General features: G+C 39.3%; 2 protein-coding genes across 8 annotated transcripts in view; both read right to left on the bottom strand.

Annotated features, from left to right (window-relative positions):
- Positions 1-6427, bottom strand: part of EBF1 (EBF transcription factor 1) — a 390537-nt gene extending 384110 nt beyond the window's left edge. For all 6 annotated transcript variants that reach the window (XM_032403630.1, XM_032403629.1, XM_032403628.1 and 3 more), the window contains exons 1-4: positions 6005-6427; positions 3731-3887; positions 3133-3196; positions 2448-2503 (exon numbers count right to left, since the gene is read on the bottom strand). In XM_032403630.1, the coding sequence (XP_032259521.1) occupies positions 2448-2503; positions 3133-3196; positions 3731-3887; positions 6005-6138 (411 nt within the window). In that variant the 5' untranslated portion in view covers positions 6139-6427. The remainder of the gene's footprint in view (positions 1-2447; positions 2504-3132; positions 3197-3730; positions 3888-6004) is intronic.
- A 40312-nt stretch (positions 6428-46739) lies between these two features.
- Positions 46740-101014, bottom strand: RNF145 (ring finger protein 145). Of its 2 annotated transcripts, XM_032403636.1 has the most exons (12): positions 100717-101014; positions 98734-98771; positions 94653-94855; positions 86588-86696; positions 75318-75409; positions 67590-67825; positions 64832-65007; positions 61019-61159; positions 58248-58430; positions 51659-51806; positions 50659-51015; positions 46740-48365 (listed from the first exon to the last, which is right to left on the bottom strand). In XM_032403636.1, the coding sequence occupies exons 3-12, from the start codon at positions 94834-94836 to the stop codon at positions 47982-47984; spliced, it is 2010 nt and encodes a 669-aa protein (XP_032259527.1). In that variant the 5' UTR covers positions 94837-94855; positions 98734-98771; positions 100717-101014; the 3' UTR covers positions 46740-47981. The 2 variants fall into 2 exon arrangements, with proteins under 2 accessions (XP_032259527.1, XP_032259526.1); XM_032403635.1 differs by lacking the exon at positions 98734-98771 and having other exon boundaries at positions 47007-48365.
- Positions 101015-141268: the final 40254 nt, after the last annotated feature.

Here is a 141268-nt window from a genome sequence, read left to right on the forward strand (position 1 = left end):
AAAAGTTATGCTTCTTCACACTGATCTGCTTTCTGAAGACTATTGTATTCACTGTGTCTACAAGAAGCTAACCTCTTCCCAAACTCTTACAGCACATAATCAACAAACAAACAAACAGATAATGGGCAGGGATTGCGTTTCAAAGTGAAACCTACACAGAAGGCAATAGACAATTATTATGAAAACAAACAGGTATGCCTCAATAAAAAAAAAAATCCCTTTCTCTTGATATTTTTGGAATAAATTCAGATAGTTATTTAAATCTTTTTTTACGTCACTCCCCACCAAAACATATAATTGCATACATTTATAATTTTAACTTTCAGTAAGATGTCACATCATGGCAAATGACTTTCTCATACCTGTTATTATTAAAAATAAACTGTATCTTGTTCTAGTCCCCCACCCCCAACTGACAGAATTTATAATACCATGCAGTCAAAGAATGCCATAAGCTGTAGTTGTTCTTAAGCTCTATGACCTTGTTAGTAAATGATATTTGAATGTATTGCTTTATAAAAATCAAAATTATTCCTCCACCATATGAGACTGTGTAAAGTCAATTCATTTCATAATGGGAAAATCAGTTCTTGGTGGCACTTTTTGTTGAAGGGGTCTAAAAGTTTTGGAAGCAGTTAATCACTTCAGACATGTCCTAATTTTGCACTCCTCACAATTGTTTGTTTCATAGTGCTGCCTATAATTTAATATTTAAGTGGCCAATGTTGCACAAGTATACAGGCCTTTCAGACTGGTTTGTGGGGATTTTTATCTTTTAAAAAGCAATTTCTAATAAATACATACGGAATATGTATTATAGTTCATACTTTCGCCCTCCCCCTTCCCTCTTTTCTTTCCTCTGATGAGAATGGCAGGAGAAGATATCTAGGGTATCAAAGACAATTTTTTAAAATAAAACTCCACTTAAGATATTTTTGTTTTGATATAATAAAAAAAAAATGGTACTGAAATCAGGCTTTTGTGTTTCCGCATTGCAGGGGAAAAAAATTTTTTAACAAAATACAATGTGTCCAAATGAAAGGGAATTATCCTATGTAATAATCAAAATGAGTAATAAAGAAAATAAGACCAAGACTGAAAGTATAAATGTGAATTTACTCTGACCAATCAACCAAGAAATAAATCTTCAAGAAAGTCAAATATTTTAAGCGTTTAACTTGAAATAGTCTTCAGTAGATATTTATTTATTATTTTTAAAACTACATTTCATACCCTCAGGTTTTCTACTTGGTTCACAATGAAATATGAGACTAACAATCAAAATTAGCTATTATTGAAAGGTTCTTACTGAATAGATTTTAAAACTTCTAACAACTTATGAATGTGCATTTTGTAGAACATATTTAAGCCACGCTTATCTAAAAATACTTTTTAAATATGCATGTATACCCTAATTTGAAAACTTCCAAGTCAGTATCTATGAAAGACGATCACCCTCCTTATTTTGAAGGAACTATCTTAAAATTGTAATCAAGCAAATAAGTTTTATTCCTCTTACTAAATTGGTGGTTAGTACACAATGCATAACTTTGCTCTTTGTTCTAATTTCTTTCCCCCACCCAATAAAGCTGGCTTCTTTTTTGTTACTAAGTGTTCCAACTACCTAACCAGCTACTTAATTCTGAAACTAAACTTTTTCTTAAAATTAAAAAAAAATAAAAGACTCCTGTGCCTCATTAAAACGTCAGGCCTCTTTTCTGACTCGGCTCATAATTGTATCTTTTAAACCATAACTCAACCTTAATGTACGCTGCTTGACACCCGCGTGTTGGGGAGTTGTAGAAAATGCCGTCTATGTACCTTTAAGACCACAAGCTCACTCATGCTGCCTGGCTTCTTGCCAAACTTGGAGGCAAAAGCAGGAGGATTTTTGCAAAATATCCTCTAACAATTGTCGCTCCCTCTTAATACTACCACCACCACCTCCTTTTTAAAAAATCTGTGGAGTGGGTCATCTGCGCTCTCAGCTCATCTCTCCATTCCTGAGAAAAATACATAGCCCCCCCCTCCCCCGCCAACACACACACACCCTTCCCTACCCTCTACCTCCCAGGAGTGGCCCGGAGGGTTCGGGTTTCACAAGTTCAGCCCACTCTACGCCACGGTCCCTGGGCACCTTTTGCGCCCCCTGGGGCTCCTCGGCCGGGTCAAAGGAAGTTCAGCACTTACTCTCCCCACTCAGCACCCTGGAGTCTTAATGCACTAGGCCTGCGTCTCCCTTGGTAGGAAAGAGCCTTCGAGCCAACTCCCGCACGCGGTGGGCGCTAGTGTGTGTCTCCGCGCTTGGAAGGCTGCGCTGAGAGTGAGGCCGCCCTGGTGTGGAGAGTTCGAGTCCCAGACCCCGCGCTAAGGAGTAGCCAACTTCTGGACTCCCTCAAATTTCGAGGCCCTAGAGTCACCCCGCGGCGCGAAATTAAGAAACTTACTTGTTTTGTCATGGAGTCAATGAGGCGCACGTAGAAATCTTGCTCCGTCCTTATCCCTGGGGGGGAGGGGAGGAGGATAGGGGAACGAAGGAAAAGTAAGTGAGAGAGGATCTGCCGCAAAACAAATAAACAAACAAACAAAGAATGGGGCTCCAAGGCGTATGCAATGCCTACTGTCCCGGAGAAGCACAGACAGGACACCACCACCCGCACTCTCCCCAGTGTCCAGAGAGGGGCCAGTCCCCAAGCACGGCAGCTGAGAATGTGGCAGGACCCCCACCTGGCTTCTCTCCCTTTTCTCGGAGGGAACCCCTCCGCGCGCTCTCTGGGACCCAGCAAGGCCACGACCGCTCTAGCACCCTGAGCCCGAAGGACTTAGGGCCTGGAGTCGGGGCTGAGCCACGAAAACAGGCCTTCGGAATGGGAGGAAGAAAGAAAGTGGCCCTGCGAGGGCCGGGGCTCCACACCTGCTCCCAGGTGTGCTCCAGCCCGCTACGGCCGCCTTCCGGCTACTCGGGGCCTCCTCAGGTGAAACCTCCTCAGGCGAAACTTAGGAGAGGCCGGGTTACCCCGAGGGCGGTGGACGACTCTGCGTGCTCAGGGCTCTGGTCCACCTGTATCTTCCCACGCACCCTGCCTCACCCAGGGCCCCGGGGTGCCGGCGCGGACCCGATCGGAGCCTCACCATTGCTGTAGAGGAGCTGGAGCCGGTAGTGAATCCCGTTATTGGTCTTTTCGCTGTTGGCTTCCTGGGTTGCAGCAGGACGCAAAGACACAAGAGACGCAGGAAAGAGGTCGGCGTGAGCGAGTGGACCGACTTCGAGGCAACTTTCCCGAAGACGGGACCCCCGTCCGGAAACCGGACAGGCCCGGGAGCAGCAGAAATTGAGGCCAACTGTGATCCCTCTGCCGCCCTCCCGACCCTTACTGCTCCCTCTTCCCTTCCAGAAAATTCCGTGGGGCCTGGGGGCTCGGGCCTGGGCCAGCAGAGGCAGGAGCCGCGCGTGGTCGCGCGGTTGAGGGCGGGTTCATCCCAGGCGCCCTTGACTCTGGAGTGCGAAGCCGGGCTCGCCTCTCTCCAGCTCTGGGGCTCCACGCGAACTTTTTTGGAGCAGAACCTCAGGATGAGGAGCCCGGGTTCGCCCAGGACGGGAAGTGGCTTGGGGGACCCCGCTCAGGAGTGTGTTATGGATGCTTTGCCCTCACCGAGGAGCGCGCCTCGCGAAGCGGCTGGGCCTGCTCCCCGGTCGGGGGCGAGGGGCAGCGGCGCTGCGCCCACTTACTTTTTCCTTCTCCACGAACCCCACAAAGGCTGTCCTCTCGATCTCCACGGGCTGGCCCTGTCTGTCGTAGAGGGCCAGGACGAAGTGGAAGAAGTTGGATTTCCGCAGATTGGAAGGCGGCTGCTTCTCAAAGTGAGCCCGGGCCAGACCCACCCCGCTGTGGCCAAAGACGCAGAGTTAGACGGCTAAGCGGGACACCGACGCGCGACCCTTTGTCACCCCTTACACACGCGAGAACCCTCAAATATCAACCTCCTCTACCCCCAGGACACCCAGTGGGCGCCCTACACGCCCCCTCCGGCGCCCCGGGCCCACCCGGCGGCGGGACATGCGTGCTCTCGCGTGTCCAATCCGCCGAGCACAGGGCGCGCCCCCCGAACTCGCGGAAGAGCCCGGGAAGTTTTGTTTGGGTTTTGCGCAGGAGATAAAACCCCGCAAGCATTTACTCCGACCTGACACGCGCTGCGTGGGAAGGAAGAAAAGTGGAGGTGGATGCGGTGAACCCGCGTTCGCGGAATACAGCTGGTCGTTTACAACTTGGAGGGAGGGGAGCATGGGAACTGGTTCCCGCCACCCCCACGAATCTCCCGCCTCAGCTTCGAGTGCAGGTGAGGATGGATGGGGAACAGGCTCAGCTTCTTGAAGCCGAAGCCATCCTCCAGGAAACCTCAAGTGCCCCCGCCAAGCGCGGACGCTCGGTCTCGGGAAACCGCATGCCCCCTCCCCAAATAAAGCAAGTGAGAAAAAGGATCTGAGGGTGGGGGGCTCAGAGCTGTCGGGGGTGGTCGCTGTGGAACAGGGAACTGGGGATGTTTTTAAAAGACCTGTCCTGACAAAGTTTCGCTGCTCCACAGAAATCCTCACACTCATTCCAGAAATCCTATGGACCAGGGGAGCCGACTGAGCGCGCCCGCGGGGGAACTGGAGGCTCGGGTGCCAGGGGCTCCGGGAGGCCACTAACAACCCGACCTGCCCAACACAAGGGCGCGCTCACACACACGCACACGCACACGCACACATACACACACTCTTTCGCTTCCAACCCAGTTACCCAACTCACTCTCACTACTAACCACCCCCATCCTTGTACTCAGCGGGGATGGGAACAGTGTTGCAGGCACTTGTCCCCTGCCCGGAGAAGATGAGGATGAGGTAATTAGTCATCTTCCTTTTTCCCCTTCCGCCCTCTCGGAGTCCGATAGGGCTAGGGGCCGTCAGATCTCCTACTCCCCCAAGCCCAGCTGGTGGTCTGGAAAAAAAAAAAAAAGACCATTTCTCACTTGGGACCAGGAGTCCCCGGAAAGTGTGATAAGAGTGCCCAGAAAAGTTCCCGCACGTCAATCTCCAAGGGCAGTGCCTCCAGGCCACACAGTCTAGCATCTCAGGAACTGAGTGGGAGAGGGGCTCTAAGGGACCATGGTGACAGAGGGTGGGGAAGACTTTTAGGAGATGTCAGAATTAAAGTTGGGAGTTGCTGTTCTACCGGTGGACTGAGAAAAACTGAAAGCTAGAGAGAGGGGGATGGAGAACCAGCCTAGAGAATTAAGAGAAGGTTCTGGGGAGATATGGAGAGAGAAAGGAGGTAAGGGAAGGAGAAGAGAGGAGGGAGGAGTGAAGAAAGAAGGGGAAGGAAAGAATGAAGAAAGGGAGGACGGAAAGAGGGAAGAGAGGGAAGGAAGGAAAGGAAAAGAGAAAAGGAAAGAAAGTAAAGAAGGAGGAAGAAAGGAAAAAAGGAAGGAAGGGAGAAGGAAGGAGGAGGAAGGAAAGAAAGAAGAGGAAGGGAGGGAAAGAAAGAAGAGAAGGAAAAAAGTTTAGAAAGGAGGGAAGAAAAAAAGAAAAAAGGAAGGAAAGGAAGGAAGGAAAGAGAAGAGAGAAAGAAAAGAAAGAAAAAAGAAAAGAAAAGTAAGGAAGGAAAGTAAGAAAAAGAAAGAGAAGGCAGCCAGCCGGGAAAGAAAGAGCAATCACATAAAAACACAGATATCCAACATCGTGCTGGTGAGACGCCTCTTCTGGCTTAAAACGAAATGAAAACAGTCACAGGCGAAGCAGGGGAAAGTGCCGGCAAAGCGTGGGCTCTTCGCAAGCAGCTCCCGGCTCTCTCCGGCCGCAGGCGACCAAGGCAGCGCGGCCGGGGAGCGCGGAGCCCCGGAGGCGAGCCGAGCGGAGCGGCGGACTCTCGAGCGCGGCCCGGCCCCGCAGCGGCCGCCGCCACCGCTTCCCGGCTCTTCTGCTTGCGGCTCGCCTCCCCGGCCGCGGTCCCCGAGCGGTACCCACCTCTGCGCCGCCGTGTTGGCGTCCAGCACCCCGGCGCCCTGCATCCACGTCCGCACCGCGTTCATGCCGCTGCCCAGCGGCTCTTCCTTCATGCTGCTTCCACTCCGTTGGATGCTTTCCTGAATCCCAAACATGAAAACAACCTTTTCTTGTGGAAAATCTCCTCCCCCTTGAAAATATTGAAAAAAAAAAAAAAAGGAAAGAAAAACGCCAGCCAGAGATTTTTTTTTTTTTTTGAGACGATGAACTCGTGCTAGAAGATCAAGGCGGGCTGGAAAGCAAATTTTTAAAAAATGTAAACCTTCGCTCAAAACTGAGCGATAACCCGAAAAAAAAAGGAGAGAAAAAAAAAAAAAAAAGAAGGGAAAATCCAACGAAAAGACCAAAATAAAAAAATAGAGATGTATGCTTGGCTGTTGGGGGTTGTTTGGTTGGTTAATTTTTGGTTTGGGTGCTTTTTTTTTTCTTTTTTTTTTTTTTTTTTTTTTTTTTTTTTTTTTTTTTTTTTTTTTTTGTAATGATCACAGGCCGGTGGAGGACAGGAGGGGCTGGAGTTTCCTTTTGTAGAGGTACCCTTCACTTGAAGAAGCAGGAAGAAAAAAAAAAAGCCCTGATGGCAATTTAAGAAACAATAGACTCAACTCGCGCTGCCGGCTTTGCTACTTCAAGTGTCATTTTCCACAACCAGGCAAGTTTTTTCCTCTCTCTTTTTTTTTTTTTTCCTCCTTCTCTCCCAACCAAAGATGTTTCTTTCCTTTCAGTGCGTATAGATGAGGAGGACGCTGGTTGCCGTAGACAGATACACCAGAGAGGGAGAGTGGGGTGGGGGGAAGGGGGGAGAGAGGGAAAGAGGAAGGGGGGGAGGGAAAGACAGAGAGAGAGAGAAAGAGAGAGAGGAGAGGGAGAAAGAGAGAGGAGTGGACCCTGCTGGATGGAGATTCTGTTTTCTCCTTGCTAAAATAGAAGTGATTTGCAGGCTTTCCCTATGGAATCCAGTTTGACTCTCCCCAGAGCTAAACACAGGCACACTAACCCCAAAGGGAGGAGGCGGAGCTCGCGCCTCACAGGCCTGCCCCTTCATTTGCATAACGTCATCCTTCCGCCTGGCTGCAGCCAATCGCGGCTCAAGGAGCCTGCTGGCTCGCAGCGCCGGGCCACGCTCCCTCATTAACATCCCTCTCCGGGTGGCGCAGGGGAGCTAGCCAAAGTTCCTCGCAAAGTGGCGAGCGAAGGATCGCTGAACACCGGCGTCTATGCTGGGGAAGAGCTGGGCTGAGCTGGGCAGAGCCGGGCTGGAGAGGGGAACAGACGGAAGGGAAGGGCGATATTTTTCTCAGGGATTTGAGCTGGGGTCTGCATCCTGGTCGTTGCGGTCCATTTAGCATCCTCGCCACGCCCTGAGCGCGCTCGCGGTGCACTGGCTGCGCCCTCCCAGGGCTGATGCTGCGTCCTGCTCCGCTGTTCTGGGACGTCGGGGGCAAAAGTGGAGGAGACGGGAGAGTCCGGGCAGAAAAAGCAGGACGCGCGTCCCAGGTGCCCACCTCTTCGCTTTGAGGAGGGGGTGGTGGGGTGGAAAAATGGGTGCTCGAGGTTGGGGCGGGATCGCGGAGGGTACTTTTCTCCACGCCGGAGAGGTGGGTGAATCCTGGACCCCGGCAAGCGAGGCTCTGTGGGTCCCCCAGGGAGTAGGGGGACCCGGACTCTGCCCGTAGTCTGGCTTCTGAAATGGTTCTCGCTCAGACGCTAGTCTCGAGGCCGCCGGTGTTAGGCACTATCCTCAACAAGCTCACCTATCTCGAATAATCCGCGGGATATGTAGACGGTGGACTGAATGCTGTCACGGAGTTGTATCGGGATGCATTTTAAAAATTATTCAGATTCAATTCCCAACCCCTCACCCCTGCGCCAAAGTGTTTTTTTCTTTAGAGTAACTACCAAAGCAACAACGTCTCTGATTAGTTTGTTATTTGATGTAGGATTTCTCTCTTCCTCATTCTTTCTGTTAAAGTGGGGACTTGAACAAACCCTCCCCAACTTCTGCTCCTATCAGCGGTCCAGAAAGTGAGAGATTGAATTAAGAAGGTGGGGGATGGGGGTAGGAGAGAGGGAGGGAGAAATGGTCTACTATCTCAGACCTTTCTTTATATATGCTTGTGGCTGGCAAAGAAAATAGCTGGAAGTTTCTGGGTAATGTGCCCCATCATTTTTTAGCAGGTTGTAACCTCTAATAAGCACATGGTGAACTGTTTCATTGCCCTCAGAGGAACTCCCTGACTGCAGCCAAATCTGCCAAGGACTCCTTAGGGGAAATTCTCTGCCAGAAGTCCAGGTCCCCTTTCTGCTGGCCTTTCTTGGCCCTTTGATTTAGGAAGCTCATGGGGTCAGTGACGGAACAGTACACATGCCCATGTTGAATGGATGGAGACAGGCAAGAATTACGCTTTGTGCTCTTGGCAGAGCAGGAAAGTGAGAGCCACTTCCTGATTCCTAAACTAGGGGAAAAAAAAAAAAAAAAGACTGTCTCAGGCTTGTGAATACATGGCCACTGTCCTCAAACACTACTTTATCTTTGTGCATTAAGCCTGTCCAGCTCCCATACCATTTAATCTGGACCACTAATGTGCTGAGTACTTTGTCCCTGGTAATAATTAATAATTAATTCAGTCTCCACCAAGACACTCCTGAAGAGATGCTTGAACCATCAGGATCCCCATAGCATCTACCAGAGTTCCTGGCACACATAACCTGGATGGTTATGTTGGTGGGGAGATTGGAAGGATTATAGGTTTGTGGGGAGAGGAAAGGGGGAGTTGGACCTTCTCCATCTCTACAGAATTTAAATGCATAATTGAAACTGAGCCTGCTGAAAACTTCCCGAAGCTCCAAGCTTAACCTCCAAGGCCCAAAGTGTCCCCAGAGCCAATCCCTTCCCCTGCCTGGACCATCCCCCGCCTTCTCTAAGGGGATCCTTCAAGCAAGGGGGACCAGGAGGCAGAGGCTACCCTTCTATCAATGAGTCCCAGATAGCCATAGTAAAAGACTCAAGCCTCCCTCTCCTTAATTGCCTGAGCCTCCATTTTGCTCTCTAGTGAACTATATTCAGGACTCCAAGTTGAGTCTGGTGAAGTACATACTCCAGTGATGAGGAACACACATTGTGATGGGGATCAGATCACTGCCAAAGGGAAGCAGCAAAGGTGCCAGAGAAAGGAGAGACACAGCGACTATGAGGACCAGGATCAGGGTGAAGCACACAACAGATGGATTTCTAGGAGGTCAGGCAGAAGCAAGAAGCCCTCTGCAAATGCTGTGTTTGCTGAGGGGCCTGGAGCTGCCTGCTGCAAAGGGGAACTTGGCCCAGAGAAAGAAGACTTCGGCAGCCCAATTCCTGCCCCAGTGGAGGCAATCTCCAGAAACTGGATAAGAGGGAGGCAATCTCCACATCTGCCAGGTCACTGAAGGGGGAAAAACAAAAGAGGGCAGGAATATTTTGATAAGACTAATTCCCTTTGGCTGTGCAGAAGCAGCAGAAACCTCACCTGGGATGGTGAGTGACTTTCTTTTAATCAAGCAGAGTGTATTCATAGCCTTTCTTCTGGATGTCCTAGTGCTTTCAACCTGGCTTTCTCGCCCAGTAATAAATGTTTAAGTAGGAAGGAAGCTAAAGAGAAGGTAGAAAAGAGACAGAAAGGATGATAGAAAACTGGGAACAACACCTAGGCCAGCACAGTAGTAAGTTTTTGTGATTTCCTCTGGTGAATATTGAACTAGCGATTGTAATTTTTAAACTTTGAAAAATTCCTTAAACCCTTGTCAATCTTCCCTCATGTGGGGTTAGCATCACCTCCAGAAGGCCAGGCATGTGTGTGGAGGGGTACTGTAAAGTTGTACTGAGACTAACTTCATCTTTTTAATATTATAGTCACTTCTCCTGTGAAGAAAAATACTGTATGTATAGCATTGCCTAGGCTTTATAGAATATCTGTGATATGACTTTAGGGTGGCTTATAATAGTAATCCCCAAATTCCCCTCATCAGCCTAATCCAGTGGGGTAATGCAGATTTCCAGGCCTTGTCCAGACCTGCAGAATTAGGGAGGAAAAAAGTGAGGGGGGGGGGGAACCTGTGCATAAGAAAAATATACAGCAAGATGCATTTATATGTGGATGAAGCAATTGGAAAAGATTGATATTTCCCCTTGAATTAAGTGTCCCGCTGAGCTTCTCAGAGTTTCTTCCGAAGTGAGGGTTAGCGTCCACTCCCTCCCTCTTCATTGCTCCAAACAGTAGACAGGGCTACCCAGGCCTCAGGGTCTCCTAGCGTTGGAGGAAGCTCAGACCCGGTGAGCAAGACACCCTCCACCCCGAACTTTGAAACCTTCTCACTCTTGGCTATCCCGACCCTCTTAAGTCACAGGGAAATCATTTCCCTTTCCCGAAGGGCATCAGTTGCCTCAGTAACTTCCGGGAGGCGCAGGTGGGAACACATGCGTCCCTCCTCCCGCCCAAAAAAGAGCAGAAACGAGATAAATAGAGCCAAACTAGAACTAGCGGGACGTCCCGGGGAAAGAGAATCTTCTCGGCTCGTCCGCCCCCAGGAGGCCAGACTTGGGACTTGTCACTTAGAAAATTCCCTCCGTCTACGTTTCCCTTCGGAAGACGCGCCCCCAGAAGGGCCGCCTGCCCAGGGAAATGCCCCCTTCCTTTGGCGGCTAGTCAGAGACCCTTGAGAATGAGACTGAAGAAAAGACGCCTCCTTCGGTGCCGGGAAGACGGAAAGGGAAAGATGGGGCGATGAAGGCCAAAGGCTCCAAGTCCCTCCGCAGGCGGCCGCTCCGAAGGCGTCGTCTGGCGGCCCGGAGTCGCGGCCGCGGTGGGCAGGGGCCAAAGCGCTGCCCGCAGGAGGAGAAGGCGCGGGGCGCTGGGAGAGTGAGGACCCGAGCGGGGCGCAGCTTGCCCGGGCTCCCGAGCCGCGCCCAGACGCCGGCGGGAGCGGCCCCGCCACCCGCGCGCGAAACCCTGCTGCTGCCCCTCGGCGACCTTTACCTGCCGCCCTCGGAGAGCGTGTGAGAGCAGCAGGCCACGGTGCCCCCGGAAATCCGTCTGTCCTACCTCCTTGCTCTCAGCCTTCTCTGGCAAGCGGTAAAGGGAAGGGGGACATTCCTTCTGACCCTGATGCCTCTTTCAGACACACACACACCCCAGTGCTGCAGAGGCGGCGGGGTTTGCTCGCCCAGTCTGACATTTCCAGTCCCTGGGAACGCGCGTCTCCCCATAGTACAGGCAGGGAAACTGAGGCCTAGAGAGGGACAAAGACACCCACAGACAGCTAGGACAAGAGCTTGGGGCAAGAGGCTTAAACAAACCTTTCCCGGATCGAGCCTGCGGACTCGCTCGGGTTTCCCCTGGGGCGGTCCCCAGATAATAATAGATACCATTTGTTGAAGGCTTTACGGGCATAAACTCACTGAATTCCCACAAGACAAAGAAGGCAGGTAAGATCGCCCCCCATTTTACAGGTGAGGAAACTGACGGATTGTGATTGAAATGAAACAACCTGTCCCCCGCCTCACTGCGAAAAAAGTCGCCCAGCCCAAATTTCCCGTCGGTGCCCCCAGCGTGAGATCCAAACCACCCACCCAGCCGCGGCGCATTATCTCTGGAGTTTGCCTTGCTGCCCCGCCTTCCGCTCAGGGCTCTTGAGCCCCTGGGCATCCCGGCTGACAAAGGAGCATGGGCGCAAGTTGCTGTCCGATGGCAGGCAGCAGAAGGGAGAGAGGAGGGGAAAACGGTTCTGAAAAGTTCTAATGCGTGGGCTGGATGCGCATCCCCGGGGGCAGATACCGACACGCGTCTTTCCCGGCAGTCCCAGACGGGGCGCGCGAGGGTGGTGCTAACGCCAGCCCTGGCTCTGCCGCGCTTGCTATGTGACCTCCAGGCAGCCGCTTCTCCCAGTCCTAGCCGAGGTCTTAGAGCTCCCGGCGCCTGCAGGGTCGCCTACTTGATATAGACTAAACAAGACTTTTCGGGGATGCCTGCGACGCCCATCAGAGGGCAGAAATCTGTACACCTGCGGATGCACTTTAACAGAGGAAGACCATATGGCCTCGGCATGACCAATGACAGCTAAAAACTAAAATTACTCTGAGCTGGAAGAATACAGTTGGAGACACAGCCGGAAAGGCTCTCCCAATCCGAGGCTGTCCTGGGGCGCGACCCATACCCCACCCTTGGCCCTTCCCCCACAGTCCTCCAACCCTCTTGCTTGGAGTCTGATCAGCGAAGGGCCCTCGCTCCTGCTGCGGAAAGAGGCTCCAGGATGCGAGAAGGGAGCATCCCGCTGTTTAGAAATTAGTATCTCGGGGCGCCTGCGTGGCTGAGTCGTTAAGCGTCTGCCTTTGGCTCAGGTCATGATCCCGGGGTCCTGGAATCGAGCCCTATATCGGGCTCCCTGCTCAGCGGGAAGCCTGCTTCTCCCTCTCCCACTCCCCCTGCTTGTGTTCCCTCTCTCGCTGTCTCTCTCTCTCCGTGTCAAATAAATAAATAAAATCTTAAAAAAAAAAAAAAAGAAAGAAATTAGTATCTCTTCAGTAGTGCAAACTCAAAAGGAAGAAACTGAGGCCTTCGGGGATTTGGAGGCGAAGAGAGGGAGACATAGGCCTCTTTGCTGAGGGGAAAGTAGGAGAAGAAAGGGGAAGTTTTGCAGAGGAGCTCGAGATGCCTGGGTCACAAAAAGTTCACACTTGTATTTTCTTTGAAGCATAGTCCATTAGATATTTACGCACCGTTTGACCCTTCAAGGTCATTGTTGGCCACCGAGATGCGAGATGAGTGTGGTGTGAGCGTGCAAATATGTTTGTATAAAGGAAGAGTGGCTGCATGTTTGTGGGCCTGTGTAGTACGTAGGAGTGCGTGCCAGTGAGTGACAGCGCGCACTTGGGTGCGTGTGTGCGCGTGTGCTAGAGCAGGATTGTCGCACACCAGCGTGAGTACACGTGAGCATGTGTCAAGTGTGTGCATGTGTTACGTGTGCATATGTCTCATTTACGTGAGTGTGCGTGTGCAGAAATACTATGTGTGCAAGAGCATCGTACACTTGTGTATGAGCCTGAGCTTACACGTGGTTCGTTGGTCCATGTGTGCATGTGAAACCCAGCAAAGAAGTCCCCAGAATCTCAGGTCCCGTCAAAGGAACGGCACAGGCAGGAATGCGGACCGCGCACCCCAAGGCAGGAGTCGAAACTGCTGCTCCTTCGGCCTGCCGGTAGCGGGAAGCCGCCTACCGGGCGCGGGACTGGCCCGGAGGCCGTGGGTTAGCGCCCAGCTCGGCTCCGGGCAGGCGAGGCAGGTTCCCGCTGGGGCCCACAAATTACGCGGACTGCGCTCGCAATGATCCCTGCCTGGCAGTTCCGAGCTCTTAATTGTTCCTCGCGGACAGTTTCTGATTATTGATGCCGTGTGTCCTACAAGAGACCGCTTCCGGGTTATTTGCTTATGTTTTTACTATCTTTATCACCGTCATTATTTGGTGGCTGTATGAAGACGGTGCCAAACCCACCGACACAGCCCTACCCCGCCCTCGGTGGCTGCCCCTGGCGTGCCGTAACCCCCGGACGCCTGAATCTTGCCTTACGTGGAGCCACAGCGACACCTCGCGATCCCCCAGCCTCCCTCCCGTCGCTGCCACCCAAGGCGGAGCCTTTCCTGGTCCAGGCCCCCAAATTCCCAGTACTGGAAGGTTTTCCATTCGCTTTCACCATTCCTCTTTCCCTCACTAGAACGTTTCACTTGGCTGGAGCCTTGAGATTCCCCAGACATACCTTGCTGAGCACCTTTGTACATGACCGGAATGCCTACACCCTCCTCCACCTAGAGAAATTCCGCTCCCTTTTAAATCCCCAACACAAAAGTTCACCTCTTTCATAAAACCTTTCCAAACCCGGTCTAGGCAGTCATTCGTGCCTTTCCCTGATTTCCCTGGTGCTCATATCACATTGGACAGGAAATCTTGTTCAGATGTCTCTTTCCCCTCCCTAATCAGGGAGCTCAACTACAGTGAGTATTTTTTGCGTATTAGCAACAATAATAACAATAAAACCTGATATTAACTGAACGCACTCTATGGAGCATCTTATGCAATGTGCTATGCTAAGCACCTTATTATCTCGCTTAATTTTCCCAGCAAAACCATGGAGTAAACACCAATATAATTCCCCAGTTTGCAAATGGGGCTAGAGAGTTCCTGTCTAAGGTTGCATTGCAGAGCCCAACCCAAGTCTGTCTGATTTTTCTTAATCTCTTTTCTTAAACTCTGCCTTGCAGACTTATTCAGCTCTATATCCACAGGCTTTAAGACAGGACCAGGGACAGAGCGGACATTCATATACTTATGAATAAATGAACCACAGCCAACATAATTTTTTTCTTCTCCAAGAGAGTTGGGCTAGAAAAACACTGCACTTATCAGATACCTTGATTGAAATGTTAACCACGATGATTTATCCCAAAAGAGTGTTCCACTACTAATAAGCTAGATGACCTTGGTCAAGTCGCTTCATCCTCAATTTCCTCATTTTTAGAAGTAGGTTTGCTGTATTAAATGAGGAAAAAATGCGCGAGGTACTTGATATAAGTCCTTGTACTACAATCAATACTCAGTAAAAGTTGGCTATTCATATAATTATTAATGATAATTTTAAAAACTAAGGCACAAAACACAAAACTGACTTACCCCTAGTCACATAGAATTCACCATACCTCTGTATAAAATTATCTCATTATTATATCTTCATTTTCATCTTGGACATAAAATATGTAATAAAATATGTTTAGTTTATTGTGGTTGGGGTGTTAATGTTAACCCTGCTCTGTTATAAAATTTTAAGGGGCAGGGGGGAAAGATATAATTAAACAGTAAATCAGCAGGCTTTGACTCTCACCCTTTCCTCCTGCTTTGTAGCTTTTTACCAAGAAAGACTATAAAAATGCTTATTATTCTGGAAAGTACAAAACTCTATTTTTTAATTCAGGGGACATTCTGAGCTAGTTTGAGTTTTCCCCCACTTGAAACACTTTGCTGCTAGTAATATACCAAAAGTTTAAAAATATGTATCTAAGCAAATGATTGTACCCAAATAAAAAACAAATGAAGTTTGCTTAAACATATTCCAGACATCAGACATTTCCCAAAAAGGCTAAGTTTTAGAGGTTCAGGGTCTCTTTTTAGAGTGACTCATTAAATAATTACTGCTATTAGCAGTTTAGGTGAAAATGAACTTTTCTGTCTGGTCAGGCTATAAATTTCCTACTATCAAATTATTTTAGAAAGACTATTGACCAGTATAGTTATGTCATAAAGAACAGAAAGAGTCTGAAAAAATCCACAAAAGGCATAAATGTGTCTCCCCATGTAGCTGGCCCACAGTGCATTTCCAGAAACTTTATCCCAGCCCTAATTTATTTTAATTCATTTATACCTGCTTCCCATTCTTGAAATACTCTTGTATGCAGATGAAGAAACAAATTCAGGAAACTTTACCTGCAGCAACTTAATGTGTTAAGATTTTATTGTATAGATGACAGATATTTTTTCCTTCATTGGGGATTTGAGTCATGTTGATGGTGAGACACTGTCTTTTTGACAGTTTGTGGAGGGGGCATGTCTGTTCTGTTTTCTTTTCTTCTTTATTTCTAAAATGGTAGCCATTAGAGATGTTCACCAAAATTATGGCTTTCCTTCTTCCAGGTGCATAGTAAGAGTAGAGTATTCTGGTTCTTCTGCATTTAGATGCGACCCTGTGGTTCACTTTGATAAATGAGGAATCATCAGTAATATGTGTTATTTAGAGGCAAAACTTTAAGAACCAATGTGCAATTCATCAAATCCCCTTCAGTGTGCCACAGCTGCAGGTGACCCCCATATGGAGTTTCCTTCAGCCTGCCACTCTTCACAAAGATAATGTGGAGGAGAGACCCCTCCAACCACAGTGAACATTGAACATGAATGTGAAATAATCTTTTGTTTCTGTAAGTCCCAGAGATTTTTTTTATGGCAGCGTAACTGAGCATTTCCTGACTAATATGCCTAGGAAGGTATCTCATCTTTTTCCTTTTCTTTCCTTTTCTTTCCTTTCCTTTCCTTTCCTTTCCTTTCCTTTTCTTTCTTTCTTTCTTTCTTTCTTCTTTCTTTCTTTCTTTCTTTCTTTCTTTCTTTCTTTCTTTCTTTCTTTCTTTCTTTCACAATGTTAAAATTCTTCTCCCAGAGTGAAAGATTTTCATATCTAATTAAATAATCAGATAATGGCATTAATTGAACTAGAAACCTATATCTCGTTTTCTTACTCAATTCATACATTTCCTGTGGGTCAACACATCACTTAGAAAACTCTGAAATGGGCAAAACAACTGAATTTTAGAAGTGCTGAAAAGGAATCTCAGAATCATTGCTGGACCTTCCCAGGAATTTCCAGGGGGCCCTTTGCCTGCCTGCAGATACACAGTGAAGGGTGTGCCAAAGGCTCTGATTCAAAGAGATCTTATTAGCGATTGTATGAGGGGACAGAGAAACATCACTTCCTTCAGTGTGTTCATTTCCATAACTTCAGGATGGTGAAAGGGAAAAATATTTGGCTATCAACTTATATTTAAGGAACATGACCTAGGGCAAGTTATTTAATTTTTCTAGACCTTATTTTCTTCATCTGGAAAATGAGTGTGAGACAAGATCATCTTCAGGATGACATCCAGTTCTACTAAGCTGGAATTCTGAGATATTTGAATGATAGCAGTTTCAGGAGTCGATGCAACAGTATAAGAATATTCTTGTGTTTCTATCCTCAGCACTATTTTGCGGAACATCTTCAATTTTTTCATGCTGATCCCAACTTAAAACAACTGCTTCTTGGGCAGGATAGATAGTGTTTTTTTTCTTCAACCTCAAATTTTTTAGAAAAGTGGGCCGTATAGATTTAGAGCCATGTAAAGTGCTTTGTCATTTTCTAGCCAAGAGGGGAAAATTTGCTTTTTTATTCAAGAACTATTCTCTTCAGATTTCATTATCAGACTACCTAAGGAAATTTCTTGTGAATTTTCAGGAAACTTGCATGACAAAATATTGTGTGATGCGTGCTGTACGGTGTCATTGTTACTATCTGTTCTTTACCCATAGCGTGGTATGACTGATGGCCAGAAACAATACTATTACCTTCATTTGGATAATAATTTACAGTTGACAAAGAGGTTTCACATCAGTTATTGCCTTGATTGCCTCTCAATGAACCATGCAACTGACATTCCTCCCCCATTTCACAGAGGAGGAGCTGAGGTTTAGATTTGCCCATGCCATGTGGCTAGCAAGCAGCAGGCTTTGGCCGTAACCCAAGAGCCACAGCTGCCTATGAAATTAAGAAAGCTGTCTGCAACTTTACTGGGGAATAGAAAGTGTTGAAACCAGGCCACAGGGCACTCCTTTACAGAAAGATGCAGACATTATTTCTGTCAACCAATTCCTGGTTTCTCTCTTGTCTGGGCACCCAAAAAGATTATAGTCCTCTCCTTGAACTTAGGTGTGGTTATCTGACTTACCTGAGCCACAGCATTGACTTAAAGGTAAGAGAACCCCCAGAGGACTCACTCCCCTCAACCAGGGGGTTATGGAAGGTAGCTGCATCAGTGTGGGTCCTGCTGTCATGATCACAATGAACAGAGTTCTTTAGCAATATGCAACCCCTTTAATATAAGCAAGTGGTTTAAGCCAGTAGGACTTGGGGCTTGTTTGTTATTGCAGCTTTCCATAGTCTGTCCTGACTGGTACAGTTTCCTAATTCAAATTTAAATATTTTGTAAAAGAGAGCTATCTCTGTTGGGTGGACTCCTATAAACTTGAGTTATATACACATACCTTTTAGAAAGAAAATATTCTTCTGGATCTCTCATGTCTTTATTTACATTCATTTCACTAGGGTAAACGGGTGATGGGTATTAAGGAGGGTACGTGTTGTGATGAGCACTAGGTATTATGCGCAACTGATGGACTGTTGAACACCACATCAAAAACTTCTGATGTACTATATGCTGGCTAACTGAACATAATAAAAAAAAGAAAAATGAAGAAAAAAATTCATTTTACTATTTTACTTAAATATGCATAAGCATAAACCTAGGGACACATTCTTTATGCAGATAGCATTTGAACCACTGTGAAACAAAATTACAGAATTAATGAAAAAGAAAAACTGCATAAAGAATGTGTCCCTAGGTTTATGCTACAAAGCACAGGTTATACATGATGAATGATTATGGCTGTGTGCCAATAAAACTTTATTTACAAAAAAAAGTTTACAAAAACTGTAGATCAAATTTGGTCCATAAGCCATCGTTGGCTGACCCTGCTCTAGAATATGTCAGAATCACAAGGTAGAAGGAATCTAGTCCTTAAATGACTGCATGAGGAAATAAACTTTATACAAGCAAGAAATAAACTTCTATTATGTCAAGTCATTGAGATTTAAGAGTGTTTCAGCATTAGCTGAATACTCCAATATTGTTGGAGGAGGTCATCGAGGGGACGTGACCTCAGGTTGACCCATGAGCTGGACCTAGGCAATCAGAGGCTCCTTATTCCCTCCCCTGCACTTCGATTATATATTTTGCCTACCATTCCCGCAATGGGAACTGTCTACCATTCCCGCAATGGGAACTGTTTTCAAGGATACAGCCTTGAAACTTTCAAGGTTAGGGTGGGCAGGTGCAGAGATTTACTTGTCTTGTTACCTCCCAAGACAAGCTTCATGTGTAAGTTCCCTTGCTTATGAAACCTGCCACCTAGCAATCCAAGAGTGCTGCCACCTACCAAGAGTGGTCTGCCTCTTTCTTCAGCTTCTCCTTGCCCACCATGTATGGGGGGCCAGCACTAGATTTCACTCAGAACGCTCCTAAGGTTTCAAACCAACCGATATAATACCCAATCACATAGATGGCTTTCTATAAATATTAGATTTATAGAAATTCCCTTCTTCCCCACGTCCCTCCAAAGATAGGCTTATTTATTTGTCATAGAAACTTCCCAATACATGTTAGTGGGATAAATAAGATACCATCAGATAAATAATCATCTATGTGGAGCATGTGTGTCATGCAACGTCTATGATATTCCCAGTTGTCACTGTCACCTCTCTCCATCCCACCACCTAAGTGCACCTAGAGGCATATCTGAATTGTTTTGTGCCCCCTTCCAAATAACCACACATTTGGGAGACAGTTTGCTTGGGTAGAGTGAATAGAGCTTGGTTGATTGGTTCACTTTCTGTGAACCGTTTGCTCCCTCTTACATTCAGTCTCTGGAACATGTTGCAAAGTCAGCTCTGGGTTGTTGCTCAGCTACTGTGTAATAGCACTCCACAGCTGTCACCTACAAACCTGCCAACACACCGCCATGGCAGTTTGGTATTTTTACTCCTAATTTATAATCAGGGAGCCTGAGACTCAGAGGGGTTAAAGAACTCTTCCAAAATCATATGTTGGCCATATCAGAAACCTAGGCCTGCCTGAGTCCCAAACATCATGCTACCAAAAGTTGGATTCTACAGCCTCTGGAATCTTATCCACCTTCCCTACTTGAAATGTATTTGTTGGGGAACAATTAACCTCAGGATGAGTAATTTGTCACCATTCTGTGTGTGTTTCAAATTTTCCCATTACACAAGGAAAATGAGAAAAATATGTCCTAGATAACACAGAGGAAAATGCTTCATTGTCTTAATTGCCTTTCTATTTCAATCAAGGAAGGCATTTAATTATTTCTGAACTATATTCAAAACTCTCTCTCAAGAATATTACTCTCCCCAGGTGAGTTAACCAAACCTGTGCAAAATATTTCTCAAGTCTGAATATTAATATCATTTACTGAGTATTTTTATATGTCAATGACTATTTAAATTCTCTCCATTTATGATCTCATATATTCCCCACAGCAAATCTATGAAGTGGAGATAGTCATTATTCTCCTGGAACAAATGAGGAAACTGAGATACAGAGAAGTTAGAGAGTTTGTCCAAGTTCCAAAGGCAGTACGTGGTGAAATCAACATTCCATCCTAGGCCACCCCCTGAGGCCATATTCCTCCCTTCACCCCTCTGCTGTGCTAATTCTGAAGAGAGAGATATTTCCCCCTTTGAGTATATGTGCAAAGTCAATGTGGAAGACTCACGCAAGATGACTTGAGTCAGCTACTCAAGGTCCATTCAGAACCTCAAGCCTCTAGAATTTGAGGTGGATCATCTAAAGGCTATGGAGTCAGGAGGGGCAGAATCTGTCTGGCTTCTTGCACAACCTGAGGCAAGAAGCCCTTGTTGTTCCTGAACACCACTGCCCCGGGCCCTGAAAATGCCCACATGACATTCACTCAGTCCCCTACTTTAACTTCATCATCACCATTGGAAACCACAGGGAGAGGAAAATCTTTTCTATATGTACTTAACGGCCATTATTCTTACCTCATTATTCTTACTTCACTGGTAAAAAATAAAGAACAAGCAACTCAGTATTTATACTCTAATATTGAACGGCATGAGCATGTGCGTTTTCTTAGTAAGAAAAAGAAAATACTTTCTGGTATGATGGACTGTACCCTTTGAAAAGCATACACTATAAAACAGAATAGAGACGGGATTTTGAAACGTGTGGCCACGTCGGTAGGAAAGCTGATACTTGCGATTGCTCCCAATTGTTTAAACTTGACAATAGGTTAGCTGAGGACAGTAACAGGACACTTACATCTTCAAACCAAAATATTTTATAATTTGGGTTAAAAAATAAATAAAAATAAAAAGTGTTAGGTCTTCACAGTAGTCTTAGTCTTGATTTTTTTAAACCATTTAAAAGATTTATTTATTTATTTGGGGGGGGGACAGAGGGAAAGGGAGACAAGCAGACTCCCCGCTGAGCAAGGAGCCTGTCACGGGACTCGATCCCACAACCCGGAGATGGTGACCTGATTCGAAAGCAAAAGTCAGACGCTTAACCAACTGAGCCACCCAGGTGCCCCCTATTTTTAATTATTACAATGAAAATATTCTATTTCATTAACTTTGCATAAGGGCATGTATGAGAAAACATTGATGTTTTTCAAATATGAAATACAGCCTCTATTCCTAATCAACAAGTGCAATGGTGGATTCTTGGTGTGTCTTTGAAGGCCTCTATTCACAAGTCTAATCACCTGTTCCAGTGAACCTATCTTATCTCCAGGAAACATGGTAACACTTAAAAAGACTGTATAAGCTCAGCTTCTTATATTAAGATTTGTGAAAATCATATGAGATATGAGATATGCAAGCAGATGTTTAGTAAAGACTTGAACCATATTCTTAAATACCTGGAATTAGGTAAACCGTCTAAACAAAGTTCATTTTCTCTTCATTTTCCTTGGTCCATGCTAGTCCATGGCCATGTGTATAGCGTATGGTCCTTCACAAGCATTTACACACTCCAATTTCATTATGTTCTGGAAAGACCATAGACATGTTTGAGGGTGTGAGAGACTAAAAATAGTATCATTGAGTTTCCATTTTCCAATCACGGCAGCTGTCATTCAGATCAACACCTCAACACCTCCCTCCCCTGCCACACCCGATCCCCCCACCACCGGTTCAAATATTTTTTAGATCTCCTGAAGAAAAAAAAAAACTGAAGTGCCAAAACAACAGTGGGGAGTTTCTAGGCCAGTTTTTGAAGAAACACCTGTAACCAGAGAGATGAGTGGACCATTGGACACTACAGCACTTACGCCCCAAAGCATTTCTGGCTCCTGTTCACGTGGGCTTCTGCACAGGGGCTGCATGGGGGGATAAGCCGCAGTGGTCAACGCTCAGAGCCCATTCAAGGGGGGAAATTTTCAGGAGACCTCTTCACAGTAAGCTTGGATTTCAAAGAGATACATTATCAACGTCAGAGCAAAATTAGTCTAAACTTATTCCGCTTCCCCCCAAAGCCGGGAGACTTTTGGCCCCAGACTGGCTGTCAGGAGGATTTATCCTCAGATACTCACAGCCTGAGTTGGTTAAGGAATCTTAAATTGTGAAATAGTGGTAGCCGACTGGTAAGGCATCGAGGACTCGACTGAGCAACCCCAAAGCATCTCAGGGATGGGTAGACCTGTGCCAGGCCTTGGTTATTTCTACAACTAACTTTGCAAAGGGAAAGAAGGCAAGCAATCCAAGATTAGCAGAAACACAAGGGAATGCTCTGTAATGAAATCCAGCAGAACCCACAGAAAACAGATACACACCAGCACTCTGTTCAGACTGGGAAAGTATCGGACAGACTAAAATATCACCAAAATTACCAGGCTTAAAGAAACAAATGACAAACTGATAACATCTGCAGGAAACAGGTATATTATTGAAAACATTGTATTAGAGCAAACTATAAAATTTGTCATAGCAAATTGGAAAAAGAAACAACTTTTATAAATAAATACTAAAATAGCAAATGTTAAATAGTGAAGGAGTTTAAGAGGAGAATGGATAAAACAGAGGGAGAAGTAATAAATGGATAAACTAAGAAGGTTTTAGATATAAAATTATATCTAATTGTACATACAAATTATATACAACATAATATATAATATATTAGATATAAATTAGAATAAACTATCCAGTGTGAAACATGGAGTAGTAGATAAAAGGAGAGGAAGACACAAGGGGGATATAATGAGAAATCTAGCATACATTTGTTTAAGACCTTAGAAGAAAAGGAAAGAGAGGATGAGGCAGAGGAAACGTTTGAGGAGAACATCACTAAGAATTTTCCAGAACTGAAGAAACACATTAATCTATAGATCAAAAAGATCTAGGGAACCCCAAGACAATAATTTTTAAAATCAGCTCAGAGAGTAAATCCTAGACGTTCTCATCACAAAGAAAAAAAATTGGTAACTATATGAGAGGATGGATGTTAGGTAAACGTATTATGGAAACCATTTCACAATATATAGGAACGCCAAGTTGTTATGATGTACGCTTAAATATATACAGTGTTATGTGTCAGTGATATCTCAATAAATGGAAGGAAGGGAGAGAGGGAGGAAGGAAAATAAATCTACAATTAGATGCATGATAGTGAAATTGCAGAGGAACAAAGGTAAAGAGAAAAACCTCAAGCAGCCAGAGAAAAAAAAGACAAGTTACCTTGAAAAGCACAGCAGTTAGACGGACCTCTAACAGAGAGCTAGCTGTTTTCTCCACAGCGAGAATGGAAGGCAGACGACAGTGGACTGGTATTTTCTTTTTTTTTTTAAAAGATTTTATTTATTTATTTGACAGAGAGAGAGATTACAAGCAGGGAGAGCAGCAGAGGGAGAGGGAGAAGCAGGCTCCCTGCTGAGCAGGGAGCCCCATGTGGAGCTCCATCCCAGGACCCTGGGATCATGACCTGAGCTGAAGGCAGACGCTCAGCCATCTGAGCCACCCAGGCACCCCGGACGGGTATTTTCAATGTATCGAATGAGCACAATGGCCACCACAGATAGAATTCTGCACCCAGTGCAAACCCAACTAAACCTAGGAGAAGTTGTCCCCAGCAGGTTCTCACTGCAGGACCTCTGTGGATGTGCTTCAGGCAGAAAGACGATGGTCCCAGAAAAAAGATCTGAGATGCAAGAAAGTTGGTGGAACAAAGGAAGTGGAAAATGTGGTTAAATAAAATAAGCATAGATGGTATAAAATAGTAATGAAAATTTCTAGTGGTTTCGAAAAAAAGGGATTAACTTTAGGTATTAGACAACAAAAGCGTATGAGTTGGAATAGGGATAAACGAGAAGGGATGAAAGGTTCTGCTTGCAGTTTCCTTGTGCTCCTTATTTGTCCAGGAGAGGGTGAAGGTTCTCGGGGCTTCTAGACTCAGGTGCGTTCATTTTGCAGGCTGTGATTTCTACAATGTATTGGATCGTGAGGGCTGTCATAGCAAACTACCACATACAGACTGGCTTGAAACACCAGAAATTTATTTTCTCAGTCCTAAAGGCTGGAAATCCAAAATCAAGGTGTTGGCAGAGCCGAGCGCCCTCTGAAGGCTCTTCTTTCCTTCAGAGTCTTTCCTTGGGTAGCCCCAGGCTTGTGGCAGCATAGCTCTGATCTCCATCTCTGCCTTCACATGTCCATCCCCCTCCTGTGAGTTTCTGTCTCCCCTTCTTGTAAGGACACCAGTTGTACTGGATTAGCACCCACTCTAATGACCTCATCTTAACTTGATTACATCTTCAAGATCTTATTCACAAATCAGTTCACATTCACCGATACCAAGGGTTAAGACTTCAATATAATTGGGGGAGAGGGAACACAATCCAACCCATAAATAATATAACAATGAAAACTGTAGAACTAGAGTATGTTACTTCCAAACTAGTAGAAGAAAATGAGTTGAAGATTAAAAATAATACCGATACCAAAACCTAACAAGAACATCATGAGAAAGGAATATTACAGGTTAATCTTATTCAGGAACATAGATTTGTTTTTAAGATTTATTTATTTGTTTTAGAGAGAGCATGAGAGGGGGAGGGGCAGAGAGAGAGGGAGAGAAGCAGACTTCTTCCTGAGCAGGGAGCCCACCTGGGGGCTCGATCCCACGCCACTGAGATCATGACCTGAGCCAAAACCAAGTCTGAGGCTCAACCGAATGAGTCATCCAGGTGCCCCTTTGAGCACAGATTTTTTAAAAATGTTAACAAAACATTAACAAATTGAATTCACACTACGTAGAAAGGATATCTCATCAACAAGTAGGGTTTAGCCTTTGATTTTGAGGTCAATGCAACATAATGAAAATCAAGTCATACAATTCACCACATTAATAGATTAAAAGAGAAAACTCATGTTATCATCATCACAAAAGAGAAAATAGACATTGATACAGATAATAATATTACCTACCTTCTAGGGCTATTGTGACGATAAAGTGACTCTGTGTCCAGCACTTAGAACAGAGCCTGGCACACAGTGAACACTCAACAGCATGTTATCTGTTGTTGCCATTCATCAACCCCAGCAGGCTTTTCACATAGACAAGCGCGCGCGTGCACGCAAGACATTGGAATAACCAATACGTAGATAAGAAGGTGCACCCTCATTATGATTCAGGCAAATACAAAATAAAACCAGAATAAGATACTATTATACCCATCAAATAAGTGAAAGTTAAAAAGTCTGATGATACCAAGCGTTGCCAAATACCTGTAGAAATACTCCTACGCTGCTAATAATACAACCACTTTGGAAAGCAGTCTAGCATTATCTATAAAACTTTTTACCCTATAATCCAGAAATTCCACTTCCAGGAATATGTTCTATAGAAATGAATGTTAAATCAACCTAACATTCCAGGGATAAATCCCACTTGGTCATAACGTAGAAACCTTTTTATATATAGCTAAATTAAACTTGCTAATATTTTGTTAAGAATTTTGTATCTATGTTCATGAGGAAAAATGGTCTGCAGTTTTCTTTTTCTGTGAGGTCTTTGATTTTGGTAACAGGATAACAGTGGTCCCATAGAATGAATTGAGAAGTGTTCCCTCCTCCTCTATTTTTGGAACAAGGTTGTGAAGGATTGGTATTATTTCTTCTTTAAATATTTGATATAACTTACCAGTAAAAATCATCTGGTTCTGGACTTTCCTCTGCGGGAACGTCTTTACTTGCCAATTAAATTTCTTTACTTCTCTCTTCTGAAAAATTTTTGGGGCACACAAATATAGAGTGACAAGTGTTGAAGTCTTGTGCTCTCCAAGCAGGCTTCCTTTTTCTTTCTTTTTTTTAAATTGTGCTAAAATATACATAACTTAAAACTTACCATCTTAACCATTTTTAAGTGTACAATTCAGTAGTGTTAAGTATATTCACACTGTTATGCAACCAAACTCCAGAACTTTTTTCGTCTTGTAAAAAATTGAAACCCATTAAATAATGCCCATTCTTCCCTCTCCCGGCCTCTGGAAACTACCATTCCACTTTCCATCCCTATGACTTTGACTACTCTACCACCTTATAGAAATGTCTTTTTATCACTGACTTATTCCACTTAGCATAACATCCTCAAGTTTCACCCACGTTGTAGCGTGTATTAGAACTTCCTCTATTTGAAGGCTGAACAATGCTCCATTGTATGTATATGCCACATTTTGTTTATCCATTCATTTTGTTAATGAATGCTTGAGTTACTTCCACTTTATGGCAATTGGGAATAGAACTGCTATGAACATGAATGTTCAATTTCTTTATTTCTAATTGGTCTATCCACAGTCTCTATTTTTTCTTCTGTTTGGCAATTTCTGTCTGTCTAGGAATGTGTCCGTTGCATCTACATTATCCAATTGGTTGGCAGAAAGTTATTCATAATATTACCATATCATCCTCTTAGTTTTTTTTAGGATTGGTAGTGATGTCTATTCTTCATTCCTGATTTTTGGTGGTTTGTGTCTTCCCTTTTATTTGTCAGACTTGCAGAGGATTTGCCAATTTTGCTAATATTATCAAAAATCGAACTTTTTTGGTTTCATTGACTTTTCTGTATTGGGGGGGTTCTACTGCATTGATTTCTGCTCTAATCTTTACTATTTACCTCCTCCTGCTTACAATTTCTTAAGAAAGGAGCTTAGGTTATTGATTGGAGGCATTTATTCTTTTCTGACATAGGCATTTAAAGCTAAAAATTTCCCCCGTAGCTCTTTTTTAATACATAAGTCCCATACATCCCTTTGTTATATTGTATTTTCATTCTCATTCAGTTAAAAAAAATATCTTAACTTCCCTTGTGTTTTCTTCTTTTACCCAGGGGCTACTTGGAAGTGTGTTGCTTAATTTCCCAATATTTGAGGCTTACCCAGAATTCTCACTGCTGTGGATCCCTAATTCAATTCTCTTCTGGTCAGAGAACAAACTTTGTATGATTTCCATCTTTTAAAATGTATTGAACCCACAGCTAACATCAATCATATTCATTTGGGGAAAACTGAGAGCTTTCTCGCTAAAGTCAGGAACAAGACAAGGATGTCCACTCTCACCACTTTTATCCAACATAATACTGGAAATCCTAGCCACAGCGCTCAAACAAGAAAAAGGGAATAAAAGGCATCCAAATTGGTAAGGAAGAAGTAAAATTTTCATTATTTGCAGATGACATGATAATCTACATAGAAAACCCTGAAGACTCCACTAAAAAAAACTACTAGAACAGATAAATCAATTCAGCAAGGTCACAGGATATTAAAACCAATGTACAGAAATTCATTGCATTCCTATACACTAATAATGAAGCAATAGAAGGAGAAATTAAGAAAATAATCTCATTTACAATTGCACCAAAAATAATAAAATACCTAGGGATAAACTTAACCAAGGAGGTAAAAGACCTGTATTCTGAAAACTATAAAACACTGATGAAACAAAGTCAAGAAAACACAAACAAATGGAAAGATATGCCAGGAAGAACAAATACTGTTAAAATGTCCATACTGCCCAAAGTGGTGTACAGATTTAATGCAATCCCTATCAAAATACCAATAGCATTTTTCACAGAAATAGAAAAAATAACCCTAAAATTTGTATGGAAACACAAAAGACCCAGAACAGCCAAAGCAATCTTGAAAAAGAAAAAGCTGGAGGCATCACAATTCCAGATTTCAAGTTATACTACAAAGCTGTAGTGATCAAAACAGTATGGTACTGGCACAGAAACAGACATACAGATCAAGAGAACAGGGTAGGAAGCCCAGAAACAAACCCATGATTATATGGTCAATTAATCTTTGACAAAAGAGGCAAGAATATGCAATGGGAAATAGACAGTCTCTTCAACAAATGGTGTTGGGAAAACTGGACAGCTACATGCAAAAGAATGAAACTGGACCACTTTCTTATACCATACACAAAAATAAACTCAAAATGGATTAAAGACCTAAATGTGAGACCTGAAACCATAAAAATCCTAGTAGAGAGCCTAGGCAATAATTTCTCTGACATCAGCTGTAGCAACATGTTCTAGATATGTCTCCTGAGGCAAGGGAAATAAAAGCAAAAATAAGCTATTGGGACTACATCAAAATAAAAAGCTTCTGTACGGTGAAAGAAACCATCAACCAAACTAAAAGACAATCTAATGAATGGGAGAAGATATTTGCAAATGACATCTCTGATAAAGAGTTAGTATCCAAAATATATAAAGAATTTATACAACTCAACACCAAAAAAACCTAATCATCCAATTAAAAAATGGGCAGACGACATGAACTGACATTTCTGCAAAGAGGACATAAGATGGCCAACAGACACGTGAAAAGATGCTCATAATCACTCATCAGCAGGGAAATGCAAATCAAAACTATAATGAGATATCACTTCACACCTGTGAGAACAACTAAAATCAAAAAACACAAGAGACAACAAGCATTGGCGAGGATGTGCAGAAAAAAGAATGCTCATGTACTGTTGGTGGGAATGAAAACTGGTGTGGCCACTGTGGAAGACAGTATGGAGATTCCTCAAAAAATTAAGAATAGAACTACCCTACGATCCAGTAATCCCACTACTGTGTATTTACCTAAAGAATACAAAAACATTAATTCAAAAGGATATATACACCCCTATGTTTATTGCAGCATTATTTACAATAGCCAAATTATGGAAGCAGTCCAAGTGTCCATTGATAGATGAATGGATAAAGAAGATGTGGTGTATTTATATATATATATATATATAATAATATATTATGCTAAGCAAAATAAGTCAGAGAAAGATAAATGCCATATGATTTCACTCATACAAAATTTAAGAAACCAAATAAACAAAGGGTGAAAAAAAAGAGAGACAAACCAAGAAACAAACTCTTAAGTACAGAGAACAAACTGATGGTTAGCAAGGGCGGGGGAGGATGGGGAAAATAGGGGATGGGGATTAAAGAGTGCACTTGTTGTGATGAGCATTGAGTACTGTATAGAACTGTTGAATCACTATACCGTACACCTGAAACTAATATAACACTGTATGTCAATTGTACTGAAATTAAAATTAAAAAACATAATAAAAATCAAAAAATAAAAATAAAATAGATGCACTGAGATTTATTTTGTGATGGACTATAGGATCTATTCTGGAGACTGTTACATGTGCATTTGAACAAAACATGCATTCTGCCCCGGTGGCTGTCTCAAGTCGGGACATTGCTGTTAAATCCTGGGCGGCCTGCTAGACCGTCGCTTGCAAGCTGAGGCTAGTGGCCCGCGGCTGGCTCTCCCTGTCTGCTCGGCACCAAGATTGCCGCGTGAACGGACAATGCTCCAAATCCAGGAGCCCATTCTGGGGGCGGCAACAATGCCGCCGGCTCTCGTGGCTGCCCCCTTCCCCCCTAGGGTGCAGGACCACCACAGAACTGGGGCTCAGGGAAGGGGTGGGAGCAACTCCTTCAACAGTGTCACAGATTCATACCTGCTCTTACCCAGAGTTCAAGGGCTTTCATCAGTGTGGGGTAGGTTTCTGATCAATTGCCAGAGCGCTGAAATGGTTGTTTTTGAACTTTTAACCAACTTAATAGCTGTTTTGGAGGACAAGATTTGTCAACCTTCTCACTCCGTCATGCCAGAAATTGGAAGTCTAAAAACATAATCTTAAATAAAGTAACTAAGGTGCGGAAGAGTACATGCAGTATAATTCTGTATGTACTGATTTCTACGTGCAGGCAAAACTAAACTACATGGTTTAGGGATGAGTGTATAAGTGGTAATACTATGAAGAAAAGTGGGTAAATGATTATCCCAGAAGGGAGGATAGTAGCTACCTCTAGGGGGCAGGGGGCATGGGTGGAAATGGATAGTTTCTGGGAAACCAATACTATTCTGTTTCTTGACTTGGATGGTGGTTAACAAAGTTTACTCTACAACCGTTTCCTAAACAATATGTATAGTTTTATGCATGTTTCTTTATGTGTGTTATACCCTACAATAAAACTTGTATAAAACATACTATTAGTTTGTTAGTTTATCCAATAAATATATATTGAGCAACTTTGATATGAAAGGCACTGTTCCAGACAATGAGTATACAGTAATAGAAAGTTCTCTATTCTTATGGGGCTTACAGTTTCATGGGGAGATAGATAGCAAAAAGCAAGCCCCCCCAAAAAAGTATTTTCAGATTTCAATAAAGAGTCTGAAAAACAGGGTGGTGGGTAGAGGGAGGCATCGAGGATGAGGGCCTTGAGCTGGATTATCAGAGCAGGTCTCTCTGAGGAGATGACATTCGAACCAAGAACTGAAGACCAAGAAGGAGCAGGCTATACAAAGATTTGGAGCAGTGTCTCCCACAGAGAGAAGATAAGTTCAGAGCTCAGAACTATCTGGAGAAGGAGAGAGTGACATGAGAGGAACTTGCAAGCTGACATCATTGTCTGAAGGATTTGCTCTGGAGGAACTCAAGGAAGTAGAGGGAAGGAGAGTGAGCGAAAACCGAGGGAGGCCAAGTTCTGCTCAAGGAAGGGCAGGACTTGCAACCGTCAAAACTCGAGTAGAACAATGAAATATTATGCAGCCATCCAAAGGAATGAGATCTTGCCATTTGCAACGACGTGGATGGAACTGGAGGGTATTATGCTGAGCGAAATAAGTCAAACAGAGAAAGACATGTATCATATGACCTCACTGATATGAGGAATTCCTAATCTCAGGAAACAAACTGAGGGTTGCTGGAGTGGGGGGTGGGGTGGGAGGGATGGGGTGACTGGTGATGGACACTGGGGAGGGTATGTGCTCTGGTAAGCGTTGTGAATTGTGCAAGACTGTTAAATCTCAGATCTGTACCTCTGAAACAAATAATGCAATAGATGTTAAGAAAGAAAAAAAGAAGAAGAAGAATGTAGCAGGAGGGGAAGAAGGAAGGGGGGGAAATCGGAGGGGGAGAAGAACCATGAGAGACGATGGACTCTGAAAAACAAACTGAGGGTTCTAGAGGGGAGGGGGGTGGGAGGATGGGTTAGCCTGGTGATGGGTATTGAGGAGGGCACGTTCTGCATGGAGCACTGGGTGTTATGCACAAACAATGAAGCATGGAACACTATATCTAAAACTAATGATGTAATGTATGGGGATTAACATAACAATAAAAAAAATTAAAAAAAAGAAAACTCGAGTAGACCCATCATACTTTGAGGTGAAGCTGCCAGGGGCAAGAAGTGTTTTTATAGTCATCATTTTAACTGTGTACCATGTGAAAGCAATTCTGCACCTCTTCTTTTTTGGAATGGCTCTTTGAAAAGCATACTAATGTCAGAAATGTTGGCCTTAATAAGTCATCTCTCTCAGTAGAATGGTTCTTTGCATTTGACTGTACGGCATACTACGTCGCAAGGTTAGAACCACCAAGGAAACCAAACGGGGAAGGGCCGCCCAGCCTTTAGGAATGAGTTTGGATGGGCATGCTGTTTATGACCCAAAATCACAATTTTCCTCTGTAGAAAGGGAGATACAGATTAAATCTTAGAATATTTTTAAATGTAGGGGCGCCTGGGTGGATTAGTCGTTAAGCGTCTGCCTTCGGCTCAGGTCATGATCCCAGGGTCCAAGGATTGAGCCCCATTTCTGGCTCCCTGCTCAGCGGGCCTGCTTCTCCCTCTGCCTGCCACTCGGCCTGCTTGTACACTCTCTTTCTCTTTCTCTGTCACATAAATAAATTTTTTAAAAAAGAATATTTTTAATGTCTTTTTCACAATCATGTACCAGGTAACCAATCTCACATTAAACTGATTAAATAATACATGTATGATCTAGAACTGTTTGCACTTACCGTTTTGTGTAAGCATAAACTCTAATTTGTTATCTATTTTATATGTTTTGTGTAACATTTAAGGAAAGATTAACCAGACTTTTTTTTTTTTTTTTTTTTTTTTAGAAAGCATCATAATATAGTGGCACATGGCTGGCTCCATTGGCAGAGCATGCGACTTGATCTCAGGGTCGTGAGTTCAAGCCCCACGTTGGGGGTAGAGATTACTAAAAATAAATAAACTTAAAAAAAAGAAAGGAGGTGTCATAATATAAACAAATTATACCACTGTAATTTTCTTTTAATACAAGACTCACGATGCAAAGCTGAAGCCATCCTTGAGGACTGTGCTTCTCTAGAAAGCTGGGAGTTTTGTTTGTTTGTTTATTTTTAAGATTTATTTATTTATTTGAGAGAGAGAGAGCATGAGGGGGGAGGGGCAAAGGGAGAGGGAGAAAAGTAGACTCCCCACTGAGCACAGAGCCCAAGGAGGCTTGCTGGATCTCACAACCCTGAGATCAGGACCTGAGCCCAAAATCAAGAGTCAGATACTTAAGTGACTAAGCCACCCAGGCACCCCTAGAAAGCTACATTTTTATAAAGAGAACATGTGTGAACCACACATGATTAATAAAGATATCCTTTGAGGCAGAAAAAAAAGCCTTTTCCCCCCAGATTAATAATTACACACAAATATTTGTATATGCTTTATTTTCAATAGGCAAAAATAAGAAATAACTCAAATGTCCATAAGCAAGTGAATGGATAAACTAATAGTAGTATATCCAAAGAATATTACTAAACAAAACAAAACAAAAAAGAATGAGCTAACTCATAGAATATCACTGATGAATCTCAAAGTAATTATAAAACATCAAAGAAACCATGAAAACAAAAAAGTAAACATTTTAGGATTCCAACCATATAAACTGTAGAAAATGCAAACGTATCTATTGTAAGTGGCAGCCGTATCATTTCTGTGTAGAAAGGATGGGGGTGGCAATCTGGGTGAGGGCAAGTTTTGGGGGATAATTTTAAACTACTTTTACATAGCCTTTGGAATAAATGTAAGAAATCTCAACTACCCAGACTAAGAACTGGCAAGGGGCAGTTAAAACTCTCCCCCAAATACCCTTGGAATCACCAGTAGATAATTCCTAAAGACACTGTCAGTTAGTACCTGGTCCCTAGATCCCCAGAGTCAATACAGGCTCTGACCTTTCTGAGCTGGTTCTTCGGACTTTTTTTTTAATTCTACGAGCCACCCTGTATTCATAAAATAAATACCATTTTTGGTTTAACTTACCCAGAGTTGGTTTCTATTACTTGCACCACAGAAGGCTGATATGGTGGGGACCTGGGTACCAGATGGGATGAAAAGATCTGTAAAGCCTCTTTCGATGCTGTGGTCCGAAGATAAGCACAAATATAATGAGACGTCTCTCATAGGAATCAATAGTTATAGATGTGCTAGGAAGACAATACTTGATTCAGTATCTCAAATAGACATGTTGGCTCTAGACACTTTAAAACAATGAAATAAAGTATAATTTGCAACCCTGGGGATATAGTTCCAGAAACTGGCTCAAAGTACACTGACTAGTGATACTCAGCAAAACCTGGAAGGAGACTCTGCCAGAATACCATCATCCATTCCATTGAGAATGATGTCAACACATAATCAAATAATTGACCGAATGTTGTGGGGGGCAGGGAGGAATCTGTAAACATAAAAAGGATAATGGAACCATAAACATGAATCAGCATTAGGAACAAACGGGGCTAAAGGAAACCTGAAGAATTCTTTAACAAAGCTCAAGTAACTCTCTCACCAGAAAATAACCATGCTTCATATCTGACTGTCATTAGTGTATTCAGTGTATCTTCTAATATCTGCTCACTGTGGTTTGGATTTCCACTTAGGTACTGTAATGAACAGAGGGGAAAATAAGCGGGATTTTACTCTGAATTGGGATGAGTGGGTGGTAAGAGTATAGTTCTACCAAATTTGACATAGAAAAAGAAGTTTCTGGGGCACCTGGGTGGCTCAGTCGGTGAAGCATCTGCCTTCGGTTCGGGTCATGATCCTGGAGTCCCGGGATGGAGGCCACCTCGGAGCCCCTGCTCATCGGGGAGCCTGCTTCTCCCTCCCCTTCTGTGTGCCTGCTCTATCTCTCTCAAATAAATAAATAAATCTTTTTTTAAAAAAGTTTCTGTTGATTCAAAGTCAACCTTTTAATGAAAATTTCTTCTGAAAAGAAATCCCTCTAGGTTTTTTTGCAGATAGGAACAGGGTTTCATGCAAGACAAAAAACACTCTGTTCCGTTGAACAGTGAAGCTGACCTCTCAGCTTTTGGGTTTCTAATGGCAAATTAAGCTCACCTCACCAAGGAAATTAAATTAGGAAAAAATAACTTTTGTAATGCAGGAAATATTTGGTGTATTGATCTTTATGAATTTCCTGATTTTTTTTTTTACCTTTTAATAGTTTTCCTTAATGGCAACACCAGCATTCAGAAAACAAAACACATTTGATAGAAATTCTTTGTCTTCCCCTTTTTAAATTATTTAGGATGATTGGGTAGCTAAGGAATTGTCTCTGCTCCTATAAAACTCCCTATGCTAATTGTGGCCAGCAAATTAGTAATTATAACTGATTATACAAAGCAGGAAAGGGCTACCCTAATGCCAGGGAGTAAAGTGTGCAATTAGATGGCTCAGCTTTAGACGTCTTCACTCTGAATCTCTGTGAAGAATGAAGAAGAAAGCTCTGTGCCAAAATTGAAGGGGACCAGTTTTCTGATTGTGTCCTAGGGGATTTGGATAAAGCTCAAGCAATTTGAAGCATACCCTCAGGTTGTACTCAGCAGAATTCCTGACCTCTGCCACATCCTATCTATCATAAGCCTTTATCGGGAGAAGATGCCAAATCACAAGCCATTTGGTGGCATATAATTGCTTCGACATTGACAGCAGAGGGGTATATATCATCTCCTCTGTTAAAAAGGGAGTGAGTATTTCAAATGGAAGAAGATGGACTATAAAAGCAAATTTAAATAAACATGCAAAGGAAGCTAACCCAATACTAAATGGAAAGGAATATCAAAATAAAATGAAAGCTTAAATACAGATTGAAGAAAACAATAATGTGTGACTTCTAATCATACTCTTTAGAGCCTATTAGAAATATTGAAGAATCAAGAATTGAAAGAAAAGAAAAAACAAACGAACTTAGAACAGCTTATGGAAGCATGGGACTGGTTTTAGATGGTATATGAAATATTGTGGTTAGTTCGCAGATACAGAATTAAGTAATACTGAACCACACAGACAGGAAGATCTTCTCAGTCTCAGTTCTTTTGCTTACATCAAGAGGGAAGTCTCAGGGCTAGTCTGCCTTCAGCTTCTCTTTAACACCTCTAAACCTCCCTTTAAAAAGGAAAAACAGAGCAGGGCACAGGCTCTGAGCCTTTGGCAGACAATAACATCTACTCTAATTATGTTGTTTTTATTATATTTATTTTTGTGGTTACCCTCTATTTATGGCAAGTGAACTGGTTTCCATTTGTAATCGGCCTATAAATTATTTCCTTTATTTACATTTTTAAAAGCCAAGTCAACTTAGAGACAAGCATTAGATAAATTCGAGTACTGGGTGGAAAATAAAAACAAAAACAAAAAACAGAGAAACCAGTAGTGGGACCAACATGGTTGAGCAAAAATCTTACAAGGGGCCCTGAAATGATTTTGGATGGGAAAACATCAGCTTAAAATTATAAGCTGTTAGAGCTAGAGGTGACGAGGAGCCAGCAATCCAAATCCCCTCATTTTACAGGAGGAAACCAAGACTCAAACAGACAGGGCAGGGCTTGCCAGGAGCTGCCATCAGATTTTCTAATGGCAGAGGCAAGCGTTCATCTAAGCCTGTTGTCTCCTCCTCCACTGTTTTGCCATTATTTAACTTGTAGCCTTCTCAAAAGCTATCTGTGTTGGAATTGGCTACATGTGTCCAGTCCACACTAGTGTGAAAGTAAGGAGGCAGGCCACAAAGGAATTTATACTGAACTGGCGAAAACTCGTGCAACTTGCAAAACTACAGTGACATCTAGTGGTTTCTCTTTGGTAATTCAATTCCCTGTGCAAACCTTGGTTTGGGCAGGCTTCTCATTAAAAAGCACACATCAGGGAAATTCAAATCAAAACCACATTGAGATACCACCTTACACCAGTTAGAATGGCAAAAATTGACAGGGCAAGAAACAACAAATGTTGGAGAGGTTGTGGAGAAAGGGGAACCCTCTTACACTGTTGGTGGGAATGCAAGTTAGTGCAGCCACTTTGGAAAACAGTGTGGAGGTGCCTCAAAAGACTAAAAATAGAACTACCTTATGACCCAGCATTTACACTCCTGGGTATTTACCCCAAAGACACAGATGTAGTGAAAAGAAGGGCCACATGCACCCCAATGTTCATAGCAGCAATGTCCGCAGTAGCCAAACTGTGGAAAGAGCCAAGATGCCCTTCAACAGATGAATGGATAAAGAAGATGTGGTCCATATATACAATGGACTTTACTCAGCCATCAGAAAGGATGAATACCCAACTTTTACATCAACATGGATGGGACTGGAGGAGATTATGCTAAGTGAGATAAGTCAAGCAGAGAAAGTCCATTATCATATGGTTTCACTTATTTGTGGAACATAAGGAATAGCATGGAGGACATTAGGAGAAGGAAGGGAAAATGAAGGGGGGGAGATCAGAGGGAGAGATGAACCATGAGAGACTATGGACTCTGAGAAACAAACTGAGGGTTTTAGAGGGAAGGGGGTTTGGGGGATGGGTTAGCCCAGTGATGGGTATTAAGGAGGGCACGTACTGCATGGAGCACTGGGTGTTATATGAAAACAATGATTCGTGGATCACCACATCAAAAACTAATGATGTATTTTATGGTGACTAATATAACATAATAAAATAAAATTTAAAAAAACACACATTTTATAGAACATCCCTGTTGGGGTAGGTGTCCTCATGAATGGATTGATTTTTAACAGTAATACAATGTAAGTGAAGTAGTGCCCTCCTTATGCATCATATCAAGAAGCACGTGTTGATCATTTGTCCCATCGTTGATGATGTTCATTTTGACTGCTTGGCTAAGATGTTGTCTCCCGGTTACTGTCCTTTCCTTTCTAATTAGTAAGTGATTTGTGGCGCAATATTTTGAGGCTATATAAATACCTTTTTCTTCTTCAAACTTTCTTCCACTAGTTTTTGTATCCATTGATAATTGTCCCCTGAATTCTTCATTATTGTAATGGTTGCAAAATGGGACTTCTCTAGTTCTGTCATGCTGTTCTACATTTTATTAGTTATCATTTTACTGAAAGAAGAGCTTTCCCTATCTCTTATCTATTTGTTTGTAGATATTAATTAGTAAATAAATTTCTTACATCATCTATAATCTACACAATAGATTATATGTATAGATATCAAATATGGCTACCATAATTAGAGAAGATATATAAAGATACATAAAATTTCTTTAGGTTCCCAACCAACCATGTCTCTTGCCTCTGGGTCTTTGCTCTTGCTGTTCCCTCTCATTTGAAGACCTCTTCCCAAGAGATGATAGTGTGTAAGAATTCATGAGTATATTCATGTATGTATCATATAGTAGATATTATATGTAAAATATTATGTAGAGGATAGATTATGTATTCATGTATAGGTTATAGACTGTAATCTATACATAATCAATAGATTATAGATTATGTACAGGTTTACACTACACATTATCTATCACTATTGTTATTTATTCTATTCAAAAATACAAATGTCATGAAATTCAAAAAGTATGAGGAATTGTTCGATTATAAGAGATGTGACAGTTCAGTGTAATGCATAATCCTGGATTAGATTCTGCACAGGGTGTGGGGAAAAGAGCTGTAAACAGCTATAAACGGCATTAATGGGGGACCCCTGGGTGGTGCAATGGGTTGAGCATTGGACTCTTGGTTTCAGCTCAGGTCATGATCTCAGGGTCATGAGAGGGCCCCCCTGTTGGGCTCTGCACCCAGCGCGGAGCCCACTGAAGTTTCTCTCTCTCCCTCTCCCCGTGCTCACTCACTCTCTCTCTAAAATAAATAAATAAATCTTTTTAAAAAAGACATTAATGGGATAATTGATGAAATTTGAATAATCCTGTGAACTGGATACTGTGGACTAAATAATACTACCATGCTGGTGTTAAATTTCTTCTTTTGACCATTTTACTCTGATTATATAAGAAAATGTTCTTGTCTTAGAAAATGCGCACTAAAATATTCAGGGATAAAGCAGGATTATGTCTGCAGCTTATTCTTAAGTGGTTCAAAAAATAATGTGTGTGTGTTGAGAGAGAAAATGGTAAGTCCATGTGGCAAAATTGTAACAATGATGAATCCTGGTGAAGGGTATAGCGAGGTTCTTTGTACTCTCCCAGCAACTTTCCAGTAAGTTTGAAATTACATCCAGAAAAAAGGGTGAATAAAGTTTTATGAGATTTTAAAAGTCTTACTTATTGAAAAACAAATGAAAAAAGGGCAAAGCAAATCAGTAAATCCGCACCTAGAGGCTTGAGAATTTCAGTCTCAGCTACTAAGTCTCTTCTAACTCCTCATATAGTTTGAGGTAAAGCACCACTCTTTTCACTAGGGAATTATCATGCTGGTCAAGGAAATCTATTATAAATTACTCATTTAAATTCCCCAGATGTCTGAAGAGTTCCTCAAAGGCTCACATATTTTTATAAAAGCTCACACATTTAATACCATCATGTACAAAAGACTCTTACCAGGTTGGGTTCTGGCATTGAACCAACCAGCTGTAATTACCCTTAATTTGGAATAGAAGAAGGTATGAAAGAAAAATTGCTCTGAAATATCACTCTCATTTTCAAAGGAACAGAAAAGGGTGAGGATGCAGATGGAGAAAGCGACTCACTGGATGTGGGGGGGAAGTTGTTGAGAACGTTGTATAGAGAGAAAAACAGAAAATAATCTCAGGATTTGGAAATAAATAGCCATGGGTTAGAATCAACAGTTGTGGAACTTACTAGCTGTGTGGTCTGTGGGATTGATGTATTTAACCACTATGAACCCCAGCGTCTCGCCTGCAGAATTAGAGCTATTTCCGGTGGGTATTCTAACCTGGCACTGTAAGTAATGACCACCCTCTAGGTCCGAGGCCCAGCATGATGTGGTGGTAGATGAGTGGATAATGTCTGACTGCTGGGGCGTCCTCATCTCTTCCCGTACTGCCACAGCCTCTTCACAGGGGCTCTACCAGCCACTTTTGTGAATTCTTCCAATCCATTTTCTACATGACAGCAGCAGGACCTTCCTAAAAGAAAATCTTCATTCCAAGTCCACACTTCCTACTGTGGGGCACTAACCCCCTTGGGACCTCATGGCCTTGTCCCCGAGTATCTCTCTAGCCCATCTCCAGTCTCTAAGCTCTACACTGTCTGTAGACCTTTGTGCAATGATAGACATGTTCTATATCTTGAAGGTCCAATATGGTAGCCACTGGCTATACGTGGCTATTGAGTGCATGAGATGTGGATAATGTGACTGAGAAACTGCATTTTTAATTTTTGAAATTTCACTTAAATTTAAGTAGCCACATGTGGCTAGTGGCTACCATATTGGACAGAGCAGACACACGAAGCTTCTTTAGGTTCCCATCCAACTATGCCCTCTCCTGCCCCTGGGCCTTTGCCCTCGCTGTTCCCTCTCATTCAAAGACCTTCTCTTTGTCCTTTGTCTCAGTCTACACTTCATTTGTTAAATGCTTTTATAGGATAGGATGCATATAATCTCTGCCATGTGAAAATTTCAACCAACTTTAATTTGTGAAAGTAAGGCTCTATTTCAGAGCAGTAATAACATTTTAACTGTGTCTTTTGATTTCCACTGACAGATGTGCAAGGTGTTTTTCTCTTTGCCCTTGGCTGCTCATTAATCCAATGGGTAGAGGGCATCTATGGGTGCCTATTTACCCTTTTTTCTGGATGTAATTCATGCCATCAATGTGTTTTGTTTGGCTTTCACATTTTTAAAATGGAGCCAAAATTTTAAATGGAAGAGACTTCATTAAAAAATCTGGATTCCTGGATGCTCTGGAAAAAAACGAACATCTGCTCACACTGGCCCCACATTCACTTCTGCTCAGCAATAATCAGCTAGACTCATTCCAATATGGTCATCACTAGCACACATGGCTATTTAAATTTAAATTAATAAAAATTAAATAAAATTTCAAATTCAGTTCTTCAGTCCCACTAGCTACAGTTCGAGTGCTCAGACATACATGGTTACTACCCTGTTGGACAGGGGAGATACAGAACACTTCATACGGTCATCACAGAATGTTCTATTGAGATGCATTAACTAGAGCGTAGTTAGGGGGCAGGGAGTAGATGCCTGTTTAAGGGGCAGGAGCTCCTAAGCTTCTATTGAATATCACAATGGGAATGGACTTAGATTTTCTGATTTTCCCAGAGAACTCAAGAACCCAGATTTTTTATGTGAAATCTCACAATTTTTAAATGTTAGCTCAAATTTTTTAGAAACATTGTCTAAGCGAAAGAAGCACGGTTGCCAGGCAGACTGGCAGTTTGCCAGCTCTGAGCCCGAACACTGGCAGAGGCATCAGACATCCGCTTGCCCGAGACTGAGAAGAGGGGGCATTGAGACTACAAAGGTTCAGGGTGGGGTTTGGGGGAAGCACACACGGCCCTTCGGAAATCAATCCTCCACCATCAGCAACACGGAAACACAGACCGAGGCTCCCATCTTCCAAGTTCCCTTCTTTGTGAGTTGTACAATATAGCTCATAATAACAAAAATGTAAGTGCCCCTTAAATTTTCAGCAATGCTTCATCTTTTCTAGGGGGGAAGGAAGAGTTTCAGAGTAATTTAGGGAAGACTATGGGTTTTGGAAAAGATTTATCAAACAACTAGAAAGAAAATGGGCATTTATAATGTTTGTATCTATCCCTCACATGTTGCCTCTCAGTGATGTAATACTTCTGTTGGGAAGGAAGTAGTTTTATATTTTAAAATTCTCTAAACCATGACTTGACTCCCCAGTCTCACACACTGTCTATCTCTTCTCTCCCATCGCATGGTCTGCACCACTTGGGGCTTCTAACTACCCCGAGAGCATTTTCCTAGTAAGGGCTGCAAGGACATTTGATAGGCAACAATTTCCAACTTCCATGTCCTGGTGGGCCGTGACTTGCCATAGATCAAGATTCATTCTGCAGCCTTTTATTAACTTGTTTTCCCTTTTTAAACAATTTATTTAAAAATTGATGTCAGATTGATAGTTTTAAATATTATGCTATCTCAGAAACTTTCACTATTCCGTCTTTTCACCAAAGCTCACGTATAATACCTTTCCATTTAACAAAGCAGCTCTCTTGAATACAACCGAATACACAGGGATATTTCAATTTTCTTGTTTTTGAGGTGAGCAGAAAAAATAGGAAGAGCCCTAGACTGGAATTCAGAGATCTAAGAACTATTCCCAGCTCAGCCATCAGCTGCGTGTGGCCTTGGACAAGCTGAATAGTGCGCTCTCTTGTTAAAATAAGACAAGTGTTCTGGATCTCTTGAAGGCTGGTTTACTTCCAAAATTCTGTATGTTTGTGGGAAAAAAACTGACAATGTAAAACTGAAAATATAAATAGTTCCAGACATTTCTGGGTGGCTAATCAACCACGATGGTTGGTAGACGAGGTCAGGTCTCCTCGCGCACCTGCACCGACGTGCCCGCCAGGCTTTGCTGCTTCACTGCAGAGAAGCCCTGTGCGCTGCTTGGAGTCCTCAGCCATAGATGTTCCCCACAGGCACACATCTCTAGGTCTATTTCTACTTTAAGAAACTGCTTCCATAAAAGCAATAGTTCCAAAAACAAGAACTCCACCACCACCACAACCAAAATAACAGGAATATTTGCCCTAGATCAAAGGCTCTCACATTTCGACGGATCCGAATCATCTGCAAAATTTATAAAAGAACAAGTACTCAGGCTCCATCCCAAACGTGCCCAGTCAGAATCCATGGGGCTGGGCCCAAGCATCTGTAGTTTTCACAAGCTTCCCACCGGCTTCCAGTGCCCAACAACGAGGGAGGAACACTGGCCCAGGTCCATGCAATCATGTGGTGATACCACAAACGTCAAGTGTAGACCCAAACTGAAAATACATTCAAATGAAACACTTGGTTACTGATTTTTTTTAATGACTACTATAATTAAAGAAAAATGAAAATACAGATTCTACACTTGCACAAGTGAACATCAAATTTATGCACAGTGCTCCTGGTTCTCTTCTCTTTTCCGCTTTGATCCACACAGAGTATGTGCACTCTACAATGTCATTAAATGAGAAGCAGAAGCCATGCTTGCCAATAAATCTGAGTTGTCATCTCCTATTTGGACAGAAGTTTGATGATAACAATCTAATTTCCAAGAGCAGGTAGTGGTGGGGAGGGGATCTGGGGTAAGGGAGAAAGCCCGTTTGACCCACTTCAGCCCCTGCCAACTGTTGCCAGGCAGGAACGAGTGACCAATACCAGCTCTTCCAATTTTCCAAGAAAAGCCAGAAATTGGATTTGTACGTATAGGCCTGCAACTTTTAAACAGTTGGCAACTAATTCAAATGTTTTTTAGAAAGTCATTTAAAAGTGCACCTTTGAGGCCAAACCAAGAAAAAATTCATCAGCCCAGATTTCACCTGAATGCCCCAGGTTTGTCATCTCTATTCTAGAAAGCTCTGAGTTCTGGATCTGAACTTAGTTGGATAATCAAAAACCACTCACAGAAATGACCTCAACTTGCTGGCACGTAATGTTATGTTCTCTGACCCTAGAACTAACAGAATCCTCTGCCATTTTTAAACTATGGGGTTTATACAGGAGCCACATATAAGGTTCATTTGTTCACTCAGATATTTAGAGACCTCCTGCTCTGTCCCAGGCACTGGAAGCACAGTAGTAATCCGAACCCTAACTAAGTTTAATATTTGGCATAGCACATTAAAAAAAAAAAATACATGAAGCTTATCACTCAGTCCATGGTAAAGATTAGAAATACAGATGGGCAAAATCGTAAGAGCAGAACGATACCTCAGAGATCATTTTGTCAGATGAAGCTGAAGCCCAGAAAAACAAAGCCTGGCCAAGGATCACACAGATCAACCAGGAATAAAAATTATAGCCCAGAGCTTTAGCCTTTAGTCAAGCCTCCTCTCACCTCTTCTGTGCCGATCTGCCTAAATCCAAGGGGACCGATAAATGATTGTCGGGGGAAACTAGCAGGCTTGGTGCCACTCGGAGAGATGACTTCAGTTTGGCAAGTTCTCATTTGGAAAGTAATAGAGTATTCCATCTAGAATTGACACAGAAGTTCTTCTAGGTTCGTGGGAATTATTTCCAGCTAGTCAGAAGCCATTCTCTTTTACCTTAGAACATATAAAACAACAGAAAAGCAAGGAGTTACTTATATCTATTAAGAATAGAAAGAAAAACTAAGGGTCAAACAGCCAACATTCATAAAAAATAGATTAGGAGAACACCAACATCAGTTTTAGTAAGAACAAGGAAAATGGATGACTCTAGAAGCATGGTTAATAGCAGGGTTTACTCAGTCTTTACCAGAAATGTCCCGACTTCCCTCTGAACCATACTGCAACCGAATGTCAAATCTGCTGGAGAAGGGAGTCTTTTTCTGAGTGGCCACAAGAATAATTAGTTCTGCAAGCTGCTCCTAGTATTTTTTATTATTTTCCAAGCAAGTGCGATCTATTAAACGCAACTTTAAAAATAGTCATAGCATTCTGTACTTTCAAAGTTGGGAGAAACAGGTGTACCTTAACGGATGAATTACGGAATTGTTTGGAATGTGTTTGAATTTCAGAAGCTGAACGATAGGCAGCAGACTTTAAAAATAGAAGTAAAAATGACTCCTGCGTGAGTGGGGGTGTACTTGTCAACAAGGGGAGTTCTGTTAGCACTGACTATAAACGTAACTTGAAAAGACTAATTCCAAAAGTGAAATTATGGGTGATTTTTATTCTTTTTAAATACTTTGCTTTCCTTGGGGCGCCTGGGTGGCTCAGTTGGTTAAGCATCTGCCTTCGACTCAGGTCATGATCCTGGTGTCCTGAGTAGGGAGCCTGCTTTTCCCTCTGCCTCTCCCCCTGCTCATGCTCTCTCTCAAATAAATAAAATCTTTTAAAAAATACTTTGCTTTCCAAATCAAAAGCAGTGTTTAAAAAATGAGGAAAAAGTATTTTCAAAAACCGTATAGGATTTAAAAAAACAATCGAAACCTTATAATTCCTACCTTCAACTTGCCAGGATTCTAATATTGGACTCTATTTTTTTGTGAAAGCCAGAGTAGAAACAACTAGAGTGTAAAACTTATTTTCTTGAAGGTGTTTTTTTTTTTTCAAAACTTAGCATATTCAAGTTATTAATTCCTTAAATCTCTGTAAGGCTCTTGTCCCATTACTGGAGCCGTAGGAAAAAAGGCCTCCCTTTTAAACTTGGAAACTACATGATTTTTCCTTCTCCACTAACCAATTCAATTCACAATTTGACATAACGTCAAAACCTTTAGGGAAAGCAGAGTGTTTCTGATGTCATGTGCTCATGAAAACATGGCAGGCATACCTCAGAGACAACATGGGAGCCCTAGTGAGGGGATCGCAGAGCCTCGTGTTCGGGCCAGTGTTTGAAAAGCAGACCTCTAGAGACATACTGTGCCAACAGCATGGTTTAGATCACTGGAACAAGTTTTAGAACATGAAAACACCACAAAGTGGAAATGCATGTTAATAACTAGTATGAGGGTTTAGATGGTTGAGTACTAACTTTGACGCCAAAGTTCATAAGGTGATAATAAGCGTTCAAGAGAAAACTGATTACGAGTGGGTATATGTACCCATGGTCTGAAAAACAGTGGAAATCAGCAAGTGGACACAAAAAGGGCCCCAAAAGGATGTCGTATTTTCTCACTTAAATTTGATCAAGTGCAATGGAGGAGAAATCGAATCTAACTCTGTTTTCTCTTCAGAGATGGTTAAACTTTGTCTTCTTTCAGTCAAAAATCAGTGAGTTGGAAACGATTACAAAAATGATGGGGAAATAGAAATCTGAAATACGGATGGCATCACGCAATGGTACAATCCCAGCATATCGGAACAAGTAGCAAATTAAGTCAGAGGTTCCCAGTCAGTATACTTCCAACAGGTGTGCTCCCAAAGTCTGAATACTGTGTAACTAAGACTAGGTGCTGCTTCCGCTGCGGTGTGGTAGCCCTCCGCACCGCTCACGTGCTCTCTGTCCAGGCCCCAGAGGGGGGACTGAACTTCTGCAGCGTCCTGTGCCGGTGGGGGGGTGACCGGAGGGGGCAGACGTCCACTGAATTGCTAATGGACCGTCTTCCCGGGCCCTTTGTCTCAGCCATGACCATCAGGAAGGTTCAACAGTGGCTGTTCCAGCAGCCTCCATCCAAGTTGTCTGCACCAAACAGAGCACCCGGCCAACTCCACAGTCACATAGGCAGTGTGCGTGGGACAGAAACTTTTGTTGTTTTAAAGCCACTTGAGATTTTGAGGGGTTTTGTTCCTACAACATAAGATAGCTCTCCTGAATGAAACAAAATAGGATATATACACTGAATAGAATGAGATTTGTCCACCAGGCTGCTGTCCTGAGAGGCTCATGTGACTTGGTAAGTAGAGCTGGGGTCTCTGTGCTAGTAGGAGATACAAAGTGTATTAAAACATGAAACTGATGCCAAAGAAGTCTCTAATTTTATTAAAACAGTTGAGTACTTTTCCTATGGTCTATAGGAACAGAGTCCTTTGGCCAGAAGTGTAAACAATGCTAAAAAATGGCCAAGTTCACTATGCCATAAATGATTCCAACTTTACCTGTAATTTTATTCCTTTGTTTGACAAAGCACAATATTAAACAAAGAGTTTAATATTTGAACACGCACCTTTTGCTCAAAGGATAAGTTAGTTTTAAATCAGAGGTCACTACCAGCCTACCACTAGAGGGGGCCATCTGCCAAGGATGGTGAGCCACTTGAGCTACACCCAGGGAGAAAGGCATCCTAGTCTAGCCTCTTTTCTAAACATAAAACTGCTGGTATCACCCAGGAAGCTTTGAAAAGCACATTCTCAGAAACCCCCAAAGCCTGATTCAGTAGGTCTGAAGTCGGGTTCAGATATGTGTAATTCTTAAAAATGTTTGGAGTATAGTTGACACACAATGTTATATTAGTTTCAGGTGTGCACCAGTGCTATTCGACATCTCTCTGTATGTTCTGCTGTGCTCACCACACGTTATTACAACACCATCAACTATATTCCCTCTGCTGTACCTTTTATCCCTGTGATTTATTCATTCCCTAACCGGAAGTCTGTACTGCCCACTCCCCTTCCCCCATTTGGCCCCCTATCTCCCCCCTGTCTGGCAACCATCAGTTCTCTGAATTTATAGGTCTGATTTCTGCTTTTGTTCGTTTATTCATGTTTTGTTTTTTAGATTCCACATGAGTGAAATCATATGGCATTTGTCTTTCTCAGTCTGATTTCACTTAACATAATACCTTCTAGGTCCATCCACGAAATGTGTATTTTTTTTTTTAAAAAAAGCTCTCCCCAAATGCTTCTAATGCAAAGTTAGGTTTGCTTCCACTGGTGTAGATTTCAAAGAGCTGGTCATTCTCAATCAAAAAGTTTTGCCATCTGCAAGGCATTTCTGACAGGGATCAAGATACAAGAAACCTGGTTGGATAAAAACAAAACCTCCTAAGAACAGAATTTCAAATACTTTACAATAATAATCATCACAGGAACAAAACAGTTATCTTCAAATTTAAATTTATTAAGACATTCAGCTATGTCTGTCAGTCTACATCCAAATTTGCTACTAAAAATAAAATAAAGTCACATCCCACATTAGGAATATCGAGTCTGAAAAACACTTTTTGAGCCAAGCCTATATTGTATAAATAAATGACTAGTTTCTTTTCATATCAAAATTCCCATAAAAAATTACATTCCCCCCTCCCCAGTTCTACCTGTAGCCATGATGAATGTAAAAATTTAAATATGACACATCCTTGTCAAAGAAAAGGTGCAAAGTCTATTAACAGCTTTAAAAGTGGCATTTGCAGAGTGTGATCATACAGTTAAGTACTCATTCCCAAAGTGCAAATATTGCCATAATTTAACACTGTTTTGATTCAGTCGCAAGAATTCAACATTACACAGATTGAAAAGTACACTTAGGGCCTTTATCAGTGCCCTAAAGCCCCTCCCACTTTGGTCTCCTACACTAACGTGGACCCCAAAGTGTTCATGAGAGTTTTAGTTTACTTCACACAGCCGACACAGTATACAATATATTAACAAAAGTTCCATATACATCAAAATATTGAAGACTCCGTCATAAAGTTCAAGAGTCTCAGATTACATGAATGCACCCGCAAGGCCCAAGTGCCCTCCCACCCCCTCCCCTAAAGCACATACGAAGTATGAGCGTGCTTCAATCTTGGAATACAATCAATGCTCTTAAGTCTTTGATTTCATTTCAGTGCTGTACAAAACTCAATTATCACCTGACTGAGTTCCAATTAACTGAGGGAAAGGGAGGTGGTGAAAAGGGCTGGTCACTACTCATACTTTGTAGTAAGAATGATCCTGTCCCATAGAAAGTGAAATGTCAGTTCTGCTTCTGCCCGCTTCTTCCCATGCTGTCCTGATGCTCTTTATCCTCCTTTCTTTAGCCCCTTTCAAGCACTCAAATCTGATTTTATTTATCCCTTATAAGTCAGGGGCAGTTTCTGAAGTTGTTGAAGTTGAATTTTCTTGGCAAACCTCTACAAAATATCAGCATAGGATATATAAATACATTTTGATTAGCATACATTGCAAAATTTCTCCCACAATGTCAGGGGGATGAAAGCAAACAGCCTCCACTGAGAGTACTTCCTGGATCAGATCCTTGGAATGTCAAGTTTCCTACCTCATCATCTCATACATTCATTCCTCAAATCTGAGCTCGAATTTCATAGTGAGTTAACTTCTCCAGAGTATCAAAGCATTACTTCTGCTTCTTTTCTTCTATGCTGACCTCAACAGGACATGCTTCATCTTTTTCACTAAAAGGATATTCCTTAGGGTCACAAGTCCCTTCCTGGCTACCTGACCTAGTGGCAATGCACTCATTATTGTCCCTAGAACCTTCTCGCATCCCAGTCCCTGGAGGATGCTCTTGATTTGGAGGCTCAGTTCCTTGCGGGAGCATGTTTTGCGCGGCTCCCGCAGGAGGGTGTGGCACCAGCTCAGCCCCCAACCCCGGAAGCTGGGAGGAGTTTTTGAGGTGGCAGTGGCACAGAGGGCAGGTCTCCTGGACATACAGCCACTTCTTGAGACAGCCTGCATGGAAGAAGTGACTGCAAGGTGTGATCACAGCAGATTTCATGTCCTAGAAGGGGAGAAAGATACCTCAATAAATGCCTATTATCTAGAATCTTTGTGGCTAATCCCAAAAGTTCTAGTTCCAACATTTCTTTCCCACAAGGTCCCCACAGAAAATCTGTAACACAGATTTTAGAATAAAACTCATTTTAGATTATAGTGATAATCCTCCTGCCTTCAGAGACTCCTTTATACCAACAATGCAAGAACCACTGGCTAAACAGTTAAAAGAAGTAAAAACCAAAAATGAGAAAGAAACGAACATCTTAACTGGCTTCTGTCTTCGTATGGAACACGAGCATCACACAACTACTGCAGTGTGATTGCTGGGTCCCTCCGCCGCCCCCCCCCACCCCCGTGGCATGAGTGTAATTAGAACCTCAGAAAATCTGATGAAGACAGGACTTCCCACAGTTCTGCTTCAACACAGCTGAATAGATTATTCCATGATGAAATTACTGGCAAGGAGACAAAATCAGCCACATAACACCAGGGTATTGGCAAGGAAGTGGCAATTTCATTAGGGACAATGTATGTAATGCAGTCTTCAAGACAGGGTCTGTATAAGCCAGCGCTTCTCAATTTGCATCACAATCACCGGAGTGCTTGCTAACTACGCATATTCCTGGGTGCCCCCAGACCCACTGAACTGGGATATCTGAAGATGGCATTTGCAGATCTACAGTTACAGCAAGCCACCCATGTAACTTTTATGCACACTCAAGTCTGATAACCACTGGATTAAGAAGTGGTATACTTTGCATTAATGTTCCTTGCAGAAGATATACTCGGGGAGGGAAGGCTGAGGACATGATTTAATTGTTAAGAATACATATTTGGGGACTCAACCATTAATTTTGTTTTAAGTCCCAAAACAAGGAGTTGTAGTTGTCACAGAAATTCCTTGCCAAGAACTGGTAACACCTGGGCGTCAACTTTTAAGCAGAAAGCCATTCAAGGAAAAGCAGCCAGCTGGGAAGTTAAGCAATTTGACTTTCATTTTCTGTGTGATCAGCAGGTAGTTCTAGCACCTCAAAAAAAGTGATGTGACAAAAGGAAATACAAAAAAGAGACTCTTATTTAAATCCCAGAGATGGAATATTTATAGACATCAGCTGCTGAAGCTGATGTGCCCTGTCTTCGATGTGCTCTGTCCTGCATACGATGATGCTACCAAGCACCAAGAAGCAGAACTAAGACAATGGCCACTTCACTTGGGGGGAACCTACAATATTCCTTAGTCCCCCAAATGCAAAAACAACCTGGAAAACATTATTCTGCAAGGACCCAAAGGTATGTTCTAATAACAATAAAAAAGTGGCAGTTGCATTTTATTCTTAGACAAAATTCTTATACTAGATAGTCTTGAACACACACAAATACATACACACTCCCATCTAAACTGTAAAGCAGCTTTGGACAAAGAACATTCCCTCATACTCACTGACGCTATCTATAGTTTTATTACACCAGCTTACACTCTTTAAGAGCGATTTTAAAGGAAGAATTTCTGTTGTTGCCCTTAATTTCTATCCATACTTCCAACAGTACAGTTTAGCTATAAAAGCTGCTACCCAACCACCCCCCTGCACAGGTTACTGGTGACTAAACTGTAGGCCTATTTTTTGCTGTGATAGTTCCAAACTCATTTAAATACTATCTTTCAATTTTAATAGAAGGCAGTCGTCAGCTATTCATAACACACATGCCAAAGATGCCAGGAAGGCCAACTACAATGGCACACGGACCGGCTGCCTCTACCATATCCTCCGGCCCCCAATTCCAGACACACAGGCTTGTATCCATCTCAGATATCCATCAACCCACAGGTAAACACATACTCTCTCTACCTTCGTTAAGTAAATGAATACTTCTTCCCCATCCTGGAAATACCAGAAGGAAAACCATCAGAATCTTGGCACACCACTTTTCAGAAGTTGCTGACTCCTGAATTGATAGTATATATTTGATTGTGTGTGTGTGTGTGTGTGTGTGTGTGTGTGTATGTTTACATATTTGGGAGTAAATATAAAATACACCTGACCTGTTTTTCCTTTATTTATGGGTGAGCAATGTTGAAAATAACAATAAATTAGAACTTGAGGGACTAAATTAAAAACTTAGTTCAGAAATAAAATGGAAATACTCTATCAGGTCTTTAATAATTTGAGGCCTATTTTTTTTTTTTAACCAAGGAAATAATTCTGCCTAGAAATTTAACTTAAATTTGGTTAATGTGGTTAAAGTCCCAGGGGATACACCAACAACCCACCCAAATGGATTCTTACTGTGCAAGTTACCTGGTAACAGATGGCACAAATATCATTGTGTTTCTCCAGCTGCTCTTTTGTAGCAATGGGTAATGATTTAATCTTATTCACAGCATCCCTGCGGAGAAGAAAGCTCTTCCACCCCAGCTGTGCCCGAAGCCACACATTATAATAGGAATGGATAAAGATGATCATTGAGCCCATTACGGTCCATTCTCCAAAGATGGTCTCTGAGACACCATAGGCCACCACACAGAGGGCCACAAGAAACTCCAGAAGGCGGTAAGTGCCATTCACATAGTAGATGACATCATCCATGTTTTCCACTGGCTCTTTTCTGAATTCCTCAACCATAAATAAGACATAAATAAAAAGTGTTCCCAAAACCTGGGGGAAAAAATACATGTATTTTAAAACAGAGTATGACCACTAAAAAAGACTTTTCATAGACTTTAAGCAATAACAACAATCCTAATACTCTTAGGGAACAATGAATAAATCTTTGTTGCCAGTGTTATATTTTCTTTTACTTCTTACTGATCAGGCAGCAAAGATCCACTTTCAAGTTATAATAAGCTTATTATTTCCAGGGCAATACTGTCTGTTGTGCGTATCTATGTGTGTATTACACACATATGTCATATATTCATACACATCACGAAACTAAGGATATTTTCAAGTGGGTATTTACTTAAAAAATGTGCTCCAAACAAGCTACAAAATCTTTTAATATTTTATAGTTGCTTACCAATTTAAGCTTTACACGATAGCTCTGTATCCATTTTAAACATTTGCAAAGTTTAATTACCTTGATTAAAAAATACAGTGACATAGATAGGTGTGGTATTTTAATAACCTACCATCTAACTTCTATGCTCATATCAGTGTAATGTTTTTCTGATAAGTAAGGTAGGAAGTTATCACCTAAATAGGCCACTTATAATCATTCATCTCAAAAAAGTTTAATTCCTTTTCTGGAAGGAAAAATAAGAAAATCAGTTATTATATAGTTAATTATTCCTAGGCTTACCTGAAGAGAAGTGAGAATGCTGCTAGAAATAATGATAAGCAGCCAAAAATCCATGTGGAAAAACTGGCAAATCATGTAAGCCATGTAAGCAGGGAACACTAGTAAAAATAAACAAAGGCTCACAGCACGGAAGTGTTTCCATAAACTCCTAGAAAAAGAAAAATACTCCTTTAAAGCGCCTGTCACCCAGGACCACAACAATCATGTTAGCAACGGATAGGTCTTGGGCCATGCTGACATTTCCCAAATACTTTACTAAGCATCCTTCTCCTTGCCAGTCACTATACTAGATTTCAGGACAGGGGTCATAGGCCTGGTATTTCAAAGCCACCTGAGTCACCTTTTCTCTTCTCTCCACTCAGTCAAAATTGCCAAACACCATCAATTCTCTTTTCTTTATTTTTTTCAATAGTTAGCTTTCAGTTCCATCCATTTCTACCAATTTCAGTGATCTCAGGCTTTTGGAGCACTAAGCCTTAACAATAATGTGTGATCTTAAGTCATGAGACATCTCCCCACCTGTTACACTGTGATGAAAATCTCTGCTACTGTGAGTGCAGTATTACTAAGAGGAATGGTTCTCCAACAGCTATATTAATCCTCACATCTGTCAGGGCTGGAGGCGGAAAAACTATGAACAACTGTGTTGCAGGACCTACTAGCTGGTCTTCCTCCCCTAGTCCCAATCTATCCCAGACACTGCCTGCCTGATTAATCTTCCTAAAGCTCTACTAGCGTAATATCGTCAATGCCTTCTCTAACTTCCTAGCCTGGCATCTGAGCTCCTCGACTCCCACTGTTTCGGTCCAAACTTGTCAACACCTGTTCCTCACTATAAGCAAAGATGGTTAATTAACTATACTCCCAGAAAAACACAAGCACTCTTACACCCCACTAGAAATGCCTCTGTCCCACTCTGTCTTGTTCTAAACCCTGTAGGCTAGCTCAAACTAATCAGGTAATGTGAATCCTTTCTCCAGGAATCACTGACCCTCTCAGAATTCCTAACACTGGTACCAGCCAATCATACACTAAAACTATAGTCTTGTTTCAATGCTACAGATATTTATATGTTGTATGCCTAAACATTTTTATTTCTATTTTATAGTTATTATTTAAATAATATATATGTACACAGACATAAAAATGTCTTATCACCCAAATTTAAACTCCTTGAAAAAAAGAACAGCAACTCCTTCACATAGCTCAGCTTTTAAGCTCAAAGCTTGTTTGAAGTGCCAAATAAAACTTGAATATTTATTTCTTCTTGATATTTTTCAAATTATTTTCCATTTATTACTACCTTTTTTTTTTTCAAACCTATCTATCCACCCAAATGCAAAGCCCTATGATATAAGCAAGACAGAAGTTATCATGGTTATCTCAAGAGGGAGTACTACATATATGTAAGTATATATATATAACTTCATATATATAGCTCAATGTATACATATACTTTATATATAGCTTAGTGTGTATATATATTATATATATACTTTTTACATATAATAAAACTTTATGCTTTTAAGACACCCAGTAAATCAAGAGACTTTCTTAGACTTAGATTTCAGTTTTGGATTCCACTTGAACCCTACTTGTCAATGGTGGAATACATACACAGAAGGAGCCCCATAGTTATGGCAAAAAGGAGAAGGGACATAATTTCTTCTTTTGTGTACCTCTTCATATATCAAAATATTCTAATAAATCATTCCTTAAATACACCCCAATTTAAGATAGATTGTATACTAAGTTCTAAAAGATACATAAACAAAAACCTTCCCCAACAAGTACCTTAAGCAGAACTTTGAAAAATCTTTCCTTACAACAGAAAAAAGGTCATTTCTACCCCCTGTAATTTTACTTATAGTTACTTTATATACCTGATTTACAAGCAAATAAAGATAGAGGGCTGCCACAAAGGATTAAAAAAAAAAAAAAGATATTAGATATTTCCATTTCCTGGGTAAATAAAAGCCAAAGGTGGAGCACTTTTTTAACACAGTGATCACTAATCTAGAAAGAAATCAGTGTGAACCCCAAACAGATTTCCTCTTTTAAAACACAAAACTCAATTACAATCTATTAACTGAATATCAAAACTTAAAATTATTGATTTCCTATAAAAGATGAACATTTATTCATTTAATCATTGAGGAAATGTAGATTTCAATCAAAATCATTTAGAGCTCATGGCTGCAAAAAAAATTAATTTTTAATTAAAAATCATTATCTGTGATCTCAAATCCATGCAGTCTCAAGGAAACAAAAAAAAAGGCGGCATAAGGAAAAATAACCACACACAAAGTTAAATGTTAGACTGTATGGGACTTTCTATAATTAGTAATTCAGAGAAGAATTATTATTATGGTAAAAATTAAAGCTAGGTACTTGGGAACTGTTTTACAACTTTTCTTGCAAACATTTTCTACCTTCCAAAGTTATGGGAGAAACATAAACTTGTCAGTAGTTCTGCTTTGAGATCCAAAACATAAAAAGTTTTACTTTTTCAAAGAAAGGCAGGCAGGAAGGAATTACTGTAACAGTAGTTATACTTTATTAGATATTAAATTATAAATCATTTTAATAGGGTAATTTGCCTTAAAGCTCTAAATATATTTTTCAAAATCAAGCTATGATCCATTTATATAAAATAGGTATATGTTTACATATAGACGTAAGTATATTATTTTTATATACATACAGAGAGAAGCATAAATACCATTATGCCAAGAGTTATAATTTACTTCTAATTTTGGCGTGTGTATACACACCAACACACAAATATATATACACATAGGTGTGTATATTATACACACAAATATATATCCTTATTTAAATAGTTAAAATTCAATAAAAATCTAATTTAAAATTAAATATAAAATGAATAGCAGAAAACAACATTGAAATCTTATCCTATTAATAGGTTAAGCACTATAAAATAAAATAAAAAATTTTTACATTCACCCCGACCCATTTTTTTTAGAAGTTTGTCATTTCAAAATCTACTATGTAATTTGAGTAAGTGGACCATTATCCTAAAATTCCTTGTTAAAAACTGGAATAAAATTTACAGATAAGGGCAACAATTATCTCTATGGCTAAAACTGAGACACCTTTTTAAGTTAAACACTGGAAATTACCTCTAGTCCAAGCAACTCCAAAGACATGTGAGGCTTTTCTACCCCTAGTAATTATTTCTTAAATGACAGAGAGAAGCAGTGTTATATGAATTATTGATATTATCTCTTAATTATTTCTCTAATTTGAGAATTAAGATATTTTTCGTTTCCTTTCTCAATCCCCAGTACTCTGAATTAGTCATAATCCTTAATTCAGGATGCACTGTCACCATTGGTCTGTGGGTGTCCCTCTTTTTACTGAGCTAGTAATCTAATTAGCTATCTTAAATATTGTAACAAGCCTTCATGAACCTGTCTCCCCATACAAAAGTGAGGGCCCGGACAATAACCCACATTTAACTATACAGCAGGCCTGCCTATTCCACGTCCTGCCTCCCTGCACCCATTGAAAGCATTAACTTGAATCTGTGTTCTTTACTCTCTTGCTTGCTTTTCCTTTTTATAGTTTTGTTTATTAATCTATATGTATTCCTAAAGAGTATATTTAAAATTTTTGCTTTTAACACAAAAATAACATCCTATACTGTCATCTTTTGGGATTTACTTTTTAACTTTATAATGCTATGAATCATGCATATTGTTTTCTGTGTCACTGCATTTCTAATATTCCATAGTGACTATTACCACATTTACTCACCCACTTTCCTGCTTGATTGTCATTTGGGTTGTTCCCAGATTTCTGCTACTGTGAATTGTGCTATGAACGTTCTTCTATATGTCCTTACTGAACATGTGTAAGAACGTCTAGAGTATACATGTAGGAGGAGAGAATGGCTACACTGTTTCCAAAGTGATTATACCACTTTACACTCCCACCAGAAACCAGGGATACCATGTCATCCAGACCTTTTCCACTCTAGATAATTAGCTGACTTCCCTTTCTCTCTCCCTTCTTCCTTCCTTCATTCCTTGCCAATCCCACAGGTTTAAAACAGCACTTCAGTGTGGTCTTGATTTACATTTCTCTCATCACTAAAGATGCTGAACCTCTCTTCATATTCATGTGTCTCCTCTTTCACTAAAAGCCTAAAGATAAAAATGTATTTTATCCATTCTCTTGCTCATTTGAGCTATTTGTATATTGATACCAATTCTTGGGCAAGTGCAAATACTATGAATATCTTCTCCCAGTTTGTAAAGTTAACTTTAGGTCTAAAAAGTTATTAACTGTAATTGTTAGATTTATCACTCTTTCCTTTCATAATCACAGTCATTCCTAATTCTTAGTCTCACTCTCCCACAGCAGTTCTGTCAGTTTAAGAAACTGTTTCCTTACTTGAAAGTCCAAAATATATTAGCCTATGTGAGTTTTAATTTTTTGTTTTTGACATTTTAGGTCTCTAACATTCCAGAGTTGATCCTTTGTTTATGGTGTGAGATAGGAACCCATTCTATCCTTTTCCAAATAGAAACCATTTTTTCCAGCAACATTACGGAAGAGTACCACCTGTCCCCACTCACTGGACATGCCACCCTTGTCATATACCAAAGTCCAACATATATGGGTCTGTTTGGGGGCTCTCTGTTCCAGTGCTCAAGCTGTCTATACTCCAGCCAATATTACAAATCTGCATAGTACCTCCTGCTATGAGTGAAATAAAACTTTATCTTTCTCAAGTTATCTGATTTCCATACAGGGATTATACCAGCTGGACAGAATGAGTTGGGTAGTGTTCTTTTTATTGTCTGGAAGTGTGTGTTTCAAATAGGGATAATCTGTTCCTTCAAAGTTTGGAACTTGCCTGTAATACCATTTGGGTCAAGGGATGTTTGCCATTTGCTTCCACTTCTTTAACAGTTACAGAACTATCCAAGTTTTTAAATTCTTCTTGAGTCAGTTCTAATCAGCTACATTTTTCTCATACTCTTCGATTTCATTTGTTTTAAAAAGTACTGGCATTTGGCTGTTGATAGTACTCTCTTATTTACCACAGGCGATGGTGGGAGAGAAGAACCTAACCCTAACAATTCATCCCTTTTTCATCCTTTCACAGCCAAGAACCCCTCTTGCCTTAGGCGAATGCTGCAGTGGACACCAGCAAGAACACTGACAACGATGCAAAATAACCACCCCACACCCACACACAGGGCTTCTCAGTTTTGTTCCTTTCCTTTTAAATTTCCTCTCCATTTGACCTTAGAGGAAAAAGCCAGTAATGAGGCTACTTCAACATCCTGGTGGGAATCAGAACTGGATTTACTGGTTCTTACGGCAGTGGAATTATGTATTTCTTACTCTTTTCTGATACTTTCTATAGTATTATATTAGTCTTATCAGTATATGCTAAATTAATTTGTGTAAGTAATACTACTAAATGATACTGCCAGAAATGACAAAATAGTGTTGTACTTAGGTCAAAAACAACCCATTTAAATGGCTACTTAACCAAGCTCACCACTGAGTTCAACATCTTAAATGCTTCTATTGAGATACGTTAAACCTCAAAACCAAATCTCAAATAACTATAATTAAAATGATTATCTGAAACAAATCAAAGAGCTCTAAGCTTATTTAAATTAAATTGACTCTTGCAGCCTTTCCACCATTTGAGAAAAATTTCAGAATGTTCAGCAATGTGGGATATGGGAATAAAAAGATAAATCTGATGAACTGTAATTAAAATGTTAATTTGAAATGTTTTAAAAATCTGCTGTCAAAATTCTATCTCCCAAAAGACTGCCTGTTCCCTTACTCATAAAACACTACCAAAGAAGCAATAAATTAAGGTTATTTCAAAAATCACCAGAATGTCAACAGACGCTGGAAAGAAACAGTGGTGCTGAATTTTTAGTAATTCTTCATAGAATGTCCTTGTATAAACTACAGTAAGCCTAATTCTACCTTAAAGAGCTAAATAATAACTTGACTTTTATTCCTTAAGAGAACTTCTGTAATATGGCATGAACATGAATGCAGCTATTAATTTCACCTGGTCCCATAAGGTGTCAAGAATCCCCATTAAAACCTCAGTAAGTTAAAACTGTCTAAAGGCCATCAGATGAGGCCATTATTCCATAAATGACTATCTTTAGGACTGCCTGAGAGCCTTTCTCTCTCCTTCAAATGATTTTCTCTGTTCTCTCAACGCTTTCTCTGCTTTAGCATTACACAGAATAAAATTATATTATTTACTGTATTTCCTGGACTAAATTTGATGCTCTCCATTCTTCATTTTAAAACTGAATATAAAAAGTATTAATTAAATTTCTCTGAAGAAGAAAAAGTTGACTTGTAATTACATGGCCTTTGATGTGATTTCTAACTATAAGAATCTTGAGGAAAAAAACAGAAAAGTCAAACATATAGAAAAATAAAAAGGTAAACTTGTTACCTTACGCTAATACCAATTATTCATCCATTTCCTGTCTCTAAATATTATCTAAATCTTCAGACAACAAACTCATATAAAGAATATTACAAAAATTTCTTTTAGGAAGTTTCTTACTTGTCTCTAGATGCTCCCAGCGCCAAAACAATAGGATCTGCAATCTCTAACATAGACTGTAGAATAGAAGCTACGACAATGAAAAGGATAATACTGAGCAGGAATGCCCGGTGAACAACCTGTAGTTCTATCAGACCAGTCTGCACTGCCAGGATTAACAGCGTAACTCCTTCTGTCATGCCCCTAAAAAAAGCATACGTTTTCAGAAAAACAATCAGAATCTCATTTCATTCCAAGAGAAAATAATCCAAAGACTTACACTGTTGTTACATATTTGTGATCTAGTCTGACTTAGACAAAAAAACCTGATCAGAATATTAACTTATATAGAACATCGATGTAATAGTAATACACAGTCATAATATACCATTATATGTGTGCAAAATGTAATAGCTATTATTTTAGCATACACTGAGGAGATAAAAAGCAACTTCTAGGATAAATAAAAGTGTTCTAACCAGGCTTTGCTAATGAGCCAGATATTCTACCATTCTTAGATATCCACTGAATTATATTTATATCATGAGCTGTATCTTGATTATAAAAAATAAAATCATAGGTGAATGTCTTCATAATCTTGGAGTAGGAAAGGTCTCTTTAAGTAGACCATAAGAACTAGAGAAGACATAAATATAAACTTTCTTGAAATTCAGTTTCCATATGGAAAATACATAAAAAATCTTGAGATCTTTTTTTCATCTTATTGACTTGATTTATAAAGAACTCTCACAAATAAATGAACAAAGGTTAAGTCCAGTTTTCAAAACCACAAATGAATAAATATTTCAAAGTTTGATGACCCAACCATTGACAAGGAATTTTGAGAAAAAACGGGGAGACAAATGTTGAGATAAAACAGATAAAACCTTTCTAGAGAAAAACTTGCTAATAAATTTAGAAATGTATATACCCTTCAACTCAATAATATTACTGGTAATAATTTACCCTATGGATGTACTACAAAAAATTTAAATATAAGAGAAAATATAGTAAATAATAGAACATGCTATGTGATATCACAGGGATACAATTGGCAAAATCCAAACTCTGAAAAACTAAACAGGACTATCTGGTGTCTTCAACAAATAAAATGAAAGGGAAAAAATACAGACACAGCAGGGACCTAAATATTAAAAGAAACTTAAAAAATAGTTTGCCAACTGCCATATGGGCCTTATTTGGATCTGAAGTTGAACAAAAAATGTTAAAAACACAAAAAAGGGAAATATGAACACCAACTGGGAATTTTATGTCAAGGAATTCTTCTCTTACTGGGAATGAATGTACTATTGTAGTTACGCTTTTTCCAATGAGACAATGAGACTGAAATATTTATGGGTAAGATGGTATTATATCTGGGATTTACACCAAACAAAGGCAGCTGGGGATTATGGAGGGGACAAAGTAAGTGGAGTAGATAGGGGCATGCATGACGGAAGACTGGCTATATTACTGGAGATGGATGACAGGTATATGGAGGTTCATTTTACTATTCTCTCAACTTTATTAATTTAAAAGTTTTCTAATTAAGAGTTAAAAAAAAGGAGACATATACAAAGGTACCATTTTTTAATAGCAAAAAAAGAAAAAAAGAAATACATCCATATTTTGGAATACTATACCTTTATCAAAAAGAATGAGGATGTCTTTGTGTTGACATAAAAAAACATCTAAAACATATTTAAGTGAAAAACTAAAGTGCAGAACTGTGTATAGTATGTGGAAATGAAACAAAAACAAAAGTAGCAAATATATAGGTGTGTGTAGAAAGAAATTTTAAAATAACCGTTATAAGCTGTTACCCTTCAGGGAGAGGAAATGGCAAGCAGGGGGAGGAAGAGTTGTCACTTCCCATTTCATATTTTCTGAATGGTGTGAATTTGTGAGCTTATACATGAATTATTTTTCTTTCTTGCCCTCCTTCCTCTTTTGCCATTATTAAGGTGTTAGCTGGGACTAGCAGGAAGATTATAAAGCATTTTTTTCTCTTCTGTCATAAAAAAATATTGTACACCCAAAAAAAATGTTTCCTCCAATTTACAAGATACTCACCATCTACTAATTCTGAAACATTCCATAAAGATTTAAAGACTTTAAGAAGATTATATAAATTTATATAAATGAAACCATTAAAAATTCCTATTTTAACAGAAATCGTGACAACTTCTAGAAATAGGGTTTCCCAATATCTGATCTTAGTGATTTAATAACTAGATTAACTATTCTGCATTCTCATTAATGCATCCTTTGAAACTTCAATCAGTATCCAAATTATGTCCACACACAAAAAAAATTTTTAAGTATCAAATATAGAAATTGGATTTTAACAGGTCTACACTTAAACTTCAAATGGGAAAAAGCAAGCTATCAAAAATCTCTTAGGGCGCCTGGGGGGCTCAGTTGGTTAAGTGTCCAACTCCTGATTTCAGCTCATGACTCATGATCTCAGGGTTGTGAGACTGAGCCCCATGTCAGGCTCTGCACCTGGTGTGGAGCCTGCCTATGATTCTCTCTCTCCCTCTGCCCCTCCCCCGCGAAAAAAATCTCTTAAATCTAGGAAAGTGTCCAATATATATTGATATGTACACAGAGTAAAAATTCATCTTTTACATATGGAAATTCAGTTATATTTTCAAAGTATTTTAAATCCAAATAGTTGCAACCATTCAAAAAAAAATCTCAAAATTCCATTTCCTCTGAAATTCATCATTACTTCTTCAAGGTATATATAATATTTAAATGTCTAGAGGTATCCATAGTCAAGAACTTACCGATTCATGGCAGGATCATTCATGAAAGCTCGATAACCCTGCAGGTAAAACTTGCAGAGTGTCAGAACACCCAAGGCAACAAAGGAAACCGTGAAGACCAAACCCAAAAGCGAATAAGGAGTGCTGCAGCATTCAGCAATACTAGAAAAAGGGGGGTGGGGAAATATTGACAGATAAAAATTTTCCGTTTGAAATAAAACCATCTTAAGCCTTCAAATAACCACCAACCTTGACCTGATCCTCATCAATTAAAACACCCCAAACCAAAATTTGACGTAAAAATCACCTAACCACTCCATTAATAATTTAAATCCATTCTTCTAGTATCCTAACCTACATTTTTTTAAATCTCTTTGGCAAATATTCAGTACACAGCACCGTATCTGAAACAAAGTCTTCTCTTTATTTATCTATCACCTCTTTCAAAAGCAGTAAGGGCTTAAATTTTCTTCAAACCCTAAGAAACGTATAATTAACATGCTGATAATATTCAAAAAAGACTCATATATAGCTGCCCATAGTACCTTCTGAAAAATGTTGACTATTCAAATTGTGCTAATATGATTACTTGTCAAAACTCCTTATTTGACCAAACTGCTACCAGGGAAGGCCCATATTGACTTTGCAGCTCCCAACTCCTCTCAATACAACAGTATTTTCCATATTATTAATACTTTAAATTTTAATTTAATTTAGGTTTACATAATTGCATTTTTTTCTGGATTATTTCTTTTTTTTTTTTTTTTTTTTTTTTAAAGATTTTATTTATTCATTTGAGAGAGAATGAGATAGAGAGAGAGCATGAGAGGGGGGAGGGTCAGAGGGAGAAGCAGACCCCCCGCCGAGCAGGGAGCCCGATGCGGGACTCGATCCCGTGACTCCAGGATCATGACCTGAGCCGAAGGCAGTCGCTTAACCAACTGAGCCACCCAGGCGCCCTTTTCTGGATTATTTCAAAAGCATATCCAAGAATACAGCCTAAGACCATTTAAAAATAATTTTATCATCAACTTTTAACATAAAAGTTTGCTATGAATACCACTTACAGGAACTGGAAGACCTTACACTAACTAAAGCTTGTAAATACTTTCACACTTTATGGAAATACATTCCATACTTTCACTGAACATATTAGAAACTTATTAACAAGTATTTTACAAACATATGTAATATTATGTACTAATAATCTGGATTTAACATTTATACAGCATTTAACAAATGTTCAGAGAAGTTTGAGAATTCCAGTTAAGAATTTCATTTGTATGCATGAGGAATTCATTCAGGCAAATCAATACCTATCCTTTACTATGTAGCTCTGTGCTTCTGCTACATAGTCACTCTTCCTACACAATTAACTGCTCATAAGTAAGTTTTTAAGTGAAAACATCTACTTTTCCATAGACCAATGTACATTATGATGAGAAAAAAATATCTGTTTTTCTTTTAGGAGTCAAGATATCTATGAGTCATGGTGGTTGATAGCTAAAAGAATGACTGTATGGCATTCTTACAAATCTAATTTCTGAAATGTGACATTTTCTCAGAGAAATCCTTATGCAGGATGTTTAAACAAATTGTCTAGTAACTAAAAAGTAATAACCATGGCTAAAAATATACTAAAAATTTTACTTCTCACTGGAAAAGCCTGAAAATTTTACTGATGATCCATGCAATTTCTCTATTCTTGTCTTAATATTTAGAGAAATCTTTTACACCCAAGCAGTATGATTTAATTACATTTTCAAGAGGATATTTTCAAAAGAGAACATAAGCAAAAGGTTTCAACCTAACTTTGGGGAAGTGAAAGAATTTGGAAAACTTTATAAAACTTTTCTTCCTCTCTTCAGTGAGATGTTTTACTGATTTTAGTTTCTATTTGCTGGCTGCAAAAACAAAGTTTTTGTTTGCATGTGCTTTTTTAGTTGGTTTGTTTAGTCAGAGTATGCTGATAAACTTGCAATCTTCCTTTTGTAAATAAGTTGTTCTTTGGCAAGGCAAACACACCAATGTAACCTGGCACAAAGCAGCATCAGGGACAACAAACAATGCTTATAGAGATAGAAATTAACAGAAGAACCAATTCACTTCTCTGTTAACAAACAAATTTAAACATTCCTATATTTAGAAGGGGTACTCTATTCTATGTACAAAACAGAATAGAGAGAAAAATCACTTTGTCAAGACACCTAAACCTCATCTAAAAATTTCAGTATTACTTTCTTACTTTGTAAATAAGTCCAAACTCATTCATGGCTTACTGATTTGTTAAGCCTATTACACTATGCTACATTTGATGTGATTGTGCTTTTTAATGGCTAATAATATGGTTTAAAACATGACCAATCCCAGTCTCACACTTAGGTTATTATCCTAACCAAAGGATTCTATTTCTCTTTCTCTTTAAATTGAATTACTTTTTGGATCATTTTAAAATTCTTCATAAAACTTTCATAATATTTACATTAAAAAACAATAGCAGGGGCGCCTGGGTGGTTCAGTCATTAAGCGTCTGCCTTCAGCTCAGGTCATGATCCCAGGGTCCTGCTCTGCGGGAAGCCTGCTTCTCCCTCTCCCACTCCCCCTGCTTGTGTTCCCTCTCTCACTGTTTCTCCCTCTGTCAAATAAATAAATAAAATCTTAAAAGAAAAATAAAAAATAAACAATAGCAGTAAAACTTCATTAATAATGAACTGGCTATTAAAATGTATTTGATATCAATTTATTGCATGCTTATAGAAGCTACTTATCAACTAAAAGTGTTATTTTTAGAAAGTACAAAATCTGACTCAGTGCCAATAAGTTTATTCTGCTTATTTACTGAAATAGGTACTGCCCTATGACATTTTTATTGCTTTTTAACACTGTGTAACATTTTCCCTGCACCCCTTACTGCACAGTGCTCCATCACTTGGTTGGCTGAGAAACAATGGCTGTATTAACTAAAACTCAACACTTTTGTCTGCCTATATGTACTCTCCCGAAGGACAGAGTTTTATTCTTGCCTGTATGTGCCAGGGAATGAAGATATATAGCCATGTGCTAGGTTCTGAGGGCTTGAGATTCAAACTCAAGAGTGGAAAAATGACAAATGTGGATGTAGCTCACAACAAAGATACTTTAGTAGAAAAAGGACTCAGATGACTTAAGACTATTTTTAAAAAAAAAACTAAATCTTAAAAACCAAGTCTTACAATTCCTTTGGGGCAAACAGCAAAGCATTATGATATACTCACTTCTCCAATTATTTGACTGTATCTGAATAATGAAGCAAAACATTAAAAATAACAGGGCATTAGTTGCAAGAGTAAGGTTTGAACTCAGATGGGCTCTGACATCAGCACGGCTTCTTTCAACGGTGTCACCTGGGGCAAGGTACTCTCGGTACAGTCTCCTCAGCTATTAAAAAATGGTAAATGATAATAAAGGCACCTATCTCTCAGGGTTGCTGTCAAGATTAAGTGTGAAGAAAAGTGTTCAGGAATGTGGTGGCACATATTAAATACTCACTAACTGATAATTATTTTTAGTAACATGTTTTATTTACCCAACCAATAGCTTAACTCGAAATTAAAAAAATATTTTTAAAATTTGCTATGTACCTTTCCACAAATCATTTGCTATAGCCAAATATACCATATTACCTTAGCACCTCCTTGCACTGCCAGACCTAGGCATCCACCAAATGAAAATCCTATCTTAATTAAATATGGGGTACACTCTAATGTAACTGGAAATTTGCGAAACTTGCTATTCCTAGATCAAAGTCTTCTCTTCCTAAGGTTATGTACAGTATCATACGTTCTTATTAATTACCTTGTCAGGAAAAGGAAAAGAAGCCTCTCACGTGATGCAGGCTGATCTCGAGTACTGAAATAGGAGTAAATCTGAAGAGCAAATAAGACGAGCCAGAAAACCATGAAAAGTACAGGGACTACGAGTTGATTCCACAGGGACATTCCCAAAGCTAGAAGGCCATATACCTCTACTACCTGAATAAGAAAATGAGACAGGAAAACATCTTGTATCACTTCAATAAACATTTTTAAACACCAAAGAGTTCAAAGTACTTAAAGAGAAAAATTAAATTGCTTTTCTTTCACTGTAAGATTGTTCCAACTAAATTCCTTTAAAGTTAGCTCTGTACATACAGTTAGTACGTTCTTTGTAAAAGAACGTTCTTAGTAAAATTCTCTGATTTTGCGTTATTATTATTAACACTTGACACACATTCATCAAATGACAACCATAAACTGCCCTTACAGTTCAGAGTAAAGTCTCTTTCAGAGTAAAACTACATCAAAGGTAGGTTGAGTAGACTTTGTAAACTTACTCATCTCTGAATCAAAATGATCAGGACTACCATAAATGATGCAAATAGTGCGTGAATGGCTAGAAAAAGGGGAAATGTAAAAGGAAGAATTCTTCCGGTTTTATTCAGGAAATGTCATAGGGGAGAAACAGTTTGACAGAAGACAGAATAAACACTGGAGTTTACTTCTATTGGAGAGCAAAGATAGTTAGCAAGTCTTTTCCCCCAGACAGATCAATTCCCCTTGCTCCTCCTGTGTATTTATCAAACAACACTTCTCAATTTATTTGATTTGCCTAGTGCATTAACACCAGGAAAAAAGGTACAACTAAAAAAAGTTTATTAATCTACTAATCAGTAACTTAGCTTTCCAGTTTGTAAAACAATCTCTTATGAGACTCGTTAGGAGGAATCAATTCTCATAATCTGATTCAGCCTAAGAGCATACATGTAACCAAGTTTCTGAAGTTACTATGCCAGGGACCAGACCCTGGTAACACAATAGGGTTCTGCAAGGCAGGCTACAAACTCTAACCTACATAGCCAAATTGTCTTGCTGGAACTCTCAATGTGATACCAGAATGTTTCAATAAAATTCAAATATCTTAAATTAAAATACACTGACTTCAAGTTTTTCTGATTTCTAATTAACACCTATTTCTAGGTAGACCTAGATCTTTTAAGTATTAAATTAAAATGCAATGACCTACAGATTATTCTAAATTTAAATTTTTTATCTGTAAATCAAATGCTTTCTCTAAAATCCAGTCAAGATTAACTTCTATTTTTCCCCTACTAGAAAATATTTAAAGAAAAAGCAAGTTGACCAACTAGCTGCAAAATTCTTATTAGCAGCAAACTGATCATTGAGAGGTAGAGAGTAATTTTCCTCCTTTCCATTCAAGGAACAGATGACAAAAAAGCCTGGTAGTTTCCATTTCTTACCTATCCAATTCTTTCCAGGTTGTGGATTTCATAACCTAGAATTTATTTTCAACTACGACATCTAGTGATGCATGAATCTTAAGGCAACCAAGAAGGTAAACATGACATTGAGAAATGAGGGCTCTGTCCTTAACGGTGATTAAATAAACAGTATACAATTAATGTTTACTAATTGTCTTCTGTTTCCCACAAACTAGGGTAGCTCCACAAGACTGAATTCAAAGAAAAAAATACATATTTTAGTCATTCTTATTCTGAATACAACTATAATCCTTCCTCATGAAATAGCTCTTCATTGAGTATGAAAATAACTTCCTCTTCTCTGAAAGACCTACTTTCAGGAAAATTGCCCAAGTTAATCATTACATAAGATGAACAAAGAAGAAGGCAGAATCAACCTAAAGCCAAGAGTTTAGGGAAATTTTTCTGGGAAATCTGCCCCTGGGGCCACAACAACAACAAAAAAACCCACTTCACTTAGTAGTTTCAGTTTAGTCAATCTGAGAGCCTCCTGTACCTTAAGGTCATATACACACAGTCAAAAGGTAGAAAAGAATGTGCATTTTAGCACTCTCTTTTTATATCAATGTCAGTTTTCATATCTATTTTATATACTGAACTTATCAAACAAGTCAAATGGAAATATTTAAATATCTATTGTTACTAACTGGGAAATAATCTGTTTACTTTTTTTAGCCTTTGCTAAAAAAAGTAGGATAGGCAGGAGCATGTCATGTTGGCAGAATCAGTGTATCTAAACAAAATCCATCATATGAATGCCCAAAACTACTTCTCAGTTTACATAAGCTGGCAAATACAAGGAAAAAAACTGTAGTCACAGCAGGACTTTAATCAGAAGAAAAATCCAGATTTTACCTCTACGTTTTCAATTCTGTATTATTTTTGTCTTCATTATAATAGTTAACACATACTGAACACTGTCTGCCGCACTGAACTCATTTAAATCTCACAGCAACCCTACAAGTTAAGTACAACTGTTATTATTAGCTCCATTTTACGGATAAGCCAACTTAAGTGACTACCCACCATCCCCAGGTTACACAGATAGTCAACAGCAGAGCCAGAGTAGAAACCCAGACACTCTGCTTCCCCAGAATCACTTCAGTTCACTGCCTCCCTGCAGAACACTTCATCATAAAGAATCGCAGATGCTCCTAATTAGGTTGAAAATAGGTGCTACTTAGAAACTGTCCAACAGAATGTTACCATGACCACGACTATGAAATGAACTAAATCTTTAATAGAACTAATTTTTATGTAGAATTTTATCTACCTGTGTGTGGTTGTCAGTCTTACCTGAACCAATTCTCTGTATGCAGACTTAGCAAGGTTATAAGGTACTAAAAGATTAGACCCAAGAAAGTAGAGAACTTCCAATCCAGTAAAAATCATAGCAAATTTGTTGATGATAACAATTGTCTCCAGAGGGACAAGGCAGAGTCGTGCTAGCAAGGGAAGCATGTGAGCTGAAAAGAGCCAAATCTGCTTCGTTTTCATGACACAGGAACATAAAGTACACACCACCAACTGACCTAAAATGGGGAGGAGAACGCATTTAAGATTTGGTATCCACAAAATAAAAACAAAAGACACTGCCAATAAAGATGACACAGCTTTTGAAGAAGTCTAATTAAGATCGCTTAGATAGTAATTTAAATCAAAATTTTTACCTCATCTGACCATAATTACATATTCACATGTTCTGTCAATTTTGAGCACCAATTTCCTAGGTACTGATCTGAAAAAAGCAGCACAAATATCCACTGGTCTTCATCACATTTTGGATGGCATATATAATACAGAAAAAGGTTTTTTTAATGTCTAATTCAATATTATAGTTATTCAATTACTACTGCTTAAATATAGCTCTTTTTACAAAGGTCCTCAATATTTAACTGTTCTGGTCTATAGGTGATAGCATAAAATTCCGGAGATACAGTTACTTCTCTAAGATCATGCTGCAACAAAATTCATTCTGAGATTTTCAAGCTTTAATTGCTTTTACAGGACCATGCACGCCTTCTTTCGAAATGACTCAATAGTGAAAGTTAACACTAAAAAATTTAAGCAACAAATTCTTCCCAGAGGATTATGTATGATCATTATAGAAAAGTTAGAAAATACAGAGAAATAAAAAGGGGGTAAAAGTTCAATCTCTTATAATCCTATCACACCAAGATAGCCTGTTAATAATACCTTTGGTCCATTAGACAAAGCACTGCATAGAGAGCATTGTATCTAAAACCTAGTTAAGTGCTCAATAAAAATTAGGTATTCAGGGGCACCCGGATGGCACAGATGGTTGCAGGTCTGACTCTTGGTTTCAGCTCAGGTGATGACCTCAGGGTTGTGAGATCGAGCCCCCGGAATCTGGCTCCGTGCTCAGTGCAGAGTTGGCTTGAAACTGGCTCTCCCTCTCCCTCTGCCCTTCCCGCTCATGTCAGTTTGCTTGCTCTCTCTCTCAAACAACTAAATAAATCTTTTTTAAAAATCAGGTATTCACACCATTACCCTTTTCAGATTTATTCTATGCATGTGAATATACACAAATGTTTTCTAGGAGATTAGAGTGTACATACTATTTCACAATCAGTTTTTTTCAGTTAATACATATAATGCATGTGTCTCTCTCTATACCAGGAAGTACATATACATGGTTGTCTTTAGTTGTATGGGATATTACACTGAATGCATATGACACAGTACTAACATATGGCTGTTTTCAAATAGTTCATAATTATAAAATGTTTTGTTATGAATAAGCCTATACGTGTATGACATCCTTGTATAAACTACTTGGAGCACATTTCCCAATATCTTCTTAGACTAAATTCCTAAAAGTGGAATTACTGGTCAAAGAAATATTTCAGGCTTTTGACACATACTATCAGATTGCCCTATAGAAACAAAACACCCAGTGTACATGGTGCCCATTTTCCCACTGACTTGCCAGCTTTAAAAATAATTTAAGGAAGGGGAGGGCAAGGAATATTTCCTAAGCTTTTTAAAAGTTGCATTTGTTGATTACCAATTACAAATAAGTACACAAAAATAATTTGTAATTATTTGGTGAAATGCTTGTTCACATTTTTTGACCATTTCTACTGGAGAATGTAGCCTTCTGGAATTCTTTGATCAAAATATTAATTTCCTTTGTCTTACGATTGTATTTTCCCAGTGTGTCATTTGAATATTTTAATAATTTTTTTCTGTTATAGTACAGAAACACCAAGATAGCCTGTTAATACCTTTGGTCCATTAGACAAAGCACTGCATAGAGAGCATTGTATCTATACAATTTTTACTATAAATGGTCAAACCTATCAATCTTTTCTTTGATGATTTCTACCTTTGGCGTCATGGTTCAATCACATGGGTCGCCCTACTCAAGATTATACAAGTAATCACCTACATTTTCTTTTAGTATTCTTTAATTTAGAAATTAATACATTTGAGGGGCGCCTGGGTGGCTCAGTTGGTTAAGCATCCGATTTTTGATTTTGGCTCAGGTCATGCATGATCTTGGGGTCATGGGATCGAGCCTGGCATCAGGCTCTGTGCTCAGCATGGAGTCTGCTTAAGATTCTCTCTTTCCCTCTTCCCTCTGCCCCTCCCCTCATTCACGCTCTCTTTCTCTCTAAATAAAATCTTTAAAAAAAATTAACACACTTGGAATTTTAGAATAAGGTAAGAAGTAATGATCTAAGTTTGTTTTTCCAGATGTTTAGTCAGCTGTCTCAAAACTAGTGACTAGAATCATCCATTTCCTTTCTCATTACTTTGAAATGCCAGTCTAGTATACTTTTCCATTTTTTGTATATTTGTGTCTACGTCAGAACTTGCTATTCTTTTTTTTTTTTTTTTTCAAGATTTTGTTTATATATTTGAGAGACAGAGAGAGCACCAGCAGGGAGAAGGGTTGCAGGAGAGGGAGAGGGACAAGCAGACTCCCTGCCGAGAAGGGAGCCCAACATGGGGCTCGATCCCAGGACCCTGAGATCATGACCTGAGCCAAAGTCAGATGCTCAACCAAATGAGCCACCCAGACGCCCCCTTGCTGTTCTTTTTCAATGATCTACTCTGATGACAGTACTACACTGTCCCATTTCACTGACTAAACAAGCCTCCATAAATCCCTTTAGAATTTCTTGAAAATTCTTTAACATGTTATCTATCAGATTAACTTAAGAATCATTTAGTCAAATTCTCTTCCTTCTTGCCAATGAAAAGCAAAACAATACTTTGAGATTTTAGTTTTATGTTCAGTCTATATTACTATTAAAAGACTACAAAAACGGCATCCATTTTTACACAAAGCTGAACATTTATTAACAATCTACCATGTTGTAACATGTGGTATCTTCTCTCACAAAGTATTAATTTTAGCCTTTAACGAACTGATATCTAAATAACGTGAAAAATATTCATAAAGGCATAAAAGGAGGAAAACCCAAAATACTACAAACAAACAACAAAACCCAGAGGAGAGGCCACCAAGTGAGTTATGACAACATTTTAAAGGACAAAGAATGAAGAGATAGGAGGCAACTAACTTAGCCAAACCATTACTCTTTCCCACACCCTAGAAGGAAGACCAAAGTTTGTTCTCTGGAGAGACCAAAACAGGCTCCTGGACACCAGAGCAGAGGTAAGATGCCCAAATGAAAAGAGGGGATTAACCCAAAAGTCTGCACCCTGAGAGATAAGAGCTCTCTAGGTATCCAACCACTGCTGCCATGTTTGTTGTCACCCATTCTAGTCACTGACAATAGCCTCCCCTACAGGGGACAGACAGATTCCTCTTTGGGGACAATGACCAAGTCCAAGTGAAAAGACATACAAATACTCAAAACCAGCCAATCCCACATGAACATCAACTGTGAAACATACCAGTTGGTAAACCCTAAAGAGATTCCAATCAACAACTTAACTTACTTTAATACAAATGATCAGCCAAGGACTCCCAGATATTTAAGTAAAACTTATGGTTTAATCAGCCTCAGATGAGGCCTAGGCATCAGTATTTATAAATCCTTGTTCAATATAACCAGGTGTTTCAAATCCAGGTTTGAGAAACACTACTATCCCATGACAGAAAAAGACCAAAACAAACAGAAAAAAGATTTCAGGGGAAATGGATAATTCAAGGAACAAAAGAAAGCTTCAAAGAGATAAATGATATATCTAAGAAATAAAAACACTGTCATAGTAAAAAGAAGTATTCAATGAAAACAAGTTCCTCGATATTAAAAACATAAAACAAAAAAGGTACAATAAAAGGGTTGGAAGATAAAGTTGGGAAACCCAGAAAGTAAAACGAGAGAGAGAGAGAGAGAGAGAGAGAGAGAGAGAGAGAGAGGGAGGGAGGAAGGAAAACAGAACAGTAAGGAAGTTAGGGGGGTCAATGCAGGAGGAACATTATCCAATTGACAGGATTTCCAGAGAAGGACAAAAGAGAAAATAGCAGGGAAGATATTATTGTGACTAGAAGGGAAAAAGGCCTCTGGGGAATTGATACAGGAGTGTGGTGAGGAGTGGTGCAGGAGAGAGCCAATTTTCATCATAAAATTGTGGTAGGTCTTGGCTTTTAAAAATAAGTGTATTTCTTTGATTAAAAAATTAGCAAAGACTCTAAAAGAAAGTACTTGGAGGAAACACTTTAATACTAGGAATGATTAGGAATTTTCATTCTGGCATATCTTACTTCTTTCACTGTACTCATAGCTGTGATATTGAAATCTCCTTGTTCAGCATGATGTAAACTTCCTCTACACTCCAAAAATTCCCCTAAGTCTATGCCAGCACATTCAGTGCTCAACTCTGGGGTTACAGGCTTCATTTATCTTCTTTCATAGAAGAATATGACTCATAGGCTATGATTCTCTTTAAGAGAAGACCACTTCTCCTATTTAGGTGAAAAAAAGGAGTGGAAATCTTTCCTGCAGCAACAAAAGAAGTGGAAGTTGTTTAAGTTGATGTGCCTATTCAATTAGTAATTCCGAATAAATCAAAATCACAAAGTTATCTCTGGATGTCAGGATTCCACTATTAGAAATAGCTCCAAGAAGTTCGCAATTCTAAGAAATGATGGCGTATCAATATTACTCAGTTTTTCATTAAAAGTTCATTAATGAAATGGAAGAAAATGAGTAGAAAGTACTTCAAAATCCAAATTGGAAGAAGACATAGTATGTAACAGTTTATGGATTTTATCTCCAATTAATTGAATCTTAGTTTAGTAAAAAGAGTTTCATAGCCACTGATAAGAAAATTTACGGAAATGTTTCAAATTTATACTATATTGCATCCATCACAGAATAAAAAATAATACTTGACAAGCTTTCTAACCTAGCAAATACAGTTGACATCTAAACAGTGCAAGGATTAGAGATGCCAACACCCCGCACAGTTGAAAATGCTCGCATAACTTTTGGCTCCCCAAAAACTTAACTGCTAACAGCCTATTGTTGACTGGAATTCTTACCAACATTAATACACATTTTGTATTTTATATGTAATACATACTGTATTCTTACAGTAATGTAAACTAAGGAAAAAAAGTATTATTAAGAAAATCATAAGGAAAAGTAAATACATTTACAGTACTGGATTTTAAGTGGACCCATGCAGTTCAAACCTGTGTTGTTAAAGGGTCAGCTGTATTTTCTTTTTTTTTTAAGATTTTATTTATTTGACAGAGAGAGAGACAGCACAAGCAGGCAGAGTGAGAGGGAGAAGTAGGCTCCGTGCTGAGCAGGGAGCCCGATGCGGGACTCTATCCCAGGACCCTGGGATCACGACCTAAGCCAAAGGCAGACACTTAACCATCTGAGCCACCCAGGTGCCCTAGGGTCAGCTGTATTTTCACACTTGAATGTTACCACTATTGAATACACCAACTCCTAGGATATAGTCATAAAGCAACATTATTTTTTTTCTCCTATTGTCTTTTAAAATCCACTCTGTGAAGACTAGTGTTCTCCTGCTCCTAAGGCAAGTCCTATTAACTTTTCTAATCTAGCTGAGGTTACACAGTCTCAACTGAACAATAACCAACACTCTGAAACTGATTTAAAGTTGAGGCCTGGGGCGCCTGGGTGGCTCAGTCGTTAAGCGTCTGCCTTTGGCTCGGGTCATGATCCCAGAGTCCTGGGATCGAGCCCCGCATCGGGCTCCCTGCTCAGCGGGAAGCCTGCTTCTCCCTCTCCCACTCCCCCTGCTTGTGTTCCCTCTCTCACTGTGTCTCTCTCTGTCAAATAAATAAATAAAATCTTAAATAAATAAATAAATAAATAAAGTTGAGGCTTTTCCCTCACTCTAGCTCAGGCCTCCTACAGGACTACAGATTGAAAACCCGCAATTGTGAGAGAGGTGGAAAGGTTATGGCAGGCTTCATCTTCTTTCTCTGACAGCGCCATTGCTCTTCCTGACTTATCCAGGCTTGAAGCATGTAGGGAAGAAGGCGAGAGAGGGAAGTAGGAAATTCTTACTCGACTATGCTCTTACAATGATAGGGTGTGGGTGCACCTGAAGCTGGGACATAAAAAAATCCCCTTGGGGTGCCTGGGTGGCTCAGTCGGTTAAGCATCTGACTCCTGATTTCCACTCAGGTCATGATCTCAGGGTCATGAGACTGAGAGCCCTGCACTGGGCTCTGTGCTAGTAATGGAGCCTGCTTAAGATTAAGATTCTCTCTCCCTCTGCCCCTCTGCCCCCCATCCCTGTACGTACCACACCCCCTTAAAAAAAAAGTGTTATTTTTTTTTTTTTTAAACTCATTGCCTTTCTCTTGTGCATTTTTATGGGTTCTTCTGAAACTGTTCCATCACTATGGCTCTCCCACCCTTAGTGCTTGTTATATACTCTCCTCTGGCTGTTTTTGGTTCTTTGCTTAATTCCTGGAAATTCAATCCCCATTGGAGTCTTCTTATCCTTGTAAAGGCTCTCTTAGAAGGACCTAAAAAAATCCCATAGACTCTTGGGGCCCTTATCTAGTTCATAGGAAACTAATACCCTTTGCCTACATAGATTAGAGGATACAAGAGAACTCCACAAGACATTTTTACTATGTCCATAGTCAGAAAACTCAACAGCCAGCCAGCCCACTGTTGGCCTTGATATCATATTAGAATTATAATATGAGCCACATTTGTAATTTTTAACCTTCTGGTAGCCTCATCTTAAAAAGTAAAACAACAAAAAAAAAAACCAGGTGGAATTAATTAACAATATATTTTATTCAACCTAATATACCCCAGATATGATCATATAAACATTCAATCTACATTAAAAAATTAACAAGAAACTTTGCATCCTATTTTATACTAAGTCTTAGAAATTGGGTGTTTAGACTTACTGCATATCTTAACTTGGATTAGCCACATTTCAAGTGCTCAATAGCTACATGTGGCTAATTTTAGATGGTGCAGCTTGAGATTTTGCAGGCGTGGGTCAGACACCAGTTCACAGTATCCCTCCTAAGCCGCAGAAGACATGTGACTCTCCAAATGGTCTACTGCTGAATTCTCTACATGTAAACGGTTGGGGAGGTATTTCAGAGAAAAGAGCTCTCTACAGAAATCCTCCTTCTCCAACATTCAACCTTTTATCACCCTCTATATGGGTGAGTTTAAGAGTCACAAAATAGGTTTTCTCTTACCTCCTTTTTTGCAATTCTGTCATGGTAGGTAGGGTCTGGTATGTCACTTGGAACTATATGTACATTGTTTTGGGGTCTTAGTCAACACTCCTATTTTTAACATTCTGCTACCTAAATATTTCAATCATGTCTCAAGTGATGTTTCTGGCAATTTATTTTTGACTATAGTGATGGCTTTCAATAACAATAAATGACTTAAAAATAAATCTTACAAAGTAATAACTAGCTTTATTAACCTTCCAAATAGTTAAAATATCATTAAAAAACACAAGCAACTATAGGCTACATATGATTTTAAGCATGTAAAGAAGACAGTAAAACTGGTTGATCCTCACCTACACTTTTAATTCTTTTATAATACTTACCTATTAAGGCTGTGGTAAACCGATTCATGGACAGGGGTTCTAAATACATTGGTCCTTCATAGGCTGACTCCAGTTCACTCCTGACATAGTCCCTAAATAAGTAAAATGGTAAAAATGTATTAGATACATTCAAAGCACATACAGAAAAGAAAAACAGCTAAAGCACAGTATTCTTATAAAAAGCGTATTATGTTATTAAAATCTCTCTCCATATGTAGACTAAGAAAAAGTTTAGGTATAAATAATTATGTAAGGATGGACTTCATTTCCTTCTTCTATGCATTGGATCAGAATTTACCAAAAGTGAATTTTACTATGTAGAAAAGACAGCCAAAGCTCTACTTTATGGGATTTTCTTTCTTCCCAAGGCCTTATTAAATAACTATTCCCAGTAAAAAAAAAAAACAGCTGAGACACCATCCCTCAACCCTACTACTTAACTGATAATACCCAATAATATTACATCAAATTTCCCCTCTTGTGGCTCTCTTCCACCATCTTACCTATCTTATTTTCCCCAAAGTTTTATCCCCAGTTGTACTTAGTTACAAGTAGATCACAAACTAGTTAGAAAACTGGCTCACAGAACAATCCTTAAAAACTATCACTTTTGACTCTATCAAGAATCTATAATTAGGGTTATAATATGTAAGTAGGCTACAGATTTATTTTGAAACAAATTTTAAATCACATCAAATATTCCTTTTAAAATTTAATTCATTTAACATGTGAGTACTGAGAAATAACAAGATTTAAGTAGGAAAGAACCTTTACAAACTGAGAAAACAGAACTTTCAGTGCACATCCAGAAGCACAGGAAGGGAAAATTTAATTTACTATCAGTAAGCTCAGTAGTAGCACTAAAAGACTATGGTCTTAAGTTCTTTGGACATCAGATAGGGAAATTTGTGTAAAAAAAATTCTCCTTTTCTTCAATTATTGAATGCTTTATTCACTGTATTTAAAAGAGTTTGAATGTTTCCAGTATTTCTCAACAAACCCACGGCTGTATTTACTTTTTCCATGAAATTACTTCCTATTAGGCAATCAAGTTGAAATCCTTTAGTGTAGCACAGCCAAATAAGAAATGACCCTTACATAACCCGCAAGGAGAGTACTGCCAAAAAATCAAAATTAAAAACTAAAATATATTTTATGAATGGAAGTAGTTTGGGGGACAATTATAAAAATCAATAATGGGCCTAGATTCATAGGTGATTTAGCAATTCTCCTCTATCATTCTATGATGACTATTTCTAGCAAATAATATACTAATAGTCTCTTTTTACTGAAATTCTCAAGAGGAATGATTTTAATGCAGTGGTGGTCAACCAGGGGTGATTTTGACCCTGACAGACATTTTGCAATGTCTGGAGACATTTTTAGTTGTCACAATTTAGAAGGGTTAGGGCTGCTATGAGCACCTAGATCAAGATGCTACCACAACATTCTACAGTGCATAGGACCGCCCCCACAACAAAGGACTACCCAGTCCAGAGGTCAGTGGTCAAAACCCTGTGAGAGGCATAAATGCTATACATGCAAATTACATATACATATCTGATTTATAACCATCAATGTAAAATTATCATACTTTATAAAGTTTTAGGGCAGAAAACTGAAGAATTAAGAGAATTACGAAATTTAAAATACACATATAAATACCACTTAACATTTAGTCTTTGAAAATACTATTAAAGAAAGAAATTTATATTTGTAAGAGGTCTAACCTGAGTCCTAGGCCTCTAAAGCCAAATAATTTCTTTGTGGCCACAGCAGATCCCTCTCCAATAGGTCCAATTACAAAGAGGGAAAACCCACAAAGACAAATAGCAGATTGATGCTTGCCAGGGGCTGGGGTGTAGGAAAATGGAAAGGACACATAATGAGTACTGGATTTTACTGTGGGGTGATGAAAATGTTCTAGAATTAGATAATGGTGATGGTTGCACAACATTATGAATTTAATATATGCCAATGAATTGTTCACTTTAAAGGTTAATTTTATTTTATGTGAATTCAATAAAAAGGGAATAGGGGTATCTACAAGAGCACTATCCCCCGGGAAGAGCCAAAGTTGCTCCCAAAGGGGTCAGTCCCCAGATCATCTCTCAAGGTGGGGGAGGTGGGGGGGGGGGGGGGGGGGGGAGGGGATTGCAGAGCTGGATTCCCTGACATGTTTTCTCTCCCTTGTTTGCTTTTGTCATCGTATTACTGATGTTTTATATATAACTCAGCAAACCCACTATTCTAGAATTTCTTATTGCTGAAACATTTGTTAATTGTTTTGTATTATTTTCTGGCTAGGAATTTTAGTTTATAATTTAGTTTATTTTTTTTTTTTTTTACAGCTTCTTTGCCTTTTAAGAATTCTAACTTCAGGGGCGCCTGGGTGGCTCAGTTGGTTAAGCGACTGCCTTCAGCTCAGGTCATGATCTCAGGGTCCTGGGATCGAGCCCCGCATCAGGCTCCCTGCTCGGCCGGAAGCCTGCTTCTCCTTTTCCCACTCCCCCTGCTTGTGTTCCCTCTCTCGCTGTCTCTCTGTCTGTCAAATAAATAAATAAAATCTTTAAAAAAAAAAAAAAAAAGAATTCTAACTTCACGTAATGAAATTTGTAAGTAAAATTAACATTCTCTATACTTTTTCTTTTAACCTCAAAAAGAATTTACCATATACATAATATGTTGCTAGCACACCGCTACACTCTGGGAATACTACGACAGGCAAGAAAGACACAATCCTGTCAGCATGGAGCTTAACAAGCCAGGAGGAAAAACAAACATTAAACAAATAAATTACTTAATTTAATAATTAATTAGAATTGTGAGAAATGCTATAAAAACAGAATGATTTTCTTTTTAGTTCCTTTTCAGTCTCCATATTTCATGACTTTGTGATATGACAAGATTACAGGACACTAAGGGGGATCTGCCTTCCAGAAGAACAATCAACCTTTAGGCCCTAATGACAACACCATGGTGTTAAACAGCTTCCTCCCACTAGCTGTGTTGCTCTCCTCTAGGACTCTAAGAATAGCTCTCCTCAATGCTGCAACCTCCCCCATTAATGTGCGACCTGAGCCACTGAACCAATCATCCTACCATAGAAATTAACACCTTCTCTAGGGAACTTAGCCCCTTTCTCCTTTGTTCAACTCCTCTCGATCAAGACAGTCCTTCAGAAAGCCTGTAGTCCCTCTTTGGGCCAGCTGAGCTTAGTGCCAGAGCCAAAGCAGTGGCTTCGGTGAGGGCTAAACTACTGGTCTCACCAAGTAGCCACTAATGAGCTGTCCCTTCTGAAAGAAGAATCTGGACATTGCATCCCAAACTATACAAAAGAACTATAATAGGGATCAATGTTTGAACAAAGATCTCTGTATCTAACTTATGAACAACTTCATGGCATCCCATGCTGACAATGAAAACTTGATTACTCAAGTCTCTCAACAGAGTGGGTCATTCATAATGTAAATAAACAAGACAGTAAGCCAAATAAGAAGGATCCAGAGTAAGAATTATGCAAAATTCCAAGAGTTATTTTAGGCCAAAAATTAATCTGATCCGTGAGCCAAGAAATTCTAATTTTTAACAAAATTTAATAACTATTTTAAGACAGAATCAGATGAAATGTTCAAAAGCAGTATTTGATTTTTCAATTTAGAAGACTTTTTTCAAAGTTGTTTAAAAGCTTTTATTTATTTATTTTTTTTAATTTAGAAGATTTAAATAGTAAAAGGTATTAAGCTGGTCAGAAGCAAGAATCCATACCGTCTACTTATAACTGAAAAATATCCTTCCTTAAACTTTTTTCATTTGTGCAATTTGTGCAATACTGACGATCAGCCCCTGAGCACTAATAAACTAAACACTTTGAAAATCTACTTCTCTAATCCCCAGTGTTAGTCTATTCTCCAGTGACTGAAACTGTTTGGGTGCATAAGAATGTGTGAGATATATGAAAAGGGCCTCAAGGATAGCTTGCAATTAGAAAAATTCTTGTTATAAGGAGAAGCATACAAGTTATAAAAAAACTAAGTAACAACAACAAAATCTAGAAGCTTACCAATTGACCAACTGACCTAACAATCTCTTAAGCAACCTGAACAACCTAGAACAATTTGTACATTCTGGCTACTTAAAGCTTTCAAACTGTTAGTTCCAAAGAAACCTAATCTACTTTTACAGAGAATAAAGTGGTGAGCTCTCAAAGCTATCTTATGCAATATGCACAAACAAAAGGCATTGCTCAATTTAAGGGATCCCAGGGACTGAGATGTTCTAACACCTGGATTTGAGTACCTACTACACCCTAAACAATGTGCTAGTAATTGAATAGTTCATTTACCCAGGGCTTAATTATTTAAATCATCTCTGCCACGCTGCTTCTCTCTTAGCTTCTTTCTGAACCCTTACTGAAATATTTAGTGTCTGTAGCTGATAATGTTCAAAAGAAGAAAATGTATCAAACACTGAAATGGGTCAATTTTATTCCTGTCAAAATTAAAAGTGGGGTATAGAATGATAAAATTCATTTTTAACAAGTCCTTTATTTAACAGCAATGGTTCTCAACTGAGGAAAATTTTGTTCCCCAGGAAAGCACATTTGACAGGGACACTCTGTGGTTTCACAACTGCTGGAGAGGGAGTTCTCTGTGATCTAGGGAGCAGAGGCACCAATATCCCATAATACACAAGACTGCCCCCATAGCAAAGCATGACCTGGCCCCAAGTGCCAATAGTCCTGTAATAGAGAAACCTTAAATGAGACAAACTTTTATGAAATGGGGAGCTAATTATCTGTATTTTACATATAAATAACTCTTGGGGAAGTTTTACATTTGAAACCCTACTTACATACCTGAGACCAGGATGAAAAGGAGTATACTTTCAATCTTGTGAAACCCATGGGCTCTTAATTCAACTTACACACATAAAAAACTGACACATTAGTTCAGAAATCTAACAATAAAACAAGGAATTTAAGAATACTGGAGTTTAGGGCGCCTGGGTGGCTCAGATGGTTAAGCGTCTGCCTTCAGCCCAGGTCATGATCCCAGGGTCCTGGGATCGAGTCCTGCATCAGGCTCCCTGCTCCTTGGGAGCCTGCTTCTCCCTCTGCCTCTCTCTCTCTGTCTCTCATGAATAAATAAATAAAATCTTAAAAAAATAAAAAATATATAAAAAAGAATACTGGAGTTTAAAAATTTTAGAGAAAAACACACAACTGTGATCAAGACCATACCCTCATAGGAATGGTCATGTCAGTTGTTGAGTTTTTCTTTTTTCCCCTATAGTTCTGGATAGTCTCAATTTTAAAGTAGGATTGATACTGGAAAATATATTCCTTACATCACTCAAAATGAAAAACACAGTTTAGTAATTCTGAGTTAAGGAACCTGAAACATATCAAATAGACTATTAAATGTTCATACTATATGAACCAAGGCCATGGATTTTCTGAAGTTTAATTCCTCTGAACTACAAGCAAAATCCACTCTAGACATATTCTAAACAAGTTTTTATTCACTTAAGGGTAATCAGCTTCATTATTTGAGTACATGTCTTTTTTTTTTTTTTTTTTAAGATTTCTTTATTTGAGGGTGGTAAGAAGGCAGAAGGAGAGGGAGAAGCAGACTCCCCACTGAGCAGGGAGCCCAACTCCGGGCTCCATCCCAGGACCCTGGGATCAGGACCTGAGCCGAAGGCAGATGCTTAACCAACTGAGCCAGCCAGGTGCCACTATTTGAGTACATGTCTTAAGGGAAAACAGAAACCCAGCTTTTCATGGAAATTTTCAATTTGCAATTTTTTATATAGCCAGTTTCTGAAGTACCAAATTAATTACTTAAATAATTAAATTATTATTTAAATTATCCAAGTATTGATTCTCCTTCTTAGTACCATACTACACTCTGCCTTGATATAACTAGACTGAATGGTGAAAAATATCTGTAAATCATATCACTGATAAAAGACTTATATCTAGAATTGAGATGTATTACAACTCAATAATATAAAAAGACAATCCAATTAGCAATTGGCAAAAGATATGCCAATTTTTCTAAAAAAGATTTACAAATGGTTAATGAACTCATGAAAAGATGCTTAATATCATTAGCCATCAGGGAAGTGCAAATCAAAACCAGATGAAATATCACGTCACACTTACTACGATGGCTATACTAACAAAGACAGATATCAACAAGTGTTAGCAAGGATATGGAGAAACTGGAACCCTCACATATTGTTGGTAAAAATAGTACAGCTACTTTAGAAAATAGAATGGCAGGGGCACCTGGCTGGCTCAGTGGGTAGAGCATGCAACTCTTGATCTCAGGGTTGTAGGTTCGAGCCCCACGTGGTGTAGAGATTAAAAATAAAATCTTTAAAAAAAAAAAAAGAGAGAGAAAGAAAATAGTATGGCAGTTCCTCAAAAGGTTAAACACAAATACCATATGATCCAGCAATTCCACCCCAAAGTATATGCCCAAGAAAAAATTGTATGTCCACACAAAACTTACTCATCATGTTCACAGCACCACTCATAATAGCCAAAAGAGTAGAAAAAAACCTGTGTCCATCAGTGAATAGATGAACAAAATGTGGTATATTCATACCATAGAATATGATCTGGACAGAAAAAGTACTGATACATGCTACAACATGGATGAACCTTGAAAACATGTTAAGTGAAAGAAGCCAGACACAAAGGACCACACACTGTGTCTACATGAAATGTCCACAATAGGCCAATCCATAGAGTCAAAAAATAGACAGTTGCCTAGGCTTGGGGTAAGGAGACTGATGGAAAATGGGGAGTGACTGCTGATGGGTACAGGGTTTCTTTCTGGAGTGATGAAAGTGTTCTAAAATCAATTGTAGTGATGGTTTGTAGAGTTCTGTGAATGTACTAAAACCATTGAGCTGTATCCTTTAAATAGGTATGTAAATTATATCTCAATAAAGCTGTTATTTAAAAAAAAGATAGTTATGAAGTTGCCACATGAAATCTGAACCATTACATTTTTTAAAACTAAAAACTTCAGCCTTAAAATTTTATAAATGAAATACATTCAAGCCTCAATATTTATAAATGTGACATATTATGAATAATTCAAGGATAATACATCTTTGCTAAACTTTTGTGAGATAGCACCATATAGTATACATTATACACTAAGAAAATTCTAAAACACGCCATTTCTTGAAATTTGTTAGTTTGATATCAAAACTAACTCCATAAAATGGGCACTGTTTTCCTTTACATTTTCAAAAAAGCAACTTACCAAGGTAACATATTGACTAAGTACGGAAACTAGTTCATACCCAGTCTGATTCTAAAACTCATTTTCTTTCCCCTAAACATGCTGCCTCCCTAAGAGGAATAAGCTAGCAATCAGAAAACCTACATTCAAGTTAAAGTCTGAGATTGTTCCCTCCCAGCTATTTGCCCACTTTGGTTTTTTCTTCAATAAATCCAAAAGGATTACTAATAAGGATCAAAATGAAATAAAAAAGAGGACATGTTTTTGTATACTATAAAATTTTATTATAATTATTTTATTATTTAAAATAAATTTGATTTTCTAATAATAAAAATAAACTTTAAATATTAGAAGAAACATTCCCATAAATTAAAAATCAGAAGTTAAAATTGCCACCAGAAGAATGGTCAGAAAACGGCTTGTCTTTACCTCTGACACTGTCAGGATTCCCTTTATCCTTACATAACAGAATTTTGACCTCTAAAAAAGCCTGGATGGTAAGACTGTATATAAAAATAGAGCTACATGCTTTCAGCCATCACTACACCATTAAACCACATGGAAACCAAAAAAGCATGAGGGGAAGAGCAGGATCATTGTTTTCTCACCCAGAATTGTAACTAATAAAAGCAACAATTTTCATACCTCTACCTTCAAGTTTAGGATTTTGAAGATTAATCAAAGAAATCACATCAACTCTAAAAGGCTATCACAAACCGGTTCTATGAAATACTCTGATTTAAAGTCATTTTTTAAAGAATGCTCATAAAACACTGCTGCACAATAAAAACAAAACATAACAATGTTAGTTAAAATTCACTGAGCACCAGGAGCACTCTTGATTTTGGCTTGGGTCATGGTCTCAAGGGTCATGGGATCCAGCCCCATGGCAGGCTCCATGCCCTGTGTGGAGTCTGCTTGTCCTTGTCCCTTTCTTTTGCCCTCTGCTCCCCCACCCACCCGTTTGCTCACTCAAGCTCTTGCTCTCTCTCTAAAAAAGAAAATTCACTGAGCACTACACCCAAAAAACAAATAATCCAATTAAAAAATGGGCAGAAGACATGAATAGTCATTTCTCCAAAGACATACAGATGGCCAACAGACACATGAAAAGATGCTCAGCATCACTTATCAGCAGGGAAATGCAAATCAAAACTATAATGAGATATCACTTCACACCTGTCAGAATGGCTAAAATCAAAAACACAAGAAACAACAAGTATTGGCGAGAATGTGAAGAAAAAGGAACCCTCTTGCACTGTTGGTGGGAATGCAAACTGGTGCAGCCACTGCAGAAGACAGTATGGAGGTTCCTCAAAAAATTAAAAATAGAACTACCCTATGATCCAGTAATCACACTACTGGGTATTTACAGTAGAATACAAAGACACTAATTCAAAAGGATATATGCACCCCTATGTTTATTGCACCATTATTTACAATAGTCAAATTACGGAAGCAGCCCAAGTGTCCACTGATAGATGATGGATAAAGAAGATGTGGTGTGTGTGTGCATACACACACACACACACACAAACACACACTGGAATATTATTCAGCCATAAAAAAAGAATGAAATCTTACCATCTGCAACATGGATGGAGCTAAAGAATATAATGCTAAGCAAAAGAGAGAAAGACAGATACCATATGGTTTCACTCATATGTGGCATTTAAGAAACAAAACAAAGGGAAAAAGAGAGAGACAAACCAAGAAACAGACTCAACTATAGAGAACAAACTGAAAGTTACCAGAGGGGATGTGGGCAGGGGGAGGGAGAATGGGTGAAACAGGTGATGGGGATTAAAGAGTACACTTATCATGATGAGCACTGAGTACTATATAGAATTGTTGAATCACTCACTATATTGTACACCTGAAACTAATATAACACTATGTTAAAACTGTATTGGAATTTAAAAACTTGAAAAAAAATCACTGAGCACTTATATGTCAAAAATTATGCTAACAGCTTTATATGCTTTATCTTATTGAATCTTTACAATAGCCCCTTAAGATATTACCACCATTTTATAGGTAAGGAAACTGAGAACTATCTTTCTAATAAGTGACACTGAGGTTATAGAAATAAGGAACATGGTATTTGAAACTCTCCAGTCACCCATCCACTCAAAAGATATGGCACTCATAGGTAGCCAGGCACTCATCTACACACAAAAATGATGAATCAGAAGCCTATATACTCTACTGCATTATACTCTACAGACACAATTTTTGCTTAAAAATGAATAAAGATAGAGAAATGTCTCTACCTTGAGCTTGAGCTCAGATTCAGAGGTGTCCTGGGTAAAGCCACAGGAACAGACTGTGTCAGGCTGTGGGGCTGGTGGTGCTATAATGGGAAGGACATCATGTTGTCTGTGCTAGTCCTGGCCCCTAGACTCCTATTCTAAGCTATGTGGAGAAAGATGCTACAAATCTACTTCATGTTCCCATGAAAGAGTCCAAGACACAGAGACATACTTGTGTGACACAAAATGAGAAAACTCATGTCTTCAGAGTAAAACACAGCTCAGTTTGAAGCACTGTTAGGATTACAAGAAATGCAGTACTACTCTGGCAGCTCCAGATTTTGCAACTTTAACACCCGAGGACATAAGCTGGGCAAAACGGCAGAAGTTAGCAGAGGAAACTGACCAGACACAAACAGGAGTGGAATGTGAGAAAACTGAGTTTCTGCGGAACATTTTGGAGCCTTTGAGAAATAACCGGATAAGGTAAAGGATGATGAAGGTCCTACTTCAACAACAAGGGCCAAGAGTCAGTGACTACTGTTATTTTCACTCTTTCATATCCACAAAAGTGGTGGAAACTGGAAGGTATTAAAAATAATTGGAAGGAAATGCCAGAATTTTAACAGGTCTATCTCTGGGTGGTCTAATTTCAGGTGATTGTTACTGCCTTTAAATTTCTGTATTTCCCAAAAGTCATCTACAATGAACAGTGTTATTTTATAATCAGAGAGTAAAAAAGGTTTCTACCTCAACCATTCAATTCTAGTAATATAAAAATGCTATTTTAAGATTTTCAAGCCAACACCAAAATCTGTTTTTCAGACCTCCAGACAGCTACATCTTGTTATATATGCAAAGTAACCATCACTCTTTTTAGGATTGGGAGTATATTTCATTATGGTTACACATTTCAATCAAGACAAAAGAAACTAGAGGCGCCTGGGTGGCTCAGTCAGTTAAGTCAGTTAAGTGTCTGACTCTTTCAGGTTATGATCTCAGGGTTGTGAGATCGAGCCCCGCATGGGACTCCACATTGAGTGTGGAGTCTGCTTAAGATTCTCTCCCTCTCCCCTCCCAATTTACACATGCACTCGCTCTCAAAAAAAAAAAAAAAAGAAAAAAGAAAAGAAAAGAAATGATACCCATCACATTTATTTATACCCCATTACATTTACTGTGTGGCTTTTAGTTCCCCCGTATTTTAATATCCTGTTCCAAAGCAGGAAGTTCATTTTCATTGGCAGACCAGTCTTAAAACTTAGGACCAGCAGACCTAAGCAAACACAATATTACTAAAGATGAAGAACTTCTGAGCTATACCATGAACCTCATCAAATAATTTATATAAATCATCCACTGTATACATGGTTGTGCCGTTTCTCAAGCAGCATAAGCTAACTTCCTAAAATGGTAGAAAGTAATCAAGTCCATAATTGTTAAAATGTTCTATAGCTTGTCTTTGGAAATTCTTAGGTAATACAGAAAAGATCATAAGTATCTCTGTAAACATAATCTTAAAGCCCATTTCATATTAAGATCTTTTTTTAAAAGCAGAAATAAAATCTGAAGCATAATATCCCAGCTATTAATTCTATACAACAATATTTACTTAGGAAACAAATATCAAAAAAACTGTTTTGGATACTTGGCAAAGCTGCAGCTTCTTAACAGTGTTCATGAAAAATATGTTTTCAGTAATGAAAAACTTTAAATTCAGTCATACATTTCAAAAACGAGGTCACATTCTTACCTGGAGATTTGATGTCCAGCATAGAGGAGCAGGGCAGTCAAAAAATACAGGTAAAGCTGAACCAGATGCTGCCTGGGCAAGGTTAGTAGCACAACACTTAAGATATAACCTGTAGTAGAAATAAAAAGAGATTATAAATAAAATACGATTCTAATTTAGTCTCCCAATTAATTGAAGTAAATTATTTTCCAATTAGGTTTCAACAATTTTGAGGATTTTTACTTCACTACCAAAATAAGTTTAATACAGTAAAAATCACTATGGATTATCTGTTGAAAACAAAGCATTTTTCACTTTTTTTGTAGATTGTTCTACTTTATAATCAAAACAACACACAAAGGTACCACAGGACTCCTCTCATTATCTACCCTTACTTGATGTCTACTTATTTGTTCTACACCAATTCTCTCATTCTCTAGTCCCAGAGGAAGAACTGTCCTTAATGTCCCTCTCTAATGCTGCCTCTTCCACTTGACTCAAGGTCTTATTTTTCCAACTCCTAAACACCCTCTTTCTCCTACATCTTCCATCATCCCCGACACCAGTGCTCACCTATTTTCAAAGGATGTATAGGGCTCCTCCTCCAATCTCAAAGAAAAACTTCTCTTCGTGCTGATTTTTCCTTTTTCTATTACCTATTTTTCTCATTCCACTGACAAATGTTATAAACTATCTCTACCAATGCTTCCATTTTCTAACCATCCACTATTCCCTCTTTATCCTCTACAGTCTACAAACTCTACAGAGCCCTCTTTACTCTTCCATTCTTAAAAACCTCAGAAGTCAACAACTGCCTACTTGTCAAATCTAAAACATCCTGCTTATCCTTGTCGCAGCACCTGAAGCAACAACCCTCAAAACTGGCTCTGTGGATTTTCTTTAAACCTCCAAATTCTCCCCTCCACTTTCTTTTTATTCCCCCAAATGAACATAGGAAATTTAGTCCCTGAACAACTGTTTTTCTCTCTATAAAGTATCTAGCTCAAAGAATTTATGTTGTTGCTTCAAACATACCATTCCAAATGTATGTTATCAACAGTTACTGAGAATCTACCTACTACACATACACAAAAAAGTAATCATTTCTTATTCTAAGCAAACATCTCATATCTCACAATGCCAGAGATATATACCACTTAAATGTTCTCATATACATGTACAAACTGAGCTCCCGCCCTCATCCCTCAACAGGCTAGCTCACCATCTTTCTCTCCTAAATCCCACTCACTCTGACTCAAACCCAAGTCATCTTTTCTGTCATCACCAAGTCCTGCTGAGTCTTCCCCAATAAGTCTCATGTCACCCTTCCTTTCCAGTCCCTATGCCCCATCCCAGTCCACTCTGTGACAGGACAGTATACTGCTATTCTTGCAGTCTCTTTCCACCCTCATCCATCCTATACTTCAGTACACAACCATCCCTTTCATCTAGACAACTCTCTTGCTCTAAAACCTCCAAAAATTCTTAACTTTTCAGTCTGACACTCTAGGTCTTGCAAAATCTGGTTCTAGTCTAATCTTCTATAACTATTTTCCACTTATTAATGAGTCTTTATTAGGGCATGGATATCCCTTCTTAGTACCCAATGCTCCTCTCACGCTTAAAGCTAAGGAATCAATCATGCTTAAAGCTACAGAAATAGGAGCAATATGCTAGGGACTAAAGAGGTAGAATCCAGATTTCCTATACACATCCTGACTTTAAGAACAATCCAACAGAAACTAGAGATAAGTATTTCTATTTGCTTTTAATTTCTTAAAATAATTTTTCCAATTTATTTTGTTAATCCCTACCTCAAAGGACTTCAGAGGTATTTAAAAGAATGTTTACTATATTAAGCAAGTATGTTTAGTGTTTGTGGCTAAAGGATTCAATCTACTGCATGAAACATCTCCTTAAATTCTCTTTTAATGAACTGTCTTTTCCTTTCCAGATATTCTTATCTTTCCCTTCTCATGCACATCTCATAAAACAGCTGCCAAATCCTCATTCTTTCAATTATCCAGTCACTCAACCAATTATTACATGCAAAGTGTGACCCATATGCATTCCTAGACATGGTAGGTCCAAAGAATAAAGTAATCACAGTTTAGGAAAAAATAAACATGGACAAAAGTATGACACAATATTGGTGCTACAATAAACAAGTATTAGAAGGGCTATGGTTGATTAAATGATTAAGTTTGACCTGGACCTAGAAGGGTGAATGGATTTTTACCAGGCTAAGAAAAAGAAGCAGCATTCTAGGAAAAGAAAATAGTAGGCATGAAAACCATTAAAAAACAAAGGGTATTTTCAGGAAACAATAAACTCTTAGGTTACACTAGAATTTGGTGTAAATAAAAAAGTACTGGCGATGATGCCGATGGAACTGGTGACTAACGCCTCAATAACGTACACAATAATAAGGAGCTCAGACTGGGCCATCAGTTCTCAAATCCTTTAGATACACTTTAGGTGAGGTAAGAAGACAAAAAACAAAACAAAAACCCTATGCCTCACCTATACCCCCTTTTCACATTCCAGCGGAAAAATAACTGTGATAACAACAAAATATATCACACAAGAAGATCTTAAGCAATTATGAATTCTGCTAAAGCAAGAACAGTATGAATTAGTTATCTGAACTACAACATGTATATAATCTATTTGAAAAATAAAAGCCAAAACCACTGCTGACACAAATATGCATCACTATTCACTCTAACAAACCACAACAAACTCAACTGATAATGATGAAGCTAACGCAACAGTAATTTATAATTAAAACGCAAGACCAGCAGCATTTAAAAATGATGACCTACCTAAAATAACATTAATGAATGTTCCTAACAAAATGTAGGAATTTCTGCTATTTAAGGGTGATTTAGTAATGGGGAAAAAGAAATGAGGACGTGGAATAAATCAGCAGCTTTGGTATGGAGTTAGCAGGGTCAGCTATGAGATATTTAAATAAGTCTTAGTGGTGATCTATGGGTGAGTGGCTGAGAACAAGGAAGTGAAGATGATTCTGATGTTTTAGCCTGGGTAGTAATCAAGAGGATAGCTTTGCTATTAAGATAGGAAACACAGAGGGGCGCCTGGGTGGCTCAGTCTGCCTTAGGCTCAGGTCATGATCCCAGGGTCCTGGGATTGAGCCCCGCATCGGGCTCCCTGCTCGGCCAGGAGCCTGCTTCTCCCTCTCCCACTCCCCCTGCTTGTGTTCCCTCTCTAGCTGTCTCTCTCTCTCTCTGTCAAATAAATAAAAAAATAAAATCTTTAAAAAAAAATAAAAAAAAAAAAGATAGGAAACACAGAAAGAGGAGGAGGTTTGAGTTAAAGTAAACATGATGAGTTCAGTGACCATAAACTGAAGTGTCTACAGAATATTTAGGTGGAGATGTCTAACAATAGTTAGAAATTCATTCAGTATCAGGCATTAGCTAGGTGCTGGGGATACTGAGATAACAGACAACCCCATTCCTACCTTAAAGGAGCTCACAATCTAGTTAAGAAGGTAGACAAGCATAAGGACCCTTAGAATGCAGAGTAAGTGCTATGGAAGAGGTATGAACTGGGTGCCATGGGATAAGAGAGGAGGAACACTAACAGACAGACTAGTGGTCAAAAAAGCAATGGAAAGTAGAGATAGAGATTTGCAGCCAAAACTATGTGCGATCACACAAACAACAAAAGATGAAAATTAAACACAAATTCTGGGCCCTATCAACACTTAAGAAGAAGTCTAAAGAAAAAAGCAAGAGTCAGAAGGAATGGTCTGAAAGTTAGAAGAATCCAGAAACACTGTCCTGAGGAAGCAGTCAACAACTTCATAAACATGGGAAGGTCTGCAGAATGAGGACACAAATGAAGCTTGAGTTTTTACATTTTAGGTCAGTCACTAATCATTTTAGTGATTGCAGTTTCAGTGGAATTATTCTCATATCTACTATTCCCTTTCCAACTTCGACAAGGCTAATTCTGGCTCTCAGTACCTCTTGCCTAAAATCTTTAACTGGTCTTCTTACCTCTGGTTTCTCCACCTGCCCTCCCCTCCCCAATTCAGCAGTCTGTACAACACTACCTAAACACTTTTCTTAAAATGCAGTTCACCTGCTCTAAATCCTTCACTGACCCATGACCACATACCAAATTAAGTGTAATACCTAATATATGTACTCAGGTCTTTTCACAAATGCCCCACTCTGCCCTTTCAATATTATTTCTATTTCCCTTTTTATATTCTACATTTTGCAAAACAGTTCTATAATTAACATTCCACCAATTATATTTAAACAATCACTTCTTTTTGCTGTTCTCAGAACCCACATGGAAAGCTTCTCAATTTGAAAGTACAATTATATTCCATAAACATGAACTTTAACCACACCCTACCTTGATTTTTAAGCTCTTAAGAACAATTAAAGGATATAAAAGGGGGAAAAGTCACAATTGCAATAAAAAAATATCTAGGAATGAACTTAACAATAAATGCCCAAGACTTCTATAATGAAAACTTTAAAACACTCCAGAAGGCTCAAAAGAAATCTGGAACATAGGGAGGCTCTCTATGTCATACATAGAGAAGAGTTCACATCTTTAAGCTATCTCTTCATCCTAACTTAAACTAAGTAATTCTAAAGTTCACATAGCAAACAGTATCAGAAAAACTCTGCAAGAGAAATAAAAACCAACGAAGGGACTAAGTCCAGACAGTAAAATATAGTCTAGGCATTCAATAAGACCACACATTGAAAGAACAAGAAAAAATATTCAGAAATGAAACCAAATAGATGTGAGAATTTAGTATATAATAATCAGTCAGGAGAAGTTGAACTATTTAACAAATACATGGAGACTACCAGATAGTTATCTGGGGAAAAAAAATTTTTACCTCTAACACAATGTACATGCAGATAAAATCCTAAGTGAAGCAAAGATGTAAATAATGAAACAAAAATAACGGAATAAAACATGATAGAGAAGTCTTTTCTAATAATTGAGTCAAAATTCTAAGTTATAAAAAAGGAAATTCGACCACATTAAAAACAAATTGTGCTTGTCAAAAAAAAAAATCATAAACCAAAATCAAGACAACCAAAACTGGAAAAAATAATTTCAACCCAAATTGAAATTCAACCCAATAATTTCAACCCAAATGGCTAATTTCCCTAATGTATACCAAACTCCACAAATCAGCAAGAAAAGGCTACAATCCAGAGGAGGCCAGCCTAACTACTCTGTTGGTGCTGCGTCTCCCTTCAGCTTGAGCTGTAGCCCCAATAAAGCCTTGCCTGTGCCTCTGGGGAAAAAAAAAGGGGGGGGGGCTAAAATCCCATAGAAAAGTGAGCAAGGGACACGAACTGACAACTCTCAGAAGAGGAAACACACATTTTTCTTAAACATGTAGATAAATACAATCTCACTCATAATAAGAGAAATACAAATTAGAACTAGTTAGAACACATCCATTTTTCACCTACTGGAGTAGCCAAATTTAAGAGTTTGGTAACACTGTTTTGATGAGGATGTAAAACTGCAGGAACTCTCAACCACTGTGCAGGTACAAAACAGTAAAACCTTATGGAGAGCAATATCGATCAGTATTACAGATATGTATACTCTTTCACCCAGAAACTTCACTTCTAGTGATTTATCTCAAGGCTATATTTGCACCTATCAAAATCATAGCTATATAAAATTATTTAGTGCAACACTAAATGAAAATGCAAAAAAGAGTATTTAGTTCAATGAATTATGGTATAGCCATACAAGGATACTATGCCACTACAAAACAGAACTGGGAGGGCTGGGGGGAAAATAAGGCCTTAACCATTTAATCAGAATCTTAAAATTTGGCATAACAGAAAGTGTCAACATAAAAACAGAGAACAAAGCTTTATTTCATGAATATCTAAAAGCAGTAGTTATGGCTCTGTGATACATCATTAAGTTAGAACAAACAAAAGGTCGAGAACAGTGTATATCATCCTACCATTCGTACAAAAAGGAAGACATACATTTATAACTACATATTTAATATCTTTATACTGACATAGGTACATAAAAACATGTCTAGAATTTTTCACAAGGAAATAAAAATAGCTACTTGCTGGGGCCCAGAAAACTTAGTGGATAATGACCAAAGAGGAACATACTTTTCACTGTACACTTCTTATGTTTTGATTTTAACATAAATAAATGTATAAGTACATTACTAATTTTTAAAAGTAAGAATTTTAAAAATGTACTTAAGGGTGAAATTTGGTAAACTGGAACATTATGTAAACACTACCTAAATACTTTGACACAGAAGTTACTCTAACCAAAAACCTGTTCAAGCTGAAAATGTCTACATAGATGGGTGTAATCACTGAGCTTATTCTACCAAAGCATGTAGTTAAGTGTATTTAAGAAGGCTCAGTTGAGTTCCTAAAGTTATAAGACAGAGTATGAACTTCAATGTATGAGAACCCATTCAAATTTCTAAAATTAATGTTTCCGGTTATTAGGCAGCTGCTTTTAAAATAAATATTTCAATCTATTCAGAAATAATATATGTGATAAGCACATTTTTTTAAACCACAGTGTGAATTACTTTGCTGATTAAGCTAAAAATCTAAGCCAAGTACCAAATTGTTCTTCTATAACAGATTGGAATTATTTTCCAAAAATTGGCTAACATACAAAGCCTTTAATAAAGGGCTGAGAATTATAGTGTTTTGCAGCAAAAAAGAACCTTCTCATTTCACAGAATTTCCCAAGGTAGTGCCACCTAAGAGAGATGAATTTATTGTACCCAGATGTTCTGCTTCTAGTGTGTTGCCTTTTCTACTATACCATACTTCTTCCCACAATGGCTTACTTGGGAATCTCTTAGAGCTGTAAGGGGTTTTCAGGGCTAAGCTCTGGAACCCAAAAAGTCCTTCTACAGATGAAAATAAATCTCACAGAAACAAGACAGACCCTTCACAATTTTATAAAACATATACTTGCATGGGCAATTCTAATAATAAAAATATTATTAAACCACTATAGTACATCATTCAAACCACATCTTGAGTTATACAACAGCAATGTCAAGTGAAAATATATTATTGCTATCATTACATATAAATAAAAAATTAACCTAAAAATTAAGGATCTTAACTTTCATTCTAGGTAAATTTTTATCCTATCCTATCCTTCCTGTATTTCTTTTTTTTTTCTTTTATTTTTTCTAAGATGTTATTTTTAAGTAATCTCTGCACCCAAGGGGGAGGAGCTCGAACTTACAACAACCCTGAGATCAAGAGTCACATGCTTTACTAACTGAACCAGCCAGGCACCCCTCCTGCCTGTATTTCTTGACTTTAACTTCTTTAACCTCTCAATATTGCTTTTACTGTTAACTCCAAATCATACCAATTATATTTCAAGGAGTCTTTTTTAAAAATATTATAAATGTCATTTCCAACATTTCATTTAACTGAAATAAATGCGTTATGTTCAACTGATGTTAATGTTCTGGAACAATAAAGAATGTTGCATTTAAAAAGCTTTCTGAATTACTAACAAACCCCAAAACAGACAAATCAGAGCAGGCCAAATGTCTGGAAAGGTAGTTCTCATTATTTTCATTTTATCATATTAAAATCTAAAATGTTTCCTTCTGCCTTCTAGCTTCATCCAGTAAAATAAATCCAACACTGTTTTCCTCTAGCCCTAATAACTCATATGCAGTGGTAAGACCAATTACACTACAAACAAGATTCCTAAACATTCATCAATGGCTGTATCACTGTCATCTCAATGTAACCAAATTTCATTTCACTCAAATGTAAAAGCCTACAAAGACATAAATCAGAATGCCCACTAAAAGATTAGAAAAGGTAATGTAGGGGTGCCTGGTGGTTCAGTCGGTTAAGCGTCCGACTCTTGATTTCGGCTCAGGTCACGATCTTAGGGTCGTGAGATGAAGCCCTGTGCTGAGTATGGAGCCTGCTTAAGATGCTCTCTCGTTCTCCTTCTGCCTCACCCCCACGCGTGCTCTCTCACTCTCTTAAAAAAAAAAAAAAAAGAGAGAAAAGGTAATGTAGACACTTACCTACATAATGCATATTAAGAGCCAAATACTTATACTGGAAAAGAGGGTTGTTACTGAGGCTACTTCTTTGGATCTGCTGGAAGAAAGAGCTGACATCCCATCTGTACAGGACATCCAACAGCATGATGCTTGGCACCCTCAGGGCCACATTTAACACTGCTTCCAGTTTTTCCTTTGCAGCCATGTTTTTTCTTGGAGCAGACCTAAATTCAGGAGACATAATATATAAAATTAAGTCACCTCAAATAGCTTTTAGATATCCTCTTATGAATCTAAAGGATTGTCACAAACTACACAAAAACTATGTAACAACGTATAAAACTCTTTAGCCACATCTACTATTTCCAGGTATTCATAAAATAATCCTTGTATTGGGTTTTCACATTGACTCTTTCAGTTCTTCCCAATCTGATTAAGTGTTAAGGCCTCAAAATTTATTTTTAAAAAGCTTAACTCCAACTCTAGGCACTAGCAATAAAACACCCTAATAATACTATAGCTTTTGTCCAATTAACTTGAAAGGAAAAATTCACTCCTATAAAATTGAGATTTATGTAGCTCTTTAAAAAGAGCAAATTTTAAGTGGTTATTATATGAAAAAAACCTAAGCTATTCAATAAAAATTTGGTAACTACACATTCAGTTTGCAGCATCTCACAGTCTATCCTATTCTGTATTACTTACAAACAAAACTGAAGTACTGAATTTATATGATATAGATATAATTCAGAGAACTCATGATACAGATAAAGAAAACACAGTTTGCAATATTGTTTACTTCAATCATTAAAGTTAAAATCTCCATCTGAAATTCCCATAATCTGCCTTCAAAGTGGGGAAATAATGCTTATCAAATTCTTCCTGTGATTCACAGATATGCTGGCACAAGGAAGAAGTCAGGCTTTGGAGTCTGCAGCCCCTGTCTTTGCTCAGCTGTTGATGAGCTGTAGGAGTAGAATAAAAAAAAAAAAAAAAAAAGGGAAGGGAAGGAAATGAAAGATCTCCAGGACAATCCATTATTTAAAAGGACAATTCTGTGCAACACTGCTTTATATGATACAGCTTTAAATTAATCCAAAGAATTATGAGAATAAGGCAAACAGAAGTGGGTTAAAGACAATTTTAAGAGTAATGATAATTCTGGATTGTTGGCTCTGACAATATCCTTTTAAGAATTTTGCTGAGAAAGCTAAACAAATTTTCCAGCTTTGGCAGTAATTTCAGAATTACAGGACAAATGAAAACATTTATTTCTGAAGAAAATTACAGTGACAGATTGGTATGCTATGGTTAAATATTTGTCAGTATTTCCATTTTACCCTCTAATTTTCATAGCTTCCTAGCTCAGTTAAAAAAAAAAAAAAGACATTGGGGAGGGATTTTAAAAAAAGGAGTTCAACTCGACAAACCATTATTATAAGTTTCTCAATCACTGAAAAACTGATTGTATTGATCACTGAGTGATCATATATCATTCCCATTACTCGGAAGTGATATATCCTAAGAATGCAAAATAAACATTTTCATAAATAAATACTAAATTCTGATTACTTTAAATGAACAAGACCACTTTAATAATTTTCCTACATAAGAAAAAATACTGTGAGAGAATCAAAACTGAATGTTGTATCCTAATGGGAAAAAAAGCACTGAAAAATAAAAACTCTAATCAACATTTATTGCAAATTACAGCATTCAGAAACCTCAATTTCTCAAAGCTCATATTATTAAAAAAAAAATCTTGAGAATACACCAAAATATCACATTAACATCCTTTCAATAGTAGGGCTAAGGTGCTTTTTATTCCCTTCTTTTTCTATTTGCCAAATGTCGAATATCCATTATTGGGAATTAAAAAAAGAAATTCCTTTGTAAAAAGTGTTAATACCTCTAAGCTATCTAGATATTTAAGGAAATATACTTACTCAGATGGTCAAACAGATAACTCAGTTTGGTTTATTTCAAAGTACATAAACAGTAGATTTTTCTCACAAACCACCAGTCATGTGTGAAAGTCATCACAGACTGAGATAGTAACATCACCGACAGGCTTTATACTAAATGGAAAAGTAACTCTTTTCCCATATTCTAGAATCCAATATAAATCACTACTGCTTTTGTAGGGACTACTACTGAGTTAATACTTGTGGTCTATATTTCTTTCATCTGACTTGGAGCCTTCCCCTTTTTTAATGTCTTGCTTTTTTTAAATGTACCCACTTTCACCATTTTTTGTAGCTCTCAAAAGGGTAAAGAAAAAAAATTTAAACTAAACAAATAACCAATCCTGCATCAGAAATCAAGATCTGAACAACTAGAGGGAAAAAAAATCTCCCTAATTCTTACTGAAGATCATCTCTATTACAAAAGAGGGCCCTTAGCAGAAGGGACAAATTCCCTCTCAATTACCACTGTTCCTGCCTCACAAATAGAATAAAAAGAAAATCTTGAATTCCTAAAGCTCTCATTACAGAAGAATATCGGAGACTGATCCCCAAATTCTACTGTATAGTAAATCCAAGACTCAAATGTCTGAATTAAGGAGGACCTTGGATAGAATGAAATATGCCCACTTAGTAACAACTCTACTGCTCACTAAACATTTCACCTATTTCTGTATGTGAGCGATATTTTAGCAAGTCATTGGCAAGCTGGCCCGTATATGGACACGGGGGAAACAAATTCAATATATGGAAAACTAAATATAAAATGCTACCCACAAGGAACACCTGGGTGGCTCAGTCAGTTAAGCATCCAACAGGATGTCAGCTCAGTCTTGATTTCAGGGTCGTGAGTTCAAGCCCAGCAGCCGATGTTGAGCTTACTTAAAAAAAAAGTCTAAAATGCTACCCACAAAAGCTGTGGAAATACAAAAAAAAAACAAAAAAAATCCCCCCCCCAACTTTATAATTTTGAACCTGTCTAAAGTGTAAGGGCCACATGATAGGGTGATCACCATCACAAGTAAATACCACATACTATACTCCAGCACCTCACACTAAATTAACATCTCAACACAATGTGGAAACATTTATCTTGTTTAAAATCACTAAAATCAGGTGCTTGAGTGGCTCAGTTGGTTAAGTGTCTGACTCTTAATTTTGGCTCAGGTCATGATCTCAGGGTTCTGAGATCCAGCCTAGCATGGACCCCACACTGGGCTCCCCACTCAGTAGGGAGTCTGCTTGAGATTCGCTCTCCCTCTTCCTCTGCCCCTTCTTCCCTTCTCTCTCTCAAATAAATAAATCTTTAAAAAAATAAATAAATAAAATCACTGAACTCATTCACATTTGCCAAGCCACTCTATTAGAAGCATGAAGTAAAAATGGAGATTTCTCTCCTGGGGTAAAAAGATTATATTTCTATGATGTTTGGTTCAAGCCTAATTTATTTTTTTCCGAGATTTATTATCAGAGCTAATGAGCATATTCCAGGTCAGAGGAAGCTTAAAATTCTCTTAAAATCAAAACAATACTAGATAATCCTCAAAAATAAGCAGAGGAACTGAAAGCAAAGAAAATTTAAAGCCCTGATACTCCTACAGTCAAATATATAAGCTATTTCCTGCCCTGTACAGTTACACAAATTTTCTCCTACATCAAAGATTTTTATATTTCCTCCTTAAGTGTTATAAGAACTGGGAAAGTAATATGCCAAAACAACCATCTCAGCAAGTAATGTAAACTAAATGTGACTCAAAATTAAAGATGGTTTACACAGCGGGACAGCTTTAAAAAAAATCCTTTCCAAAAACAGCAAAAAAAGACTCAACAAATGCTAACCAAAAACAGCACCACAATGATTTCATTAAATGACCTTCCCAGGCTTGGAAACAGCAATCACTACTTACACAGTACTGTCCTGTACAAGCATAACGTTGCACAGTTCACCATTCATATTTGTGGGTTAAGAAACACAGGAGTCTCATTCTACACTTTCCTGAAAACACTGTGTTTTGGTTTTGAATATGAAGAAATCAAGCAAATCATCCTGAACAATTCGGAAAATGTACGTTTTTAAAGTCATGGCTTGTCTGTTGAAGAATTACGTTAAGAAAAAGAAACAGAAAATTCAATCTTACCAAAAAAAGAAGGATATTCACATCTCCTAGATAAACTCCTTTAAAAAAAAAAAAAAAAAAGCAAAAATAAGAAAGCTGTATGATCCAATTTTAAATTCAATACAATAGAAAATTTAAGGCTGGAAGTTTCTACACCTTTTTCTCCCATCAAAAGAAAAAAATCATTTTTCTTTGTCCAATCCAACGGAAAAAAAAATATTCTACCATCCGCTAAAACCAATCTCAAGAAAGGTTTTCTGTCTGTCCGTATGTTAGGATGGTAAGCCCTGAAAATGTTAGAGGGCAAAACTAGAGGCTAAAATCGTAAGTAAACTCAGCCCAAAACTGAGATACCCGGGAGGAGAACGCACTTCTTACATAAGCATTGGCACATGTTTTAAATATAGCTGGTCCCCCCCACTCCCACACTATTGCTACCCAACTTTCTATGTACCTGATTTCCACATAAACTACTAGCAATTCTGTGGTTTCTCGGTATCTCCAAAGTGGCAAAGATACGGAGTCCACTCTGAATAACCGGACCATCTTTCAACTCTTAAGGGGCCAGAGCGAGGGAATAAAAACTGCTATCTCTGCCATTGGGCGCTCAGCCTGGGTCACGACTGCAGCACCGACAGCTCATCCTTTGGGCATGATTCAAGATTCAGTAGAACGGCACAGTCCGTATTTTAAAAAATAAAGACACACAGTCCTCTCCTTTCCTTTCAAACTAGTTTCCTGTTTACTGCAGACTGCGATGCAAAGCCATCCATTAATCTTTGATGCCTTCTCACTGCAAAGCCCCCTTCCTCTCTCCCCGCACCTCCTCCCCCGTCTCCCCCTCCGCGCGCGCGCGCGCGCGCGCGCACACACACACACACACACACACACACGCCCTGCCCGCTGATCTCAGCTGCGTTTGAACTATAGTAACCCCAACCCAGCTCGCTGCAAAGCAGGCAGCGCAGCAGCAGGGCCGCCGCGGGGCTAGGGGATTACGTTCGCAAAAAACTCTGCCAGTAGAGGCCCGTGCCAGGGAGCTCCCCTCTTGTCTGGCCAAGGGTGCTGGCTCCGCGGCGCCACGCACCAAAAAGCTTTCAAAGACAGACGCGGGCGAAGTTCATCATCCCCGAGCAGCAAAGGGACTCATTCCTAAAGGGAGGGCAAGGGTCTCGGGTGGAAAAAGCAGAACAGGAGTAGGGTGGAGAAGGGATGGCAGACGAGAGAGGAAGCGATGGGGACAAAAAGGAAGGGATGGGGAGCGCTCTCACGGCAAAACAGGGCTGACAGATGGGATGCAGAGCAAATGGGCCCCCATTCAAAGTATGGCTTGGCAGGCCTTTCCGCACCCCCAAACAACCTTAAACCGCATAAAAAGAGGGAGGAGGAGGCTGAGTAGACCAAAGAAGGATAAGTCAAAAGAAAAATGGGAGGGAAGCTTGGAAGCAAAGTGGACAAAGACGCAAAGGACGGAAAGTTGGGAGTGGAACTGGAGAAAAGGAGCTGGAAAGGAGCAGCTAGGAAACGAGTAGCTCAGGAAGGGGCTTAGAAAAGGCCTCGAAATGGGGTCCTGCGGAGGGGATGGGGCAGAGCTCAGACAGAGGGCATCTTAGGAATGCCGGGATAGGTGAGGGATGTCTCCAGGAAGGTGAGTAGTTGGGAAGGCGGCGCACAAGGCCCGAGAGCTGGGGGAGGGGGCTCTGTGCGGGGCCCCGGGAGGGGAAGGCAGAGTCGGAGAGGGCCGGTGGGGGGCCAGGAGGTCCGCTGGAGCGACAGACGGTTAGGAGGGAGGGGGCGCAACGGGTGAAGAGAGGATGGGGACACCGCCGACGCTGGGAGGAAGGAGGGAGGTGAACCGAGGCAGGGAGCTCCCCTCTTGTCTGGCCCCGGGGCGAAGGGGGAGAAGAGGAAGGAGCGGGCAAAGGGGTGGGGGAGGGGAGAAGGGAGGATGTGCGGGGGGCGACAGGATGAGAAGAGGCCGGCCGGGGCGGACGGCTCGGTCACCTCGGGTTGTGGCCTCTCTCCCGGCAGGGCTGTGCCGCCGGCGGGCAGGCGGGCTCCGCAACTCCCCGGCTCTCTCGCCCGCCTTCCCGTTCTCCTCCGGCGGCGGCGGCGGCGGGGGCCGGGATGGCGCGGCTCACAGCGGCGGTTCCTCCGCGCCGGGCCTTGGTTGCAGCGTCTTGGGAGGCGGCGGCAGCGGCGGCGGCAGCGGCCCGACCCGTGCGGTCACCATCGTCCGCGGCGGCAGGCGCTCGCGGGCCGAGCCCCTCAGCAGCCGGCGGCGGCCATGGCCTACTGCGCTCGCTCCTCCCGCCCCCGGCGCTCTGCGGCGGCCGCTGTCCGCTCTCGCGCTCTGCGCCTGCGCGCGCCGCGCCCCTCCCCTCGACCCCGCCGCGCGCGCGCGCTCCCGCGCTCACTCACAATCGCACCGCGGGGTGGTTCCCGTGCCTCCCCCAGTACGTGGGCGGGAGACACGCGCCTCCCGCGGTCCACGCCGCCGGGCTCAGGCAGCTATGGAGACGCATACAACGCCGACACCTGCACGCGCACTGTGACACGCGCCATTCTGACACACGTGTGCTCTCACACTCCTCAAACACCGGGAGCCACAGGCGCTCACACCCACACTCACCTGCCGGGACCACGTGGGAGAGTTGGAGGGGCTGATCCTCACTCGGTGCAACCGCAGTAGCAATGATGCCAGAATTTTTTTTAACTCCCTCACTGACTGGACTAGACTGTCAACTCCATGGCGTCAGGGACCAAGTCTGTGATGGCTCAGCAATGCCTAGCACAGAACAGGCGCTCCATAAGCCTCTGTTGAATAAGTGAGTGGATGCATGAATAAATGAATTGAAAATGTTCACTATTTTTAATTTTAAATTTTCGCTCCTTGGTTTAAAGAATTTGTTCAAAGAATTTTACTGTAGTATGAAATTAAATGGTATTTGTTTCTTTTGGTTCAAGTTTCAAAACAGAGATTAGTGTATACACCCCCTTCCCAAGGGTCCTACTGACCAGCGTTCTTACCTTAATTTAAATGTCGACATATCTTTTAGGGCAGAAACTGTTCCCCACTTCCCAAAACAAAGCCTGAAGCACGTCGTGTGTGCACAGAACAAAACAAAGATGTTGCTAGTCTTCTGAGCTTCGGCAGGGATTCATTCCCCAGTTTTTCTAGGACCTGACCGAATCTCCACAAATCCCTCACCCCCACCTGCCCCCCTCTCCCCGGAAAAAAACAAAAAAAAAACCCTACACTGTTCCTTGCTGTGTCTTTGGTTAGTTCCTGGAGAGCCAGTCGCTACTAGAAACCAGTCTGGCCTTTGATGTTGGCAGCGACTTCTGTACACAGAAGATACACACCCAGTGGGTAAAATGTTGCAACTATACTGGATCAAACTGAAATTGTGAAACCTAAACTTTTGCATGTTACAAGAGAAATTAATGTACTTTAATCTAAATTTCTGTGTTGGGGACCCTCCTTGGAAATTCAAGTCTCTGTCCTCTGTATTTTAAATGGTAAACCTCCAATTCCTCACAACCTTTGTATCTTGCTAAAATTGTAAAAGTAAGCTCTACATTTAGCAAATGTAATTCCTGGAGGCATCAGTCCATCAGATTCAGAGGAACTTCCCTTCCACCAGTTTGATAGCTCTGTAGAAATGAAGCTTTAAAAATTTCTGGGAAGTGGGTTCATAACTCTCCATAGACAGCCTTTCATCCTGGTGCCTTAGACTACTTTAGAATAATCAAGGCTGCTACATCCTAGAGAGGCAGTTTTATGAGTCTCTTTATATATATAGCCTGGTAAGTAAGAAATTACAGAGGCCACATGACTAATGACTAGAATAGAAAACTGCCCAAGATAGCAAAGCCTTATTCCTTGGTTTCCTCCCCATTTTAACAACTTACTACTGACTCAGGCAAGAAAATGTAAGGCCAGAAACAGATTACAAAGAAGTCAAAATCTACATAACCTTAAATTCTAATTGGATTCATTTATTCTTTTAGGGTGAATTGCAGAATCTTGAAAATACTCCTTTAGTATTGTTACCGGATTTGTGTGTTTTGTCTAAATGGAGGAAGAGGTTACCTCAGTTCTCACATTTCCTTTTTTAAAGGGGAAAAAAAATGGCTTCAAAGTCCTATAACCCTCACTAATAAGTACTCCGGACTTGTAAAAGCAGGAAAAAGTCACATGTCTTTTTCACCTTTGAATTTTACAGCAGCTGCCTATAAATGCTAAAGTTCAAAACAAGCAAAGAAAATTACTCTGGTAATGAAAGGGTTACTGCTATTATATTGCTGCTAATCCAGTTTCGGGAAAGCTCCACATTGCCGGATACAGGTAACCGAATCAAACTAAAAAGACAAAAAGCAGAGAGAAAAACTGCGGGTGGGGCTGTAGAGAAGATTGCTCAAATAAAAAGCAGTCACAGTGTAGAAAGTACTTTCTAGAGGCACCCAAACTCACCCAAAACAGCAAAGGTCAGGAGCAAAACTTATTGTTAAGTACCTGGAGCCAGGCTTAAGAAAATGCCCAAATGCCACAACCTCGCCATGAAAGGAATTAGCTTCAGGGCCAGAAGTAAAGAACTGGAATGTTTATGACTGTGGAATGGGAGACCATTCAAGATTCCAAAGGTTATCTTCCTGTTCACTAAATGTATCCAACATTGAGGAGGAAGTCAGCATAAAGTTTGGAAAAATGCATGTTTGTTACAGCCCTAGCCATTCCAAAAGACTAATCCCTGAATGCCTTATGAAACCAACTATTGCTAATAATCCCATAGAAATTGTCCTCTGTTGCAAATCTGCAGATAATTGACAGCCAATTCACTACGCCTTCTGGATCCAGAGGTAAGAGCTCATATAACAGACTTCATTTAATGGGGCCCAAATCCAAAAAACTCAGATAGCCAACACTGGAAATATGGGGGAAAGGAGACTTATCATGTGTTCATCTATTCACACACTTTCTTCCTACGGGCACTTTGAGATTTTCTCTATGTAATTCCAAAATTAGTTAACTTTCTTGAATAGAAGAGTCAAATGATATATAAAAATTTCGTTCAACCTGACTACCCTCATGGTTTGATTTTGAAAGGCAGTTCTAAGAGGAAAACTAGTTTTCTTCAGCAACATGGTTCAGTAAAGGGGAAATTAACTCTTTTTGAGATATAATTGAGATACAATTTACATACCATACAATACACTTTTAAAGTGTACACTTCAATGGTTTTTAATAGATTCACAGAGTTGTGTGACCATCACAATCAATTTTAGGACATTTACATCCCCACCTCCCTTCCAAAAAAAACAACAAACAAACAAAATGAAAAACCCCTGTATCCCTTAGCAGTAACCCTTTCTCTCCAGCCTTGGGCACCTACTAATCCTTCTGTGTCTTACAGATTTGCCTCTTCTAGACATCTCATATAAATTAAGTCATACAAGATGTGATCTTTTGTGTCTGCCTTATTTCCCTTAGCAACATGTTTTCAAGGTCCGTCCATGTTGTAGCATGTATAATTATTTGATTTCTTTTTACTGCCAAATAACATTCCTTTGTATGGCTATATCACATTTTGTCTAGCCATTCATCAGTTGATAGACATTTGGGTGATTACCACATTTTAGCTGTTACGAATAGTGCTGCTACAAACATTCATGTACAAGTTTCTGTGTAGACACGTTTTCATTTGTCTAGGGTATATACTTAGAAGTAGAATTGAATTACCTGGTCATACAGTAACTCTGTGTTTAACTTTTTGAGGAACTGCCAGACTGTTTTCCAAAGTGGCTGCTTCATTTTACATTCCCACCAGCAGTGTATGAGGAGAGATTTACTCTTAGATTCAGATACCCCTACCTGTTAGATATGGGACCCTGTGCCAAGTGTTCATAATTTACAAACATTTCCATATGTCATCTGTAAAACAGGGATAATGACAGTTTCTATTTCACAGGATTATAATAAAAAATAAAATAACATATGCTAATATTCCCAGTACAAAATAAGCCCTCAGTATATGTTATTAGTGGCTCCCTCGGTCTTTGGTATCTGGTTGGCAACATTTATTCTGTAATAAAATCAGATAGAGATAAAATTATAACTCCCTATTAACAGTAAGAAATGCATACACATAGTTGGTGCTGAATAAATATTTTTCATGGATAATTGGAAAAGCAATAGAACTTATACTGTTTTTTTTTTTTTTAAAGATTTTTTATTTATTTATCTGAGAGAGAGAATGGGAGACAGAGAGCACGAGAGGGGGAGGATCAGAGGGAGAAGCAGACTCCCCGCTGAGCAGGAAGTCCGATGCGGGACTCGATTCCGGGACTCCAGGATCATGACCTGAGCCGAAGGCAGTTGCTTAACCAACTGAGCCACCCAGGCGCCCCAGAACTTATACTGTTTTAATAACAAAATAAATTTATCTTTTTCTGCCTCCTGTAGACCTAAAGAAAAAATATAGAAACAGGTCCTATATTTGTTTGGTTTGGATTTTTCAGATTTTCCCACATTTTTTTATTTCCCCAACTTTTTATCTTGAAGAGTTTCAAACTGCAAATTTAAAATTGCAGTCATGACTCATATACTGACCATCGAGATTCTACAATTGTTAAAGTTTTAAATATTTGCCTTACCTATGTGTGTGTGTTGTGTGTTAAGCTATTTGAGAGTAAGTTGCAGACATTATCACACTGCACCCCTTAATACTCCAGCCTGCCTCTTCTAAAAATAACAGCTTTCTCCACTATTACCAAATGACCTTACCACACCTAAGAAAATGAATTAGAATTCCCTAATCTTTTACTAATTCCCTACTACTTTTTACTATTTAACTACCACAGCTCTCCCTGAAATACCTTTTACAGGTACCTTTTTTCCTAACCAAGATCCAATCAAGTTTCACTCATTACCTTAGTTGTTAGGCGTTACAAACCAGCTTTCCTTTTCATCAATCTGAGTGCTTGTGACTGTTTTGAATCTCCAACATCAGCAGGGCAAAAAATGTATTGTTGCCATTGTTTTCAGACTTAAGCTCTGCTGGTGTACCTCTATCCTACCCAGTCACTTTCTCTGTATTGATTCTGATGGAGACTGAGATGGGTAGTAATACAAAATTGTGTGTTGCTTGTCAAGCATGATGATATTCAGCTAAGTAGAATGGCTATTGATTGTCATAGACATCTGTTAGTTGCCTCCCCAATATCTATTATTCTCTTTTTAATACCATCTTGAACATTCTAGCCATGTAGTCTATTGGTGGATTAATCAGTTTATCCTATCTCCCATAGTGATTAGTCCAGGGAAGGACCCATGACCTGAGTCAATCAGGGCAAGACTCAACACCAGAGCTTCTGACTAAACTATTCAGAGAAAAAGGTTTCTCTTTCCTGCTAGATCTAAAAAAGGAATCCTATAATTTTAGGGACCACAGGCAGTCATCTTGGATCCAAAAGGTAAGAACCTGAAAATGTCTCAAAGCAGGTAAAAGAACATAAAAAGAAACCAAGACCTGGTCACAGTGTCTGAGTCCTGTTCTAACCCTCATCTGAAGCCAGCATGTCCACCTCCTGTTTGTTAACTATATTAGCCAATAAATTACCTTTTTTTGCTTAGCCAGTTTGGGTTGTGTTTTCTGTTATTTGCAGTTAAAAGAATCCTAAGGCATTCAATCCTTTTAATTTGTTGGAGTAATATGCTTTTATAAACATAGGATGTAACTTAAAAAAATAATTATGATAAGTAGAAACAAAGTTGTACAAGTTAACAAATTATTATAAAACACAACTATTTAACCACTCTCCAGAACAGAAGCTTGCTAATACCCCAGAAAATCCCCACATACTCTTTCCCATCACAACTATCTTACCACAGAGGTAACCATTTTTCTGACTTTAATATAGTCACTTCCTTTTCTTTGTTTAACCACCTAAGTATGAATCTCTAAATGCTGTTTAGTTTTGCCTGTACTTGCATTTTGTATACATGGAATCATACAGTATGTATTCTTTGGTGAACAGCTTTTTCCACTTAACATTGTGTTTGAGAGTCAATTGCATTCTTGTGTGAAACTGTAGTTCAGTCATTTTCATTGTAGTATAGAATTCTCTCACATGCAGAGAACATTATTTATTCATTCTGCTAGATATGAACATTTAGGTTCATGAACACCCAAATTCCAGTTTGGGGCTACTACAAATTACACTGCTATCAACATTTTTGCACTTGTCTCCCAGTGCACCTGGGCACACATTTCTTTAGAAGAGCATTGCTGGGCCATAGTCTACAGGTATTCAACTTTCTTAGATGACTCCAAATTGTCTTCCGAGGTGTTTGCATCAATTTACAATCCCAACAGCAATCCCTCAGAGTTCCTATTGCTCTATATTCTGGCCTACAGTTGATATTGTCAGTCTTGTAATTTTAAACACTCTAGTGGGGTTTTAAACTTGCATTTCCCCAAATGTTGATGAGGTTGAGTACCTTTTCATATGTTTACTGGCCTTTCAGACTTCCTCTTTTGTGAATTGTTCAAGTCTCTTGCCCAATTTTCTCCTAGGTTGTCTTTTGCTTTTTGTTTTATAATCCTTTATATTCTGAATACAAGTCCTTTGTCAAATATATACACTGCAAAAATCTTATTCCATATCTTCCCTTTCTTTCTTTAAATTGTGTTTTTAATGAACATAAATTCTCTTAATTTAATGTGGGTTTTTTTTTTTTTTTTTATGTTGAATGCTTCTTTTAAGCCTATTTCCCCCCTGCTCCACAGTGCCATCCCAAGTCGGGTGTGTATATCTGAGTAGGTCTGTTTCTGAACTTACTATTCCATCCCACTGGTTCGTCTGTCTATCCTGTGTGGATACCAAACTGTTTCAATTACTGTAGCTAAAGAAGTCTTGATAAGTGGTAAAGCGAGTCCTTTCCCTTGAGTTTCTTTGTTTTATTTTGCTTTCTTCAAGAGAAAGAACAGGCTCTTTGCATTTCCTTATCAATTTTGGAATCAAATTTGGAATTTTGACTTGTCAAGTTTCCTAAGATCTAGTTGAGATTTTTAGTTTTCAACATGAAGGTCTTACATTACCTTTTATGACATTAATTCCTAGATATTTTATGTTTTTGATGCTACTGCTAATGGTAATTTACATTTTATGTTAATCTTTGGATATGTAACAGTAAATCTCAAGAGTCCATGTCCCCAAGAACTTCCAATCTCTTGGGCTTGGGGACAGACACATAAATGGTTTTAATATAAAGTGAAATGGATTGGTTATGCTAAGGTGGGCAAAAGTTACCATGGAAATACAAATGGCATGGATTTGCCTATTCTGTGGGGTCATGGGGTGGAAGGAAGGGAAAGGCATTCTAAGTGTTAAAAAATAGATAGGAATCAGCTGGTGAGTAAAGAGTGAGGCACAGAGGGGAAGAGCACACATTGCACACACACATTTCAGGATGTTAGCATGGGACACTTCCTAACTCAGTGTCAAGTGAGGTGCCGAAACAATAGAATCAGATGTCAGCATGGGTGTGAAGCAAATTCTCCTGTGGGCATAATTTACAAAAGGAATGTGAGCAAGCTAGTTTCAAGATTCCTGGACCCATTTAGCCAGACAAGTTTATTAAATGGTGTAAAAGTGTGAGCAGAGAGAGGATTTGAGAAAGGTTTCTTTGGAGAGAGCTGTTGCTGTCAGTACTGCCAAGCAAAGGAGACATCATGGAGGACCTGCCTCCTCCTATGGTCTAATGGTGCTGAGATCTTCCATGGGACCATTCACAGAGTTTGAAATGCGTTCCCTGCAAAGGGCTGGTGCCTGCTGCACACCTGAGAGAGTGAAAGCAACTGTGGATGTCTTGGGACAGATGATCATTGCTAGAGTTTGTCAAAGGAAGCAAGAGGTGTGTGGGTGTTTCCCATGGGGCAGATGTGCACCGCATGGGAAACAAGGCTGGCCCCAGTCGTCTGGGGTCCTATACAATAGGACTAAATAGAAGGGCAGAGGGAACTGATAGTAAGAAGTTGGATGGAGATAAAAACCCAATTCCAAGGGTCACATGTGACCACATAGAATAGAGATGCATCCACCCAGGTCATTGATACTATAAGAATCTTCAAACAACCCATGGAGGGTCACCAACGTCTTGCCTTAGTTGATCAATTATAAAAAGCGAGTGAGCTTCTCCTGGTTGATATACCAGTAGCAGTCCGGTGCTGATTTTGTTCAGATTCTACAAAATAACTAGTAACCACTGTGGAAGCAGCCCAAGCAGTCTTGCAAGCAGGTCCCCCTTCTAAGTCACTGCATGGACTAGCATCCTAGAGCCATTAGCAGGTCAGTGATATTGTGGGTCCTCTCTCATCAGTATGTCACTTTCTGCTGTATTACCCAAATATCCTTCTCAATCAACTCCTATTAAAAAAAAAAGAATGTGCACCAGGCACCAGGAGAGAAAGATTGAAGTTTAGCCATCTGCCAGATCCAGGGAAGTTGAAGGCCACCAAACAAGTATGAATTCCCCCATCCCTGACCTGCCCTGCTTCGGGCAGCTTCCACCCAGGTGGGGTCTAATGCAGCTGCTGGTACACAGGAAAGAGGGAAGTGGGGACAGAGCAGAAGTCCTCCACTTCACATACGGAGAGAACTCTCACTGTTTGAAGGGAGATTGAAGCCTTAAATTCATCTCTTGACTGGACACATTCTAATTACCAAATCAAGACTGCGGTTTGTAACTTAAAGTGAGTAGGACTGCCCATTAATTAAGTAGTCTTGGAATCTGCCCAAGTTTGCATTGGAGGGCAGGGCAGATAAATTTACTGAATAAAAATGTTAAGGGCTAGTGGGTAACAAAATCAGATACCCCCCAGAGTGTAAAGTACATGCAAGAAATGAAAAGCAATACAATTATGACCGGATCAAAGATTTACAGAGGGAATGTAGGGAGAGATGAAGTAAACTGGGATCTATTCAGGAGCTAGGGAAAGACTTTCCATGCCATGCTATGGAGTCTGGACTTTTAACAGCAAATGAATCAATACTGAGGAGTTTGCGCAAGAAAGTTTAGTAGTTACTGGTCACTTACTGTATTCTTGGCTCTGTACTAGGTGGTTCACATGAATTATCACATTGTACCCTGCTTATCAGACTAACCATAACAGAAGAAGTAACGAGTTTGTTCACAGGGTCACATCTCTCAGTCTATTTTTAAATTTTTTTTGAAGATTTTTATTTATCTTTTTGAAAGAGAGAGAGAGAGCATGAGCAGGTGGAGAAGCAGAGGAAGAGGGAGAGGGACAAACAGACTCTGTGCTCAGTGTGGAGTCCGATGCGCAAAGCTTGATCCCAGGACCCCCAAGATCATGACCTGAGCCAAAACCAAGAGTCGGATGCTTCTGACTGAGCCACCCAGGCGCCTCCACATCTCAGAGTCTAGAACTCAAACTCCAGTTCAATCTAAGCTTTACTCTTGACTAGTTGTGTGACACTGGGCAAGTTACTCGACCTCTTCAGTTCCTTCATTTTTAGGATGAAGATAATTACCCTATTCACTTCATAGTATTTTTGTAGCATTAAATGTGTCCTTATTCTTGGTGACTTCAATATAGATAATCCATGTGGGGTTTTTTTCTTTTTCTTTTTTTTATTGTGGTAAATTCACATAACATCAAATTAGCCATTTTAAAGACTTGAACAATTGAGTGGCTTTAGTATATTTCCAATGCTGTGCAAATCTCTATCTAGGTCTAAAACATTTTTATTGCCCCAAAATGGAACCCCATGCCTGTTAAGCAGCTGTTTCTCATTCTCCCCTTCCTAATCTCCTTTAACCCTCTCACTTAAATGATCTTTTCCTCCCTCCTATTTTCTCTCATAGTTACATCTTAAACTGCCATTAACATCAATTTCCAAACCCTCAATTTTGAGCATCTTTCTCTCCAATCACTCCTACAAATATTGTGATTCTTTTTTATATATACTCATGTGTTCTTCTCAGCCTCAAGCTTCCAATCCACTGACCCTACCAACTCTTTACATACCATTCTTATGTCCTTACATCTCTCTTTACCCAGCATAGACTCTACAGTGTATCATTTAAATTTCTCACTTATAAATGTTTTTAACTTTCTTCCCCACCATCTGCTAAGCACCTGCACCTGGGAGGCTGATATTGCTGGATAAACCATACAAGCAACCATGAATCTCAAAGCTTAGCCTTCAGCACTGCATTGTCCTGATAAGATTGTTCTCGACTTCCCAGAGTGGCTCACTCTGCTTTCTTCTCAAACCTCCGATACCACCCACTCTCCTCCACTCACTTTCAGCTGAGTGAGTAGCTAAGAAGATGGATGCAGGGGCACCTGGGTGGCTCAGATGGTTAAGCAGTTGCCTTTGGCTCAGGTCATGATCCCAGGGTCCTGGGATCAAGCCCTGCATCAGGCTCCCTGCTGAGTGGGAAGCCTGCTTCTCCCTCTCCCTCCGCCTGCCGCTCCCCCTGCTTGTACTCTCTCTCTCTCTCTGTCAAAATAAATAAAATCTTAAAAAAAAAAAAAAAGATGGATGCAGTCAATCAAATTCCTCGTCTTTCTGCTATGATCTACCAGCCTTTGTGGTGATATTCTAGGCCTTTCTTCTCCTCCGTGGGAGAGGGTTCCCTGCTCCTTTCAAAGGTCACGTCGTCCTCCACTAGCCATCTGGATCACAGCCTCTCTTGCTGTCTCAAGGACTTAGAACCTGCAATAATTCCCCTTTTCCCTGTACCATCAACTTCTCTTCCTTTTCTCATGTATTACTGCCACTAGCATACAAACATGCTTAGGATGGCAATCTTTAAAAAAAATCCCTCCCTTAACTTCATGTCCTGAAACCATCACCCCCATTTCAGTGTGAATATTTTCTGAGTTGTCTATAGATACTGTCTCAACTTCCTCACCATCCATTTGCCACTCAACCTACTCCACTTGGAAGTCCACCATAAATACCTCACTGAAGCCGTTCTTAGCAAGGTCATGAAAGACTTCCTCAACAGCAGTTCCAATGGTCCCTGGCCAGTCCTCATCTTATTCACTCCTACTACCAATAACATTCCAGAGAGTCCGCCATCTTCTTTCTAAAACATTTCCAGTTCTTGATTTCTGCAGTGGATTCCTAGGGCTGCTATAACAAAGTTCCACAAATTGGGAGGCTAAAAACCAGAGAAATTTATTCTCTTACAGTTCTGGAGTTTTGGGGTCCAAAATCAAGGTATCAGCAGGGCCATGTTCCCTCTGAAGGCTCCAGGGAAGAACCACACCTCGCCTCTTCCAGCTTCTGGTGGCTCCCAGAAATCCTAGGCATTCCTCGACTTACAGATGACTCATCACTCCAATCTCTGCCTCTGTCACACACAGCCTTCTTATAAGAATATCAGTCATTTGATTCAGGGGCCACCATTATCCCATTAGCCAATATGACCTAATCTGAATTAGCTACCTGCATATACAGAAACTGTATTTCCAAATATGGTCACATTCTGAGATTCCAGATGGACATGAATGGGGGGGCACTATTCAAGTCAGTATAACTTCTGTGACTGCACACTGCTGGTTTTCCTCCTTTCTCCTGGCTACTCCTCCCCACTCTCCTTCTGGGGCTACTTTGCTTCCCCTACCTCAGCTCCAAACAGTGTAGGGACCTAAGACCTGGCCCAGGGCCCCTTGCCTTCTCTAAATACACTGTCTCCCGAAGAGATATCATCTAATCCCACAGTTTTAAATTTCCACTGATGACTCCCAAATTTATGTTCCAGCCCTTACCTGTAACCATATTGATAATAGTAGTTAACGCTTATTGGATACTTACTATGTGCCAGACCTGACTGTAAGCTTGTAATTAATTGTGTATTAATTCATTTAATCCTTACAACAAATTTGTGGGGTATTATTTTTATCTCCCATGAAGAAAGTGAAGCACAAGGAGGTTAAATGAATTGTCCAAGCCCACATAGAGAGAAGGAGCCAGGATTTGAACCTGGGTAAGCTGGGTCCAGAGCCTCTTCTCCTGAACAGTATATACTCCAGCTTCCCACTGGGCTCCAGGCTCATACATTCAACTTCAAACTTGACATCTGCACCTACATGTCTAATAGGCATCTTAGGCATGAACTAAATAGAATGTCTGACACCCCCCCATTCCCATCTTAATCTTTCTTTCCCTGTTTTCACATCTTAGTATATAGCACCAACACCCAGTTGCTCAAATAAAAAAAGAAATCTAGACATTAAATTTGATTTTGTTCTTTCCACATCCATCCCAGCCTCCATTCCCACCCCCAACAAATCCAAAGAAGCCTATTAGCTTTACCTCTAGAATAGATCCCCAATCTGTCTGCTCCAGTTTTGCTACCACCCTAGTTCCATCTCTCGAGTGACTGCAACTACTTTCTACCTGGTCTTTCTGCTTCCACTTTCTGCTTCCAACCCAACAGCCAAATGAGTTTTTTTGAAACATAAATCAGACCATAACATGCCCACTTACATTCAAAATAAAATGCACACTCCTGTTCTTAGCCTACAGGTCTCTGCTTGATCTGGCACTGCCCACCTCTCTGCCCTGACTCCTACCACTCTCTTCCTTGCTCACACAGTTCCAGTCATGATCTCACCCCTGCTTTCCCAGGAGTACTTTATGCCTGTACCAGGCACTCTGTACCTGTTCATCTTCACGCCAGAAATGCTGTTGAAAGTGCTCCACCCTCACATCTTCTTCCCATCAGCTCAAACACCACCTCCTCAAAAAGTTATTTCCTAAATCCTGACCTAATGTTGTGCTCCAGTCACTTTCTAACACACCATCCTATATTTCTGTTTTAAAAGCCTTCACTACTATTTGGAAATACCTTAATTATGTATTTGGCTATTTGAACGAAGACTTTCTCCATCGTATTTATATTTCTGTCTCCAATGCCCCAAATGGTGTCTAATACATAGTAACTGTTTAATATATATATTTTAAAAGGAGGAATGAATGAAACTGAGTGAACAGATAAGTAAGGTCAAGCATAGAAGGTTCTTTGGAGGTCTTAAGGCATAGTTTGAAAGGAGAAAAGATGATTAACTATTAGGAGAGAGAATTTTTTAGCAAGGAAAACAGAATATTCAAACAAGTGACTTTTTTTTCTTGAATAAGTGACAAACAGAGGCTATAACTATACGACCTCAGGTGACATAGAAAGTTAGTCAGTACAGAAGTAAAATGAGCTTATCAAAGCAAGGAGTTATCATCATTTGGTTAAACATATTGAATATCAACCCAATGGGTTTAAGTTTATTTATGCCTTCAACAAATATTTATTGAGTTTCTACTGTGTGCTAGGTACTATTCTAGGTACTTTTTAATACAATAATAAACAACAGAGACATGATCTCTGCCCTAATAGTGTTTATAATCTAATGGAAGACTGATATCAAGTATTAATATTCCATGAACTTTTGGAATTGCCAAACTGCCAAAGTGTGTGCTGGGCTAGTATCTTTGTAACATTAATCAATGTGGTTTTTATCCCTAGTACTATCTGTTTCTCTTTGGCCCTTACCCATTCATTCAGCTCAGTATTCTGTATGTAATGATGCAGAAAAGGTATGACACAGTGGAATCCAATACATAACTAACAGGAATCTTGTCCTAGCTCTTGAGTTTCAAAATCTAGGCTTTAGAAGGCAGGAACATAACTCTGGGATGAATAGTGATTTAGGAAAATACTTGAGGAGTCAGAAAGGCTTCTGGGTCTACAGACTGGAGACATTTCCAAAGGTTGAAGGAGAGGAGTGTCAGAAGGGAAGTGATTAGAGATTAGGTGCTGTTGGAAAAGGGAGCCTCTATCCTATCTCATTGCCCACGCCATGCGCCAGTGAGTGACAGAAATCCAAGATAGGTTTGTGGCACATGACAGCAGAGGAGAACAGTGCTCCCTTTCTCAACAAGTTGACCAACCTCAGAGAAGAAATGGCTTTGTGATAGGTCTAAGCACTTCACCTTTGAAGCCTCACAGAATTGCCTGTGCTTCCCCTTGGTGCAGAAAACCAAATTGATCTAAAGAGGAGTAATATTCCAAAGAAGCATAGCATTGTTTTGTTGACAGCATCTCTGTCATTTTCTGACAACTAATTCTCTAATTCTTTGATACTCACAGGGCATCCAACAATCCAATTCAAGTTTGATATGAACTACCTAGAGTTAGCCAGACCCACAAGTTGAGAGCTCAGTCCCACAAAAATGCCCCTACTTCACATGCCTGCCACAAATGTGGTCCCCAAGCTACGTGCCCCTGCCCAGTTGACTCCCATTTGGGAGTTCCCATGACCCCTCCCCACTCAGATTTGATAATTAACTGGAATGACTCAAGGAACTCAGGAAAGTGCTACAGTAGTTCCCCTTATCCAAGAGGGATACATTCCAAGACCCCCAGTGGAAGCCTGAAACCAGATAGTACTGAACCCTATATATACTATGTTTTTCCTATATATACATACCTATGATAAAGTTTGATTTATAAATTAGGCACAGTAAGAAATTAGCAACATCAATAATAAAATAGAACAATTATAACAATATACTGTAAAAAAAAGTTATATAAATGTGGTTTCTTTCTCAAAATATCTTATTGCACTGTACTCACCATTCTTCTTGTGATCGTGTGAGATGATAAAATGCCTATGTGATGAGATGAAGTGAGGTAAAGGACATAGGCATTGTGATGTAGCATTAGGCTACTATCGACCTTCTGATGATTCATCAGAAGGAGGACCATCTGCTTTCAGACTACCCATGGTTGACCATGGGTAACTAACTGAAGCCACATAAAGTAAAATCACAGATAAGGGGGGAATTACTGTATACTTACCATTACAGTTTTATTGTAAGGGATGTAACTCAGAAACAGCTAAATGAAAGAGATGCATAGGGCAAGGAGTGGGGAGTGGTACACAGAGCTTCTCTGTCCTCTCCAGGCACACCACCCCGCCAGCACAAGGACATGCTTACCAGCCTGGAAGATCCCCAAACCTTGTTGTTCTAGAGATTTTACTGAAGTTTAATGATGAGACATGATTGATTAAATCGTTGGCCATTGGTGATTGAACTCAAATCTCCAGCCCCTCTCCTCTGCGGTTGGGGCTGGGGCAGAAAGTTCCAACCTTCTAATCATGTGGTTGGTTCCTCTGGTAACCAGCCCCCACCCTGAAGCCATCCAAAGGCCAGGAATCATCTCATTAGAATAAATTCGAGTATGGTGGAAAGGGGCTTGTTATGAATGACAAAAGACACTAACGACTATCAGGAAATTTCTAGAGTTTTAGGAGCACTGTGCCAGGAGCCAGAAACAAAGACCAAATATATATATATATTTTATTTATCATATCACGCATTGGGTGTTAGAAGGCTTCAAAGAAAGAATTTTCCATAGCTTAGCATGGTGCAGGAGCAACAGAATGGACTGTCTCAGGCCTATAGGGTATTTGGGAGGAGCAAGGCAGAGCAGTGCCTGGAGGGCCCTCTGGACAGGAGCCAGGAGGTGACAGCAGAGGCCGGTGTAGGCTGTTCCTGTGAAACGGAAGGGATGAGGGACTTCACAGCAGAGATTAGCTTGAATGGATGGCTGTCAGAGACCAGATTTCTCTCCCCTAATGTCATGGCATTCAATAAGCTCCCTGGAACCTAGATAAAACCCCAGGAAGAAAAGGAGGGGTGAGAACTGACTGTTTTGAGTATTGTTTTCAATTCCTGGTTGAATGGAGAGTCAAATTACCAATTAAGGTGAGTTATATTAAAAAAAAAAAAAAAGTAAGAGTTTTTGTATACCTGAGTTTGTAGATTGAGAGCCATCCCTGTCACTAAATAGAGATGTTCCGGGGGCACCTGGGTGGCTCAGTCGTTGGGCGTCTGACTTCAGCTCAGGTCATGATCCCAGGGTCCTGGGATCGAGCCCCACATCGGGTTCCCTGCTCCGTGGGAAGTCTGCTTCTCCCTCTCCCACTCCCCCTGCTTGTGTTCCCTCTCTCACTGTGTCTCTCTCTGTCAAATAAATAAATAAAATCTTTTAAAAAAATAAAAAATAAAAAATAAATAAATATCAAAAAAAGCTGAGCCTGGCCAGCTAGGAAGAATAAGAATTTAGAAATAGTTTAATTTAGAAGACAATTTAAGAGATTAAATGAATCCAATCATAAAGTGAAACAACCTGGGTGAAGGGTTATAGATTCAAATTTGACTAGAATTATAGACGTGGACATGGGACCCTTGCTGGCTATGGAATCCCTGTTACCATGAACACAGATAGGCCTTGGTATGTTGGGAGAACACAAAATCCTGAGTTCCAGCCAAATCATGGGTCAATGTATATCTTCACTGCCCTCCTCCTCAAAAGATAACCCTAAATTGTTTGGTATGTGTAATTGTCTGCTTCATCTGTCCATTTTAATTCCAGGAAGATTTAGAATAGAGACTAAAGATAATGGAGTAAGTGATGATAACTGGTTAATTCAAACCTATTGTATTTAGTAAGTAGAGGAATAATAGGGGTATGCTTAACTATTTGGAATACTTGTTATGTTTTAGAGAATTTAATATATTAACGAATCAAACACAATTGCCTTCTGGTTTCAAATTATACTATATAATTGAACAATTGATTAGACCTGTGATTTTAAGTTCAATTAATAAGATAATTTTATTAAATTTAAAGGCAGCACTGGAATGTTTAAGAGAACCTAATATTCACCGTCTCTATGTGTTTAATACATTACAGTTACTTAAGGTATTTTTGTTAGGCATTGAATGTCTTAAAGTAAAAACAATTACATTAAATTTATAAATGTAATTTAAATGTTTGAGAAACTAAAATTAAGTTTGTAAATGGGCTTACACATTAACCAAGGCCCCCTTAAAAGCGAATGTTAATAATGTATAACCTTGTCAAATCACTAAGTTGTACACCTGAAACTACTGTAACATTGTGTGTCAGCTATAAAAAAAAATTTTTTTTAATAAAGGGGAATGTTAAAATTCTTGTTTATTTATAAATAGAATGATATCATTTTTATTTTGAATTTAGAAGCTTATGGATGAATAGATTTTTGATCTTATAACCTTAAGGGGAGTATTAATTTTTAAAACCAAACTAATCATATATAATCTCTTTTGGGCATAAAACTGCCACTGACACCAAAAAACTCATACTGACAGTACCCACTCTAGTGCCTTGAAGGGAAAGAATATGGTATCATGAAAGAGACTAATAGAAAAATAAAATCCTAGATTGTATTTTATTTTAAAAGATTTTATTTTTGAGTAATCTCTACACTAAACATGGGGCTTGAACTCACAACCCCGAGATCAAGAGTCACAGACTCCACTGACTGAGCCAGCTGGGCACCCCTCCATTCATTTTAACTTAAATGTGAGAATTAATGACAGTAAAGTACAAAGCCTTCTCTTATGAAAATAAAAAAATATTATTCATATTTTTAATAGTCTTTGTCTAGAAGAAAAAGAAGACTAATTGAAGGGACTTAATTTAGATTAGGGCTTCAAGGAAGTCCTCTCTAAGAAAGTGTCTTGTGAGCAGAGACTTCAGATAAAGGGATTTCCATGGGAAGATCAAGGAGAGGAGAGTTCCAGGTGGTGACCTGGGAAGGGCCTGATGTGCTAGAACAGAATAGATGGAGCTGGATTGAGAGGGGGCTTAGGTCAGATCAGATAGACCCTCAGAGGCCATGTTACACCATCCATTACACAAATACAAATATTATACAAATCCCAGAGGGTAATGAAAAACCACCAAGGATTTTAAGCAGAGCCCAGAGGTGCTGAGTAAGGCTGATTGTACAGCTGGGGCTGAATAGAACTTCACAGAATACAGCCAGCAGGGTCCCTGGTATGGCACAACACGGCCTCCCTGCAGGTGACATAATCAAATTAGGAGTTTTAAAAGATCACTTTGGGTGCTGTGTGGAGAAGAATTTTAGGGCCAGAGTGGAAGCAGGGTGATCATTTAAATGGCTAATGCATCTTCAATCAAGTGGCCTAGCATAGTACTTGTGATAGAGAAACGTGAACAGACCATATTTGCGGTTTCCACAATCAGCATTAGAGTTCCAGGTAGATTCCTGAATTTGAGAGTAGCCTGATTTAAATGGTGCTTGAGAAAAATTAATCTTCCAGACAGTGGTGTGCTGGAGCGGACCTGTAGCAGCTTGCACTGGCTCGTGAAAGCTGAATGTATGTACCTCTCTCCAACTCGTCATTCAGCGACATCAAGTTGATAGCTTGAAATCCGCCTTGGTGGGAGTATTTACACCATGGAAATTGGCAAGTGCTGCAAACAGAGCTTCTTTCCCCAAAGAGCCAGTTGTGATACATTTACTAGCACACCACTGCTTCCAGTTTTTGAAAAATATTTCAACACTAAAGAATCACTACATAAGATATGGTAAGAAGTGGTAGAACATTCATAAGGCTGCTGCAGTTAAAACACATGGGATAGTTATAAGAGACACTGGGAGGAAAAAACTCTGTAAGACTTGGTGGTTTATTCATGACAGCAATAGGAAAAGAGGAGCAGATTGTATTTTCTCCCATGGAGAAAGGAGTCATTTCCAAACACATCTCTTTGGAGAAGATTGTAAAGAGAACATTTCAGAATTTGGTTCCCTGTCATGTGTATTTTAAATGTCCCTGCTTCGGCTGTCAAGGATTTCAAGTGTCTCTTTAAAATTCCACCTTATTGTTGCTCAGAATTCTGAATTCTATCACCATTTACTGGTATAGTTAAATGAATGGAATAATAATTAAATTCCAAACTCTCAGTCATTGAGTGTAACTGTCTTGTTAAAATGAAAGCTCTGTAGAGATCTAGAGAACATTCTTTAAAACTCAAAAAATGTCTTCCAATTTGTGAATGTTGCAGAATCAAGGCAGCCTGTGTGGAGACTGACCCAGGCCTTAAAAAGTTATGTGGAAAGTTCATATAAGGATTTCTAAAAGGCGTCAGGAAAGGAAGTGGAAGAAGATACTAAGATACTAAGAGATTGCTCCAAACATTTTTTTCCATGAAAGTAAGTGTTCTGTAGAATTTATAACTTATGTCCTAAGAATAATACTAAACACCCTTTATCATCAGCTTGTACACCTAATAGTTCAGAAAAACACTAAATGTGTTAACCTTAATAAAAAAAAGTGAAATATAAAAGATGACCTCATCTTTTCATTCTTTTAGTAAGCCTCTGTTGAAGGCATACCAAGTGACAAGTATTTCCCTAGATCTTGGAGATATAAAAATGAATAAAACTATCTTGGTTTTGTGCATAATAATGAGGAAGACAGAGTCATGAACAGATTTGAGTACAATGGGGGCAATGCAGGAGTTCAGCATTTAGAAGATATTATGGAAGCCCGAGGGGGCACATGACTCATAGCTGAGTGAGCAGAGGGAGCTTCCTGGAGGAGGTCACACTAAACTGAATCTTAAAGAGTAGGGGAAACCAGATGAAGTATGTGTATGGAATGGGGGAATTTCAGGCAGAGGAGAGAGCATGACAAAAACCACAGATGTGAGAAATAGCAAAGCAGTCTTTAGAACCTTACCTGAAAGGCAGAAGGGAATAAGGAGAGGAGGGTGGAGACCTCCAGATTCTCAGTGACATACCAAAGAGAAGGCAACTAGAATGGTCCACCCTGGGTGTAGACAAAAAGGGGCTGCATTGACTGTGGAGTATTTGAAAACAATAAGAATGACTACATCGCCAACAATTCTAAATAATGATAAAATACTCCCTCTGTCAAGTGGCCACTCCCCTGGGTAGACCACTGCATGTTCTTCCTCAAGACGTGGAGCAAAGTGACATGGTCAGGTTTCTGAGCTGTACAGGTACAGAAACGCCAGCTGCAGTTATATCTAAGCGAGAAATCCTTTCTTTGCATCCCCATTCCCTATCTCAAACAAATGGTTTCATTGAACACCCTCAGAGCACTAAGTACTTTTCCTTAATAACCTCATCAGTCTATAATCATATCTACCAAGTGGTAGGGGGGGAGAGAGAGAATATGCAGAACAAAGAGAGAAAGAACAGGTTTCTAGAAGATACATAGAGTTTGGGATAAGTTGAGTTTTTATTGGCTTGTAGGAGATCAAGAAGAGATATATAGCAACTGGACATTGATTTTGGGCTGGAACTGTACATTCAGGAGTCAGCATAGAAGTGGTAGTTAAATCTCTGGGAATGGAAGAGGAACCTGGAAAAACAGAGAGATGGTGGGCCAAAAATGGAATGCTAGGAAGCTGAATATTGCATGGACAGAAGACAGAATGAAAGTAAGAAAGAGACAGTGAAGGGATGCTCAGAAGCTTAAGACGAATCTAGAAAGCACAAAATTGTGGCAAGACTTCCCAGGGCCAAGGGCAGGGCGGAGAATTGGAGATAAAGCAAAAGAGATAAATATTGATTAAGTTTCCTTGAGAAAGAAGTTGGAAGAACTCATGGTATGTGTTGGGAGGTAGCTAGGGAGTTGAAGATCCAATGGCAGAAACCCTAGAAAGAATCGAGAGTGACAGACTCTCATCTGGTAGCTTAAGTGGATTTATGGGCCTCTACCCCAGTCCCATATTAAGCTCTGAAGGTGACAAGACCCCAGAGTTTACCCACAGCCCAGTGTGGTAGGGAGTTAAGTAGATATGGCCCAGTGTGGTTCAGGGAATAAAGTAGACCCTTGCCTAAAGTGTCCTCCTTGCCTCAAAACAGCATGGCCCTAGCAAAATGACTCACGAGACCAGAAAAGACAGGAATGTGGGTGGACAGATGACCAAAGACCAGATGGGATGATGCACATCTCAAAAGATGCCACTGTCCTAAGAACTGAGGCCCAGATGGGCCTCCCACATGACTCACATTAGCTAAGCCTGTGCTTACCCCCTACCTCCACTTAAATGTTACCTCAGGAAACTTTGCAGTGTCTGCCACTAGTAGAATACTTACAAAAAAATAAAAATTAAGCTGAGAGGTAGAAAAATAAAGTCACATTTCTTGCATACTTCAGTTTGTGAACTGGAGTCTGTATGTTTAGTGCAGAAAACAATAAACAATAAATCCTAGACTCATTGGGTCTTTTCTCTGTATGGACATTGCATCCAAAAAAGTACAGTCTAAACAGCTAAAAATGATTAAAAAATGAAATGAAATTCTGAGCTTTAATTTTCATTGCTCAAAAATCTTTACAGAGGGGGCGCCTGGGTGGCTCAGATGGTTAAGCGTCTGCCTTCGGCTCAGGTCATGGTCCCAGGGTCCTGGGGTCGAGCCACACATCGGGCTCCCTGCTCAGCGGGAAGCCTGCTTCTCCCTCTCCCACTCCCCCTGCTTGTGTTCCCTCTCTCACTGTGTCTCTCTCTCTGTCAAATAAATAAATAAAATCTTAAAAAAAAAAAAAAATCTTTACAGAGGATCCCATTTCTTCTTTTTTCTTTTTTTGTTAAGTGTTTTATTGTTATTATTCTTCTAGAATTTTTAAGTAAGCTCTAGGCCCAATGTCTTGAACTCATGAAGACCCCAAAATCAAGAGTCACATGCTGTACCAACTGAGCCAGCCAGGCACCCCCCAGAGGATCTCATTTCTAACCCCCAGGTACATTTTTCCTATGTCCTTTTTCTTTCTTCCACATTTCTCCCACAACCTGTATTGCTTTGGATTCTCTCATTCACAACTTTACCTCCCCAAAACTTTTTCTCCTACAGTTCACACTGATACTTTGCTTTCTAAATTCCCTAATCTTTGTATTCTAATTCTTTAATCAATTTCACTTCCCTTTCCTTCTCCCCTCCTCCTCTCCCTCCTACTCTTTCTTCCTTCCTCCTTCCCAAGCTAGGGAGGGACTGTGAATTTAAACAGGCAAAGATAGTATCCTTTTTATAAGAGACTAGTGGAGAAAGAAAACTAGAAACACTGGTTAATTTTTAAACCACATTTCTTAAGGTGGATAAACAAAAAGATGAAAATGCGAATTACCTGAAATTCTACTATTGTAAATATGTCTACTATACTTTCAGACTTTTTCCTATGCATTTATAACACACATACATTTAAGCTGCAAAAAATAGCCTCGTAATAGCTCTTGTAGCCCCCTTTAACTTAATTATATTGTGAATATCTTTTTCTCTCAAGCATTATATGTACTTTACTGTTAAAAGCTATGTGGCATCCCACTGTTTTTTGATGGACTTGGTATCCCACTGTTAAGACACTTAGGTTATTTCCCATTATACAATTGTGAACACTATTGCTGTCCTTTGTTCATTTGTGCAATTATTTTCAAAGGATTAATTACTAGGTGGGATAATTCTGGTCAAAGAGTACACATATTTATAATCGTTTTCTAGGCTGCTGGAACAGAGTGTCACAAGCCAAGAGGCTTAAACAATAGAATTTTATTGTCTCACAGTTCTGGAGGCTAGAAAGTGAAGATCAAGCTGTCAGAAGGTGGATTTCTTCTGCAGGCTGTGCGTGAGAATCTGTTCCATGACTCTCTCCTGGCTTCTGGTGGTTCGCTGGCAATCTTTGGCCATCTTTGGCTTCTGCTGCATTACCCCAATCTCTGTCTTTATCTTCACATGACATTCTCCCTATTTGCCTGTCTGTGTCCACAATTTCCCTTTTTATAAGGACACCAGCCATATTGTATTAGGGGGTCACCCTACTCCATTATGACCTCATTTACAATAACCCTATCTCTAAATAAAATGATATTCTTAAGTGTTAAATGTTAGGACTCCAACATATGAATTTTGGGAAGATGCAATTCAACCTATGACATAGCTTTAAGACTTTTAATATATGTTGCCAAATTTATAGAGCACATCTCTGAGAAATGTAAATGCGGTAGCACTGATGGGACTTGGTATGATTGATTATAATTGGGGAAGGGATCAGAGGAAAGGAGTAGCATTGGGTGATTTCTAAATATTGGCCTTGGGCAGCTGAGTAAAATATAGTAGAAGTATACCAGGAGAGGGAATTTGGTAGTTAAATTTTAGACATAGTGAGTCTGAGGCATTATAAAAAAGGCAAGTGGAAACGTCTAATCAGTAGCTATATATGTGGGTCTGGTGTTTAGGAAAGACACAATTTGTGAATCATCACTACTTCAGTGGAAGTTGTGGATGAAATCACCTACTTAGGTCACCCAGTAACTTGAGATAAAAGATAAAAAGAGGACCAAAGACAGAATACTAGGAACCCCAATACTTAAAGGATGTTTGGAGGGTGAGAAACTTACAAATGTGACTGGGATGAAAGGTTTCAAGGATGAGGACATCAACTAATATTTGAAGGATGAATAAGACTTCAAGGGAGACAAGGAAGAATACCAAGCTGAGGGGATGGTTTGAACAAAGGCCTAGAGAATGGGAATGTGCACAACATAGCCTTGAAATATCCAATAACCTTGACAAGACTGAGACAATAGTACAAGGGGGCAGGGAGTGGTGGAAATGAGAAGGAAGATACATTAGGGCCAGATGTGAGAGGTGTCTTGTGCCTGTCATTGGCCTATTAGTGCTCAGATCCATTCCCTGTCCTTCTGCTTACCTCTGTATCACAGGGCACTGACCTTGTTAATCCACATTTCTCAGGCTGCCTTGCCCACTGGCTTCTGGTTAGGTTTGGCCAATAGAGGCACCGATGGTAGACTAGAGGGCAGGATGAGGGGGAGAAGGCATAGTATTTCTCCTTCTCTCTCTGCTTTGGGCAGCATCTCTGGCAGTGACTTGCTGCTCACACCCTACCATGGCTCCAGCTTTTTTGGGCAACTCCAGCTGCATAGTCAGGCTCCAGTGGTGCTGGAGGCTCTTCCTCTAACTCCCAGATCCTGCCATATACCCTGGTTCCTAGGCTCTAAAGACACTCTCTCTTCCTTTTGTCTTCCCTAGGGATGGCTGAAGCTCCCTACAATTGTTGATTTCTGAGATGCCTCACCTTCTCATTTTCAGCTCTGCCAATGCTCTCTAACTAGTTCTCCATATTAAATTCCTTCTGTTGTTTCCAGGGTTTTTTTTCTCTTATGAATAATGTTATAATGAACTTGTTCATGTCTCCTGGTACATCCGTCCAGTAGTCTCTTTCCAGGGCATATACCTTGGAGTAGCATTGCTAGATTGCCTACCTTCAGATTTGTTTTACATAAGAGAGAAACAAGCCCATGTGAAAATGGATTCCTACCCAATACCATAGTCAAAATTTAATTTCCATGGATCAAATATAAAAGGTAAACTTGAAAGCTTTAAAAGAAACTAGAGAATATCTTTATGATCTGTGTTAAGAAAAAATTTCTTATACAAGATACAAAGAGAGCAACCCATCATGGAAAAGATAAAACATTAAACATACTCAGAATTAAGAACTTCTGTTCAACAAGACATGATAAAGAGAATGAAAAGGAAAAGTATAACTGGAAGAAGATAGTTCACAACACATATAATGCACAACATATTAGTATCCACAATCTACAACTCCTATTAACCAAATAGAAAAAGACAAACAACCATATAGAAAATAGGCAAAAAGATTCTTCACAGAAGCAGAAATCTAAATGCCCAGAAATGGGGGGGAAAAAAGTTTAACACCATCAGTAATCAGGGAAGCACAAATTAAAACCATAGTAAGAAACAATTCAGCTCACTAGACTGGCACAAATGAGATACTACCAAGGTTTTGACAAGAATGTAGGACAGGGTAAACTCATATTCTCTTCAAGGAGATACAGTTTGGTACAACTTTGGAAAGCAATTTGGCATCACCCAATAGAGTCAAACAAGCACAGATCATATATCAAGGAATTCTATTCCTAAGTATGAAATTAAAATATCTGGGGCACCTGGGTGGCTCAGTCATTAAGCGTCTGCCTTCGGCTCAGGTCATGATCCCAGGGTCCCGGGATCGAGCCCCGCATTGGGCTCCCCTCTCGGCGGGAAGCCTGCTTCTCCCTCTCCCACTCCCCCCTCCTTGTGTTCCCTCTCTTGCTGTGTCTCTCTCTGTCAAATAAATAAAATCTTTTAAAATAAATAAATAAACAAATAAATAAATAAATAAAATTAAAATATCTGTTCACATGTAAAGCAAAAGACACCTATAAGAAACTCCGATGTATAATAGCCCATAATAGTTCTCAATAGGCAAAAACTTTGGCAAGATTCAAATATCTATTGACAATAAAACAAATAATAAATTTGTGATCTATCTATGTCATGGATTTTTTATACAGCTGTGAAAATTAATACAAGCACACACATAAAATGGCTGAACTCCAAAAGAGTAAAAGTAATCACAGAATGCCAAATATGATTTAATTGATGTAGTTGAACAGACAAAACTGAATAATAGTTTAGAGGTATATATCTATGTGGTGTGCTCTAAAGCAAAGAAGGGCATGCTTAACACCAAATTCAGGATGATGGCTATCTCTGGGTGGAGATGGGGCATGTGATTATGAACTATGATAAGTTTCTGAAGAAAAGGATTGTGTTTCTCTGGAGTTCATAATCAAGGACCTCACCTAGTCTGTGAATTCACAAAAGCCTACATGAGGAACGGGCATTTGAGCTGATAGCTGAAGAATAAAATTCAATTAGACAATGCTTCTCACAGATACCCATCAGTAGCTGTGAGCTATAACGGTATTTCCAGTCATAGTCAGATTTTTTTTAAAAGATACGGTTTTATGCAAACAAAAACAAAAGACTGCCCATTGAAGTTCCTGCCCTTATGGAGAAAAGAGATCAATATTTTTAGAAGCTTAGCCTTATTCAGAAAGAATTTGGAGGCTTTCAATCTTTTTTCATGTAAACCAGGCTTGAGAACAAGATCATTAACACAAAAACTGGTGGCCACTAATAAATACTTGGAAATATCCAACTCTTTACTTGGGGCTAAAAGAGAGACTTTGAAGAGATATCCAAGCATTTGGAACAAGTTAAGCTGATGGCTGATATTATAAAAGAGACTTAAATCTTTTGAAAATGCACCAGAACAAGGGGCACCTGGATGGCTCAGTTGGTTAAGAATCCGACTCTTGATCTCAGCTCAGGTCTTGATCTCAGGGTTGTGAGCTCAGCGCCCTCCCCCCCCAACCCCCCTTTTGGGCTCCACACTGGGCATGGAGCCTACTTAAAAAAAAAAAAATGCATCAGAACGAACCCAGTTTCAAGTAGCTGCAACCAAACAATATTAAAAATACAATAGCTAATGAAAAACTCAAGGTGGCAATAAAGCTTGGTTTGGATGAAAATGCCTACCTGCAGGAAAGCATAAATCTGCTTCCATAAGCTAAAGGATGGAAAGAAAGAGCGAATAAACTTTAAAAAAAGAAACACTTGCAGAAGATGGGAGATTGGGTTGCTGTTCTTAGACAAAAGAACATGGATGAGGGGCATCTGGGTGGCTCAGTCATTAAGCGGCTGCCTTCGGCTCAGGTCATGATCCCAAGGTCCTGGGATAGAGCCCCACATCGGGCTCCCTGCTCAGCAGGAAGCCTGCTTCTCCCTCTCCCACTCCCCCTGCTTGTGTTCCCTCTCTCGCTGTCTCTCTGTCAAATAAATATAATCTTATAAAAAGAAAAAAAAGAACATGGGTGAGATCTTGGAATTGGATATAATGAATGCATTAGACAATGGAGATTTCATAGGATATTAACAAATTTTTTAATTGAGGTAAAATTCACACAAAATTCACCATTTTAAAGTTTACAATTCAGTGTCTTTTACTACATTCACAATGTGTGTAACCATCCTCACTCTCTAATTTCAGAACACTTTCATCACCTCAAAAAGAAACCCCATGCCCAATAAGTACTCGACTGCTTCCCCAGTCTTGCCCCCCCTCTCCCACCTGGCAGCCACTAATCTGCTTTCTATCTCCATGTCCAGAACAGTCTGGACATTTCATATAAATGGAATCATACAATATGTGGCCTTTTGTATCTGGCCTCTTTTAGCTAACATAATGTATTCAAGGTTCATCTATATATCAGTTCCATTTCTTTTTATGACCAAATATTATTCCATTGCATGGATCTACCACAGTTTATTCATTCATCCATTGATGGACATTTAGGTTGTTTCCGCTTTTTGGCTATAATGAATAATGCTATGAATATCTGCATACAAATTTTTGTTTCAAAATATGTTTTTAATTCTCTTGGGTATATGTCTAAGAGTGTAATCGCTGGATCTTATGGTAACTCTATGTTTAGCATTTTCAGGAAGTGCCAAATTGTTTCCCTAGCTGCACCATTTTTCATTCTGACCAGTAGTTTACAAGGGTCCATTTCCTCCACATCCTTGCCAACATTTATCTTTTTTTTTTAATGGCCACCATAATGGGTGAGAAGTCTCATTGTGGTTTTGATTTGCATTTCCCTAACAACTAATGATGTTGAGCATCTTTTTATAAGTTTATTGGCTCTCTATATATCTTCTTTGGAGAAATATTTAGCTCCTTTGCCCATTTGTAATTGAGTTGTTTGTCTTTATGTTGTTGCGTTGTAAGAGTTCCTTGTATATTCTGGATACTAGACTGTTACGAGATAAAGGATTGCAAATATTTTCTCCTATTTTGTGGATTGTCTTTTCACTTTCTTGATAGTGTCCTTGATTAAGATTTTTACTTTTGGTGAAATGCAACTTATCAATATTTTCTTTTGTTGCTTGCGCTTTTGGCATCATATTTAAGAAACCATTGCCTAATCCAAGGTCATGAAGATTTACTTATGTTAGCCAAGTGGAGTTTTGAATAAACTGGATTTATGTGGCTAAAGTAAATGTGCCTTTAAAGACTGTTAAAGAAAAAAAGCAACCAAATATACATTAAATTATCTGAAGAAGTAAAAATAATAAAGGTACTTAGAGATCATATTAGTCACAAAAACTCACAAGCTTCATTGCCGTCAGAAAAATCCAGTTTTGGGGATGCTGGGTGGCTCAGTTGGTTAAGAGTCTGCCTCCAGCTCCGGTCATGATCCCAGGGTTCTGGGATCAAGATTCACATTGGGCTCCCTTGCTCAGCAGGGAGCCTGCTTCTCCCTCTGTCTGCCTCTCTAACAAATTAATAAAATCTTAAAAAAAAAGAAAATCCAGTTTTAAAGTGAGATTCCAGAGCTTTAGCAGAAACCTAGTCATTTCAAAACTACATCAATAAAGTAACATGACAATGGAGCACTCCACCTAAAGTGATTTACTTTGGAAAGGAAGAAAAGAACCTGTCCAAAGCAGATGAGAAGATCCTTTATGCATGCCAAGAGGTGGACACCTACAGAATATAAGCCAAATCCTTTTAGAAAATCAGAAAGAATCATTGGGTCTTTGATTATCAATTATCATGAGGAAAAAAGGCTCATGATATTTGGTGAGATATCTGTTGGCTGAAAAGAAAAAACTTTGATAAGAAAATAAAATCCATACTTCAGGAAAAATAATGATTTAGGAAGAATTTAAATCTCAACTTTGCAAAAAGTATCTTTATGTCCCTGGTGTTCCAAAAGGGGCATTTGCCAGAGGTTCAAAGAGGTGCTGGAATTCCCTGGTATGAGGAAGGAGGTCCTCTAAGTTGGGATGGTTCAAAGATCCAGGATCTTGTGTCTGTGTGGACCACATTCTCCAATCAGGCCAACTCCATCCTGACATAGCATTTTCTCCACAACAGCAAGACAGAACTTGTCCTGGTGCTCCTCGTGCTGGCAGATGCTCAAAACCTTCCTTGGACAACTCTAAGACATATACATTTTCAGAAATACAGGCCAATAGAATGATACCACATATGGTCTTGGACATTTAATTATGCCAGATTCAAGCCTTTCAGCTGAATGGAAGGCAGCTGACCCAGGCTCTGTTCTTCTAAGTCATCTGCCTATCAGAGGTCAGATATCACAGGTGGGTCCCAGGAAATGGTTCCTGACAAGAGACCCCCTGTCATGTTCTTTTTTCTGGAAAGCCAGTTTGGGCCTCCCCAAGAATCTTTTCCACAGAGGGATGTTCATAGCCTAGCACATTCTCCACTGGCAATAAGAAACATCTCTAAACCAGTGCTGGATTTTGTTTTTTTGTCCACACAAGTGAGACACATTCACAATTGATCTAGGCTTCTAATGAGCCCAAGATCAGAATCATAGGAAAAATGCATTTTTGCTTTCTCCTAAAGTGATTTTGATATTTTCTCTTAGTTTTACTGCTATTAAGTGATCATTCCATCCCTCAAGTGGAAGATGGAGAGAATTATCATTCTTAAGATATTGTTTTATCATTGTAGATTATTTAAGCATGAATCTTAAAAGGAAATTGCTTCCATTTTATTCTATTTGTAGGTATGATTATTACAGTATTTTTGTTGTTGTTGTTGACAAGTCCACTAAAATAATCCAGGAACACAGCAAGAATTTTGCCTTATAAAATAATTTTGAGTATTTTCTCTTTTAGCTTTATTATTATTAGTTAAGTGATATACAAGTGCTCAAATGGAAACATGATAGAATCACAATTCTCAGGACAGTGTTTCGCAAATATACATTACATAAATGGGAGTTTCATTAGTAAATTGCTTGCATTTTATTCAATTTCTACATAAAGTATAGTATTTTTGATGTTGCTATTAAATAAGTCTCTTCCACTGATCCAGAAAAACATAATAATTTTGTCTCCTAAAGTATTTTTCAATTTTCTCTTCTTTAGTCTTTCTGCTGTCATTATGTGATTACACAAATGCTCAAATGGAAGCTCAATCGAACTGTAATTTTTAAGATAGTGTTTATAAATTTATTTAAAAGTGAATGTCATTTTCTCTGTCTCTAGATAGTCTGAAGATAGTATTTCAATTGTTTAACTTAAACTTCCCAATAACATGGTCATAGAAGTATCATGTCCATATTAGTTGTTACAGAAGAAATTTGGAGGGAATGGTATCAGACATCAGATATGCTAACCGTTGATTGTAAATAAAAATCAATACATGTAAAAAGCAACACCAATGAGATGTCTGTGGATGTTAACTGGAGCCCTAAGGTTGCATTCCCCCGTAGAAACTGAATTAAACTGAGGTCAGAGGTAGAGCACCAAGCAACAGATTCTAGCTTTAAACAGACTGCTGCCAATGATTTTCTCAAACCATGAGCCAAATGCAGAACATAGTTTGCCCTTTTTTTGTTTTGGGACAAAAAAATATTTTAATCTGACATCCATAATGTTGTTGTGAGAATTAAATGAAATAACACATCTATGGTGCTTGCAGGAATATCATTATTAGATCTACCATTAGAAATATTATTATGGGAAAGTAATGAAGAGAAAAAAAGCTACAGGTTAGATTCACTATACCAAGAAGAGAACAGTAACTGTGACTCATGTCAAAATTGGAGTTATTAAAATGTAATCAAATTCAGAGGGTGCAATTCTAAGAAAAATTTAATGGAGAGACTCACATTAATTTAAAATTCGAAACATTTCAATATTTGAGAACCATGAACTAATTTGGAATGGTTTAATACTTCTTATAAATGCTAGTAACGGTGACAGCATACAATACATTTGCAGGTGGCAAAATTTAAAATTAATGTAAATCCAAAGAGCTGCGATATGGGTGGAGAGAAAGAAAATGAATGATTTCCTTATTGATAAAATGTGACTATCATTAAACAAGAGAGTGGATAAATGAATACTGAATTAGCTAGAATGTTAAGAAGAGAAAAAGAGTAATACTGAGAGTGGTCAGGAAGAGAACTGACACCATTGACTGTCCGTGTAGAGGACACTTCAGGAGTGGCTGTTTGACCTACAGAGAGGCCTCTTCTCTAGAACCCTTCCCGGTAGACAAGGGCAGGCTCAGGCAGAACCTGATGCACTCTGAGGAGTTGATCAGTCCAGAGATAATATGACCTAAGTTAGGCCACTAAGATCTTATCTCAGGATTTGGGGATTTGGAGCTGAGTGACAGAGACTGGGAATCAGAGTCATATTAGCAGCGGTACTCTAGGGATAAATAAGGTCTATAAATTTATTGTTAAGGACTTTAAACTTGCCTTGGCTCCTGGTTCAACAACATTCAACTAATTCCCTATGCCAGGTACTGTGCCCTCCTGACACCTCTCTTCCCTCCCCAGCCCCATCTTTTTGGCTCAAGCTAGCTGATTAAGTTTCTATTATTTAAAACCAGAAAAAATATTTCAAAACAAATCATTCGAAGTAATATTTATATAGCATCAAAAAATATACCACTTTTATATTACCATTGAAATTCTAAATAGTAAATGTAGATTCTCTGTGAAGTTTATTTCAATGTGAATAACGAAGCTCTGGAAATTCCAGGAAAGATAAATGCAGACAAGAGAGAGGTAATAATAGTTATCAATAAAAAGAAAGAACATGGTTTTCCATTTGGCCTTATGACCAATGCACTACATGATCTTTTTATTTCTCATTTTGTAAGCAGAAGACTGATGGAAACTATGTCATAATCTAGTACAGGTCTATACCATGTTGTTTAGGAACTATTGAATTAAACCCTAGAGATTCCGAAATACAGAATTTTAAAAAATCTTTTGTTCATTCAATAAGCTAATTTTTATAAACAGGGATTGAGGTCAGGGGAAATTGATTACCTCAAGGTCAGGAGGATAATTTTAGGCAAGGCTGCTTCTAGAACCCTCTCTAATGCTCTTTGGACATAAACACATTGCTAAAGAAATGTTTCCTGACAATTAGAAGTATAATGAATAAAATAACGGTAGCCTATTCATTATAGATAGCTTATTGGTGATCAAAACTTGCTTTGTCATGCTGTAAATGTTTAGACTGTAACAGTCTAGACATTTCATTAATATTTCTTGAAGAATGGAGATATTAATTTATCCACTTGAGTCACCATGGATATAAAAAACAAATAAATGAAATTGCCCTCATAATGTGAAATGCTGCAACATAATAACAATTTGATATTCTTGTTTAAGATTTCAAATTGAATGTTGCTTAGTTAGCAATATATTATACTAAAATTTTCATTTCAGAAATAGTTCATTAGTCTAGAATTGGTGGATAGGGACATTTGTAATTATTTCTCCCACAATTGAAAAGATATTATCTCCTATGCATGAACTTTGGATATAAACAAGAAGCACAAGTTTTACCATTACCCTGGGTATGGGAAACTGCCTGCAGGACTACCTATGGAGACCTGTTTAAATTCTATACTTCAACTACAGGAAAATTTCTCCTCTTGATATTTTCCCTATAAGATGATGGCAAAGTTAAATGAATCTGGATCTTCTGCCACCCTGTAGCCTTTATTGACTTTAAAAGTCTCATTCCATTTACTAAACAAAGAAAAATAAAATCAACTTTCTACAATGAATACATATTATTTTCATAATTGGCAGAAATACACTTTACTATCAGAATAAGTAGAATCAAATCATGATTTTATTCCTACAACTGGTAATTTTTAGACCCTATATTAATTTAAACCTACCAATTTCAGGCTTAAAATTAAGTTCCAGGGATCTACCTTACAACTTTGTGCCTATAGTTAACAATAGTATATGGTACACTTAAAATTTTTTTAAGAGAATAGATCCCACGTTAAGTGTTCTTAATTCAATAAAAAAGTTAAATCTGTGTCATATACATGTTTTGTTTTCAAGGAAAACAATGGAAAATTTTAAAATCTCTTTTTTCCTAATAATAAAAGTAATACAGAGACTTCTAGGTCGGGACAAGACAGAGTCATTGCACTTCTCCCGATTCCTTCTGCTAAGTACAACTAAAAACTCTGGATGGTATTATGAAACAAATACAGGAAGACTCTGAAAGATAGAGAAAAGGCAGATTGGCTAGTTATCTCGAAAGACATGGCAGTGAGTTCCCTGGGTTTTCCTTTTGCTTCATATTCCTCAGACTGGGTCCGGCAGATGCAGACAACCTAGAAATGCCAGCAGGCTCAGACAAAAACTGCCCCCAAAAGCCTGCTCTCTCTAGACAAAGGACCAGGAAAGGCACAGCCTTGCAAGGAAAAAAAAAAATTTGGTTAATTACCACTCATGCAGAAAAAAGTTAACGTGGGAGGCCTGAGCCATAGAAAGTCTTGCTTGAACGTTGGCCTTTGGCTATCATCTAGAAGCTTCACTGATAAAACAGTTCCCTACATTGATATTAAACTTTCCCTAAATGATATGGATGTCTCACTGTGCCTAGACTGTTCATGCAAGTGATAATGGTTTATGCTGTACACCCGCTTTCCTTCTGGGGGTCTGGAATTGGTGCTAGGCAGTGGGTACCTATATGACCAGTGCAAAAAAACCTTGGGTACTGAGTCTCTAATAAACTTCTCTGGAAGACTCGGGGTGCCTGGGTGGCTCAGTCGGTTAAGCATCTGCCTTCAGCTCAGGTCATCACTGGGATCAAGCCCCCTATCAGGCTCCCTGCTTAGCAGGGAGCCTGCTTCCCCCTCTCCCTGTGCCTACCATACTGCCTGCTTGTGTGCGCGCTCTCTCTCTCTCTCTGTCAAATAAACAAATAAAATCTTAAAAAAAAAATGTCCCTGGAATACAATACTTAATACCTATTGTCACAATTCACTGATGGAAAAATTAAGTGCATCCTGGACAATTCTATTGGGAGAGAACTCTTAGAATCTTGTGCCTGGTTTTCACTAGACTTCACTCCACAAAACTTTTCTCTTTGCTGATTGTGCTTTGTAACCTTTTGCTGAAAATATCATCAGTGAATACAACTGTATATTGAGTCCAGTGAGTACTCCTAGTGAATCACTGAACAGGAGAGTGTTCATGGAGACCCCCAACATAGTGCCATACTCCAAGTATCACAGAAAAAGTAGTGGTCCCACCCCCACCTCTGTCAGCAATAGCCCAGTGGGAAACCTAGACTTTCACTCATGCTAGACTATAATGAATTATCCCAATCCCTCTATGAGGACGGTGTCAGAGAAAGCTGAGTGGGAAGCCAGAACTTGTACCATCTTCCAGTGGTAATGAGGTCCTCCCCCACACCACCCATAATGTCGGTGGAGGCCATGTGGGGAGTAGTGATGAGGCATCCTTCGACCTCCCAACTAGGGGGGTATCAGTGGAAGCCTGGTGGAGAACCTGAACTCCCACTCCTACGCAACAGTAATGAGGTGCCCTTTCCTGCCCACATGGGGTAACACAGAGGGCCTAATGGGGATATGAGCTTGTACCTCAACCAGGAAGTTATAAGGTAGAATCTCCCTAACCCCACTCTGCAGTATCAGAGAAGGCCTATTTAAACAGAAGATTTAAATAAGATCCAGAGTATCATAATATAATATCCAAAACGTTCAGGCTACAATAGAAAGGTACCTGTCATACTAACGACCAGGAAAATCTCAATTTGAATGAGAAAGACAATCAACAGATGTCAACACTGAGATAAGACAGATGTTGGAATTATCTGAAAAGGATTTTAAAACAGCCAGCATAAAAATGTTTCAATAAACAATTATGAGCATGCTTGAAACAAACAAAAAGTTTCAGCAAAGAAATGGAAGATATAAAGAAAAGACAAATGGAAATTTTAGAACTGAAAAATTACAATACCCTAAAATAAAACTTAAAAAAAATTAGTGGATGGGCTCAACAGAAGAATGGAGGATTATAGAAGAATCAGTGAACCTGAACACAGATAATAGAAATGACCCAATCTGAACAAAAGAAAATAGATTTTTAAAAAATTAACAGTTCTGGGGACCTGTGGGCTACTCTAAAAGATCTAACATTTGTTCCAGTAGAGTTCTAGAAGGAGAGGAGAAAGAGGGTGGACCTGAAAAAGTATTTAAAGAAATAATTTCTGAAAAACTTCCCAAATTTGGCAAAAGACATAAACCAAGATTAAAGAAGCTAAGTGGACCTCAAACAATAAATCTAAATATATCTCCACCAAGACACATCACAGTCAAATTTCTGAAAACTAAAGACAAAAAAAAAAAATCCTGAAGCAGTAAGAAAGAAACAACAGCTTACAAAGAATAGGAAAGAACAATTCAGATGAGATTTCTCTTCTGAAACAATGGAGGCCAAAAGGAAGTAGCACATTTTTCAAGTGCCAAAAGAACTATCAATCCAGATTCTGTATCCAGTGAAATTATCATTTAGTAATAAAGGGGAAGTCAAGACATTCTCGAAGGAAGGAAGTCTCAAGGCATTTGCACCAGCAGAGCTATCCTAATAGAATGGCTAAAAGTTCTCTAAACAACAAGGGAATGATAGAAGGGACTTGGGATATTAGGAAGAAAGAACAATGGAAGGAGTGAAAATATGGGTAAATACAATATACTTTCCTTCTCGAATTTTCTAAATTATAATTGATGATTGAAGCCAACATTATAATATTGTTTGATATAGTTTTCAATGTATGTAGGAGAAATGTTTAAGACAATCATAAACTGTGGAGAGTAAAGAAACATAAATGGAGTTAAGGTTTTTTTTTTTTTTAAGATTTTATATATTTATTTGAGAGAGAAAAGGAGAGAACGAGTGAGAGAGCATAGCAGGGGGAGCGACAGAGGGAGAGAGAGAAGGAGAGAGAGAAGCAGGCTCCCCGCTGAGCAGGGAGCCCAACGCAGGCCGGATCCCAGGACGCTGGGATCATGACCTAAGCCGAAGGCAGACACTTAACCAACTGAGCTACCCAGGCGCCCCAGAGTTAAGGTTTTTATACTTCACTCAAACTAGTAAAATGCCATCACCAGTAGACTGTGGTAAGTTAGGTATATATAATGCAATACCTAGAGTAACCACTAAAAAATTCATACAAAGAGATATACTCAAAAACACTACAGACAAATCAAAGTGGAATTGTAAAATCATGTTCAAATAACCAACAGAAAGACATGAAAAAAAAACCCAGAAAAACCAAAAACAGAAGGAACAAACAGAAAACAATAAATTGGCAGACTGAAGCCTTAATATATCAATAATTATATTACATACAAGTGGTCTATATCATTTGTAAAAGCCAAAAACTGAAAAAAAAAATCCAAACAGGTGAATAATTAGACAAATTGTGGTAAATGCATACCAGGAAATGCTACTCAGCCATAAAAGGGAATGGACTGTTGCTACAAACAATAGTTTGAATAGATCTCAAGTGTCTTATGCTGAGTGGGGAAAAAAAAAATCTCAAAAGGCCTATATGTAGGATTCCATTTACATAATATTCTAGAAATGACAAAGCATAAAGATGGAAAACAGATTAATGACCAAGGGCTAGGAATGGTAAGAGGAATGGGGGTGGGGGTGGGTATAAATGGGTAGCACAAGGGCATCTTTGTAGTGATGGAAGAGTTCTGTATCTTGATTGTAGTGGTTATATGAATCGATATGTGGTAACACATGGGCTAGAATTATATGCACACACATTGTACCAATGTCAAACTTTTGACACTGTACTAAGGCTATGAAAGACATAATCATTAGAAAAAAACTCAGTGAAGGGTGCATATGATCTTTTTGCAACCTCTTATAAATCTATAATTATTTTTAAAAAGTATATATAAACTGTACATACAAATGTATATACATCTAAAGCATAGAAAAGACTTGCAAGGATAGGCATTAAATTATGTGTTAAGGATATATCTGTACTATTTGAAATTTAAAAAAAAAAATGCCTTCATGAATTTCTTATATCAAAAAGAAAAAGAATGCAAAATCATTGTAAAAAATCCAAATATAGAAAAACATAAACAAGATGAAAAGCACTTGCTCTATGATGCCATCCAGAGATAATTTCAATTAACTCACTTAACAAATACTGAGTGTATCCTATGGTGCCATGAACTGTCAGCATTTTGGTGTATATTTCAGAACTTTCCTATGCATCCAGAGCCACATACAAATTATAATCATTCATGGATATGTATTATTATATGCATAATATATAACAAGCTCTCATTACTTGACGTTCTATTCATTAATATTCATCCATTCAGCAAATATTTGATTACCTGCTTTAGCCAACGTCATGCTAGACTCTGAGGATATAATGGTGAATTAATCAGACATGGTCTGGTTCCTCACAAAGCTTACAGTACAGTGAGAGACTGTCACTAAAAAAATCTTCTGAAATAAATACACAATTACAGATTGTGTCAAGTTTAGATAAACTTGGTAAACTTTAGGTAAAAGGTAAACTATGTTTTTGAAACACCCAACTATGAAAGGAAAGGTATCTTGATGGCAAGATACCATGGCATGCTTATCATTGATGGAAATGAACCAGTAGAGAGAAAGATTAAAAATACAGTTGCCAGAAAGGATACTAGATTTAAAGAAGGCTGACAAGGAAGGAGCCAGAGCACAAGTATAAGGGTTGGCTTCAGGTAGAAGGAAATTGCCATATAAAAACAAGCAAAATAAGCAAAGACAGGTGCAGATGTAACTTAGTTCATAGATTCAGAGGTCTGAAGTTAATTCCTCTTTGAGATCTTATATTTTCTTTTTTTTTCTTTGAGGGGGGAGGGGCAGAGAGAGAGGGAAAGAGAGAACCTCAAGCAGATGCCCAGCTGAGCGCAGAGTCTGACATGGGGCTCAATGACCTGAGATTATGACCTGAACCGAAATCAAGAATCAGATACTTAATTGACTGAGCCACTCAGGCGCCCAGAGACCTTCCATTTTCTTATCAAAAATATAAGACAATGTCATCCACCAAGAACAAGGATGTAAATTGGAAGATCTGAGGTTTAAAGAGAGTTGTGGTTTTAAGTTGTCATTTGGGAAAGCAAGCTAAATAGAGAAAGATAGTAAACTTGCCAGCCCGAATTAAGGGCCTCTAGAGTGTGCCCTATGGGGCATATTCTAATCATTTTCAGCACCCTGACTGCCATCAGGGAAAAGGCAAGGGAATAGGTATTAGGAGAAACAAAGTGCTATAGTATCTAAATTTGAAAGAAAGAAAGAAAAAAAAAAGAGAGAGCGAGAAAAGAGGGACGGAGGAAGAAAGGATAGTTTTTCAACTGGGAGGAGAGAGAAAATGGCCTGAGAGAAAAGGGGAAGGAAGTAAACAGTCAGGGGAATGCGGGGATAAAAGCAAGGTGGTGGTGGATTTCTGGCTGGGGTGCAGGAAAGTCCTTTAGCCTTCTAATCCAAATATGATCACAGTGATGTCAGCAGTTTATCATCTGATTTTATGAAATTGGTTCCGTATTTATTTTAGTCTCTTAGACCTAACAACCTATCAAAACCCTAGGGAAGAATTCCCAGGCATCTTTAGTTGCTGCAAAGAATTATGAGTGAGGCACAAATATATTACTCTCCACACATTAGAAGGGAAGATCTAGTGAGCAATAGGAAGGAGAAATTTAATTATTTAATTTAATTATTCTCTTCCTAATGACACTTTGTGAGTTGCTCTGAGAATTTTTTTAAAGTCCATTTTGTATTCATTCCTAGTTCCCAGGAGTCCAGCTCCTTTCTTCTTTTTTTTTAAATTCAATTAGCCAACATATAGTACATCACTAGTTTCAGATGTAGAGTTCAATAATTCGTCAGTTGCCTATAACACCCAGTGCTCATCACATCACATGCCCTCCTCAATGCCCATCACCCAACTACTCCATCCCCCTACCCACCTCCCCTCCAGCAACCCTCAGTTTGTTTCCTATAGTTAAAAGTCTCTCATGGTTTGTCTCCCTCTCTGATGACTTCCCATTCAGTTTTCCCTTTTTCCCCCTATGATCCTCTGTGTTGTTTCTTATATTCCACATGAGTGAGACCATACAATTGTCTTTCTCTGATTGACTTATTTCACTCAGCATAATACCCTCCAGTTCCATCCACATCAATGCAATTTTAAGTATTCATCCTTTCTGATGGCTGAGTAATATTCTATTGTATATATATATACCACATCTTCTTTATCTACTCATCTGTCAATACATCTGGGCTCTGGACATTGCTGCTATAAACATTGGGGTTCACGTGCCCCTTCAGATCATTACATTTGTATCTTTGGGGTAAATACCTAGTAGTGCAATTGCTGGTGGTAGGGTAGCTCTATTTTTAACTTCCTGAGGAAACTCCATACTGTTTTCCACAGTGGCTACACCAGCTTGCATTCCCACCAACAGAGTAAGAGGGTTCCTCTTTCTCCGCATCCACACCAACATTTCTTGTTTCCTGACTTCTTAAATTTCCAGCTCCTTAATTCTTAAGATATTTTTTTATTTCATGAATGTTTAGCTAAATAGAAATGGACTTGGAAGAACTGAGATGTGGGCAAATCTTCTGTTAAATGGACTATTTGTCCAAAATACTCTGCTACCATTATTCTCTAAGAAATACCACTGTTCAGCGCTTGCAATTATTAAATTATCTACGCTTGAGTAACACCAAACTTATCAGATTCTTTGTACAATGGTTATTTTATCAAGAATTTCTTTATGCATCCTTTTGCTTAGATTTAGAATTTAAAATGTCTTAGTTGACATTTATGATTAACAAAAACAAGCTTCTCAAGAAACAGTAAAAAATATAAAGTGGCCAAGCAGCTGGTTAGCACATGAACAAGGAACAGACTGGGTTGAAAGAAAATTATAATTCATTCTGGAGTTCAGTCCCTTGTTTTTTGACCATCTCTTCGGCTGGACTGCTACCATGTGATTTTTGTACAAATTCTTTTAATTTGGGGTTTTCTTTCCCCCTCCTTTTTGAGAGCAAGAGCGAGAGCGTGTGTGTGTGTGTGTGTGTGTGTGTGTGTGTGTGTGTGTGCAGCACACGGGAGTCAGGGTGGAGGGGTAGAGGGAGGGGCAGAGAGAGAATCTTAAGCAGGCTCCAAGCCCAGCATAGGGCGGAGGGGGAGCTCTATCTCAGCACCCTGAGATCTTGACCTAAGCTGAAATCAAGAGTGGGATGCCTAACCAACTGAACCACCCAGGTGCCTCCCCCACCCCTTTTTTAAGGAAAGAGGGTGTACTTTTTTTTTTTTCACTGAAAATGTTTCATTTTTAAAAATGAGCAGCTTTTCATTCATTACTAATGCAATAAAAATTGCCAAAAGATACAGGTAAGGAGAACATAAAATAGTGTTTGTCTTAACTAAGAAACTGTTAAGACACAAAACTTGGCTCTTTGCTTCCCTTCCATCACAGCCAAAAGGGAAACATGAACCGGTTATATCACTGTCAAGTAGAAGGAAAAATCTACATAATTCAAAGACTTGTGCATATCTGAGGCCAATATTACGTTCACATTTTCCCTTTTCAAAATCTAAGTTTTGTTTGGCGCCATATAGAACAATCTAGCGGCAATGATTTTTTTCTTCTTCTGCCTAAAAGCAAAGTGATGCACACTGAAAACTCCCTGTATGAATCAGACAGAGACTGCTCTGAATTTCCACTAAAGTCTACAATTCTTTTGTCGGGGTTTGTAACTGGCTTTCCTCGCATTCAGAGGGGAGGTGGGGATGGGCAGGTGGAGATAAAATTCGCTACAATACTTTAGTGATCT

Source organism: Phoca vitulina, unplaced genomic scaffold (assembly GCF_004348235.1).
Source record: "Phoca vitulina isolate PV1807 unplaced genomic scaffold, GSC_HSeal_1.0 scaffold6, whole genome shotgun sequence".
Classification (NCBI taxonomy): Eukaryota; Metazoa; Chordata; class Mammalia; order Carnivora; family Phocidae; genus Phoca; species Phoca vitulina.

Bases quoted from the DNA above. Each gene is read 5' to 3' on its own strand.
- RNF145 (XM_032403636.1), bottom strand. From the start codon at position 94,836: ATGGCTGCAAAGGAAAAACTGGAAGCAGTGTTAAATGTGGCCCTGAGG. The intron at 65,008-67,589 runs GTAAGACTGACA...TTTCTTATTCAG, and splicing joins CATACAGAGAATTGGTTCAG to GTAGTAGAGGTATATGGCCT. The intron at 51,016-51,658 runs GTAAGCCTAGGA...TTTTTCCCCCAG, and splicing joins GCATTCTCACTTCTCTTCAG to GTTTTGGGAACACTTTTTAT.